The sequence below is a fragment of the Ranitomeya imitator genome, chromosome 1 (assembly GCF_032444005.1).
Source record: "Ranitomeya imitator isolate aRanImi1 chromosome 1, aRanImi1.pri, whole genome shotgun sequence".
In the NCBI taxonomy this organism is placed as follows: Eukaryota; Metazoa; Chordata; class Amphibia; order Anura; family Dendrobatidae; genus Ranitomeya; species Ranitomeya imitator.
In genome coordinates, this window is record NC_091282.1 from 803,659,751 (window position 1) to 803,781,646 (window position 121,896).

Below are 121,896 nucleotides of genomic sequence, written 5' to 3' on the forward strand. Positions count from 1 at the left end.
ACTGTGTTATTTATCATGTGGAGACTGACCGCCTCTGCAAGATAAATAGACATGCTGCAGTCTAGAAAGACGTGCCACATGTCCGTATACGCAGGGCCGCCGGATGCGGTCCTGCACGCATAGTGGAGATGGGATTTCATAAAATCCCCTCCACTATGCTGTAACATCTGGACGCTGCAGATTGGACGCTGCGGCTGTACGCTGCGTCCAATCTACAGCAAATTCTGAATGTTTCCTGACCATGGAAACATAGCCTAAGGGCTCATGATGTCCATGTATCTCAGTCTGAGCACAGACCACAATGCATGGTCTGTCCACTGTTCTGACTCAAACTCAACCTACCTCATAGGCATTGATGATGCTGTCGAGTTCCGCTCAGTAACCCATAGACAGACCGTGCATTGGGGTCCATACTCGGATCAAGATCCACCATAGTCTGCATGATCTCAAAGGGTACGTGCCCACGATCAGGAGGTGCTGCGGGTTCGACGCTGCTATTTATGCAGCGCCAAACCAGCAGCGGCCAGCTGTTACAGCATAGTGGATGGGATAGAAATCCCATGTCCAATATGCATGCATAGTCTCCCTGTGAATCACCCGCGGACACTGACATGTGCTGCGTCATTCAAGACCACAGCATGTCAGTCTCTCTTGTGGAAACGCTAATCTCTGCAACAGGAATTTCGCCAATAGAATGTTTTAGACGCGGTGAATCCGCACGTTTCAGTGAACATAGAGGATTTACCTTCGTTCAATAGACGGCAGCGCATTGGACACGGCGAACATACGGTGCGTCCAAAGCGCTGCAAGGTCCAGAGTGTGGGAACGTACCCTGAGGGTATGTGCACACGTTGTGGATTTTGCTGCGGATCCGCAGCGTTTCCGCAGCTGCGGATCCGCAGCAGTTTCCCATGAGTTTACAGTACAATATAAACCTATGGGAAACGAAATCCGCAGTGCACATGCTGCAGAAAAAACGCGCGGAAACGCAGCGTTTTATTTTCCGCAGCATGTCAATTCTTTGTGCGGAATCCGCAGCGTTTTTTACACCTGCTCCAATAGAAAACTGCAGATGTGAAACTGCAGCGGAATCCGCAATAGAAACCGCGATAAATCCGCAGGAAAAACCGCAGTTTTGCCCTGCGGATTTATTAAATCCGCTGCGGAAAAATCCGCCAAGGATCTTTCTACGTGTGCACATACCCTAACTGTTCATGCAGGGTATTGTGGCCATGTTGCACCTTGTCCCGAAATTATTGTGAAACTGCAGTAGTTTTGGTAAAAAAAATTAAATAAAATTAAGCTTTTTCAGCGATATGTCTAAAATAGTTTTTTTTTTTTTTTTTAAATGTCTGTTACGAGGTATCTGGTCACTAAAGAGTTAAACGGCCGACACTGACTAGCAAAAGTAACCTTAGGCCTCATTCAAACGTCAGTGACTATTGTCATGCACAAAGAATGGAGCCGTTTTATTCATTATTTGCCATGTGTCTTTTATTAGCGTTTTTTCATATGCTAAAAAAAAGTAATAATTGCAAAACTTCCCCTACACATTACGATGTTAAAAATCCCATAACCTTAATTGGTTGATTTTCATATCTGACTCGAAGCAAAAACAGAATTTTTGCAAAAACATGATCCCCAAAAAACCCCAAGAGCCCCATAGACTATAATGGGTATGTGTTCTATCCACACAAAAAAAGAAAAGAACAAACATGTGGTTGTCTGCTTGTGGCATTAGGCTGCCGTCACACTAGCAGTATTTGGTCAGTATTTTACCTCAGTATTTGTAGCCAAAACCAGGAGTGGAACAATTAGAGTGAAAGTATAATAGAAACATATGCACCACTTCTGGATTTATCACCCACTCCTGGTTTTGGCTGAGAAATACTGAGGTAAAATACTGACCAAATACTGCTAGTGTGAGGGCAGCCTTAGTCAAAGTTGTTTGTTGTGTTTTTTTTTTTAACTTTGGAGCATAAATGTAGCAAACAGTTCAGTGTTGTGACGATGAGCCCGAGCCTTTCCCCTCCTCCCACTACATAGAAATCCAGCAGAGGGTGTGGGCTGTGACTCAGATTTTCAGCCTTTGAACCTGGGCTGGGTGATGAGAGCAGCTTCCTCTTCCTGGGAGGATCTAGTGAAGTTTCTCTGCTGCCTCAGACTCTGCTGCGGACCCCAGGAGACCCTGCTTGTCCTAGAGGTATTCTGTCTGCTGGGAGTGGGATACAAGGTATGCAGGCTATCCCTGTGGATACATGATATTGGTGTATCTCCATGCCTTGGATAGCTACCCCAGGCTTGGGCGGTGGTCACATTTTGGGGTTCTCCCATCTAGTTGCCTAAGTATATGGAAATCGGACAGCGATGACGGTATACGTAAAGCGGTTGCCAATAAGCGAGCTGTCTGGTATCTTTTATACTGCAGATAATGTTAATAATCCTACAATATCTCTTGTTCTCTGATATCTGCCACAGTCTGACATTTGCTTAAAGCCAAGTGTACAGTTTCCCTTATAATTTTTACATTTCCAAGGGCTTTAGGACCCCCGAATGGGTTGTTGCACTCTGCAGCTGTTGCTCAACTACAACTCCCACTATTGACTGCTGCAAGCGTCCATGTTGCGGTCTTGTTGCTGGGCTCCTCCTGCCAACAAAACAGCTGGTAGGTCTAAGACAGTCTGTGATAAGAATAGGCCTCCTGCTTCTTAATAGTTGCTGGGAGTTGTAGTTTTGTAATAAAAGGAGTGCCAAGGGTTGGAAACCCACTGGGTGTGACATCGCACTACCATCTGCGATAACATTACATCCATTTAATGGATCTTTCGATTGCTCCGCTTGTTGTGTGGTGCTGGGGTTGGAAGGGTTAAGCAGCGCGGTGGCTGGTACGGAGCAGGCAGGTCTGGTAGAACCTGTCATGCTGTGTTTCTAGTCAGAATTCAGAGTTTTCCTCCAACAATACTAGACTTCTCTCTAGAGATAACGCAGCGGTCCCCTCCCTGGCATCTCTAGGTCAAAGACTGGAAAAGCCTTAGAAATGTCAACTTCCACTGGACTTTGTCCGGCCTTATACAGCGCTGGATCTATAAGATAAAGGGCGCAATTCATAGGTTTACTCCAGTTTTCTGGATTTAAAAAGCGTTTTGGCCTTTTCCAATAGGTCGTACTAAAATAAATATAATGTGGACTGCGCTTATCTACAAATGTAATCTAATTTATACAGTAACGTGGTGGAAAATATAGGTGAAATCTGCTCAGGCCCCTATAACACCACAATTCATGATGCACAGATACGACGAGAAATTATAGATATTATTAAATATAAGATTTCACTTACTACTTACATTACATGAGTGATATCTACTGTAAATTCTTCAGGAGTTCAGAAACCAGCGAATGATCGCAGCACATAGTGTGCGTCCTGGGGGGTTCAAAAGCCTTAGTGACACCGTGACACACAGAATGACTGCAGACTTCTCGTTTTAGACAGGACAGTATAGTCCTCCATGCAGTATTGCGGGCACCACCTCGTCCTCCATGCAGTATTGCGGGCACCACCTCGTCCTCCATGCAGTATTGCGGGCACCACCTCGTCCTCCATGCAGTATTGCGGGCACCACCTCGTCCTCCATGCAGTATTGCGGGCACCACCTCGTCCTCCATGCAGTATTGCGGGCACCACCTCGTCCTCCATGCAGTATTGCGGGCACCGCATAAAAGTCCATTCGTTTATAAAAATAAATAAAAATAATAATCAAATTCTTGCCTATCCTCCTCTAAGCTGATCCGGTCTTGCCACACTGTAGTGACGTCATCACTCCCCCTGCGCTGAGACATTAGAGAGAATCAGAAGATGCAGCGGGGAAACAGTTTGCGGGGCCCGGTCCCTGCACTGGCACTGAGCCCCATAGCGAGCGTGCTGTTGTCCCTGACGACGAGTGGGTGATGCCGACCCTGAGCACAATGTATAAGATTTCTAGAATCTCATGCACACACTGATTATTTCTTTCCTTGCAGATTTGAACTTTTTAAAGTTTTTTTTTTTTTTTTTTTTTTTTTTTTTTAAAATAAAGGAACCTGTGACCCCCAAAATCGATGGTGAGCTAAGCCCACCAGCATTAGGGGCTTATCTAAAGAATTCTGTAATGCTGTAGATAAGCCCACGATGTATCCTAAAAGATGAGAAAAAAAGGTTAGATTATACTCACCCAGGGGCGGTCCTGGTATGATGGGCGTCGCGGTCCGGTCCAGGGCCTCCTATCTTCTTACGATGACGTCTTCTGGTCTTCACGCTACAGCTCCGGCGCAGGCGTACTTTGTCTGCCCTGTTGAGGGCAGAGCAAAGTACTGCAGTGCGCAGGTGCTGGGAAAGGTCAGAGAAGCCCGGCGCCTGCACACTGCAGTACTGTGCTCAGCTCTCAACAGGTCAGACAAAGTACGCCTGCGCCGGAGCCTGAAGACAAAAAGAGGACGTCATCGTAAGAAGGTGGGAGGCCCCGGACCGTAACGCCCACCGCAGCGGTACCACCCCTGGGTGAGTATAACCTCTTTTTCTCATCTTTTAGGATACATCGGGGGCTTATTTACAGAATAAGCCCCTGATGCTGGTGGGCTAACATCACTCTCGATTTTGGGGGTGGCAGGTTCCCTTTAAATCCGCAGAATGTGAATTCTAGCAGCTCTTTTCACTCATTAAAATTAATAGGATTTTACGCAGCGGTTTTTCCTGCCAACACTCTGCAAAAAAAATCTGCTGCAAATACTAAACGAGTGCACATATCATGGCAAAAATGTCAGATTGTGGTGGCCAGCCTGATGTGTAAGGCCTCTTTCACACTTCCGTCTTTGGCAAACTGTCGCAATCTGTTGTTTTGGGAAAAAAACGGATCCTGCAAATGTGCTCGCAGGATGCGTTTTTTTCCATAGACTTTGTATTACCGACAGATCGCGACGGATTGCCACACGTCGCATCTGTCGTGCGATGGATCCATCGTGTTTTGGCAGACCATCGTCACAAAAAAAGTTCAATGTAACTTTTTTGTGCGTCGCGTCCGCCATTTTCGAACGCGCATGCGCGGCCGAAACTCTGCCCCCTCCTCCCTGGACTGCAGAATGGGCAGCAGATGCGTTGAAAAACTGCACACAACCATTTTGATCTCATTTGAGGATCAGTTCGATTTTTTTTTTTTTTTTTTTTTGTAACCTGGTGTCGGATCCCCATCTTCTCCTTCTGTCAGACTCAGACTGTGAAAATCAAACTGCACTTGGATGTCATAAGGCCATGTTCACACAGTGCGTTTTTTACCGCGGAACCGCGGCGGTTTTGCCGCTGCGGTTCCGCAGCTGTTTTCCATGCAGGGTACAGTACACTGTACCCTATAGAAAACAGGACACACTGTGCACATGGTCCGGAAATTGTAAAAAAAAAAGACGCGCTGAATAGCTCCCGGAAAAAAGAAGGAGCATGTCAATTCTTTTTCCGGAGCCGCAGCGGTTCTGCACCCATAGACCTCCATTGTGAGGTCCAAACCGCAGTAAAACCCGCAGATCAAAAATATATCTGCGGGTTTTACTGCGGTTTGATGTGCAGAACCGCTGCAGCAGGAAGTGCGGGGAGCGGGCGGAAGTGCGTGGGCGGAGTGTGGCTGGCCCCCCCGTGCTCCGATGCCCCCCCCCAGTGCTCCGATGCCCCCCCCCCAGTGCTCTGATGCCCCCCCCGTGCCCTAATCTCCCCCCCTTATACTCACCCGGCGTCCCGGTGTCCGTCCGGCCGTCTTCTCCCTGGGCGCCGCCATCTTGCAAAATGGCGGGCGCATGCGCAGTGCGCCCGCCGAATCTGCCGGCCGGCAGATTCGTTCCAAAGTGCATTTTGATCACTGAGATATAACCTATCTCAGTGATCAAAATAAAAAAATAGTAAATGACACCCCCCCCCGCTTTGTCACCCCCATAGGTAGGGACAATAAAAAAAATAAAGAATTTTTTTTTTTTTTTTCACTAAGGTTAGAATAGGGGTAGGGGTAGGGTTAGGGGTAGGGTTAGGGGTAGGGTTAGGGTTAGGGGTAGGGTTAGGGTTAGGGTTAGGGTTAGGGGTAGGGTTAGGGGTAGGGTTAGGGGTAGGGTTAGGGGTAGGGGTAGGGGTAGGGTTAGGGTATTTTCAGCCATTTTAACCCTAAAAAAATTACTAGAAAACACACAGACTCTGGCTAGAAAACTGCATCAAAAAAACGCATCAAAAAACGCATCAAAAACGGACCAAAAAAGGACCAAAAAAAGGACCTGCGTTTTCTGCCAAGAGCTGCAGTTTTTTAAAAAACAGTCAGGAAAAAAAAAGGATGGAAATCCTGAACGTGTGAACATACCCTAAGAGTGCAGTCTAATTTCTTCCATGGACCCATAGATCTGAATGACCGAGTGCTGTCCGATAATTGGATTCAATTCAATGCTGTCTTTTTTTTTTTTTTTTGGGGGGGGGGGGGTTTGAGGAACAACTCAGACAAATCAGAGAATAACATGTACGAGTACTATCTTGCAAAATGGCAGATAGTACCAAGTTTTAGTGTCATCTGTACAAGCTCTTAAAACGATCCACTTAGCAATGGCAGCAAACAGGCTGGAAGGAGCCATGATGTCGTGTCTATTTTAACCGTGATAACAGATGCCCCTTCTTTCTTTGTGCAGTACTGAGCCCCCATTTTCGGCTCGGGCACTGTGTGGCCAGGCTGTCTGAGGTGCATCCGCATATAATAGATTGCTAGCCTCATTTTTCCAAATCTCTTCTAGTTCATGGTTTTGCTTTTTGGCAGCCACTTTTGAATCCCCTTCTGATCCCCTATCTATGGACTGAAGCTAAAATGTGGCACCCACAGAAACCATGCATGGCGCTGCTTAATGAAATCAGTTCTCTATTAAAGGCTGGAAAAAACAAGACTGATATCTTCCAAAAACAGCACCACCCCTGTCCATGGGTTGGGTGTGGAACTGCAGTTCAGCTGCATTGGAATGAATGAGACCAGCAATAAAACACACAACCTAGACGTGGGTGGCTCTGTACTGGGAAGAAAGCAGCCATGTTTTTCACATTTTGGACCGCTTTTACATCTGAACATCTGAACCTTCTCTTTAAATGCAGTCTTGTCTTGGTGGTGGTTTCCTTTTTATTCTAGCCACATAATGCCTCCTAATCATGTCATTGGATGCAGGAAGATTACTAGTTTAAACACTACCATGTCAATTCATCCTCTGTAGAAACGCCAACCATGGCCCTGCAGGTTTTGCTCCTACCAGTGCTGAAAAGACCGCAGTGCCCCCTGTTGTTGGGTCATCCTAAAATCTTATCTATGGTGTGTTTAACCAGCCAGCAGATATTGTTGTATAGGGTGTCCATAGGGGAACCTAAAGCTAAGGAAGCAGTGACATCTTGAAACTTAGCATTCTAGCAGTCATTTTTGTTTTTCTTGGTGACGTAATCAAGTTTCTTCCAGTGTCTTCTGTTACTGACGTCACTGCATTTATGATTAGATTGTTCGTACAGACCTGAATATTTGACATTTGTACAGAACTACACCCAAACTTGTCAACAATTACTCAAACGTTTGCAAACCACTGGTGAAAGAAGGAAATTCTAGGGTTAGAAGCTAATACAGATGATGGAGATATATATATATATATATATATATATATATATATATATATATATATATATATATATATATATATATATATATATATATATATATATATATATAATATGTGTATATGTAACCCCTGTTACAGGTAGGGGGCGTGCATGGTCTCTTCAGAATACGCATAGCGGTGTATTGCTGCCATAGGATGCATAGCAATCGCAGGCTTAGCTGTGGTGATGAGTCAAAGTCCGGTATTATTATGAATGGCCGGTATGTGTGTCACTGAGGAAGACACTCTGCACTTGCCAGCCTGAAGTAAGGTTGTTCTGGGACCTATAGTCCCACAAGTAATTATGTTGTTTTAGAGGGAGGCTGGCAGGGCTAATTCTAAGGGCTGGGTGGGTTGAACTAGCCACACACACCTCCCACATGTGGGGGTGGTTACAGCTTCATAATGTGACCAGGGTGTGGGTCACATGGTTGAGTGTTTGGACCTGAATGGTCTGTGTTGGAAGCTCCTGTGAGTTGAGGCTTCCTGGAAGCACCTGGAGAGACTGTGGACCTGGACGGTCTGTGTTGGAAGCTCCTGTGAGTGGAGACTTCCTGGAAGCACCTGGAGAGACCGTGTACCTACAGAGCCTGGGACAGCTTCTGTGTTAGCAAAGCCAGGACTGACAAGGAGTCAGCGTGAGGAGCGGAGCTCCTGGAAGGTAACCCCCCGACAAGGGGGATTGTAATATATGGCAGAGAAGTTTATCTTCTGCATGAACAGACTGGTGATCGTGATAGTCCATTATTTCATCACATATGAACATATGTGTAAGCCTGTGATGTGCTTACGATACGGTTTATGCTGTATAAAATAAACCGTATGGACTGATTTATGTGTGAAAAACCGTGCCTTACTACATTAATACCGTGCCAAACGAGTGTCCTCCAACACAAACAGTAGGCGCAACGCCAAAAAAAAAAAAATCATTTACTGTTCAAAAGTTTAGGGTCACCAGACAATTTTGTGTTTTCCATGAAAGCTCATACTTTATTTATCAAACTAGTTGCCAAATGAATTGAAAATCTAGTCCAGACAATGACAAGGTTTGAAAAGAAGGGGGGAAGAGAAAAAAAAAAAAAAAAAAAAAATATATATATATAATTTTTAAATAATTTTCTCCTTCAAGCTTTTCTCTTGTGATAGAATGCTCCCTTTGCAGCAATTACAGCATTGCGGACCTTCGGCATTCTAGCAGTTAATTTGCTGAGGTAGTCTGGAGAAATTTCACCCCATGCTTCCAGAAGCCCCTCCCACAAGTTGGTTTGGCTTGATGGACCCTTTTTGCGTACCATATGGTTAAGCTGCTCCCACAACAGCTCAATGGGGTTGAGATCTGGTGACTGCGCTGGCCACTCTGTTACAGATAGAATACAAACTGCCTGCTTCTTCCCTAAATAGTTCTTGCATAATTTGGAGGTGTGCTTTGGGTCATTGTCCTGTTGTAGGGTGAAATTGGCTCCAATCAAGCGCTGTCCACAGGGTATGGCATGGCGTTGCAAAATGGAGTGGTAGCCTTCCTTATTCATTATCCCTTTTACCTTGTACAAATCTCCCACTTTACCAGCACCAAGCAACCCCAGACCATCACATTACCTCCACCATGCTTGACAGATGGCGTCAGACCCTCTTCCACCATCTTTTCAGTTGTTCTGCAGCTCACAAATGTTCTTCTGTGATCCAAACACCTCAAACTTGGATTCGTCTGTCCATATCACTTTTTTCCTCAATGTTCTTTTGCCCATATTAATCTTTTCCTTTTATTAGGCAGTCTCCGATATGGCTTTTTCTTTGCCACCCCGCCCTGAAGGCCAGCATCCCAGAGTCGTCTCTTCACTGTACACGTTGACACTGGCGTTTTGCGTGTACTATTTAATGAAGCTGCCAGTTGAGGACCTGTGAGGCGTCGATTTCTCAAACTACAGACTACACAACTGAGCGCTTGTCTCGTTGCTCAGTTGTGCAGCGGGGCCTCCCACTTCTTTCTACTTTGGTTAGAGCCTGTTTGTGCTCTCCCCTGTAGGGAGTAGTACACACCATTGTAGTAAATCTTCAGTTTCTTGGCAATTTCTTGCATGGAATAGCCTTAATTTCTAAGAACAAGAATAGACTGAGTTTCACATGAAAGCTCTTTTTTTCTGGCCATTTTGAGAGTTTAATGGAACCAACAAATGTAATGCTCCAGATTCTCAATAAGCTCAAAAGGTCAGATTTATAGGTTCTCTAATCAGCCAAACTGTTCTCAGCTGTGCTACCATACTTGCACAAGGGTTTTCAAGGGTATTCTAACCATCCATTAGCCTTCTTACACAGTTGGCAAACACAAAGTACCATAAGAACACTGGAGTGATGGTTGTTGGAAATGGGCCTCTATACACCTATGAAGATATTGCATTACCAACCAGACGTTTGCACCTAGAATAATCATTTGCCACATTAACAATGTATAGAGTGTATTTCTGAATCATTTAATGTTAGCTTCATTGGAAAAAAACTGTGCTTTCCTTTCAACAATAAGGACATTTCTAAGTGACCCTAAACTTTTGAACGATAGTGTTATTAATTATACAAAGTAAAATGTCACAGTAAAACTTGTCAATGATATTTTGTCTCTTTTCCTTGTGTCTTTCAGCACAATGTCTGGAACAGATGACTTTTCGGTAAGTGAAATAGCAGATACAAAATTGTCTTTAACCTTAGTAAAGAAGCTGCCATCTTTCTTGACTTTTTTGTCATTTTATAGACTTTGACCCAATATTCCAAAATAAATGCGTATTTTATTTCAAATACAGCTCCTTTAACATTAGTTACTGGTCTGGGAGTCAGGAATGCCCTGAAGAAATGGCGGGCTGGTGTTGGGTACTTGGCCTTAAAAAAAACAAAAACAAACAAACATTGAGAAGCACAGAAGTGATTGATTGTCAGTGATATTGTACTTGGTGTTCGCTTTATGTAACTCTTATGTCTTATTTCTCTGTATAGTTGTCAGATGCTTTATCGGATAATGCTGCAAAATCTCAGAAAATAAGCAACCCAAAGAATAGTCACCAACCTGGTGGCTGGTCTGGATCAAACCCTTGGGGTGCAAATCCAAGTGCTCCTTCTGCCCCTGGTTTCACACCTTATGGACAAGGTCAAGGGGGTGGACCATATTCTAGTGGTGGATCTCAGCCATCTGCACCAACGCACCCATACCCATCTGGTCCACAGCCTGGAGCACCTTCACAACCTTATCCATCTGGACCTCAGCCAGGAGCCCCAACGCACCCATATCCATCTGGTCCACAGCCTGGAGCACCCTCACAACCATATCAATCTGGACCTCAGCCAGGAGCCCCAACGCATCCATATCAATCTGGTCCACAGCCAGGAGCACCTTCGCAACCATATCCATCTGGACCTCAGCCAGGAGCACCATCACAACCATATCCAGCTGGAGCACCATCGCAGCCATACCCATCTGGACCTCAGCCAGGAGCACCAAGTGCACCTTCAGGCCCTGCTGGGCCTTACTCAGGTGTTGCACCTGGACAACAGCCTTCTGCACCAAATGCCCCATATTCTTCAGGACCTACTGGGCCATATCCAGGAGCTCCTGCTGGACAGCAACCAACTGCACCAAATGCACCATTCTCTTCACAACCTACTGGCCCTTATGCAGGAGTGCCCACTGGGCCACAACCAGGGGCTCCCTCTGGGCAATATCCTAATGCACCTGGGCAATACCCCGCAGCTCAGTATCCTTCAGGGCCTGCTGGACCCTATTCCAATCCATCTGGAGCACCAAGTCAGCCTTATCCAAGTGCTCCAGGACAAGGTCCCTCCGCAGGAGGGCCTTATTCGTCTCCCTATGGTCAGTCAGGTCCTGGTCAGGGTGGGTCTTGGGGTTCTAATCAATGGGGATCACAGGGTGGTCAATATCCAACAAACCAAAATTTGCCATACCCAGCCTCCGTCCAATTTCCTACTCCTGGTGCTGCATCATCTGTACCATGGGGTACTGTGCCTCCTGGTCAGTGGGGGCCATCTGCTCCATTTTCTGGAGCCCCTGGATCATACCCTAATCCAGGCTCATATCAATGAAGCTGTCTGTCCCAGTGGCTGCCTCCAGACCCAGAAATCCATCTAGTGAGTATGTCGTCCTTAGGACCTTGTGCTTTGTTCTGCAGGAATAAGTGTAGATCGAAATGTACATGTTGAGGCTTGTAAGAATTGTAAGTCGCCAAAATGTTTATCCATGGGAAATGCAAATATCTCCTAAAATTGACTTGAAGAGCTGACACCTCCTCTATATACTGCACCACACAGGACACCTCCTCAAGTTTACATACCCCCGCAGAATGTTTGCTTTCTTGGCCTTTTTTCAGAGAATATGATTAACACCAAAACATTTTCTCCACTCATGGTTAGGTGAAGCCATTTATTGTGAAACTACTATATTTTCTCTTTTTAAATCATAGTGACAGCCCATACATCCATATGACCCTGATCAAAAGTTCACATACCCCATTTCTTAATACTGTGTATTGCCCCCTCTAATATCAATGACAGCTTGAAGTCTTTTGTGGTAGTTGTGGATGAGGTTCTTTATTTTCTCAGCTGATAAAGCTGCCCACTCTTCTTGGCAAAAAGCCTCCAGTTCCTGTAAATTCCTGGGCTGTCTAGCACTAACTGTGCGCTTGAGATCACCCCAGAGTGGCTCAATGATATTGAGGTCAGGAGACTGAGATGGCCACTCCAGAACCTTCACTTTGTTCTGCTGTAGCCAATGACAGGTCGACTTGGCCTTGTACTTTGGATTGTTGTCAGTTGGAACGTCCAAGTACGTCCCATGCGCAGCTTCCGGGCTGACGATTGCAAATCTACCCCCAGTATTTGTTGATAACGTGCTGCATTCATCTTTCCTTCAACTTTGACCAAGTTTCCTGTGCCTTTGTAGCTCACACGTCCCCCAAAACATCAACGATCCAGCTCCATGCTTTACAGTAGGAATGGTGTTCCTTTCATCATAGGCCTTGATGACCTCTTACGGTTGTGGCTAAAAAGTTCAATTTTGGTCTCGTCCCTCCAAATTGCCTTGTTCCAGAAGTTTTGAGATTTGTCTCAGCGCTGTTTTGCATATTGTAGGTGAGATACTTTGTGGCATTGCTCAGTAATGGCTTTCTTCTGATGACTTGACCATGCTGCCCAGTTTTCTTCAAGTGCCTCCTTATTGTGAATCTTGAAACGGCCACACTGCTAGTTTTCAGAGAGTCCAGTATTTCAGCTGATGTTTGTGGGTTTTTCTTTGCATCCAGAACAATTTTTCTGGCAGTTGTGGACAACATTTATGTTGGTCTACCTGACCGTGGTTTTGATTTTACAGAGCCCCTGATTTTCCACTTGTTAATCAGTTTGAACGTTGCTGACTGGCATTATCAATTCCTTTGATATCTTTTTTTGTATCCCTTGTTTTATACAGTTCAACTACCTTTTCCCGTAGATCCATTGACAATTATTTTGCTTTCCCCATGACTGACAATTCAGAAAGATTCATAAGTCTGTCTGGATCCCAGAAACTCACTCAGCTTTTATGCACACACTCTGATTACAAGCAAACAGGCCACATGTGAGGATGTTACTTCCTTTAGAAGCCATTCAAACCCATTTGTGTCAACTTCTGTGCATGTTATCAGGCCAAAATCACCAGGGGTATGTGAACTTTTGATCAGGGCCATTTGGATGTTTTGGGTTTTCATTATGATTGAAAAAGAAAACACAGTAGATTGACAATAAATGGCTTCACCCAACCACTAACCATGAGTGGAGAAAGTTTGGGTGTTACCATTCATATGCTCTGAAAAAAGGCCAAGAAAGCAAAAATTCTGCAGGGGTATGTAAACTTTTGATCACAATTGTATTTACTACACCGCATGGGACACCTCCTCTATATACTACACCACACAGGAGAGCTGACCGATCCTGTATGATTTATGACCACATCAAAGCTGTACATTTATCTGGTCATGAATCGGCTTGGAAAATGGTCTACAAGAAGAATGCTAAGGGCTAAAGTGGTTATCTGACCTTAGGCTACAAGTCTGTAGTTATTGTATGGGACTGCAGACTTGGGACTCCTCGTACCGTTTGCACTGCATTATATGAGGTCTCTTTGGCGGCAGGCACATGACATCAAGTATGTGATTTGCACCACGTGCTGACAAGATAGATGCAGCCTCACTCAGTGCAAGTGAATTAAGTGAGGCCGGATTAAGTCTGAATGTTGCTGGAAGTATGTAAATCGCATACTTGCGGCCACATACTTGCGACTGCCGGAGAATCCTCACAGCATGCAAGGCCAGACAACCCCTTTAAGGTCTATCAGGCATGCTCACTGGTATTTTATTTTGCATGCTATGTTCCATGATACTTGAATGATGAAGACACCGGCCAACATTTTTAATGAAACACCCTTACAAAGATGCTTTATTTAAATCCAAGATACGGTACATGCTTTTAGGTGAAAAGTTAAAATGTCCCTGAGTCCATGTCCCTTAACACTTTTTTTTTTTTTTTTTTTTTCTTTATCTTTCTTAGATTTCCCTGTATTGAAGAAAACCTCTCACCCATAAATCCTAAATCAATGAAGGCTATGAATCAGACTGCATCAGATCCGCGTTACCGTTCTCCTGTGTGCCAAAATTTGGAGGCTATGGACGCTCCTCTGTATTCGTACTGTATACCATTTTCCCCGATTCATCAAGTCTGGCCTTTAGCACGCCGACCTGGATAAAGTGTGCTATAGTAAGATGCGCCAAATTCGTTCCTAGGTTTCTACCTCTATTTGCTGCATTTTTGCTCCGCCGTGCGTCCTCCCTGACTATACATCTGCTGTAATTCATGCCACTTTTGTGGAGTAAATTATTGGACATTTGTTGCACCTCCCTCATAAGCTCTTTCCGCTTTCTTAAAAAGTTGTCGGAGCTGACCAGGATTGTCGTAAAACTTCCAAAAGTGTCCAAAGATTTCCGACATTTCACACAGTTTTATTTGATGAGTCGGAGCGATGGCTTTTCCTTTTCTACAGATACAAGGAATATATATTTTGAATCCAAAGATTCTTCTGAAGCTACTTTTTTTTGTGTGATATTTTTTGTATACTTTTTCAGGGTGACCTTTTTTATATTAACAGTGAATATTCTGATTGCTTAAAGGAGAATTCCCCCAAATTTTTAGTTGTTTAGTATTGGTGGGGGTCCATAAACTATTAAAAAAAATAAAATAAAAAATCTTTAATTTAGATATTTCACCAAAATTTAGGCATTCTCCTTTCATTTCGGTCAAATGTATCACTGCTGCTTATCAACTTTAAACCCTGAAAACAAATCACAATCTTCAGTACGGTATATCCACTTTCACTTTAAATTTGTATTATTTGAAAAACGATGCTATCAAATTTTCTCTCTACAGGAAAACTTTGATTTAGACGATTCCTTTTTTGTTTGAGGGGGTCTTTTCAGACAGATCAGATTGTCCTGTTGCTGGGACCGCCAGGCATCTAGTACAAAACCCAGACGCAAGTGTAGAGTATCTCTACAGCGCCACCCGAGGGGAGATAAAGCAATACATTGTTCCTATTAACACTATTGGGCTGTCCCTGTAATGTTTTCTACTTGGCGATGGATCCTGGGCCCTCCTTGTATTTTATTACGACATTTGACAATCCTTATAACGATCCCTTTATAGATTCCATTCTCATGATTATTTAATAACGGATGGAAGGCAATTAAAGGGATTTCTGTACTGCTGTAAAAAAAAAAAATATATATGCTGGAACCTAATTGGGTCTGATCTAGTTTAATTAGTACTCGCTGCAAAATTGGATCTGCAATAGCCATCGTTGCTCCTTCATAAACGGACACCATGAAACTGGTTTTAAAACATCCTTAAAGGAACTGGGATAAGAAAGTAAATCCTCTGTTTTCAAGAATGTAGCCTCAGAGATTGTCCAGTTGGGAGCGGCGGCGCACAGTGTCTGCTGGTGTGAACTGTCAGTCAAGCATTAGCACACGCCTCCCCTGAAAGCGGGAAGAGAAGAGATTCCCCCCCTTTGGGACATGTGCACACACAGTCTATTTGCAAATTTTTTTGGAAACAGAAACATGAGTCGAAACGCCCACGTTTTTTAGTAGTTTTAAACTTGTTTTTAGGAGAACTCCTCTAGTTTCCTCACATACCCCTAATGGGTGAGAGCTAGTGATGAGCGCGCGTGCTCCGATAAGGTGTTGTCATGCTCAGGTGCTAATGGAGCATCTCGGCGTTCTCGAATAATATACGTGAGTCCCGCAGCTGTGCGACAGAGACAACACATGCAGGGGCTGCCTAACAAACAGGGAGTCCTTGCATTTGTTATGGCTGTCGAACAGCCCAGCCACTCGAGCACAGTATTCAAGCACGCCGAGCTGCTCCATTAGCACCAGAGCATAACAACACCTTATCCCAGCACACTCGCTCATCACTAGTGACAAAGGTTATTTTTTTTGCTCTTTGGCAACTTTTTTAAAACCCCAGATAACTCCTTTAACATACAGCTATTAAGGTCAGACATCTAGGACAACATTCAATTTCTAGCTAGGACAGTAGTGCAGTTACACAACCTATTGGAAAGACTACAGGTCTTCTTTGACTTCAATGGAAAAGTCCGTTTTTCACCCTTTTGCTTTTGGGGTGGTTATATGGCTGCAGAGAGATTAGTGTCTGATTTTAGTGTAACCCAAGTGCTGTGGAAAGAGGCATGGGTCACTAAATCCTAAAAGTGGGTTTGCTTGGACCGATAAGGAAGTGGTGATGGAGGTCTCGTCATCTTGTCACAAGTCTGTGACAGCTACCCCTGTCAACATAGGATTTTTTTTTTCTAAGTTTAGTAAAGTGGTTTGATGCATAGTTTGGATTGTAAGGTTATGGTTTGTTTTGCATCATCTACATTATATGGCTGCAATACCATGCACAGCCACATGGACAAGAGTGGCACTATTTCTTTCTTCTTTTTTTATGTATAAATCTATTTTGGTTTAGTTGCAATGCATGGTATTAGTCCTTCTCCATAATTTTATAGAAATATATTCAGTTCTCCATAGATCTACTGTGGTTCACTGGCAGGTTCACATTTATCATCTATTTATTGAGTGGTGTTGGAGGTTCACACATTTTAATATTGCTGTGTATTACTAACCGCGGGTGATTTATGGCTTGATAATATATATTTCTGAATATATTATTTTCTTTTATAACTGTTTTGGGATAGTTGTAGATTTGAGCAATTCTGCCGTATGCACTGTGTCTTATAATAACTCAGTAAAGACAATGCGCTGATGACTATAGATATATAAATAAAGGAATGAGAATTCACCATGAAATTACATCATGTCGTCATTTACAGGGATGAGAGTGGAATTAAAAGGTACTTAACCCTTAGGCCGGCCTCACACTAGCGAGTTTTACGGACGTATGAGAGGGGCAGAAAATACGGATTGCACACGGTGCAATGATTCTCTATGGCCCAGCTCCTATCTGCCGTATTTTAAGTATCCGTATTATACGGTCTTGTACGGCCGTAGAAAATTGCAGCATGCTGCATTTGTCAGCGTATTGCGCAAAAAATCCGCCAATGAAAGTCAATGGGGGCGAGAAAAATACGGATTACACATGGACCAGCAGTGTGACTTGCGGGAAATACGCAGCGGTGTACTATAGAAAAGCCGGTAATTCAGCGCGGTGTACAGTAAAATCACACTGACAGTTTAGAATACACTGTGTTCTAAATTATTATGCAAATTGAATTTAAGTGTCAAAGATTTAATTGTTTTGTTTTTCAAATAAACTCCTGGATGGTATTGAGTCTCAGGGCTCAATGGATCATTGAAATCAATCTTAAACACATAGAATCGCCTGGAAAACGAATCATAATTAAAGGAAAACTACTTAAAAATGATATTCCACATTATTAAGCAGGCCACAGTTTTCAAGCAATATGGGAAATAAAAAGGATCTCTCTGCTGCTGAAAAGCATTAAATTGTGCAATGCCTTGGTCAAGGGATGAAAACATTAGATATTCCATGAAAACTTAAAAGTGATCATCATACTGTAAAGAGATTTGTGACTGAAGCAGAGCACAGACAGTTAATGCAGATAAAGTCATAATGAGGAAGGTTTCTGCCAGACATATTCATTGGATTAAGAAAGCAGCTGCCAAAATACCATTACAAAGCAGCAAACAATTATAGGAAGCTGCTGGTGCCTCTGGAGTCCCTCCAACCTCAAGGTGTAGGATCATTCAAAGGCTTGCTGTGCTGCATAAACCTACTATTCGGCCACCCCTAAACAGTGTTCATAAGCAGAAACAGTTGCAGTGGGCCCAAACATATATGAAGACTAATTTTTAAACAGTCTTGTTTACTGATGAGTCTCCCATAGGGGTGGAGCCGCATATTCATTACTGTTATCGGCAGTCCCACATGACCGCATACAGGAGAAGATGCGGCCAGAACAGGATCTGCAGGGAAGATATGAATCGCGGCTTCAGCACCAGATACTGGTACGTGTGGTACCCAGCACTGTGCATGTGGTACCCAGTGGGCACACCGGCGGCACACGTGTGCCACACTGATGTGCCACAGAAACGTAGGGGCACACGGACACGGATAATTCCAGTACCGATTTGTTTTTGTTTTTTTTTCTTCCCCTCTTCCCTCCGATACTGGAATTATCTGGACGTGTGAAACCGGCCTAAGGTTATGGCAGCAGGGGGCGCAGCACCGCAAGTCTAGGTAGGTACATTCCCCTGCTTTCCATTCAGTCCCCAGATTTTACAGGCATGGGCGGCTGCTTTTAATTGGATTAATAATGGATAGGTGTCTTATTGACGCCTCTCCGTTATTAACCTGGCTTAATGTCATCTTACAATAGCAAGGTGACATTAACCCTTTATTACCCCATATCCCACCACTACAGGGGAGTGGGAAGAGAGGCTAAGTGCCAGAATAGGCGCATCTTACAGATGTGCCTTTTCTGGGTGGCAGGGGGGCAGATGTTTTTAGCCAGGGGGGGCAATAACCATGGTCCCTCTTTAGGCTATTAATATCTGCCCTCAGTCACTGGCTTTCCCACTCTGGCTGAGAAAATTGCGCGGGAGCCCATGGCAGTTTTTTTTTCGTGAATTAACCCTTTATTTTACACAGACACTTGGAACATTATTAGTGAGGAATATGTACAAAAATAAGGGATATGAAATGGTTCACTGTATGTAAACCAGGTCTCAAATTCTGTCAGGTTTGGGAAGGAGATGGCAAAAGCCGGCAATTGAATTACCGGCTTTTAAGCTATCTAGCGAGATTATATATATATATATATATATATATATATATATATATATATATATATATATACACACACACACACACACACACACACACACACACACACACACACACACACACACACACACACACACACACACACACACACACACACACACACACACACACACATATATATATATATATACATACACACACACATATATATATATATATATATATATATATATATACTCAATGATACTATATATTATAATTTCATGAATATTTGAGCCCATGGATCCATTGTATGTCCGTTTTGCAAGCCGGTGGGAGAATCTTGCTGTACGGATGCCATAAGGATTACATGCGGAGGTTTACATGCGCAAAATACGCTGACACACCCTGCCTACGGATGACATGCGGATCACTATTTTGGGATTATTTCTGCATATAACGCATGTAAAATACGGACTGTATTTCCCTATGCTGAGTGTGACGCAGGTCTAAAAGGGGTTGTCCCAGGATACTTTTTTTTTTTTTTTTTCTCGATCTGGCCTAAAAACTTAACAGGCAGGTAGTTGCTAATAGAGGCAACTACCTACATGTTCGACCAGATGCTGGCTCAGTGGTCACAGACCGCTACTGCCGGCGATTCAGCTACTTGATATCAACAGAGTTGCTCTTCTTTTGGGCTGTTCTGACAAAGGGGCGCAACTGCCATAGTCAAGCTGATTGTGAGCTTGCTCCCTACAGTCAGGCAGCGGGGCACCGGATATCAATCAGCTTGACGTCAGCAGTCATGCCCTGTAAACAGAGCAGAAGAGAAGCCGCTGCTCAGTCGACATGTGAGTGGAAGCCACGGAAATACGGGCAGGAGTACTCTGTGACCGGAGGTCCTGCTGCTCCTTTCCCATTTACGGGAGTCCAGTACATTTTTCATATGTGCCTGCCAACATTTCATCACCTGTCAAGTCCAAAGTTCTGTGTAGGTGCCCACCACCCATTCATATGGGATAAAGACCAACTGCTTCCACTAGAGGGCGCTTATGCATGTAATGAGGTATGTGCACCATTGGTGAAAACACAATGGGAGCTAAAGATCTCCTAAGATGGACATTGCAAAAAATCTGTTGGCCCCATTTTGGTCTAGTACTGTGGATGAATTACTCTGTATTAACATCTGCTATTGTATTGGTTACAGCTTACAGATCCTGGGTACAGAAGTCTGCAGTTTTAATTTGCTGTTAAAGGGACAGAACGCCTTGTTACTATGTCCCCAGGACAGCAGATAGGACAACCTAGACGTACCAGTTGTGGTGACTGCTCTGTAAAAGCTACGTGTCTGTTATTGGTGACACAGGGAGTGCCACTTTCCTCCTAGGCATGGTAATAATTGATGTTTCTGACAATGGCTGGATTTACCTCCTTGCACAGATGTATGATCCAGTTACACACTTCACTTTCAGGACCGGCTGTTCCATCCTGTAAAGAGGCATCAATGACTGGCTGCAACAAATCCAGCGTGTTGAATCTGTTTTCTGGCCACTTACGTGCTGCCCTTCAGGCTGGGGAATGGTCACCTGTGTCAAAATGTCTAAATTCTCATTTACCCAATGAGATGTCGTGTTTTTTTTTTTTTAAATATATGATCTGTATTTGCTATACAGACGCACAGCATTAATTGTTCCCTGTTGTCAGCCATTCTGATCTTCATAGGGATTGCTGACTGTCTCCATGGAGACATTCCCCAAGCATCGCCGTATGCTGATCTCAAATCATTGCATTGTACGGTAAATGAGATCGTAGTCGCCCTGACAGTAACTGCCGAAAATACCAGAACTGTAGAGAGACGTGGACCGCACATCCCAAATGCAACATCGATCTATTGCAGTTAATCCAAACTTAACAAAACTGAACATGAGGTTCTTAGTTTAACATTCTGATTAGTTTGCATGAAGCCCATAGTCCCGTCACTGTGAACTTGGTGCTCCCTGACCTTATCCCTTTTACCGCCTTAAGACGTATAGGTACGTCCAAGGTCGCCTCCCCTTGTTTGCTGAGGGCTTCGGCGATGAGCCCGTAACTTCTCCGGAACATGCCACCTGATTTCATCAGCTGACCTGTGCCCCTAACAGCCGCAGATGGAATTGCGATCCACCCGTGGCTGTTAACAAGTGAAATGTTGCTGTCAATCTCTAACAGCGGCATTTCATATGATACAGCCAGAAGCGTCTCCCTAACACCCATCAGTGCCCATGTCACATGACACCAAAATAGTATCCATAAAAACAGCAGCTCGGCGTGCAAAAAAATAAGCCCTCTACCCAACCCAGATCACAAAAGCTGGAAACATTATGGGTATCAGAAAATGGTGACCTTTTTTTTTTTTTTCTTTTTACAAACTGTGGAATTTTTTATTTTCACCACTTAAACGAAAAAAGAACCTAGACATGTTTTTGTATCTATGAACTCCTAATGACCTGGAGAATCATAATGGAGGTCAGTTTTAGCATTTAGTGAACATGGTAACCCCTCCCTACAAACAAAATATATATTATGGAATTGCACTTGGTTTTACAATTTCAACGCACTTTGATTTCTTTTTTTTTTTTTTTCTCCCATTTCCAGTACATGATATAGTAAAACCAATTGTGTCGTTCAAAAGTACAACTCGTCCCGCAAAAAACAAGTCATCGCATAGCCATATTGATGGAAAAATAAAAAAAGTTATGGCTCAGGGAAGAAGGGGAGCAAAATACGAAAACTCAAAAATGTAAAAACCCAGGGTGGTGAAGGGGATACAGGTGCGGTGTCCAGCACTGAAGTGAAAGGCTATGTGCACACGCTGCGGATTACTCTGCGGGTTTTTTTCCGCACTGTTTTTGCAAAATCCGCAGGTAAACCGCACTGCGGATTACCCATGGATTTACCGCAGTTTTTACCTGCGATTTTATACCTGCGGATTCCTATTGAGGAGCAGGTTTAAACCGCTGCGGAATCCGCACAAAGAATTGACATGCTGCAGAAAAAACACCGCTGCATTTCCGCACTTTTTTTCCGCAGCATGTGCACTACGAATTTTGTTTTCCATACGTTTACATGGTACTGTACAATGCATGGAAAACAGCTGCAGATCCGCAGCGTCAAATCCGCTGCGGATGCGCAGCAAAATCCGCAACGTGTGCACATAGCCAAACTGGATTAGCAGAAGTGACCCAAACGCCCCACAGCACCCATGCTGCAAGGTAAAGCCCCTGAAGTTCCAGGTCATACCCAAAGTACATCAACAATGGCCTCCACACGGCATCAACACCAAGTGAAAGGACCTAAAATTTGTTTAGCTTAGCTGCCATATATCAATGTATGAGATTTAGATGTGCAGTCATGTCTTTCTATAGTTATGGCAATTGTCCAAGGTGGTTTTAATTTAACAAGACTGTGAGGGGTACTGCCTATTTTCCTCTCTGCTTTCAGTCTTGAGACCAGGTGGAAGGTGAGGTGTTTTTTTTTTTTTTCCTACAGCTTTTTTTCCCCCGCTGGTGGTGTGACCTGGAGCAGTGGGAGCTTTTACTTGTAACATGGTTGCCCCTGCTGTTGTGGTATCACTTAGGTGCTTCTCTTTAAAGAGACACTGTCACCTGAATTTGGAGGGAACAATCTTCAGCCATGGAGGCGGGGGTTTTGGGTGTTTGATTAACCCTTTCCTTACCTGCTGGCTGCATGCTGGCTGCAATATTGGACTCTGTCCTCCATAGTACACGCCTGTGCAAGGCAAGATTGCACCTTGTGCAGGCATGTTCTACAGAGGACAGAGAATGAACTTCAATCCAATATTGCAGCCAGCGGGTAAGGAAAGGGTGAATCAAACACCCAAAAACCCCGCCTCCATGGCTGAAGATTGTTCCCTCCAAATCCAGGTGACAGTGTCCCTTTAAGGGTTCGCTCACACTGGCCTATAACACAGCCAAGTACTCTCCAATGTTTTATCACATGGCACTCGGCCCAATGTTATACTATGGGGCAGTGCAGAGCTGTGATTATTTTCTCATGACGATTCGGCAGCTACGAGTGGCTCCGCTGTTTGGATCATGCACACCTGTACAAGTCTGTGGGTGCATGTAAAGCATCGGACTGCACTGCATGTCATCCGAGTGCATGCCAATGTACGCCCTCAGAGACCCTGAAGAATATGGAGAAATTAAGTTCTCCATCTTCTCCCCACCTGTGCTGCGACTCTCTCCAGAGATCAGATCACACTCGGATAGCAGAGTTTGAGGCGAGTGTCATTCGCATACTAAGCCCAGTGTGAGCAGACCCATAAGGTCAGAGACCCACTAAGATGTTGGCTGTGGGCTTCATACACTCTGATCACAATGTTAAAGAAGAACCTTGTGTTCCATTTTGTAAAATGTTGTTGAGCCGCAATTTTATTTATTTATTTACATAGCACCATTAATGCCATGGTGCTGTACATGAGAAAGAACCCCCGTCAGGGACCCACTACCTGAGCTAAGCTCAGATAGCAGCTCACTGGGTGAAGCCCAGCCAGCTTCTGACTAACTTCCTATCCAGACCACCAGTTTTACCTAATTGTGAAGCGTGCCCTACTAAATAGGAGCATAGCTCCCCCTGGTGGGCTGGAGTGTGAAGTGTGTTGAATGGTTTGTGATACCTGGTAAAGTGATCTCCTTTATTGCCTTCAGACGTAACATCACTCCCCCTGGTGAAAAAATGACATTACTGCAACGACCAGGACCCTGGGGCACTGCAATAGCAAGTTGCAAAAAAATCCGTGACTTTTTATGACTTGCTTGTCGCTGCCGTGGGATTGTGTTGGTTGCAAAGCAACTCCATTCACTTGTCCAATGTAGCAGCGGCAGATGGCGATCATTCACCACACGACAGCAGTAGTTACTGTTTGGCCCCAGCCGAGGTAAGAGACATCCTTGTTCTGCATCTAGTGTCAGGCGTATATGAGGTATATGGCGGAGGGCGATCATTCACTGCGTGACAGCAGTAGTTACTGTGTGGCCCCAGCTGAGGTAAGAAATCCTTGTTCTGCATTTATTGTCGGGCGTATATGAGGTATATGGCAGAAAACCACAGTCCTGAGAGATGTCATCCCATTTGTCCAACATTGGCCCCAATTAAAAAAAGACCTGTGCGGTAAACGTTCACCATGCAGATGCATTGTGGCTAGACAGAGGTTATAAGGACGCACGTTTGGCCTCCGTCCAGTAAATGGGAATGTGTAAAAATGTTGGTTTATACCCAGGAGCTATTGCTTGTTTTTTCATCATCTTGGTGCCCACAGAGGCCAGAGAAATTGGGTGGTCCCCACCTGGGACTTGTCTTTATTACTCAAAGCCGAAAGCTACTGCAAAGAGCCAAATTTTAGTCCATGTTCCCATGTGCAGAAACTCTGCTTTTTCCCCACTGCAGTATTTTTTTGCACCAAATCACACAATAGTAATCTGCTGATTATTGCAATTTTTTATCTGGTTTTAAACATGAGGACATTTTTGCATGTGTTTTTTTTTTAAGGATCCTATAGAAGCCTATCTGGGGAAAAAAGCACAGTTAACAGCGTCTTTAAAGTTTTCACAAAGTTACATCTACTTTTCTTGAACTAACACTGTGGATTTTCTGCACACAAAAAATGCAGCATTTGTTATGTGGGAACATGGCTTTAGCCATTTCCTTGGGTATGTGTGCACCAAGATTTTTCCTAGGCGAAACATATTCAGGATAAAGCCAGTGGTCTTTTTTTTTTCTGTAGCTGCTTTGCTGCCAGTGTTGCTGTAGTTTTTTTTGCAGCAGCTTTGTCTTTTTCCCTATACTTTAAAAAAAAAAAAAAGAGCAGAAGAAGAATTAACATTATACTTCTTTTAGCTGCTTCTCTGTTTCTGAACCCTCAAGTGGTTATAAGAAGTATCAAAAGTCTGACGTGCACAGCGATGTTGCTTTTATAGTGCTCTGCGTTATGTTCATTTTTTTCAGGTGTAACCTGCCTAAAAAAGACGGTGTTGAAAAACCCTTTGGGTATGTACACACGTTGCAGATCTGCAGATTTTTTTTTTCCGCCGCAGAAATGCTGCAGATCCGCAAGTGATTTACAGTACAATGTAAATCAATAGCAAAAAATAAAATAAAATGCTGAGCTAATGGTTGTGGAAAAATCCACACGGAAAATGCAGCTGATTCAAAAAAGGACTGTGTCAATTCTTTTGCAGATCTGCTGCGTTTCTGCACCCATTCCATAATAGAAATCCACAGGGGTAAAAAAAAGGAAGCAGTCTGCACAAAAATCTGCAATGTGTACACCTACCAAAAAAGCGCAGATTCTGACCTGTTTTCTGCCAAGAAATGCAGAATCTGCACAGAAAATTCCACAGTTTTTACACCTGCAGATTCCTATAAAAGAATATGTGTAAAACACTGCGGATTCCGCACAAAGAATTGACATGCTGCGGAAAATAAACCACTGTGTTTCTGGGCAGAATTTTCCGCAGTGTGTGCACTGCGGATTTGGTTTTCCATAGGTTTACATGGTACTGTACACTGGATGGAAAACTGCTGCAGATCCGCATGGCCAAATCCACAACATGAGCACATACCCTAATAGTGGCATGCAAATGCAGCACTGAACATTTTCCCCATAACCTTTCCAGAATGGCTGTTTTGTGTGAGGCTTTTGTGGTGCCCGAGAGTTTTACCACCCCTTTCCAGGGTCAGGGTCGTCTCTCCTTTTCCCAGGAGCCTCAAAGACATTCCCAGAGAGTTGTTAAGTATGTTCCAACCTTAAGGTACCGTCACACTAAGCGACGCTGCAGCGATACCGACAACGATCCGGATCGCTGCAGCGTCGCTGTTTGGTCGCTGGAGAGCTGTCACACAGACAGCTCTCCAGCGACCAACGATCCCGAGGTCCCCGGTAACCAGGGTAAACATCGGGTAACTAAGCGCAGGGCCGCGCTTAGTAACCCGATGTTTACCCTGGTTACCATCGTTAAAGTAAAAAAAACAACCACTACCGCTGTCTGTCCTCGGCGCTCTGCTTCTCTGGTCTGGCTGTGAGCGCCGGGCAGCCGGAAAGCAGAGCGGTGACGTCACCGCTCTGCTTTCCGGCCGCTGTGCTCACAGCCAGACCAGAGAAGCACAGCGCCGGGGACAGACAGCGGTAGGTAAGTATGTAGTGGTTGTTTTTTTTACTTCAACGATGGTAACCAGGGTAAACATCGGGTTACTAAGCGCGGCCCTGCGCTTAGTAACCCGATGTTTACCCTGGTTACCAGCGAAGACATCGCTGAATCGGTGTCACACACGCCGATTAAGCGATGTCTGCGGGGAGTCCAGCGACGAAACAAAGTTCTGGACTTTCTTCCCCGACCAGCGACAGCACAGCAGGGGCCTGATCGCTGCTGCCTGTCACACTGGACGATATCGCTAGCGAGGACGCTGCAACGTCACGGATCGCTAGCGATATCGTCTAGTGTGACGGTACCTTTAGTGACAACTCCAGAGACCTACTGGCTGACCTTCTGATGTGGTTTATCTGGTTACAAAGGGCCAGTCCAACACCCAAAACAAGTGGAAAACGTTTTGGAAAGCATGGGCCTGTCAGGGACGTCATGCTCACTCTCCCTGCAGCACTCTGCTCATTGCAAAGTGCCTGTAAATAATTGATAGTGAGTCAACTGTATCCCCCTCTTCTCCTTTTACTTCCACTGTATCCCTGGGCAATGTTCACATGATCAACCACAAGTGTAGAATGAGCGTCATTTATAATGACTTGTCCTGTATATTGTGCACTGAGGTGTGCTGCCTAATGACCTGTGCGTCCATCATCTGAAGGGACTGTAGGGTTCACAATGGGAACATTTGTTTAGTCCTAAATGAGCCATTGTGTTGAAACTGATCATAAGCGATACCGCCTATTGAGCTAGTGTATCTAAACTGATTGTGAATGATACTGGTCTAAAGGTACCGTTACACTAAACGATTTACCAACTATCACGACCAGCGATACGACCTGGCCGTGATCGTTGGTAAGTCGTTGTGTGGTCGTTGGAGAGCTGTCACACAGACAGCTCTCCAGCGACCAACGAAGCCGAAGTCCCCGGGTAACCAGGGTAAACATCGGGTTACTAAGCGTAGGGCCACGCTTAGTAACCCGATGTTTACCCTGGTTACCATTGTAAATGTAAAAAAAAAAAAAAACTACATATTCACATTCCGGTGTCTGTCACGTCCCTCGCCGTCAGCTTCCCGCACTGACTGTGAGCGCCGGCCGTAAAGTAGAGCACAGCGGTGACATCACCGCTGTGCTTTACGGCCGGCGCTTACAGCCAGTGCGGGAAGCTGACGGCGAGGGACGTGACAGACACTGGAATGTGAGTATGTAGTGTTTTTTTTTTTTTTACACATTTACAATGGTAACCAGGGTAAATATCGGGTTACGAAGCGCGGACCTGCGCTTAGTAACCCGATGTTTACCCTGGATACAAGTGAACACATCGCTGGATCGGCGTCACACACGCCGATTCAGCGATGTCAGCGGGTGATCCAGCGACGAAATAAAGTTCTGGCCTTTCAGCTCCGACCAGCGATGTCACAGCAGGATCCTGATCGCTGCTGCGTGTCAAACACAACGATATCGCTATCCAGGCTGCTGCAACGTCACGGATCGCTATCGTTATCGTTCAAAAGTTGCTCAGTGTGAAGGTACCTTAAGGAGCCATTGTATCTAAACTAATCGTGAATGATACTGGTCTAAAGAGCCATTGTATCTAGGACAAGTTGCAAAAATTCCAGTTGGGTTAGACTTTTTTAAACATGTTTCTCGCAGTGCGACCGTCTTTACGCCATGTGCACATGTTGCAGATTTGACTGTGGAATTTTCTGTGCAGATTCTGCATTTCTTGGCAGAAAACGCAGGTCAGAATCTGCGCCTTTTTTTGGTATGTGCATACGTTGCAGATTTTCATTCGGATTTCTTCCTTTTTTTACCCCTGCAAATTTCTATTATGGAATAGGTGCAGAAACGCAGCAGATCTGCAAAAAGAAGTGACATGGTCCTTTTTTTAATCTGCTGCGTTTTCCATGCAGATTTTTCTGCACCATTAGCACAGCATTTTTTTCTGCCATTGATTTACATTGTACTGTAAATCACTTGCGGATCTGCAGCGTTTCTGCCTGGAAAAAAAAGCTGCGGATCCGCAGAGAATCCGCAACTTGTGCACATACCCTTAAAGGGACTCTGTCACCTGAATTTGGAGGGAACAATTTTCAGCCATAGGGGCGGGGTTTTCGGGTGTTTGATTCACCCTTTCCTTACCCGCTGGCTGCAATATTGGATTGAAGTTCATTCTCTGTCCTCCATAGTACACGCCTGCGCAAGGCAAGATTGCACCTTGTGCAGCCATGTACTACGGAGGACAGAGAATGAACTTCAATCCAATATTGCAGCCAGCGGGTAAGGAAAGGGTGAATCAAACACCCGAAAACCCCGCCCCTATGGCTGAAAATTGTTCCCTCCAAATTCAGGTGACAGAGTCCCTTTAAGACCTCTGTAACAGTTGCATTTGCACACTTTTTGGCGGTACTACTGTAACCATACTTTAAGACAGCTCCCGGTGAGTTGGCCATAGACTGGACTGATAATGAGGCCGATAACCTTTTGTTTGCATCTGCCTGTATACGGGAATCCTGCACGTATGCAAAACCCATGAGTCAGCTACATGCAACATCAGGAAACACTCAGATGATTCATCTTCAACACTTTGCACGTTTCCTGTGTAACTGCTACTGAAAAGTATTCATACAATCACATAGGGACGGTGGGACCCTGTTTCTCAGTGCTACAACAGCATGACCGTGGATTTTATTTCCAGAAATTAACAGCCTCATCTATGCAGTTGAGCCTGTTAGTTTGTGTCATGAAATCCATGGTCTGGTAGGGAATTGGGGCCACAACTATAGTATGAAAAAAACCCATCAAAATAAAAATAAATAAATGTGACTTTTTTTTTTTTTTTTTTTACAAAATTAGGTCATCCTCATCCTCTTCCTTCATCAGTCTGGTTAAGTGGTGAAACATTTATGGCCCCACTTTACCAATTCTCCAGTCTGGGATGAGACTGGGAGGAAGGGAGACGTTCCTGCAGAGTCTGGGTCCAGTATTTACAAAAGGGTCTGATTTGGAGTCGTATATATTAGGATTTCTGGATTCTTTTTATTTAGGGGGTCTTGTTTGGGGGAGTTTATATTAAGCCGGGGTCACATTTGCGAGTGCAATGCGAGAAACTTGCGCATTAACACCCGACACAGCCGCCGGCACTCTGGACCAGAGCGTTCAGCTGCATAGAAACACACGCATAGACAACACCTTCAGGGGGGACAAAAAACTTCCCAAAAACCTCAAATTAGTTGCAGACACCATGAAAGGTGGCATCAAATGACCCACAGTAGACATTTTATAATGGCACAGCAGTCTGCCATAAGCCATGCATAGTATCAGGGTCTGGTCCAGCATTTACAGCTTGGAATTAAAGTTTCAATGAGGACTTGGTGGTTAAGGGAGTGGTGTAACGCTTCTTAGCTGGGAGACCTCGCACCTCATGCAACAACTTTATTTTTTATTTTTTACCAGCCACACTCATGTGCTACAAACATCAGTTTCATAGAGTACTATTGGTAGAAAAATGTAAGAATAGTAACGCATGTAGCTGACTGAAAGTGAATGCAAGCCTGCTGGTCTGGGAGCCCTACTTACACAGGCAACCTACCAGATGGAGACCCAACCTGGAGTCTCCATATTCCAAAAATTGTTTGTAACATTGGCAGCAGTAGCAACAGAAGAAGCCACAAAGATGGCACAGACTGCAATAACGCAAGATCAATGCATGACACTATAGCCTAGTCTGTGACTAGGGTTCAAAAGTCCTTGAAAATCCATAATTTGTTCACTTTGATGAAAGTTAGGCGGTCTACACTTTCAGGGGACAGCCGGATGTGCTTATCCGTCAGGACACCACCAGCAGCGCTGAAGATATGTTCTGAGAGAACACTGGCTGCTGGGCATGATAAAACCTCCAAGATGTGTGAGGCGAGCTCAGGCCACTCATCCATTTTTGAAAACCAAAATGTAAAAAAGTTCAACCCCCATAATACTCTTGCACTATCCTCTCCAGTCGTTCACAACATATCAGACTTGTACTCTGTTCTGCTGGTGCACGGGTTGGTCTATAAAATGTGTTAACTCCTTAGCGACCGCCGATACGCCTTTTAACGGCGGCCGCTAAGGGTACTTAAACCACAGCGCCGTTAATTAACGGCGCTGTGGAAAAAGTCAATAGCGCCCCCCAGAGTCGGATTTTCTCTGGGGTCTCGGCTGCCGGGGGTAGCCGAGACCCCAGAGAACATGATTCGGGGTTTTTTTTACCGACCCCGCTTTTGCGATCGCCGGTAATTAACCGTTTACCGGCGATCGCAAAAAAAAAAACCAAAAAAAAAACGCGATTTCTTTTTAATTTCTCTGTCCTCCGATGTGATCGCACATCAGAGGACAGAGAAAAGGGGTCCCAGGTAGCCCCCGATACTCACCTGTCTCCCCCGGTGCTCCTCGTGGCTCCCGATGGGCGCCGCAATCTTCAAAATGGCGGGCGCATGCGCAGTGCGCCCGCCGGCCGGCCCCGGGAGAATCTTTGGGGTCTCGGCTACCGGGGGTAGCCGATACCCCAAAGAACATGATCGGGGTCGGTTTTACCGACCCCTGTTTTGCGATCGCCGGTAATTAACTGTTTACCGGCGACCGCAAAAAAAAAAAAAAGTGTAATTCTCTGTCCTCTGATGTGATCGCACATCAGAGGACAGAGAAATAGGGGGACTCGGGGACCCTATTATACTTACCGGTGTCCCTGGGTCCTCCTGCTGCTCCTCCTGGCCGCCGGCATCTTCTGGGGAAAAGAAAATGGCGGGCGCATGCGCAGTGCGCCCGCCATCTGTCTCCATCTGCCGGCCGGCAGGAGAAGAGCAGTTGGGGCTAAAATTAGGGCTAGGGTTAGGGCTAGGGCTAAATTTAGGGTTAGGGTTGGGGCTAAATTTAGGGTTAGGGTTGGGGCTAAATTTAGGGTTAGGCTTCTTTCACACTTACGTCGGTACGGGGCCGTCGCAATGCGTCGGCCCGACATACCGACGCACGTTGTGAAAATTGTGCACAACGTGGGCAGCGGATGTAGTTTTTCAGCGCATCCGCTGCCCAATCTATGTCCTGGGGAGGAGGGGGCGGAGTTACGGCAACGCATGCGCGGTCAGAAATGGCGGATGCGACGTACAAAAAAACGTTACATTGAACTTTTTTTGGGCTGACGGTCCACCAAAACACTGATCCAGTGCACGACGGACGCGACGTGTGGCCATCCGTCACGATCCGTCGGCAATACAAGTCTATGGGTAAAAAACGCATCCTGCGGGCACATTTGCAGGATCCGTTTCTTGTCCAAAACGACGGATTGCGACGGATGCCAAACGACGCAAGTGTGAAAGTAGCCTTAGGGCTAGGGTTAGGGTTGGGGTTAAAGTTAGGGCTAGGGTTGGGGCTAAAGTTAGGGTTAGAGTTGGGATTAGGGTTAGGGTTTGGATTAGGGTTGATATTAGGGTTAGGGTTGGCATTAGGGTTACGCTTGGGATTAGGGTTAAGGTTAGGGTTGTGATTGGGGGTGTATTGGGATTAGGGTTAGGTTTGAGGTTAGGGTTGAGATTACGATTAGGGGTGTGTTGGATTTAGGGTTTTGATTAGGGTTATGGTTAGGGTTGACATTAGGGTTGTTTTGGGGTAAGGGTTGTGATTATGGTTAGGGTTAGTGATTAGGATTATGGATCAGGTTGGGATTAGGGTTAGGGGTGTGTTGGGGTTAGGGTTGGAGCTAGAATTGGGGGGTTTCCACTGTTTAGGTACATCAGGGGGTCTCCAAACACGATAGCCAATTTTGCGCTCAAAAAGTCAAATGGTGCTCCCTCCCTTCTGAGCTCTGCCGTGCGCCCAAACAGTGGGTTACCCCCACATATGGGGCATCAGCGTGCTCGGGATAAATTGGACAACATCTTCTGGTGTCCAATTTCTCCTGTTACCCTTGTGAAAATAAAAACTTGGGGGCTACAAAATCTTTTTTTGTGGGAAAAAAATATTTGTTATTTTTATGACTCTGAATGCCCAAGTGCTTCACAGAAGTTTATAATGCAAAGTTCTCACCACACATCTATATAAGTTCCTTGGGGGGTCTATTTTCCAAAACAGGGTCACTTGTGGGGGGTTACTACTGTTTAGGTACATCAGGGGCTCTGCAAACGCAACATAACGCCCACAGGCCATTCTATCTAAGTCTGCATTCCAAAACGGCGCTCCTTCCATTCCAAGCTCTGCCGTGCGCCCAAACAGTGGTTTACCCCCACATATGGGGTACCAGCATACTCAGGACAAATTGGACAACAACTTTTGGGGTCCAATTTCTCTTGTTACCCTTGTGAAAATAAAAACGTGGGGGCTAAAAAATCTTTTTTGTGGAAAAAATTTTTTTTTATTTTCACGACTCTGCATTCTAAACTTCTGTGAAGCACTTGGGCATTCAAAGTTCTCACCACACATCTAGATAAGTTCCATGGGGGGGTCTTATTTCCGAAATGGGGTCACTTGTGGGGGATTTCTACTGTTTAGGCACATCAGGGGCTCTCCAAACGCGACATGGCGTCCGATCTCAATTCCAGACAATTTTACATTGAAAAAGTAAAACGGCACTCCTTCTCTTCCAAGCTTTGCGGTGCGCCCAAACAGTGGATTACCCCCACATATTGGGTATCGACGTACTCGGGAGAAATTGCACTACAACTTTTGTGGTCTAATTTCTCCTGTTACCCTTGTGAAAATAAGAATTTGTGGGCGAAAAGATCATTTTTGTGTAAACAAAAGCGATTTTTTTATTTTCACGGCTCTACGTTCTAAACTTCCGTGAAGCACTTGGGGGTTCAAAGTGCTCACCACACATCTAGATAAGTTCCTTAAGGGGTCTAGTTTCCAAAATGGTGTCACTTGTGGGGAGTTTCCACTGTTTAGGCATATCAGGGGCTCTCTAAACGTGGCATGGCGTCCGATCTCAATTCCAGCCAATTCTGCATTGAAAAAGTCAAAAGGCGCTCCTTCACTTCCAAGTTCTGCGGTGCGCCCAAAAAGTGGTTTACCCCCACATATGGGGTATTGGCGTATTCAGGAGAAATTGCATAACAAAATTTATGGTTACATTTCTGTTTTTACACATGTGAAAATAAAAAAAAGGTTCTGAATTAAGATGTTTGCAAAAAAAAGTTAAATGTTCGTTTTTTCCTTCCACATTGTTTCAGTTCCTGTGATGCACATAAAGGGTTAATAAACTTCTTGAATGTGGTTTTGAGAATCTTGAGGGGTGTAGTTTTTAGAATGGTGTCACACTTCGTTATTTTCTATCATATAGACCCCTCAAAATGACTTCAAATGTGATGTGGTCCCTAAAAAAATGGTGTTGTAAAAATGAGAAATTGCTGGTTAACTTTTAACCCTTAACTCTGTAACAAAAAAAAATTTTGTTTCCAAAATTGTGCTGATGTAAAGTAGACATGTGGGAAATGTTATTTATTAAGTATTTTTCGTGACATATCTCTCTGATTTAAGGGCATAAAAATACAAAGTTTGAAAATTGCAAAATTTTAAAAATTTTCGGCATATTTCCGTTTTTTTTCATAAATAATCGCAAGTAATATCGAAGAAATGTTACCACTAACATGAAGTACAATATGTCACGAAAAAACAATCTCAGAATCAGCGGGATCCGTTGAAGCGTTCCAGAGTTATAACCTCATAAAGTGACAGTGGTCAGAATTGTAAAAATTGGCTCGGTCATTAACCCCTTCATGACCGGGGGATTTTTCGTTTTTCCGTGTTCGTTTTTCGCTCCCCTCCTTCCCAGAGCCATAACTTTTTTATTTTTCCGTCAATTTGGCCATGTGAGGGCTTATTTTTTGCGGGACGAGTTGTACTTTTGAACGACATCATTGGTTTTAGCATGTCGTGTACTAGAAAACAGGAAAAAAAATCCAAGTGCGGTGAAATTGCAAAAAAAGTGCAATCCCACATTGGTTTTTTGTTTGGCTTTTTTGCTAGGTTCACTAAATGCTAAAAATGACCTGCCATTATGATTCTCCAGGTCATTACGAGTTCATAGACACCTAACATGACTAGGTTATTTTTTATCTAAGTGGTGGAAAAAAAATTCCAAACTTTGCTAAAAAAAAAAAAAAAAAAAAAATTGCGCCATTTTCCGATACTCGTAGCGTCTCCATTTTTCATGATCTGGGGTCGGTTGACGGCTTATTTTTTGCGTGCCGAGATGACGTTTTTAATGATAGCATTTTGGTGCAGATACGTTCTTTTGATCGCCCGTTATTGCATTTTAATGCAATGTCGCGGCGACCAAAAAAACGTAATTCTGGCGTTTTGAATTTTTTTTCCCGCTACGCTGTTTAGCGATCAGGTTAATACTTTTTTTTAATTGATAGATCGGGCGATTCTGAGCGCGGCGATACCAAATATGCGTAGATTTGATATTTTTTTTATTGATTTATTTTGATTGGGGCGAAAGGGGGGTGATTTAAACTTTTGTTTTTTATTTTTTTTTCACATTTTTTTTAAACTTTTTTTCTTAACTTTTGCCATGCTTCAATAGCCTCCATGGGAGGCTAGAAGCTGGCACAGCACGATCGGCTCTGCTACATAGCAGCGATCTGCTGATCGCTGCTATGTAGCAGAAATGGAGGTGTGCTGTGAGCGCCGACCACAGGGTGGCGCTCACAGCCACCGCTCATCAGTAACCATAGAGGTCTCTGGGACCTCTATGGCTACAATATACAAGCATCGCCGACCCCCGATCATGTGACGGGGGTCGGAGATGACGTCATTTCCTGCCGCCCGGCCGGAAGCGGTAGTTAAATGCCGCTGTCTGCGTTTGACAGCGGCATTTAACTAGTTAATAGGTGCGGGCAGATCGCGATTCTGCCCGCACCTATTGCGGGCACATGTCAGCTGTTCAAAACAGCTGACATGTCCCGGTGTAACAGGCCAAAGTAACCCCGTCCCAGATTAACCCCGGGTATAATTTGGCCTAGGCCAGAGTATACCCCGGGGTATAAACTGGCCTAGGCCAAACTATACCCGGGCATAAAATGGCCTAGGCCAAACTATACCCCGGGGTGTAAAATAGCCTAGGCCAAAGTATACCCCTCCAGGCCAGATTATACCCCCCAGGGTAAGCTGAGGGAAAGCTGCTCATTCTTCTAGGTCACAGCTCCCCCTCCCATCGGGCACTGCTCCTTTTCAAGCTCCTCCACCTCTGGTGACGCCAGGGATCTCCCTTTCTAAGCCCCACCCCCTCCCTATAGTCACATGTGACATGAAATCTTCAGCCCTGCTCGGGCCAGCTCGTTGTCTTGGCGCCTTGGATATGCTTGGAAAAGGGCTTTGTATACCTAGGGGGCACTGACGAGCACTGAGGGGTGGGTGGGGAACCCCTTTACTGGTTGCTATGGGATATAGCATGATCACTCTATCCTAGCAACACCTTGGATACGCTTGGAAAAGGGGTTTATCTATCTTGGGGGCCCCATTGCAGCACTGCGGGTGGGTGGGGAAACCTTTTACTGGTTGCTATGGGATTTTACATGACCAATTTATCCTAGCAACGCCTTGTATACGCTTGGAAAAGGGGTTAATCTACCTTGGGGGCACTCTCGCAGCACTTAAGGATAGGTGGTTAACCCCTTAGGTGGTTGCTATGGGATTTTACATGACCACTTTATCCTAGCAACGGCTTGTATACGCTTGGAAAAGGGGTTTATCTACCTTGGGGGCACCCTTGCAGCACTGCGGGTGGGTGGGGAAACCTTTTACTGGTTGCTATGGGATTTTACATGATCACTCTATCCTAGCAACGCCTTGAATACGCTTGAAAAAGGGGTTAATCTACCTTGGGGGCACTCTCGCAGCACTTAAGGATAGGTGGTTAACCCCTTAGGTGGTTGCTATGGGATTTTACATGACCACTTTATCCTAGCAACGGCTTGTATACGCTTGGAAAAGGGGTTTATCTACCTTGGGGGCACCCTTGCAGCACTGCGGGTGGGTGGGGAAACCTTTTACTGGTTGCTATGGGATTTTACATGATCACTCTATCCTAGCAACGCCTTGAATACGCTTGAAAAAGGGGTTTATCTACCTTGGGGGCACTCTCGCAGCACTTAAGGATAGGTGGTTAACCCCTTAGGTGGTTGCTATGGGATTTTACATGACCACTTTATCCTAGCAACGGCTTGTATACGCTTGGAAAAGGGGTTTATCTACCTTGGGGGCACCCTTGCAGCACTGTGGGGAAGCCGGGGAACCCTTTTACTGGTTGCTATGGGATTTTACATGACCAATTTATCCTAGCAACGCCTTGTATACGCTTGGAAAAAAAACTATACCCCTCCAGGCCAGATTATGTAACTAATCTGGGGTTAAAGTTGCCTAGCCCAATTTATACCTCTCAGCTCATATTATACCCCAATGAAATCATTTGCATTGAGTGATATACACAAGAATTACTTAATGCTTCAACATTTTATTGAGAAACCAAACTGACAATTCTTAAAGAGTACCTCCCACTATACAAAACTTTTGGGAGGGGGGGCAATAATTTCTCATTAGCTATAAGTCACTTATCATGCAATGCAATTATCTGGGGCAACAAATCGCCCAACAGTCATTCTGTGTATTATGACATTTAGTCTAGCATGTCCTTGCTACCAAATTAATGTTTAAAGCTAAACACTGATAACAACATTGAAATGATCGTGCTTATTTTCAAGATACAGTGCATGTTCAGTTGTTGACTGCAGATTGAAGCTTGCAGGATATGTCAACCAATCCATGGAGTCACCGACGTTTGTGTAGATTATTATGTCGCAACTCAACAGATTCGCCGTGGTCATGATCTCTGCATCAGTTGCCCAGACTCCATCACGAGAGATTCCAGAGATGTTCACATATTCATTCACATTTTGGTTCAAGTAGTCCTGTAGTTTTTTTGTCAAGTCAGTTTTCATATGGTGGATGACTTTATCTCTGAGAAGGGAATGGTTGTCCTCTGTTCCTGTCAAGATGTAGCTGATGGCCCGGAAGAAGCAGTTTCCATCACCTTTGGTTTTATATGTACGCCGTGGTTGTTCAAGGTCTCGTCTGCATCCACAGTATACAACCTTACTAAACGTAAGGCCAAGAGTGGTGCTAAGATACTTCCTTCTTGAACTTGGTAGTAGGTTGAAAGCCTTAGTTTGCTTATTTTTCTGTGTGGCAGAGTCACTGGAATAATCATCATCGGATGGTGGAGAAGCCTCTTTATCCTGGTAAATCTTTAGGTTGCTGGTGTGGTATGTGTTGCTTAATATCTTGCCAGTTTTGTTGTTCTTAAGTTTTACTCGTCCCTTGGTCAAGGATTCCACAACTAAATAAGGTCCAATCCAGCGTGGTTCCATCTTTGAACCTATGCGTTGAATACGGCGCTGATTCTTGATATAAACTATGGTACCAGCAGTGATTTCTTTGTTACTTTTGTGTCGGCGATCAAAGGCACACTTCTGGTGTTCTTGAGCAGAGTGGATGTTGGTACTGACGTCTGAGTGCAGCTTTTTAAGAATGCTTGACAGTGTATTTAGCACATCAGGGGTGGCATGATCTGAAATGGGCATGGGATCCACCGTATCATCTTTTGAGGGATTAAGGTCCATGGGAAGCTTGGCCTTCCGTCCATACATGACCTCAAATGGAGTAACCTTGGTTGAAGCATGCACAGATGTGTGATAGGCAAACAGAACACCAGGGATGAATTGATCCCAGTTGTTTCCTTGGTCATTGACAAGCTTACTAAGAGCTTCTTTAAGTGTCCGATTATCACGTTCCCGCTGGCCATTTGTTTGTGGGTGGTATGCAGATGAAATACGGTGATCTGTTTGAAAATGTTCCATCAGGTTGTCAATGATCGAGTTTACAAACTCTCGTCCCTGGTCGCTAATCAGAGTCTCCATACAGCCAAGGCGACAGATAACGGAGTACAAAAAATTTGCCACTGACTTGGCACTCTTATCTGGGACAGCTGTTGCTTCAGTCCATTTGGAGAAATGATCAGTGGCAGCAACTATATATTTGTTGCCATTTGATGTTTCCTGAAGAGGGCCAATCATATCAATCCCAACTAAGCTCCATACTTTTCCAGGCACTGATATACTGTTGAGTGGTGGAGCTTCCTTTGTGATTTTGGGATTTATAACAAAACATTTTTGACAGGCTTTCACATACTGGTGAACGTCATTTTTCATTCCCTTCCAGTAAAACCGGTCAGAGATTTTGGCTAAAGTTTTATCTCTGCCAAAATGGCCCCCAGATATTGGGTTGTCATGACAGGCCTTCAGGATATTTGGCAGTCGACTTTTAGTAAGAACCTCCTTTTCCCTATGATAAACAATTCCTCCTTGGGTTCGATATGGCTTTGCTGTTTGTCTAAACTGGGACTTGGCATTTGCACGTTTCTCAGGAGGTAGATCGTAGGTATACTGAGGGTACCTTTGTTCTGTTGCAGTGTAGAATCTCAAAAGCTGGTCATACAATTGATCTTCCATGGTTGTCAAAATTGGAAAAGATTTGGTGTCATAGAGAGCAGAGAGGTGTCATAGAGAACATACAAAACAAGTTATCATTAACTATGCACTGACAGGACAGCGCCATCTACTGTCAGTTCAGATCTGCACACTTTTCAACAAATAAGCAATAGGGTGAGAAAAACAGTGAAGTGATAACATTATGGCCTAGAGAAATACTATAAAAACTATTTTATACCCCCTGGTATAAAGTTTATCCCCCGGGGGTATACTATGGCCTAAGTCAGCTTTTGAATTTTTGTGCTGTTTCCTTCCTCAGTAAAAGGGTTCCCCGGCTTCCCCACAGTGCTGCAAGGGTGCCCCCAAGGTAGATAAACCCCTTTTCCAAGCGTATACAAGCCGTTGCTAGGATAAAGTGGTCATGTAAAATCCCATAGCAACCACCTAAGGGGTTAACCACCTATCCTTAAGTGCTGCGAGAGTGCCCCCAAGGTAGATAAACCCCTTTTTCAAGCGTATTCAAGGCGTTGCTAGGATAGAGTGATCATGTAAAATCCCATAGCAACCAGTAAAAGGTTTCCCCACCCACCCGCAGTGCTGCAAGGGTGCCCCCAAGGTAGATAAACCCCTTTTCCAAGCGTATACAAGCCGTTGCTAGGATAAAGTGGTCATGTAAAATCCCATAGCAACCACCTAAGGGGTTAACCACCTATCCTTAAGTGCTGCGAGAGTGCCCCCAAGGTAGATAAACCCCTTTTTCAAGCGTATTCAAGGCGTTGCTAGGATAGAGTGATCATGTAAAATCCCATAGCAACCAGTAAAAGGTTTCCCCACCCACCCGCAGTGCTGCAAGGGTGCCCCCAAGGTAGATAAACCCCTTTTCCAAGCGTATACAAGCCGTTGCTAGGATAAAGTGGTCATGTAAAATCCCATAGCAACCACCTAAGGGGTTAACCACCTATCCTTAAGTGCTGCGAGAGTGCCCCCAAGGTAGATTAACCCCTTTTTCAAGCGTATTCAAGGCGTTGCTAGGATAGAGTGATCATGTAAAATCCCATAGCAACCAGTAAAAGGTTTCCCCACCCACCCGCAGTGCTGCAAGGGTGCCCCCAAGGTAGATAAACCCCTTTTCCAAGCGTATACAAGCCGTTGCTAGGATAAAGTGGTCATGTAAAATCCCATAGCAACCACCTAAGGGGTTAACCACCTATCCTTAAGTGCTGCGAGAGTGCCCCCAAGGTAGATTAACCCCTTTTCCAAGCGTATACAAGGCGTTGCTAGGATAAATTGGTCATGTAAAATCCCATAGCAACCAGTAAAAGGTTTCCCCACCCACCCGCAGTGCTGCAATGGTGCCCCCAAGATAGATAAACCCCTTTTCCAAGCGTATCCAAGGTGTTGCTAGGATAGAGTGATCATGCTATATCCCATAGCAACCAGTAAAGGGGTTCCCCACCCACCCCTCAGTGCTCGTCAGTGCCCCCTAGGTATACAAAGCCCTTTTCCAAGCATATCCAAGGCGCCAAGACAACGAGCTGGCCCGAGCAGGGCTGAAGATTTCATGTCACATGTGACTATAGGGAGGGGGTGGGGCTTAGAAAGGGAGATCCCTGGCGTCACCAGAGGTGGAGGAGCTTGAAAAGGAGCAGTGCCCGATGGGAGGGGGAGCTGTTACCTAGAATAATGAGCAGCTTTCCCTCAGCTTACCCTGGGGGGTATAATCTGGCCTGGAGGGGTATACTTTGGCCTAGGCTATTTTATACCCCGGGGTATAGTTTGGCCTAGGCCAAAGTATACCCGGGGTATAATCTAGCCTAGGCCACTTTAACCCCGGGTATAGTCTGGCCTGGGGGTATAATCTGGCCTGTTACACCGGCTTTGATGCGGGCTCACCGCGGAGCCCTGCATCAAAGCAGGGGAGCCGGCATCGGACGGTATAGTACGTCCGATGCCGGTAAGGGGTTAAGTACCAAATTGGCTCTGTCACTAAGGGGTTAAACGACTTGCATAAATTGCTTATGCCACTTACACTGTTGCTGCTAATGTTTTGGTGATGACATCTTGATGTTCCCGGGGTTGGATGTCTAGAACTGGGATGCACACTGTGTGCCTCACTGCTGTCTTGGGGAAAATAACTCTTAAGATAGTCTACAAGTGTATTTCAATACTCCAGCATGCGCACATCCCTTTTCAGGTGGGGAAGCATCTGGCTAAATTTACTTTTTTTATGGTGGATGTAACAGAGTGGCAACCTAGCAGTCAGCATTATTTTTAACCCTAAGGCTATGTGCCCACGTTGCAGAAATGCTGCGGAAATGTACGCAGCATTTCAGCAACTCCCTGTTGTGGGTGGAATGCATGCAGAATTCGCATGCATTTTCCCGCAAAACACAAGTGTTTTTAGCTTGCAGAATGCTTGCGCTTTTACAAGCGATTTGAAGCATCACTTGGAAAAGTGATCGACAGGTTGGTCACACTTGTCAAGCATAGTGCTTGACAAGTGCAACTAACTTTTTACTATTGATGCTGCCTATGCAGCATCAATAGTAAAAGATAGAATGTTTAAAAATAACAAAAAATTAAAAATATGGTTATTGTCACCTTTCGACGGCCCCCGATCTCCTCAGTGGTGCTCCCGGTACATTCCGTTCCCAGGGATGCTTTGCGTGAAGGACCTTTGTGACGTCACAGTCGTGTTACTGCGACATCATCTCAGGTGATTCGCGCAATGCATCCCTGGGAACGGAAGCCGCCACGTGCACCGCTGAGAGGCGGGAGGACTCCGGGGCCATCAGAAGGTAAGTATATCACTATTTTTTTTATGTTAATTCTTTTCTTTTTTTTATTTACAGGAATATTGTACCCAGGGCCTGGAGGAGAGTCCTCTCCTCCAAACCCAGGGTACCATCCGCGCATGAAGAACCCACTTTACGCATGGTGGGTATAGCCACATGTGTAAAGTGAGCGTTTCAATGCAATCCTATGGCGGCGGCGGAATTGCTATGATTCAGCAGAAATAATTAACATGCTGCAGATTTTACCGCTATGCGATTCCGCAGCTGGAAAATCCGCAGCATGGGCACAGCAACTGCGCAATCCCATAGGATTGCATGGGAATGTGTTTTTAAGCGTTTCCACTGCGGCAAAAAAAGCGGCGGAAACGCATAAAAGCAACGTGGGCACACAGCCTAAGGCCTCTTTCACACTTCCGTCGGGAGTGTCACGTCCTAATGCGTCGGCGAGACGTACCGACGGATGTTAGAAAATATTGCTAAAACGTATGTAACGTTTCCAGTATTTCGACGGAAGCGTCTCCAGAATTTGCATAGTGGAGGAGCAGGATTCTGTATGAGAGAGACACTTTTCCACGGGTTGGAATATGCTTCCAGGCATGCTCAGATATAAAAACTGCATCCGTCACTGGATTCCTGCGCTTCACAGTGTGCGGAGGATCCAGTATCCATAGGCTCCCATTCTGTGGAACGACGTATGCTGCAGGAGGCGTCGGGGAACGTTTTTCCACTGCAGAGAAAAAACGTTTCATGGAACGTTTTTTTGGAAAAGACGGGCCTTCATATTCCGCAGGATCCAGTGCACGACGGACGAAACGTGTGGTCATCCGTCGAGATACGTCGCTAAGGCCTCTTTCACAATTCCGTTTTTTACAATCCGTCGTTTTGGGCAAAAAACGGATCCTGCAAATGTGCTCACAGGATGCGTTTTTGCCCATAGACTTATATTAGCGACGGATCACGACATGTCGCGTCCGTCGGATCTGTTGTGCTTTGGCGGACCGTTGTCACAAAGTGCAATGTGACGTTTTTTGTACGTCGCGTCCGCCATTTTCGACCGCGCATGCGTGCCCAAAACCCCGCCCCCTCTTCCCCAGACTGCAGAACAGGCAGCAGATGCGTCGAAAAACTGCATCGACTGCCCACGTCATGCAGTAAATTCAAAACGTACGTCGGCCGGACGCATAGCGACGGACCAGTACCGACGGAAGTGTGAAAGAGGCCTAATACAAGTCTATGAGAAAATGCAGGATCCTGTTTTGTCAAAAAACGACGTATCTCGATGGGACTACGTCTTTCGCACCCCTCTGTCGGTATGCGGCCGTCGCTAAGTGTCGGCGCGATGTCCCGACGGACGTTGGCGATATTTTGCACAACGTGGGCAGCGGACGTAGTGTTTCAACGCGTCCGCTGCCCATAGTAAACTCCCAGGGAGGAGGGGGTGGAGTTACGGCTGGGCATGCGCAGTTTAAAATGCAGGACACGACGTACGAAAAAACCTTCCCTTGAACGTTTTTTCACTACGACGGTCCGCCAAATACCGACGCATCCAGTGCACGACATATGGAATGTGTGTCCATACGACGCAAAGCGTCTGTAATACAAGTCTATGTGAAAAAAACGTATCCTGCAGGCAACTTTGCAGGATGCGTTTTTTTTTGTAACAACGACGCATTGCAACAGATTTCAAAAGACGTAAATGTGAAAGTAGCCAAAGACGGAAGTGTGAAAGAGGCCTTAGAATACGGGCATCATGTTGAAGATGGCGCAGAAAGAAGGTGCTTATGTGTCGGGCGCTTCCATGAGGTCCAAGTCCATGTTGCGTTGGTGGCAAGGTAACCAAGCTTGCTTCCTCCGTCACCTCCCACCAACCACAGATAACAGAGAGGGGATCATTATCCACTTCATCTCCTGACTGTTGTGAGTCCAGCACCTTTTCCTCCTCCATTTGTTACTAGGCTCCTGCACCTTCACTAACAGTTTGTCTGTTATCACCAGCCCCTTTGATCACTGTAAGGGTACTGTCACACAGTGGCATTTTGATCGCTACGACGGCACGATTCGTGACGTTCCAGCGATATAGTTACGATCTCGCAGTGTCTGACACGCTCCTGCGATCAGGGACCCCGCTGAGAATCGTACGTCGTAGCAGATCGTTTGAAACTTTCTTTCGTCGTCTAGTGTCCCGCTGTGGCGGCATGATTGCATGGTGTAACAAAGGTGTGCACGATATTGTATACGATGTGCGCATAGTAACAAACGGCTTCTACATCGCACATACGTCATGAAATTATCGCTCCAGCGTCGTACATTGCAAAGTGTGACAGCAGTCTACGACGCTGGAGCGATATTGTTACGATGCTGGAGTGTCACGGATCGTGCCGTCGTAGCGATCAAAATGCCACTGTGTGACGGTACCCTAAGCCATCCCCCCATGGCACCCGCCTGTGCGAAGACAGTCCGGAAATTTGAGATATTGTTATCCCTTCCGAAACCTCCTCCGCTTCCAACTCTTCCTCCCTTCAGCTTTTTCAGGGATGCCCACTATGCATATATTATTTCTTCTGGACCTATTCTCAAGATCCTCATTTTTTGCCGCCAATTCAGCTATTGCTTGAGTGAACTTCTTCTCAGCTTTTTGCAGCTGAACTATATGATCTTCTGCAGTGCTCACTCTCTCCTCTACCTCCCCCACACGTTTGTCAATCTTCTGCATGGCTGCGTTTATCTGGGCTGTGTCCCCCTTAACCTCCTGTATCTGTAGGGTCAGAGACTGCTTACATGAAGAAACCAGCGCAAAAACGTCTCTTAGGGTAGGCTCAGCTTCTGGCGCCATATCCTCAGGTCCCCCTACTGCCACCGCCATATTGCTCTCCTTTCTCCCCTGCGGTACCTCATGCTCTCCTGCTGGGTTCTCTTCCTCCTCCTCTGTATCAGCTCCGGTTTCCTCCTCTGCAGCCTCCACTCTTACAAACTGCTGGAGCTTTGCCGCCACCTCCATGCGTTTCTTACATGCGGCGTTCTCTTTATCCGCCTTCTCCCTTGCATCGGCGCCATCTTGGCTTGCTCCTGCATCCCCGGCTCCCGCGTCCTTCTGCCTTCTCCTGGTCATGCTCTCCGTTCACGGAGCTGCCGCTCAGCACCGCCGAGCTCTCTGGGTCACCCCGCAGCCGGTAAGCCTCCCCTGGAGCCGATCAGCGGCGGCAATACAGGATTTTATTATGTACAGCAGCGGGAGCTCTCTGCCGCACGTCCGCTCACATGGACACTCAGGCCACGCCCTCCGCTTTCAACTCTTCCACTGGGACCATCACCTCCTCACGCAGACTATTCAGCGAGTGCTCCAGCATGTAGATAACCGGAATAGTGATGCTGATGACAGCATTGTCAGCTCTAACAATCGTATAAGCCATTTCAAAACTGTACAGAAGGGAGCAGAGGACCTTCACATGTGCTCACTCTGCAACCGTGATTTGCACCATGTCTGAACTGAGTTGGCCCAGGTTGTGCAAAAGAACTGCACCACGGCTCGTCATGCTGCCACAGCCGCTGCAACATGTGCAGAGTGGAATTCCACCATGTTGGAACATTGCTAATCAAACTGATAACCAGTAGGCCGAAAGATCTCTGTAGCGATGCAAGTCAATGACCAGTGGGGTGCGATCGTCGGAAGTGAGCACAGCAACCATGCTTTCAGCAGCAGCACACGCAGGCCAGGATAGTGTCGGAGAAATTGCTGTACCATCAGGTTGAGGATGTGAGCCATGCAAGGGACGTGTGTAAGTTTGCCACTGCGAAGGGCCGCCACCATGTTTGCACCATTATCACACACAGCCTTCCCTGGCTCCAGGTTTAGTGGAGACAGCCATTTAGCTAACTAGGCCTGGATAGTTGTCCACAACTCAAGTTGAACTGTGTGACTGTGATCTCCAGGGCATATTAATTTTAACACTGCCTGATTGTGGTGAGTCTTGGCTGTGCAGTATGGCAGTAAGGCCGGGATCACACATACGTGTGATACGGCCGAGTCTCGCAGGTGAAATCCCTCCTCTGGCGCCGGCACTTGGGAGCGGAGCGTGCAGCTCCATGTGTTGCTGTGCGGTTGCATGCTCCGCTCCGGAGTGCCGGCGCCAGAGGAGGGATTTCACCTGCGAGACTCGGCCGTATCTCGCGTATGTGTGATCCCGGCCTAAAGGGGATTCTTGCTGCACTGTTGGAATGTATGTCTGATTAAGGGAGAGGTTGAGGGCACATCTGGAAGCCCTAGAAGAGGTTGAGGAGGTAGAAGCAGTGGAGGAACTGTTGAAGGTTTGACCCACAATCCTTGGGGATTCCAAGACTTGTGGAGCAGCACCTGCCCCCAGAGCTACCGGAGTCACCCAGTGCCCAGTAAGCGAGATGTAACACCCTTGCCCATGTTTGCTCGTCCAGGTGTCAGTGGTGAAATGCACGCTGGCAGACATAGATTTTTTTTCAGGGAGTGGGTGATGTCTGCGACATGCTGGTGTAGCACAGACACAGCTTTACAGAAGTAATGGCAACTAAGCAATTGGTACTGGGGAACTACCACTGCCATCAACTTTCGGAAACGGAAACCATCTGTATCCACCAGGCAGAAAGGCAGCATTTCCGTGGCCAACAGATTGGAGATGGTGTAGTTCAAGCGAGGGCGGAGTACGGTGAAAAGGACAAACTGCTGGACTGTGAGTGAGGTGCAAGCTGAGATGTTATAGTGGATTGAGAAAGATGTGTTGTGCTAGTTTACACAAATGACACTGCCCCCTGAGGAAGCAGCGAAACGCGCGTTGGGGTATCAGAGCAGTGCCTTATTACTATCCTAATGGGTGAGACTTTACTTTCTCCAGTATCTCCTCTCCAGTGATTACATGTGCATATTCTATTTTGATCTGTATTATGGGTCTTGGACACACTTCAAATATGGAGTAAAAGGAGTCTGGTGTTACTTACCTGCAGCTCACCCATATATTTATATGGTTCTCATTAGGTTACTTATATCCATGCCACCTTGTGTTAGGTATATGTATAATTGTGGTTATTTATTGAGAACCCTTGAAATGGTGGATAGTTTGTCACTGCCTGTATGCATTGTCATATTACTTACCTGTCCTAAACTTATTATCTTTTGATATGTATTTTTTGTATATGTCTATGTATTATTGATCCAATAAAATTTTGTAATTTTTTATGAAGGTTTCTCATAGTATATGTTGTGTATATTATATAGGTAATTATACTTGGGAATTTCTTTGGCTCCTTTTTTTTCTTTATGACTACTATATTGCTCTATCAGGAGTATTCCCCATTAATATGGTCAAGTTATGGTATCGGTTCTGGCATGTATTTTTACACAAAAACAGCAGACACGTCCACTTCCGTAACAGATGACGGGCTCTTGCTCACTCCAACTGTAGGGGATAAACAAGTGGAGTTTCTGAGGCTGGAGACCTGTGTGAGAAGACTTGGAATAGTGACAGAGGAGGTAGAAGCAGCAGATGGGGTTGATGGAACAGCCGGTGGTTGGCGAGGCCCACTAATCCGCATTTTAGCGCAGTGAGATTCCCACACTAAGGCATGTTGATAGCGCAGGTGCTGGTTCATGTTTGTAGTTGTCAAATTATTGCAATTTTTGCCTCTACTAGGTTTTTTTTTGCGCATTTGTCAGATATCATGTGTTGGGTCATCCTTTGTGGTCTCAAAAACACCCAGGCTAGGCAACTCTTGCTGCCCCTGTGAACTGCACAATCATGAATGGTGCTGACCACAGCTAGAGTTGGGGCTGAGGATGTAATGCTTGTCGTGGTTGCATCACTTTGTGTCTGTGTGGGAAGTTGCAACGTAACCACCTCATCTTCTTTCTTCTCCTCCGCTGAGCTACTCAGCTACGTAGCTCTGGGTTGATACCAAGTGGGATCTACAACCGCAATGTCATCATCTCTGTTCTCACACTCCTCACCATGAGAGTCGCCCTCCTCTTCCTGCCCTGACAACACAGTAGTCTTTGTGCGCCTCTGGTACCCGAGTCTCATCAGGATCACCTCCACCCCCAGTTGTAAATGTCTGGTGATAAGGGTCTGGATTCTGCTTTGACCCTACTTCGTCTGGCCCCGCATCCAACATGAAAACATTTTGGGCATCGGTGCAGATGCTCTCCTCTTCTAGATTCTGTGATTCATCTGGGAAAACCTCTGATGCCCATGGAATGCGTGTGAACAGCTATTCAGAATGGCCCATCTGAGGTTCCACACAGTCAGTTGGGTGTTTGGAAACTTTTGACACAGGAGGAAACCAGGGTGATTGGGGTGCCACCTATGAGAACTGTACTGTGTGTAATGTTAAAGGGAAGGTGCCATCAAAGAAATTTTTTTTTCAGAAATTGTAAAAATGTAAAGAATTAATGATTACATTTTCTTAAAAAATATTATCATTTGTTTATAATTTAGTAAAATATGAAAAATAATTTGAAAAGTTTTGGAATTTCCACTTTTCAACACTAGGGGGAGCAGCTGCTGAAATTTCAGAAAAACCTAGTGTACAACTAGCTCACATTACTGCACTGCAGTAATTATGGGCGGAGTCTGCTGACGTGTGTGATGTCTCCTCTCCTCCCCTTCTGAGTGTTTGCTAAGGGATTAGAGAGGATGATATTCAGGAACCCAGTGAGCAGCCATTTTGTTGGTGACTGCAGAGTATGGCTGCCGTCACGCTATCAGTATTTGGTCAGTATTTTACCTCAGTATTTGTAAGCCAAAACCAGGAGTGGAACAATTAGAGGAAAAGTATAATAGAAACACTTCATCACTTCTGCATTTATCACCCACTCCTGGTTTTGGCTTACAAATACTGAGGTAAAATACTGACCAAATACTGATAGTGGACGGCAGCCTTAGGCTACTTTCACACTAGCGTTGTTGGCTGTACGTTGCAATGCGTCATTCAGGAGAAAAAACGCATCCTGCAAAGTTGTCTGCAGGATGCGTTTTTTCCCCATAGACTAACATTACCGACGCATTGCCACACGTCGTAACTGTCGTGCGACGGTTGCGTCATGTTTTGGTGGACCGCCGCCACAAAAAAAGTTACATGTAACGTTTGTGCATCGAGTCCACCATTTTCGACAGCACATGCACGGCCGAAACTCCGCCCCCTCATGCCCAAACCTTACAATGGGGCAGCGAAAGCATCGTAAGAGTGCTTCCGCTGCCCACGTCGGGCATTTCTTTCACAGCATGCGTCGGTACATCGGCCCGACACACTGCGACGGGCCCGTACCGATGCTAGTGTGAAGGCAGCCTTATACTGACAAGTCTACGGTCACCGAGGATGGCAGGCAGCAAGGATTCTGGGAGATATGTGGTGGAGGGAGCAGGGTGACAACAGCACAGAGTATTTCAGGAGAGCAGTGTGCTGGTCTATAGGGGCCCCCTGTTCGGTGTGCGGAGCAGCCAGGGATTGTACATAGAGCGCTGTCTTTTATACACATGGATGGACCGTCTGCTTGTTTGCTCCACAGAAATCCAGGAAACATTTCTGCGGATTGATGGCCTGTTCTGATCCAGACTTTGCATACAGACCCCATTCCCCTCCTCAGATCCTGTCTTCCCCATCCTGTCCTGGCAATGTGTGAAAGCGAGGCGACAGGCGCAGTCCGGGATGATGCTGGGAAGGAAATGTAGCCATATAGTAACAATAAAAATGAGACCCCTCTCTTCAGCTACCTCACCAGCCTTCCCCTGACTACACCTAACTGGAGGTCATGCTGCCCCCTCTATTACCCCAGACCTGCGTGCAGGTGCTCAGCCAGAACCACCATAGAATGGGTCCGCTTTCTGAAGATAATACTGCCATAGTGTTCTCACATAATACCGCCATATAGATCACACACAATACTATCAAATAGATCACACAATACTGTCATACAGTTCTCACATAATACCACCATATAGATCACACATACCGCCAGTGTTCTCACATACCGCCATATAGATCACACATAATACCGCCAGTGTTCTCACATACCGCCATATAGATCACACATAATACTGCCATAGTGTTCTCACATAATACCGCCATATAGATCACACATAATACCGCCAGTGTTCTCACATACCACCATATAGATCACACATAATACTGCCAGTGTTCTCACATACCATCATATAGATCACACATAATACTGCCAGTGTTCTCACATACCACCATATAGATCACACATAATACCGCCAGTGTTCTCACATACCACCATATAGATCACACATAATACTGCCAGTGTTCTCACATACCATCATATAGATCACACATAATACTGCCAGTGTTCTCACATACCACCATATAGATCACACATAATACTGCCATATAGATCACACATAATGCTGCCAGTGTTCTCACATAATACCGCCATATAGATCCCACACAATACCACCATATAATTCTCACAATACTGATCAAGCATAATACCACCATACAGATCACATAATACCGTCATATAGATCTCACATAATGCCATAATACAGCATGACGCCCGCAGCTCCTGTTATCGCACGCATTGAGTTGTGTGTGCAATGGGGAAAGATATGCAGGGGGGAGAGGAGTGCATAGAAGTGGATTAGATACACAGCTCAGCAGACAATATCACACAGGAGAGGATTAGATACACGGCTCAGCAGTCAGTATTTCACAGGATTAGGCTATGTGCACACGTCAGGATTTTTTCCTGACATAATCCTGAGAATTCTGCCAGAAATCCGCGTGCTTTTTTCGCGCGGATTTCTCGCGGAATTTGCGCGTTTTTTGCGTGGATTTTTTGCGTTTTTTTTTTATTTTCCGGAATGTCCTTTTTGATAGGAAATCCGCAAAAACCCGCAAAAAGATAGAGCATGTCCGGATTTTTTGCGGTATGCGTTTTTTTTGCGGAAAAAAACGTTAACATCTGCACAAAAAATGTGGAATGCATTCTAAATGATAGGATGCATAATGTTAGCGTTTTTTTAGCGGATTTATAGCGTTTTTATGGCGAAATTCCAAAAAAAAAAAACGCTTAAAATCCGGACGTGTGCACATAGCCTTAGATACACAGGTCAGCACAGGATAGGATTAGATACACGGTTCACCAGACAGTATCACACAGGAGAGGATTAGATACACGGCTCACCAGACAGTATCACACAGGAGAGGATTAGATACACGGCTCAGCAGTCAGTATTCCACAGGATTAGATACACAGGTCAGCACAGGATAGGATTAGATGCACGGCTCAGCAGACACTATCACACAGGAGAGGATTAGATACATGGCTCAGCACAGTATAGTGATAGATGCAGGGTCTGATGTCCTGTGAGGAGCTGCAGTGAGAGGTTGAGCAGCACAGAGCCTCCCCCATCCCTCTCTGCAGCTCCTGATAAGAGAACATCAGACGGCAGCACTTCACCCTCTCTAGCGATTCTAGATTCAGCCACACACCAGGCAGCAGAGGACAGGGAACGGCCGCTGACAGTGTGAGGGGAGACAGATCTAGCTGCTCCTCCAACAGTGCAGCTCTCAGTCACAGTGGAGCTCACAAGTCCACTCCACTGTAGGCTGAAGCAAGATGGCGCCGATCTCCTGCCTCTGCTGTGATGTGGAGACAGCCCAGGGGGCGTGGCCACATCAGAGCAGAGAGCAGCTGAGCTTATAATGGTAGTAGCTATGGGGTCGCCTTCCGACTACAGATGTCTATGTCCAGGGCAGCCGTATGTGCAGACTGTAAGTGTCGTGCAGCTACACTTACAGTCCTGCAAATGAAAATGGCGGCGCCCAGTGGCAGAAAAAAAAATGAATAAAAAAAAAACAATAAATACTATGCACTTGAAAATAACTTATAAAAATAAGGAATTAAAGAGGATTTTTTTTTTTTTTTACAATATTAAAACGCGGCACCTTCCCTTTAAGGAGGAGGAAGAGGAGAGGCCACTTGATGCAGCGCTTGCCATCCACTCAACCACCTGCTCTTTCTGGCCCTCATCTACAAGGCGTACCGCTGTGTGGCTGCCATAGAAAGCAAGTGGAGTAGCCCGTCCAGTAACAGATGTTGTCTTTGGATTGGAGACAGTGTTTGTTCAGTTGGGCTTTCATTAAAACTAATATGTAACACAATGGGCGTGCGCTAGCGATGTGCCGTCATTGAATGCTGGACCCGTGACGTGGGCTGCAGCGTTTCCGGGTCCGTCACTACTAGCACACTGCTAGCGCAGATGGAGCTAGCAGATGCTCCATCTGCGCTAGTGCAGTGCCAAAGTTGGCACTTGCGTTAGTGCAGTCCGTTTAACGGATTTGTTGAACAGACTGCACAACGCAAGTGTGAACCTAGCCTAACGATTTTTATGTGGAAATCTTGCCTTCTGATTTGCACAGTTTAAGCACATACTATTTGGAGCAGCTAATGTGGCTGCCGGAGACGGCCACACAGTTTTTGCACAAGCTACTTTGATGCTGGAAGATCGATTTCAAACAGGACAGGATCCTATCTATTTCACTGACAAGTTCACTTTCAGCACCAGCACTAGCGGAGAATGTAAGCCCCATAGAATGTAAGTCTGCAAGGACAGGGTCCTCTTCCCTCTGTACCAGTCTGTCATTGTAAATTTGTTTACTGTAAATAATATCTATAAACCTGTATGTAACCCCTTTCTCATGTACAGCACCATGGAATTAATGGTGCTATATAAAAATAATAATAGTGGAGGAGCGACCTCTCTGCACTGTGACACTGAGCAAATGGCACCAGGAAAACAAGTTGTGCGCTTTCTACATGGCTAGGGACATGTGACTTCGGCAGCCAATCACAGAAGACCTCGTGTTATGGCGTGGATGTTTTTTGCGCCATGATTGGCTGCTGGAATCAACAAATAAAGTGGAAAAAAAAAGCGTGCGCCGCTCCTGTAATCTTCTCTGACGTTCCTCTAACCCCTCCACACCCCCTCCCTTCATCAAACACATCCCCCTGTCCCCCCTGCTCGTCACACAGCACCACTATTCTAGCCTTCTAGCCAAAATAATAATAAAGCATTAGTGGAAATGCGATCATTTACCGAACTGTGACTGAGTTTTGCCGACTTTGAGTAAAAATGCTTGTGAAAGCGAACACGAATCTGAATGTGCTACGTTCCTGCCGAATTTGAGATTGGCGAATGTCTTCCGAACAAGTTTGATCATCTCTAGAGACAAGTCTGGTGACCATGCAGACCATGAGAGAGCGTTTAGGCCACACAGCCTGCTCACAGTAGTACGCGCAACATGAGGCCTGGGGTTGTCGTGTTGTAAAGCAGCTTCTGGGACACTGGAGAAATGGACGAACAGCAGGGTCCATGATTGATCCGTTCTGTTCTGAAAGTGAAATTAGACATCACATACCGAGCCTAAGGTGTCATACAAAATCTACACAAAAGAAGGCATTTTAGTGTATTTTTGGGGTCTGGTTTGGGGTTCGTATTACTTTTGGGGGTCTGTATTACTTTCAGGGGTCTGGTATAAGTTCTGTATTGCTTTTAAGGGTCTGAAATCTGTATTACAGTTGGTGGTTTGCTGTCCATATAACTTTCAGGGCTCCGGTCTGGGATTCTTACCACTTTCGGTGATCTTGGGTTTGTTATTTTCAGGAGTCTAGTCAGGGGTCCGTATTACTTTTGGGGGTCTGGTTTCCTTATTACTTTTGGTGGTCTTGGGTCCATTACTTTCAGCAGTCTACTCTGGGGTCTGTAATACTTTTGGTGGTCTTGGGTCCATTACTTTCAGCAGTCTACTCTGGGGTCTGGGGTCCATTACTTGAAGGAGTCTACTCTGGGGTCTGTATTACTTATTGTGGTCTTGGGTCCATTACTTTCAGCAGTCTACTCTGAGGTCTGTAATACTTTTGGTGGTCTTGGGTCCATTAATTTCAGCAGTCTACTCTGGGATCTTTATTACTTTTGGTGGTCTTGGGTCCAGTACTTGAAGGAGTCTACTCTGGGGTCTGTATTACTTTTGGTGGTCTTGGGTCCATTACTTTCAGCAGTCTACTCTGGGGTCTGTATTACTTTTGGTGGTCTTGGGTCCATTACTTTCATCAGTCTACTCTGAGGTCTTAATTACTTTTGGTGGTCTTGGGTCCATATTACTTTCAGGAGTCTACTCTGGGGTCTGTATTACCTTTTGGTGGTCTTGGGTCCATTACTTTCAGCAGTCTACTCTGGGGTCTGTATTACTTTTGGTGGTCTTGGGTCCATATTACTTTCAGAAGTCTACTTTGGGATCTGTATTACTTTTGGTGGTCTTGGGTCCATTACTTTCAGCAGTCTACTCTGAGGTCTTAATTACTTTTGGTGGTCTTGGGTCCATATTACTTTCAGGAGTCTACTCTGGGGTCTGTATTACCTTTTGGTGGTCTTGGGTCCATTACTTTCAGGAATCTACTCTGGGGTCTGTATTACCTTTTGGTGGTCTTGGGTCCATATTACTTTCAGGAGCAGGGCCGTATTTAGAGTTTCTGCTGCCCCAGGCACTTTTAGTGCTGCCTCTCCCTTTGGTAAGTATGACACTATCGGCAGTGACTTTGGCAACAATCGCTGTTGTGAAAGTCGCCTTTTGCAGCAGATCCGGCAGTTTTTCTGCATCTGCCGCGTAACGGATCACTTACGGCAACACTGCGTTTGGTTTCATTCATTCCCTATGGGATTTGCGGTACTTGCTGTGATCTGGGAAATGCGGTGCCATACCTCCCAACTTTTGAAGAAGGGAAAAAGGTATAAAGGTTGAGGTGCACGTCTCTGACCACACCCATTTCACAACTAGTCACACCCATATCCAAGTCCCAACCACACCCATTTAGCACTGCTGATCACAGTTTCATATACAATAATTAAAACCCCAAAAAATATGGCCACACAGTGCTCCATACTGTATAATGGCCACACATGATGCTCAATACTGTATAATGGCCACACATGATGCTCCATACTGTATAATGGCTACGCAGTGCTCCACATACTGTATAATTGCCCTGCATGATGTTCCATACTGTATAATGGCCACACAGTGCTCCATACTGTATAATCGCTCTGCATGATGTTCCATACTGTATAATGGCCACACAGTGCTCCATACTGTATAATTGCATAGCTCATCTCCCTCCCATCCCATATGCATGGCTCATATCCCCCCTCCTCCTGTATGCATGGCTCATAATTCCCCCCTTTATGCATGGCTCATATTCCCCCGTATGCATGGCTCATAATCCCCCCCCCCCCCCCCCTGTATGCATGGCTGATGGCTCATATTCCCCCGTATGCATGGCTCATAATTCCCCCCCCTGTATGCATGGCTGATGGCTCATATTCCCCCGTATGCATGGCTCATAATTCCCCCCCTGTATGCATGGCTGATGGCTCATATTCCCTCGTATGCATGGCTCATAATTCCCCCCCCCTGTATGCATGGCTGATGGCTCATATTCCCCCGTATGCATTGCTCATAATTCCCCCCCCTATGCATGGCTGATGGCTCATATTCCCTCGTATGCATGGATCATAATTCCCGGCCCCCCCCCCCTATGCATGGCTCATCTCTCCACCCCCTCCCCCGCTCCTTCTCCCATCTTGCATGGCGCGGGCGGCTTACCTTCCGGGTTTGTGACCCGGGACTAAAAAAAAACAAAAACCCTTGCTCAGGTGCCACCCCCCGCAATGTCGCCGCCCTAGGCACGTGCCCTCGAGTGCCTAGTGGCAAATACAGCCCTGTTCAGGAGTCTACAATGGGTTTGTACTAATTTCGGAGTAGTTGGAGAGTCTGTATTCCTTCAGGGCGTTATATTAATTTTGAGGGTCCGGTCTAGGTGGTTATTTCGGGCATCTACAAAAAGTTTGGGTGGTTTGTATATATAGTTATGGGCCTAGTCTGGCTTTTGCATTCAGGGTCATTGCAGTGGCAGCCTGTGGGGCGTCCTACATGAATAAGTGGCCCATAGTTCAGTAATTTTGCAGCACAAAACACCTCAGAAGCTCGCTGGTTGCTATGGGTGACGAGGCACTCTGACCGTTATGTACCCTGTATCAGTGGAGACCCCTTTTTTAGTGAATGTTTATTTCTTGCTGCACATGATGCGCAGTCTCCTGTCAGCAGCAGAGGCCCCTCCTCCCCCCTCCCCAGCAGTGGGCGGGGCGTCTATGTGTTTACAGACACGTACTGCACTCTGCACGCACTCACGTCACACGTGACGTCACGGGGAGCCCGCCCCCTGCCCTGGGCCTCTTCCGGGTGCAGCTGGAGACTGGTGAGAGCCGCTGCTGCAGGGACGCGGGCTGGTCATGAAGGCTGCCGTCCTCCTCACCGTCCTGTGCTGCTGCCTGCCGCCATGGCAGGCCCAGCCACACACGCCGGGCTCTGCGGTGCACAGCTGCTTCTGCCAGGTGAGCGGTGCTGACCGGGCAATGTCTCCTGCTGCTGTGAGTACACAGACTTATCAGGTGCAGTGGAAAGGTAAAGCATGGTGGATAACAAGTCATGGAAGCCATACAGCCTGGTCTAGATACGTCTAGGTGTTGTCCCGCGCGGTCCAATGACCCAAAAATGTCCCACACGACTCAGAATTTTGCCCGAAACAGAAAAAAAATGCTTTTTTGTGTCTTCAACTTTCCCCCACGACTTTTTAGGAAAAAAATTCGCATCTGAAATGTGCTGTTTGTAACCATGACATTACTGTGGTGCTGGAGGACCCGGAGCAGAAATTGTGAGGTTTCACAAGGTCACAATCAGCTGAAAACGTCCCGAAACAACGGACATAAAGAATAATAATCCAGGCGATTGCATAAAATGCTTAAAAAGACGCAAGGGCAAAAATAAAGACCCCAAAAAACGAGACGAGAGGCGCAAATGCAGCAATGAGTCGCGGCCTTACTGTCACACTTTCCACCAATCTGTCTTCTGTCCTCTCTGCCTCTTACTGATACGTTGTTGCGTTGTGGGGTGGATCTGCTATTGTGTCCGATATGTGACTATACCGCATCATTTATGGCATCTCCATAGGATACAGAGCTGGGTGATGAGAGGGGTTAATTGGTCATCTGCCCCCTGTCATCTTCTGCCCCCACAGCTGGGCACAGTACGGCGGTATTATTTATGTCTGAATGATGTGGGAAGCTACCAACATCCTGACAGTCCATGTCCAGGGCAGGGTGCAAATGTTTGATTAGTGGGACCCAGCAGTTGGTAATTTCCCAGTATCCAGAATGGGGGTCTGATGTACCCCCTTCCTTGTATGGGATGCAGACATGCTTATTGGTCGCCATTCCCCCTTTCTGGTTCTTGTGGAGCAATCGGACAGTTTGGTGGATTGTACCTACAGTGAAGAGGAGTGACTTTGAGATTTGCACTATTTCAACAAAATGCTATTTAACTTTTTACAACTTCTTAAAAAAAAAAAAGTTAACCTCTCCTAATTCTTCTTCTCGTTCTCTAGGTTGCCGGATACCTTGACGATTGCACGTGTGATGTGGAGACCATAGACCAATTTAATAGCAAGAAACTATTTCCTAAACTGCAAAAACTTTTGGAAACAGACTATTTCAGATACTACAAGGTAATTCCTATGTGACGCCCATTGTTGGCTGCAGTGCTAGTTAGACTTGGGTTATTTTGGGACGTGGCACTGCCTGGCATGGGGCACCATATTATACATCTATGAATCTCCTGCATAGAAGACTGCAGTCCGTAGAGGATAAATTGCATTGTTGCACCCTATTATGTTTGTGTTTCATTGTAACTTGGTGTTGCCTAGTGAGGCTGGTATACTAACTTTGAAAATCTGTATCAGATTGGCTGTATACAACTTTGTGAAACGTGACCTGCTTAATTGTAAATTAAGAGACTCACAAAATGCTTTTTTTATATAGTTGTAAGATTTTGCAGCCATTCTGAGATGGATTTTCACAATAAACACATCAGCATCAACAGGTCTAAGATCTATTTAGCAATATATGTAACTTGTGCTGTGAAATTGATGAATGGTCCACCCTCTAAACACTTGGCTAGTGTTTTTTTTTTTTCCTTTGTTTCAAGAGCCACAATCTGTATCTTTTTTTTTTTTTTTACCTTTTCATGGTTAAAAAAAAAAAAAAAATTCTGAACTTTTTATGAAAGAGACAAATTAGTTTGTCAACTTTTGACACTTGTATTGCGGTAAATGTTAGTACCAAGATGGCAGCTATAGTGGGTCTTTCACTGGCTCCCTATCGTTTAATGATTATTCTTCTATTGTCCTGTTCTTGTACGATGGAAATGTTATATTTGGGGTCTTAATGCAATATTTATATTTTTAGGCAAATCTGAAGAAGCCGTGTCCATTCTGGAAAGATAACAGCCACTGTGGAATCCGAGACTGTGCCGTGCAGCCTTGTCCCACGGTGAGTACCACCGCCGTCTGATTGTGGGTGATCTAGTGATATCGTATGACCGCATTTGTTTAGAGGTTTGGATTTATAAGTCTGCAGCAGCTGGGAAGACGCAGGTATCAGGGACTTGCCTGATTCACTCCTGGGCTGGAAACCTTTCACTTACCAGCTGCTACCGAGCTAAAGTCTCCCACGGGGAACTGTAGTTTAGCAACAGCTGCAGAGATGTGGCCAACCAGCAGGTGATCATGTTTGAAGGTGTGTAAAACATTTCTGTAGAAATGGAAAAGGGCGCCATGTTGTGATGTCATCGCATCTTCTACGTTCTCCGACCCACATGCTCAGGGACGGATACAGGAGCTTTTCTGTATATCGCCCCCATTTCCAATCGCAGCCTGTTGGGATGGGGCGCTCATTTTCTGGAGGGGCCCCATGACACTAATCCTGTTCTCCTGCTCCGGTCTGCGCTGTGTACTGAAGCACAGCTGCCGCCATGTAGTGACATTACTGCATCTGCTGTGCTCTCAGACCCACATGCTCAGGGATGGAAGCAGGAGATGACTGCTCACCATTCCATCATTGTGTTTATCAGTATCTGATCCTGAGGAAGCAGATACCGATGAACGTGAGATGCTGGGCAGGGGGCGGCCGCCATGGTACGGGACACCACTGTATTCAGCCCTTTGGCTATCACGAGCTGCACTTTGTCCAGGTCTGTGTTAGTGTTTTTCACCCTGCACCGGTACCAGTGACCCCCCCCAAATGGTGGGATAAAGAATTTTCCCTCTATCACCTTCTCCCTAACCAGTCACCGCTTATTCATGTCATCATTCCTGATTTACAGCGTGTGTACATAGCCCAACAAGAACTGCAATGTGGAGATGGTAATTCTTATTTGTATGTTGTTAATGTGATTATTGCTCATTTACTATGCGCTAATCTATTGTTTTGTTCTTAGGATGCAGTTCCACCTGGTATAAAGTCTCCAGGATTTAAGGTTAGATTTAAGTGTTTTTTTTTTGTTTGTTTTTTTTCACCCAGTACAGTCATTTAAGTGGCTATGTTGTAATCTTAAAAATCCCATAGCCTTCAGGTCTTTATATTCTAGAATTGCAGTAAAATGTGGAATATAAGATGTATAGCAAGACAGGGTTCCTCACATTCACTAGTTGTGGACAGGTCGGGATGTTACTGCGGTGATTGTGCCGAGTCAGGAGCTGCTGTAAGAGAAGAGCGGACTTCTCTCTACACGAGAAACACATGGTGTATCACTGTATACAGCGCAGAAAGCAACTTTTCCCCCTGTAGATCCAGGTCCTTCGATGTCCGGATGTCCACAGGGAACAGAAGCTGCTGGGTGTTAAAGGACGGAAATCAGCTCAGCCCTTCCAGCCCGAGTCTGGCATATTGGCTCCACTTACTGAGCAAATTTAGATACAAGGAAATCTGCAACAACAAAAAATAGATTAATGTCTCGCAGAAGAAATACAGTGGGCACAACATGTTAAAATAAATAAAGCCATTGCCATTCTGGAGCGCCGATTCTAGCCCAGCAGCCACCGACTAAAATAATTGTTACCAGTGTGGAATGCAATTTTAAAGTGCATAAAAAAAACTTAAAATGCAAATGAATAAACCTCCTACGTATTTTCTTTACGTCCCGCACCATCACCACCACTGATATCTATAAAAACAAAAAACGTCCCTTTTTGTAGTTTTTTTTTTTTTTTTTTTTTTTTACCCTGGAAGGATCCTCATCTTGAGGTGTCTTTATAATAAACGGCCCGAATGTACAATATTCTATTGAGTGACATTTTCCCTTCATTGCTTTACATTGGTATTGAGGAGAAATGATTCATTTTAAAGATCTAATCATCATCGTTTTATTCTGTTAACGATTTCTCTATGAAGTTTGTGATCACCTAGAAGATTTCGTAATTGGCACTTGGTCCTCTTGTGTAACATAGTAACATATTTAGTAAGGTCGAAAAAAGACATTTGTCCATCCAGTTCAGCCTATATTCCATCATAATAAATCCCCAGATCTACGTCCTTCTACGGAACCTAATAATTGTGTGATACAATATTGTTCTGCTCCAGGAAGACATCCAGGCCTCTCTTGAACCCCTCGACTGAGTTCACCATCACCACCTCCTCAGGCAAGCAATTCCAGATTCTCACTGCCCTAACAGTAAAGAATCCTCTTCTATGTTGGTGGAAAAACCTTCTCTCCTCCAGACGCAAAGAATGCCCCCTTGTGCCCGTCACCTTCCTTGGTATAAACAGATCCTCAGCGAGCGAGATATTTGTATTGTCCCCTTATATACTTATACATGGTTATTATATCGCCCCTCAGTCGTCTTTTTTCTAGACTAAATAATCCTAATTTCCCTAATCTATCTGGGTATTGTAGTTCTCCCATCCCCTTTATTAATTTTGTTGCCCTCCTTTGTACTCTCTCTAGTTCCATTATATCCTTCCTGAGCACCGGTGCCCAAAACTGGACACAGTACTCCATGTGCGGTCTAACTAGGGATTTGTACAGAGGCAGTATAATGCTCTCATCATGTGTATCCAGACCTCTTTTAATGCACCCCATGATCCTGTTTGCCTTGGCAGCTGCTGCCCGGCCCTGGCAGCAGCTTAGGTTTTGTGGAGAGTAAGAGCAGTGGTCGGTTAAGTTTTCGATAAAGAAACTGTTTTTTCCCGATATGGGTGGAGCGCGGTAATTTGCTTTTTTGCACTGCATGCTGTGGCGGCACTGTCGGTCGAAGAGAGGGGAGAGTGGGTGTGGCTTACAGTGGCTGATGGGAGATTTGTATTCCTCTGCCTTTCAGTTGCCATCATGCAGTGGACACGTGAGGAGAGGTCATTTTGTGTTGAAGCGTATTTTTCAAATGCCCACTCGATCATTGCAGTGCAGCGTGCTTTTCGTTTACAATTCGCTGTTCCTCCACGCGGACGTGTTCCTGGACGGCAATCAATTGTAAATTGGGTGAATTTTCACATTTTCACCTCAGTGGGTGTGTAAACAAACAAAATATGCGTTACTGGAGTGAAACAAACCCCAGAGAAGTTCACGAGAGACCTCTGCATTCAGACCGCGTCACTGTGTGGTGCGCCATATCACGAGTAGGCATCATTGGTCCTTACTTTTTTCAGGATAATGGTCGTGCCATAACTGTGAACTCCGAACGGTACTTGTCTGATACAGGATTATTTTCAGCCGGCTCTTGAGGCAATGGAACTAGAGGATACATGGTTCCAACAGGATGGTGCCACTGCACACACAGCGAGGGTTACCATGAATTGTTTGAGGCAAATGTTTCCTGGACGGCTTATCTCTTTGAGGGGAGATGTGAACTGGCCAGCACGCTCACCAGATTTAGCCCCATGCGATTTTTTTCCTTTGGGGTTACCTGAAGTCTAAGGTGTATATCAACCGTCCCAACACCTTGGAAGACCTAAGGAACAATATTGAAGCTGAAATTGGCAGAATACCAGTGGACATGCTTGTTAGAGTTCATGAAAACTTCAGAAAACGTATGCAGCAGTGTGTGGATAGCGAAGGTCGACATTTGCCAGATACACTATTTAAAACCATGTAATTTAAAAATTCCATTACCTTTCAGTATAATTAAAATATAAAATAAATTTTTCTAATGATCATAATTTTATTTAATTCCCAAATCAGCAAATTACCGCGCTCCACCCTTAGGCTGCCGCTGTGTCGGCCATGTTTCCTTCCTATGCAGTGATAATGATGGTGTCAGCAGCGCTTGGAGTACCCACATGTAGAATGTAGAAGCTGCTGACAGCGCACCTGTGAGGATGATAAATGCAGAGCGTTTTGGAGACTGAAATATTATTCATGATTAGAGAATGATTGTGTGTAGATGTCTGAAAACTAAAGCAAATGCGTCAGGAAAAGGCAGAAAAACCTGCGAAAGTGGCATAGTTAAGTGTAATATTTTCCTATGTTAGAACTGGCATGATGGGAGTTGTAGTTGCACCAGTTTGAGACCTCCAGCCTGGCATGATGGGAGTTGTCGTGGTTGTGCCGGTTTGTTTTCAGGGGACATGACCCCCAGCTTGTGTATTTTCTGTCATTGTGACATCTGTGTGTATTTGTCGTCTTGTCGCTTGGCTTGTGCAGATCAGAGGGCCATCAATGACGCAACAGATCGATATCCTGCAGTAATGGTGTCTTTCATGGCCACAATGGGATTTTTTTTTGTGTTTTGCAAGAGGAACGGTTATCTCATAGCAAAACTTCCTTCCTCCTGATTATCTGCAGAGACATGTTCTGTTCTTGTGAGCTGACATTTTCAAAAGGCCTTTTTTTCCATCTATATAAAATCCCCTTGTTCTAGTATGAAAAGCCTGAAACTGTGAACAATGTGTACGTATTCTCGTCTTTAGGAGCAGTAACGGCAGTCCTATGAGTTGTGCCCATGCTTTCCCCAAAACTGTGTATTTTGCATTATTCGTTGGCGGCCCATGAAGTGAACGTGGGGTATGTGAATCAGTTTCTGGGTTTTTTCCAAGTTCATGTGAAAAACGCAATGTGAAACCACCCTATAAGATGGGTGAAAATTTGATGGGTGACTGACAGACTTATACCTTGGGCCCCCCAATCATCCTGATAAGGAGTGCGGTCTCAGTGGCGTATTCTCTGCATTCTTCTACTCCCACTGCACTGGGATTTGCAGTATGGAGGAACATGATGCCAGGTCACTGGGGAAGCTCTCAGTAACTTGATATACGGTAATTGAGCTGGTGAATTGTGAATGATGCTTTGTGTGGTTGATGTCAGCTGGCAGCACATGACCCGCTCCGGCCTGGCACATGGTAGAATATTATACCCAGACACGCACGTCATTACTGTTTGGTATTGCATTCCCACTCCTCTTAAAAATGGAGTCTTGAGTGACATCTTGAGTCACAAGTTGAGCATATGTATGGTAGGATGCTCTACTCAAATTCATGGATGAACTCAGATGAGCACCGCGCTGAGCTTCCTTGGTAAGTGTTGAAACTTGAATGAAGTGTTAAAGTGCCCCTGTCAGCAGGAATTTGCTCAATGACTACAGACAGTGTCAGGTCGGCACCGTTATACTGATACCTGGTGATGAAATCCATCTTGTGGTTGTTGTGGAATCAGTTTTGAATTGATATGCTCGTGGGCGGGGCGTCATTTGGTGCTCTGATTAGATATTCACCAGTGTGGCTTCTGACAGGTCACTGATCCCTCTGACCCGCCCCCTATTTCTCTAGTCACCTTCCACGACTGCATATGGAGGTTGTCTCTTTGCCCTAATGGGGAACAGGAAACACAGAGAGGTTAAAAGGACCTCCCACTTGCCAGTGTCTTTCCTGTTTCCCATGGGACAGGGAGAGGTGTTCCATGTGCTGTAGTAGCCGGCGACTGCAGTACCTTGTACAGGCTTTGCCTGTTAAAGCCGGGCAGCTGGCGGTTGTTTTGTGCCTCCTCCAGTGCTGCTCCCGTCGTCCTGCGTGCAGGTACCTCGGGACCCCCTCACGGCCTTCCCGTGCCCCCACGAGGGCAAAGCAGGCCTGGGATCCCCGGCCGGATTCCTCCCTGAGCTTTCCGGCGTTCTCCCCCCTCCATTCTGTCGGCTCAGCGTTCCGGAAGTGACGTCAGCGGTCGCACGCGCGTCACTTCCGGTTTTTCGGATTCCCTGAAGCCGGTACTTCCGGGTTCGCCAGCCGGCGTGTCGGGCCTGATGGCGTCCCTCACATGGATCCTGGAGGGGGAGGGGGAACGTTTGATTGCTGGAGGCAGGTGCTGGGACGGCGTCCAAAAAAACCTGCTGAATCACCACTGAGGTAAGGCTATTTCCCCAGTATGGATGGTTCCTTGTGCCCTGCGTCTGCGGAGCCCAGCGCTACCCCTGCTACAGTGAGTGTTTGCAGGGATGGGATCCGGGAGGTAGTACCCTTAGGGGGTTAGTTGTCCTCACCCCTCTCACTCTTTCTCTTTCAGGGAGAAAAGTCTTCCCCTAAAGCCGCCTATAAAAAGAAGTGCCCAGTCTGTACTGTTAACCCCTTTACCCCCAAGGGTGGTTTGCACGTTAATGACCGGGCCAATTTTTACAATTCTAACCACTGTCCCTTTATGAGGTTATAACTCTGGAACGCTTCAACGGATCCCAGTGAATCTGACATTGTTTTCTCGTGACATATTGTACTTCATGACAATGGTAAAAATTCTTTGATAGTACCTGCGTTTATTTGTGAAAAAAAACGGAAATTTGGCGAAAATTATGAAAATTTCGCAATTTTCCAACTTTGAATTTTTATGCAATTAAATCACAGAGATATGTCACACAAAATACTTAATAAGTAGCATTTCCCACATGTCTACTTTACATCAGCACAATTTTGGAACCAACATTTTTTTTTTGTTAGGGAGTTATAAGGGTGAAAAGTTGACCAGCAATTTCTCATTTCTACGACACCATTTTTTTTTTTAGGGACCACATCTCATTTGAAGTCATTTTGAGGGGTCTATATGATGGAAAATACCCAAGTGTGACACCATTCTAAAAACTACACCCCTCAAGGTGCTCAAAACCACATTCAAGAAGTTTATTAACCCTTCCGGTGCTTCACAGGAATTTTTTGAATGTTTAAATAAAAATGAACATTTAATTTTTTTTCACAAAAAATTTAATTCAGCTCCAATTTGTTTTATTTTACCAAGGGTAAGAGAAGAATTTGGACCCCAAAAGTTGTTGTACAATTTGTCCTGAGTACGCTGATACCCCATATGTGGGGGTAAACCACTGTTTGGGCGGATGGGAGAGCTCGGAAAGGAAGGAGCGCCGTTTGACTTTTCAATGCAAAATTGACAGGAATTGAGATGAGACGCCATGTTGCGTTTGCAGAGCCCCTAATGTACCTAAATAGTAGAAACCCCTCACAAGTGACACCATTTTGGAAAGTAGACCCCCCTAAGGAACTTATCTGGATGTGTGGTGAGCGCTTTGACCCACCAAGGGCTTCACAGAAGTTTATAATGGAGAGCCGTAAAAATAAAACAAACATTTTGTTCCCACAAAAATTATTTTTTAGCCCCCAGTTTTGTATTTTCCCGAGGGCAACAGGAGAAATTGGACCCCAAAATTTGTTGTCCAATTTGTCCTGAGTGTGCTGATACCCCATATGTGGGGGGAAACCACTGTTTGGGCGCATGGGAGGGCTCGGAAGGGAAGGAGTGCCATTTGAATGCAGACTTAGATGGAATGGTCTGCAGGTGTCACATTGCGTTTGCAGAGCCCCTAATGTACCTAAACAGTAGAAACCTCCCACAAGTGACACCATTTTGGAAACTAGACCCCCTAAGGAACTCATCTAGATGTGTTGTGAGAGCTTTGAACCCCCAAGTGTTTCACTACAGTTTATAACGCAGAGCCGTAAAAATAAAAAATCTTTTTTTCCAGGACGTCCTCCTGACAGCACCCTGGAGGACGTCCTCCTCCCCTTGCTGGGACAGGAAACACACGAGTTTAAAAGGTCAAGTCCCACCCACAGACCTCAGTGTTTTTCCTGTCCCTCCAAGGAAGGGACGCACGAGTGAGAAGCAGCGCAGGACTTACCGGAGCTCAGGGGGATCGTGCGGCTTGCCAATACCCTTCCCCCGGTCAAGAGGCTCAGGGCAGAAACCCTCCGGTGGGGGGTCCCTCTGCTCCAAAGACCAGGAGTGGGACGAGGCTCCTGGTGGCAGCCGCTCCTCCCGGTGGGAGGCTCTCGGCTGCGGACGCTATCCACGCGGTGTGCGGCCATCCTGGGCAGCGTGGTATCCAGAACTGCGTCTCCAGGCAGGAAGTCGTCAGAACGCGTCACTTCCGGTCCGTCGGCATTTCGTTACCGCTACTTCCGGTAACGCTGTATGTGCGGGGAAAGCGTGCAGTGAATTGCACAGCGGCAGAAGCGCTCCTGATCTGGCGCTGAGAGCTGCGGGGACCTGCTACCCTCATCATGGAAGCAAGCACTCCAACCGAGGAGGGGGTAAGTGCGCATGGCGCAAGTTCCCCTATCTATATGCAGAAGCAGGCTCACCCCACTGCTTATCCCTTATGTCATTTAACGATAAGGGAAACCCCGCGGGTCCTCCTGTTCAGATTAAGAAATCCGGCAAGGCATCTGGGAAATCCTTTAGATGTCCCCTTTGTAATATGAAGCTCCCGGACTCCCATGGGAAATCCTTATGCGGGGGACTGCACAGCTAAGGTCGTAAGGGACGAGCAACCCACACTGCTGGCTGAAATGAGATCCCTTATACGTGAAGAAGTACAAGCTTCTTTGTCCACCATGGTGCAGAAATCCAGTCCTATCCCCAGCCGTAAGCGGGCCAAACGGGAGCAGGATTTAAGAGAACAGGAGGTTACTTCTGAGGACAAGTCTAACTCAGAGGACTTTGAAGAGGGAGAGCTTCCGTCAGGAAGCCAAGATTATCAAAGAAAATACCTCTTCCAGGCAGAAGACACAAATGATCTGGTGCAGGCGGTGCGATGCACCATGCAAATAGAGGAGACATCTAAACCACAGTCCAGGCAGGACTTGTTGTTTGGGGGACTTATGTCACGTCAGCAGACAGTATTTCCGGTTAGCGAGCACATTAAGGCCATGATTCTGGAAGAATGGAAAGAGGCAGAACGCCGGCTGGTGTTATCCAAGGACTTTAAAGCTCGTCTACCTTATGAGCCTGAAGACATAAAATTATGGGACGAAGTTCCTAGAATAGACGTTCCTGTGGCAAAGGTGGCTAAGAAAACGGCCATACCTTTTGAGGACTCATCAAACCTGCGCGATCCTATGGATAGGAAGGCTGACATATTGTTAAAAAGAGCCTGGGAATCTTCTGCGGCTCTAATAAAAACTAATATAGCTGCTACTTCGGTAGCTCGGTCTATGTACCTATGGATGGGTCAATTGGAGGAGCACCTATCCAATAAGACCCCGAGATCCGAAATCATAAATTCTCTTCCTATAATAAAATCTGCCACGGCTTATCTGTCTGATATGACTGCTGAGTCAGTCAGATTTTCGACCAGATGCAGTTCCTTATCTAACGCGGCTAGGAGGGCGGTCTGGCTAAGGTCCTGGTCAGGGGATAATGCCTCTAAATCAAAATTATGTTCAATTCCCTTCTCAGGTGAAAGGGTTTTTGGACCCTCTCTGGATACTATTCTGGAGTCAGCCTCCGACAAAAAGAAGGGGTTTCCAGAGGAGAAATCTAAGAAGCCCCAGTCCTTTCGGAGAGGATTCCCCTTCAGAAGGCAGTCTGAGTTTAGAGGAGGCAGATCCAATAGAGGATCTTATTGGGGCTCCCGTAGCCAGGGCTATAGAAACAGAGGTTTCTTCTTCAGCCCTTCCTCAAAATCTAAATCGCAATGACTCCAGTCTTATGGGGGGTCGGCTCCGCCAATTTTCGCACAATTGGGCCCGGATCACCCAAAATGAGTGGGTCCTTCGGACCATCTCAGAAGGCTACAATATCGAGCTCTACTCCCCCCCCCCCCCCACCAGACAGTCATCAGTCCTACGGTAGTACCGCGAGACTCTCCCATGTTGATAGACCTAATGGAGATGCTCTCCTCAGAGGTCATAATTCCAGTACCATCCCTGGAAATAGGCCTGGGGCATTACTCCTCCCTTTTTTCCATAATGAAACCGTCCGGAGAATCTCGCACTATAATAAATCTGAAACCTCTGAATGCCTGGGTCAGGTACAAGAGGTTTCGTATGGAATCCATCCGTTCGGCAATACTCCTAATAGATCAGAACGCTGTGATGTGCACTCTAGATCTAAAGAGTGCCTATTATCAGGTTCCCGTCCACCCTTCTTCTCAGAGGCTTCTGAGGTTTGCGGTAGTTCTGCCGTCCGGGACCTGTCACTTCCAGTTTCAGTGCCTTCCATTTGGTCTTGCCTCAGCACCTCGTATCTTCACAAAGCTGGTGTCGGAGATTGTCGCTTTCCTAAGAAATCAGGGGATCAGAATAATCCCTTATCTAGACGACTTTCTTCTGGTGGCAAGAACGCCAGAAATTCTATCAGACCACAGGAACCGAACTATTTCGGTGATGGAAGAACTTGGTTGGGTCATAAATTGGCGAAAATCCAATTTAACTCCAGAGTGCAGGAAGACTTTTCTGGGAGTATGTCTGGATTCAATGAACAGAATATCCCTCTTACCCGAGTGCAAGCTGATTGCAATACAGTCTCAGATTCGGCTCCTGTTGGAGCACAGGGTGACAACAAGGACGGCCATGCGAGTCCTCGGCCTAATGACGGCCTGTATTCCGTGGGTAAGATGGGCTCAGTTCCATTCAAGACCACTGCAGAAATGGATTCTTTCCAGATGGGACAGGAGTCTGTCTTCTCTGGACAGTACTTTAGATCTATCACATCGTGTAAGAAGGTCTCTCCTCTGGTGGACAGAGCCAGAGAAGTTAAGAAAAGGAGTGTTATGGTCCGCAGATCCCTACGTAGTAGTTACTACAGACGCCAGCGCTTGGGGCTGGGGAGCTCACCTAGAAGACAGGATCCTTCAGGGGAGATGGCCGGAAGACGTCATCCACAGCTCCTCCAACTTCAAGGAACTATACGCTGTCTGGGAAGCCTTGAGAAGGAACCGACACATCCTGGAGAATCGTCATGTCAGGATAATGTCCGACAATGTGACGACAGTCTCTTTCCTGAAACATCAAGGAGGTGCGAAACACCATGCACTTCAGGAACTGACAGAGAAGATATTTCGTTGGGCAGAAAGATCGGTTCTTTCTATCTCAGCAGTCCACCTGGAGGGCTCCCAGAATGTTATAGCGGACTATCTCAGCAGAAGAAAGCTGTCTGCAACAGAGTGGGAACTCAACCAGGACGTCTTCCAGGACTTATGTCTTCGCTGGGGAACCCCCTGTATAGACCTATTTGCAAGCAGGAGAAATTCAAAGGTCTCAAAATTCTTCTCTCTGAACCCGCGGGATCTTCCGGAAGGGATAGACGCTCTGAGCCAGGACTGGATGGAACCTCTCTCGTATGCATTTCGCCCTCTGGCGTTAGTTCCGGCGGTTCTCAGAAAGATCAAGGAGGATCGAGCTCTCGTCATATTGATCGTTCCATACTGGCCAAGAAGGAGTTGGTTTTCCCTTCTACTAGAGCTAGCAATCGAGAATCCAGTAGAGCTCCCTCTCAGAGCGGACGTAATCCACCAGGGTCCGGTATTCCACCCAAACCCAGAGAAGCTTCATCTCTCGGCATGGATCCTAAAGGGTCTATCGAGCCAAGTAATATCTACTATGAAGTCTAGTAGGAAGCCTGTTACGTCAGCAATTTACTTGAAAATTTGGAGACGGTTCTGTCTGGAGGGTGGCAGGTCTGAGGTTACGGCAGGCACTCCCGACTTACCCAGAATTTTAGATTTCTTGCAGGCTGGGTTTGACAAAGGTCTTAAACCAAGCACATTAAAGGTGCAGATCTCGGCACTTAGTTCTTTCCTTGACTATCCCCTAGCGTCACACCCGTGGATAGTTAGATTCACCAGAGCCACCCAGAGGTTGCGCCCCACTATCAGACAGATGTCACCTTCTTGGGACCTTAATCTGGTCCTCAGATTTCTCTGCAAAGACCTCTATGCGTCAGTGGATAATATGCCCATTTCCATTCTTACACGTAGAACGGCATTTCTTGTGGCAGTGACTACGGCTAAAAGAGTGGGGGAAATTCAGGCCCTGTGTACTAGGGACCCATACCTACAAATTAGAGAGGATTGTATAATTCTTAAACTCGACCCCTCTTTTATTCCAAAAGTAGGAACAACTAAAAATAGAAATCAAGAGATCGTGTTACCATCTTTCTGCAATAACCCTGCTAATGCTAAAGAAAGGGCCCTTCATTCGCTGGATGTCAGGCAGGCAGTTCTAGACTACCTGGCAGCCACCAACGCTTGGCGCATTGACCCAAACCTATTCATTTTATATGGGGGCAAGAATAGGGGTAAAAAAGCCTCTAAGGCCTCTATTGCACGGTGGATCACGTCGGTAATCTCTGAGGCCTATCAATCTGAAGGGCTCTCTCCTCCGGAGGGTCTCCATGTACATTCGACTAGAGGGATAGCTACTTCCTGGGCTGAAAGGGCAGGCGCCTCTCTAGAACAGATTTGTAAGGCCGCGACATGGGCTAGTGCCAATACCTTTTGCAAACACTATAAACTTGATGTTTTGTCTGGTCAGCATACTGCATTTGGGAGAAAGGTTCTCCAAGCGGTAATCCCACCCTGAGGAGGTGCTTTGGTACTCTCCAGGGTGCTGTCAGGAGGACGTCCTGGAAAATAGGTATTAAGCTTACCGTTAATGATGTTTCCAGGAGTCCATCCTGACAGCACGGGTAGTTCCCTCCCTGTATTATATTATGTATGGTATTCTAGCATGATTGTAACCTATTCCTTACATATGATGTAATATGTTCCTGGTTATAATGTAATATGTTTGTTACCATTAAACAAATTTTTTTTCTGCATTTCCTTGAGGCGGTCCTTGTTACAACACTGAGGTCTGTGGGTGGGACTTGACCTTTTAAACTCGTGTTTCCTGTCCCAGCAAGGGGAGGAGGACGTCCTCCAGGGTGCTGTCAGGATGGACTCCTGGAAACATCATTAACGGTAAGCTTAATACCTATTTTTTTCCCACAAAAATTATTTTTTAGCCCCCAGTTTTGTATTTTCCCAAGGGTAACAGGAGAAATTGGACCCCAACAGTTGTTGTCCAATTTGTCCTGAGTACGCTGATACCCCATATGTTGGGGTAAACCCCTGTTTGGGCACACGGGAGAGCTTGGAAGGGAAGAAGCACTGTTTTACTTTTTCAACGCAGAATTGGCTGGAATTGAGATCGGACGCCATGTCGCGTTTGGAGAGCCCCTGATGTGCCTAAACAGTGGAAACCCCCCAATTATAACTGAAACCCTAATCCAAACACACCCCTAACCCTAATTCCAACGGTAACCCTAACCACACCTCTAACCCTGACACACCCCTAACCCTAATCCCAACCCTATTCCCAACTGTAAATGTAATCTAAACCCTAACTGTAACTTTAGCCCCAACCCAAACTGTAGCTGTAGCCCTAACCCTAACTCTAGCCCTAGCTCTAGCCCTAGCTCTAGCCCTAGCTCTAGCCCTAGCTCTAGCCCTAGCTCTAGCCCTAGCTCTAGCCCTAGCTCTAGCCCTAGCTCTAGCCCTAGCTCTAGCCCTAGCTCTAGCCCTAGCTCTAGCCCTAGCTCTAGCCCTAGCTCTAGCCCTAGCTCTAGCCCTAGCTCTAGCCCTAGCCCTAGCTCTAGCCCTAGCTCTAGCTCTAGCCCTAGCTCTAGCCCTAGCTCTAGCTCTAGCCCTAGCTCTAGCCCTAGCTCTAGCCCTAGCTCTAGCCGGAAAACGTTATCTCCCCAGTTCCACAATCGGAATGGGGAAAAGGACATTATTCCCGACTATTCCTGGTACCCTAACCTTCAGGGGACGTCCGTATTATTATAAACGTGGAGGGTCTAAATCAACATGTGAAATATCGCAGGTTCAAGATGGAGTCTGTAAAATCTGCAATTCCTCTGATAGGACATCACTCCTTTATGGCAACCATCGACCTAAAGGATGCATATTTTCACATTCCTATTCACCCGAGACACAGAAAATATCTCAGGTTTGCGATACAGGGGAGTCATCAAGTGGAGCACTATCAGTTTGGAGTCCTTCCCTTCGGCATTTCTTCAGCACCGAGAGTGTTCTCCAAGATAATGGCAGAGGTGGTGTCATTTATCCGGAAACAAGGTGTCTGTATAGTGCCCTATCTGGACGATCTCTTGATAGTAGCTCCCACCGAGATAACCCTGATATCCCATTTATCAACCACCCTAGAGATGTTGAGGTCTCTGGGTTGGATTCCAACAATAAAAAAAAATCCCAGCTTCAACCCTCAAAAACCAGGAGATTTCTGGGAGTGATTCTAGACTCTGCAAAACAGATGTCCTTTCTTCCAGACGATAACAGACTACCATTAGTAGCAAAATCAGGAAATTCAAAGAGATGAGATCTCCTACTCTTCGAGAAGGAATGTCACTCTTAGTTCGGTTTCACACATCAGTGGCTCCGGTACGTGAGGTGACAGTTTCCTCACGTACCGGAGACACTGACTCACGTAGACACATTGAAAGCAATGTGTCACTACACATGTCAGCGTGTTTTCACGGACCGTGTGTCCGTGTGCAAAACACGGAGACATGTCAGTGTTCGTGGGAGCGCACGGATTACACGGACCCATTAAAGTCAATGGGTCTGTGTAAAACAGATACCGCACACGGACGTTGTCCGTGTGCAGTCCGTGTGCCGTGCAGGAGACAGCGCTAGAGATGAGCGCTGTCCCCTGCATCTGGTGCTGAAGCCGCGATTCATATCTTCTCTGCAGCAGCGTTTGCTGTAGAGAAGATATGAAAAATCCTTCTTTTTTTTTTGTTTTTGTTTCTCATGTTTAAAATAAAGATCCCTGTCCCCACCCCCCTCCCAGCCCCTGTGCGCCCGCCCGCTGTTATTAAAATACTCACCCGGCTCCCTTGCAGTGTCCTGTCCTGGCTGCAGCTTCTCCTGTATGCGGTCACGTGGGGCCGTTCATTACAGTCATGAATATGCGGCTCCACCTCCCATAGGGGTGAAGCCGCATATTCATTTCTGTAATGGGCGGCTCCACGTGACAGCATACAGGAGAAGTTGCGGCCAGGACCGGACACTGCGAGGGAGCCGGGTGAGTATTTTAATAGCGGGCGGGCGCACAGGGGGTGGGAGGGGGTTGGGGACAGGGATCTTTTATTTTAAACACGAGAAACAAAAAAAAAAAAAGGATTTTTCATATCTTCTCTACAGCAAACGCTGCTGCAGAGAAGATATGAATCGCGGCTTCAGCACCAGATGCAGGGGACAGCGCTTATCTCTAGCGCTGTCTCCTGCACGGTGCGTGTGGTACCCAGTCGGCACACGGGCGGCACCCGTGTGCCACTGATGTGCCACAGAAACGCACGGGCACACGGACACGGATAATTCCGGTACCGATTTTTCCGGTACCGGAATTATCTGGACGTGTGGGACTGCCCTTAGGCTCCATGACAGCCTGCATACAGTCGGTGGCTTGGGCTCAAGCCCACATTCTCGACAATTGGGATGGTCGACCTGGCACTCTAACCAAAAGGATCCATACACCGGGGCGAGTGAAAGCATTCTTAACATGGTGGATGAATTCCAGAAACCTCCTGAAGGGTGTTAGTTGGATTCAGTTTCCACTAACCACGATCTAGTCGGATGCCAGCAAGAGGGGCTGGGGAGCCATAATAAACGATGTTCCTTACCAAGGTCTTTGGAACCAGTCGATCAGCGAGAAATCGTCAAATTTCAGAGAGCTCAAAGCTGTGGAAGAGGCCCTGTTAGCAGCAAGTCGTCAGATTTCTGGACAACATGTTGAGATATATTCAGACAACATGACCACGGTGGCTCACATCAAGCACCAGGGCAGTACAAAATTCCTCAGCTTAAAGAAGATCTCCGCTCAAATTTTTTGTTGGGCCGAAAAACACTTACTGTCCCTTACGGCAATTCACCTGAAAGGTGCTGCAAATATTCAGGCAGATTACCTGAGTCGCCAGGACATTCATCCTGGCGAATGGAGCCTGGATCTTCAAACTTCAACATGCTAGTACACAAGTGGGGTCTTCCAGATGTCGCCTCTTTGCCTCTCACCAGGACGCAAAAGTCGAAACCTTTTTTTCCTTGAACCCAAGAGGCAATCCCCGAGGAGTAGATGCCTTAGTCCAAGATTAGCATTTTCATCTAGCCTACGCATTTCCACCAATCCCAATTCTTGCAAAGGTTCTACGGAAGATACGGATAGAAAGGACTTCGACTATTTTGATAGCTCCATTATGGCCCAAAAGAAGTTGATTTAACTTGATCATCCAACTACAAGTGGACGGGCCGGTAACATTTCCAGTAAAGGACAATCTCCTCTCTCCGGGTCCCATTCTCCAATCAGACCCTCAGAGATGGAACTTAGCGGCGTGGTTACTGAAGCCCAGGTATTGAAAGCGAAAAGGTTATCGGACCCTGTCATAGCTACTCTCCAAAAATCGAGAAAGCCAGTAACCAATGCCATCTACAATAAAATCTGGAAAAAGTTTTCATCGTTTTGTCTGCCTAACCTTCCAGACCCTCTCAAGCCAAATATACCTAACATATTAGATTTTTTGCAAAAAGGCTTAGAGATAGGTCTTAGACCCAGTACTCTCAAAGTCCAGGTCTCTGCACTTAGCTCTGTTTTTGATCAAGATCTAGCAGGTCATCGCTGGATCAAAAGGTTTATGACATCAGCAACTAGAATGAATCCTAGAAAACAGATCATAGTTCCCCCATAGGATCTCAATGTGGTGCTCCAAGGTCTTACAGGTCCACCTTTTGAACCTTTGTCTTTCTGTTCTCCACAAAATCTTGCCTATAAAACTGTGTTTTTGGTAGTCATAACTTCGGCTAGAAGAGTGGGTGAATTACAGGCCTTATCTATAAGAGAGCCTTATCTTCTAGTGAGAGATGATTCAATAGTGCTTCGGCTGGATCCTTTTCTTCCAAAAGTTGTCTCTGAATTTCATGGGTCCCAAGAGATCGTTCTACCGACTTTTTGCCATAAACCTGCATACTTGGAAGAAAGAAAATTCAGCACTCTAGATGTCCGGCGTATTCTGTTACAATACCTAAGGTACCGTCACATTAACGACGCTGCAGCGATATAGACAACGATGCCGATCGCTGCAGCGTCGCTGTTTCGTCGTTGTGTGGTCGCTGGAGAGCTGTCACACAGACAGCTCTCCAGCGACCAACGATGCCGAAGTCCCCGGGTAACCAGGGTAAACATCGGGTTACTAAGCGCAGGGCCGTGCTTAGTAACCCAATGTTTACCCTGGTTACCATTGTAAAAGTTAAACACTACATACTTACATTCCGGTGTCTGTCCCCCAGCGTCAGCTTCCCTGCACTGTCAGCGCCGGCCGGCCGTAAAGCAGAGCGGTGACGTCACCGCTCTGCTTTACAGCCGGCGCTGATACAGGATGCAGGAGGAGTGCAGGGAAGCGGACGTCGGGAGACAGACACCGGAATGTGAGTATGTACTGTTTTTTTTTTTTTTTTTTTTTTTTTTACTTTTACAATGGTAACCAGGGTAAACATCAGGTTACTAAGCGCGGCCCTGCGCTTAGTAACCCGATGTTTACCCTGGTTACAAGTGAAGACATTGCTGAATCGGCGTCACACACGCCGATTCAGCGATGTCAGCGGGTGATCCAGCGATGAAATAAAGTTCTGGCCTTCTAGCTCCGACCAGCGATCTCACAGCAGAATCCTGATCGCTGCTGCGTGTCAAACACGATATCGCTATCCAGGACGCTGCATCGCTATCGTTATCATTCTATAGTCGCTCAGTGTGAAGGTACCTTTAGATCAGACCCGTGCTCTCAGAATCGGTCATAGCCTCTTTGTCCATCTCTCAGGACAAAATAAGGGGAAAAAAGTAGCTAAAAGTACCATTGCTACACGGCAGAACATCCTGCGTCTTATATTGGTAAACCTCACACCAAGGAGTCTGGTTGAACCAGTGAACGCTCTGTTGTCAGCCTTGATGGTGGACAGATTGGTTGCCAGATAACAAATTGGCCACCATGTGCAGAGAACATCCTAATTACGTAGAAAAGGACTAAATGTGATGGGATTACTGAAGTGAGATGCTCTGCAATCCATCCTGGGGGAGAGGTGCCTCCATAAACAGAAAGCCATTGCCCCGGGCTACTTGTCTTGTGGTTATTTGCTCACGTGTTTTATTTGCAGATTACATTGTTAATAATTACCGCTATGAGGTGCACAGGGAAAATATGGTAATTATTGTTTTTGGCTGGCTCGTTTCCTCCTTTAATATTTACACTGATTAGTTACCATGGTGATAATACTAAATCTGTTACATGTCACCGAACATTAGTGTTAGGATTGTGTATTTCCTGTACATGAGAGAACTACAGATACATTACTGCCATTCTACTGATACTGGATCATAAAACACATCTGCTGATACATAAATGACAATCTGACGTAGGGAAACAATAAATATTCTCCTGACTCCACCAGCAGAATAGTGAGTGCAGCGCTGGAGTATAATACCTGGATGTAACTGAGGATCAGCAATGTAATGTATGTACACAGTGACTGCACCAGCAGAATAGTGAGTGCAGCTCTGGAGTATAATACAGGATGTAACTCAGGATCAGTAATGTAATGTATGTACACAGTGACTGCACCAGCAGAATAGTGAGTGCAGCTCTGGGGTATAATACAGGATGTAACTCAGGATGAGTAATGTAATGTGTGTACACAGTGACTGCACCAGCAGAATAGTGAGTGCATCTCTGGAGTATAATACAGGATGTAACTCAGGATCAGTAATGTAATGTATGTACACAGTGACTGCACCAGCAGAATAGTGAGTGCAGCTCTGGAGTATAATACAGGATGTAACTCAGGATCAGTAATGTAATGTATGTACACAGTGACTGCACCAGCAGAATAGTGAGTGCAGTTCTGGGGTATAATACAGGATGTAACTCAGGATCAGTAATGTAATGTGTGTTCACAGTGACTGCACCAGCAAAATAGTGAGTGCAGCTCTGGAGTATAGTAGGATAATTAATGTAGCAGTATGGCTATTGTGAAGTGATTCTACAAAAACACTGGAATTCTAGTTAAAAATGCTGAAAACCACTAGTTAAATGTGTGGTGGTCTTTCTGTGGGCGACTGCTCTTCAGACATATCTGATCCGTTATCTCTGTCCTCTGTATGTGATGCAGATTGGCACCAGGCAGCGGTTAGTCGGGCATTTCTCCGTACTTTCAGAATGACTTGTATTCAGTTACCGTACTTATTACCGGCTCAGTTATATTAGTTGCATTTGTTTCACCTACAAAAAATTCAGACAAACTGACAAAAATAATAATCCTCTTCAATGTAAAGAGAATGGTTGTTTATCTGAAAATTGCCAAACTTTTTCTAAACCCAGAGACCTTGTGCAGCTCCATTAGGGTGTATTAAGTAATCACCTTTTTTTTGTGCTTGTGACCTGGTTCCCAACCTCCATGCAGGGATGTCTTGATAAATCATTAACATAACATATATTTGTGGAAGGTTTATCCCCTTTGTGAAGGTCGTGGAACGTGTGGCTTGGCTCCTTATTTCCAGCTGTTCTGGAAAGATAATGAAGCCGGCAGGGCGGCTGCTAGGAAGGTATTGGTATTTTGAAAAATCTAAAGGGTATGTGCACACGTTGTGGATTTCCTGCGGATCTGCGTTTTTTTCCGCGCAGAAACGCTGCAGATCCGCAAGTGATTTACAGTACAATGTAAATCAATGGAAGAAAAAAATGCTGTGCTAATGGTGCAGGAAAATCCGCATGGAAAACGCAGCCGATTAAAAGGAGCATGTCACTTCTTTGTGCGGATCTGCAGCGTTTCTGCACCCATTCCATAATTGAAATCCGCCGGGGTAAAAACACATGAAATCTGCAATAAAAACGCACAAAATCCGCATAAAAGCGCAGATTTTGACCTGAGTTTTCTGCCAAGAGATGCAGAGTCCGCACAGAAAATTCCAGTCAAATCTGCAACGTGTGCACATACCCTGCGCTTTATCTGCAGATTTTGTGCGGATTTCGCCTGTGTTTTCACACCTGCGGATTCCGATTAGGTGAATAGGTGTAAAACGCTGCGGAATTCGCACAAAGAATTGAGATGCTGTGGAAAATAAACCGCAGCGTTTCCGCGTGGAATTTTCCCCAGCATGTGCACTGCGGGTTTTGGTTTTCCATAGGTTTACTTGGTACTGTACACCGCATGGAAATCTGCTGCTGATCTGCAGGGCCAAATTCCCTGCGGATCTGCGGCCAAATCCGCAACGTGTGTACATAGCCTTAAGGAGAGTATAAGCAGTGTCTGCAGACTGTGATCCATTGCATCCAGCCCGGTCACCAAACTCTATGGCAGGGAATCTATTTTATTTTCTCTGTCAAGGACCATATAGATATTTATACTGTCCTTCAGGGGCCGTACAAATTGTGTACTAACTTTGCCCACAAGGTACGTCCTGCCGTTGGCACTGGTGTCGGGGTGTAATCTTTCACTACACACGCCTCAGTATTCAGTAGTAAGCACTGTGTGTCTGTGCCACAGAGCTAGAAGACATTTATGGGCCAGTGGCTGCCGGCCCAAGCACTGCGTCTCCACCCCCCACACACTCATACATTGGACAAACCAGGAGAGGGGATTGTGTTGGGATGTCGTGCTCATATGTGGTTGTCTAGATGGGGACTGCGGTACTGTAGCTCTGCTCCATTCACTTCAATAGAGCGGGGTTGCGGTGCCAGGCACATCCCGTGGGTGGGTGTGATACTGTTTTGGAAGAAAGCAGCAGTGTGTGTGGGTTTATTTGTTTTTGTTTTTTTTTAAATTTCATTACTTTATTTATTTTTTTGCTATGTCATTTACAGTACACAGAAGCAGCAAACGTGGCCAATGGAGAATTGGAGTGTGAGAAGGAGAAGAGGCTGGGGGCAGTGGATGAATCTTTGAGGTGAGGGTGACTCTTGTAAAGACCCATTTCTTTCTCGCTTCATTGGGGGACACAGGTAACCATGGGTGTATGCTGCTGTCGCTAGAAGGCTGACATTATGCAAATAAAGAAAAATAACTCCTACCCGGCAGTATACACCCTCCGACAGGCACCAGGCAACTCAGGTTTTTGCTTAGTGTCTGTAGGAGGCGGACCTGGATCTAACACCAGATCCGCATTTCTTTTTCTTTCAGGGATTGTGTGTGTTTATTAATCTTTTTCCCTTTCGTTTCAGATCCACTTCTGGGGGTTACAGGGTGCAGTTCTTCTCACCCTGATTCCCCGCATTAAGCGATCGAGAAAGCAGTGTGGTATCACCCACATCGCACCCTCTCGGATCCGCTGGGCAGGACTTTGTTTGATGTCATCCTGGGGTGTTCATGTTTACTTTTGGTGGCCAGTCCTTGCCTCCCCCCCATCCCTCTCCTCGGAGTGGGCTGAGAGGAAGACTGTGGTCACCTGCGCTGCGGTAAGGGGTTGACGCCGGTTGATATAGCACGGGAAGGAGGACCACATCTCCCAGGACCCTTTCTGCCATCAAGGGATCCTGATGCGTTCCTCATCTTCAGGTAGCAACAGCAGACCCCCCTCCTCCCAGTCCCTGCATCGTCGCAATCTCCATGCAGGGGCACTTAACTTTATTATCCAATAGCACTCGCCGCTGCACGGGCGCTCCGTTACCGGGCGAAGGGATTCGGGGGCCATCGGGCACTCTTTTATTTAAATCCCGCACATCTTTCCTCGCAGCGTGCTTTTTCCACCATATTCCTTTCCGGCAAGTCTCTGCCCCGGGAGGCCGCGCCCCTTCTTCCTCGTTCCCAGCGCTGGATCACCTCGCTTGCAGCCCAGCGCTGGTATTGGCTACGATCTGGCGGGCCACACTCCCTTTTTCCTGCCGGCCTATCATGTGCTTGGTTTCTCTTCAGCCGGCCACGCCCCATTGTTTGGCGCGTTCTCTGCACGAGCTGACGCTTGCAGCCTGCGTTTCCCTGCCAGCTGCCTCCTGTGCATGGCGTACTCTGGAATATTAGTGCACTCCCCGGAGTGGGCTGTTGCAATGTCTCAGTCAGTCTCCGACCTGACTAAAGTGTCTCAGTCCCTGGTTCAGGTACTAGAACGTATTCCACTGCTGACTACGGCCACCAGTGCCACGAACGCTTCTCACAGCGATTCACTCGTACCTGTACAAGACCCTCATAGAGGCAGACTTGAGAAAAGACACAAATCATAAATAAACAGGAACTAGTTATTCTCAGTGCGTACATGTAATCCCTTAAAACTTCACTTTTAATAATCTATATATATAAAACCCTGACCCAATGTAAAACTTGGTTAAATACCAATATCATAGATGCAAAATATATATACCACCAAAAAGATAACCTGTTAAGGTCCTACACACAACCTACTGCTCAAACCTGCCTAACTGTGGAGGTTGGCACCCTAAGAAACGATTTATTGGCGCCCCCACTCAACGCTGGCTGTCCCTTACTTCCCTACAATATCCCTCTCGATACAGGTGGGAAAACAATATAGTGAAGAGCAGTGGTGAGGAAAGAACACAAAATGCCCACAGATACAAAAAGTACCTAAAGGTCTTAACAGGCACCCCCAAATATTATAATGATCCAACACACCACATAGATAGCTTATATCATAAACCACTGTACAGTCCACAAGTGACTATGCTCGTCCCCTGTCCATCATGGACAAATAATTCATGTCATCGCAAGCCATAGCCCATTCAGGACAAAACTGAAATGATATTGAGAAAGATGATGAAGATGACTTGGCGTGTGCTGGTATCGCCCAGACGCGTTTCCCCGTTAGCACGGTTCATCAGGAGGAAATAGTGTGGTCATTGATAATGCCGGATGCCATATAGATGAGTAGCATACACTGGTGGTCCAAATGTGCGGACTTAAATAACTCACATTGAATCTGCGCGCCTGAATAGGCCCCATGATCTCGTGGGCCCAGTTTCAGATGCCTTACCTGTTTCCGCCTCTTCCCTTGCTTCCAAGGGTCGTAAAGAAGATAGTCAAAGGGGGTTCCCGTTCTTAGTAGCTCCAGATTGGCCCCGCAGGGCCTGGTATACTTCGCTAGTGAACATGTTATCGGGCGTACCTTGGAGGCTCCCAAACTGTCCGGATCTTCTATCACAGGGTCCCCTCTTCCACCCAAGTTCTCGATGTCTGAATTTAATGGTATGGCTGAGGCTGCGATCCTGAAGGATGCAGGTTTTTCTCAACGTGTGATACAAACCATAAGAGCTAGGAAACTGGCATCTTCCCGTATCTACCATAGATGTTGGAAGGCCTTTTTCCGATGGTGTGACGTCAACGGTCTACCCCTTTGGTTTTTTTCCCTCCCTTCATTTCTCAGATTTCTTTAGTCGGGTCTAGATTCGAACCTCTCCCTGAGCACGTTAAAGGGTCAGGTTTCTGCCTTGTCAGTTCTCTTTCAAAGAGACCTTGCTTCTCTCCCCCAGGTGAGAACCTTCTTTCAGGGGGTTGCACCTCCTTACCATCCTCCGGTCGCTCCTTGGGACCTCAGCTTTGTGCTCGGCGCCCTCCAGTGTATGCCTTTTAACCGATTCGGGACATCTCCTTTTCACTTCTTTCATGGAAAGTCGCTTTTTTGGTCGACATCACCTCGATCAGCAGAGTTTCCGAGTTGGTGGCGCTGTCCAGTCATTCTCCCTTTCTGGTCCTTCATCAGGACAAGTTGTCCTTTGGTCTGTCCCTTCTTTTCTGCCAAAGGTGGTTTTGGCTTTTCACATCAATGAAGACATCGTCCTTCCTTCTTTGTGCCCTTCTCCAGTTCATCCTTTGGAGAAAACTCTCCACAATTTGGATGTGGTCAGGGCTATCTGAGTCTACCTTGCCAGAACTTCTCCTTTTCGTCAGTCCGACCCTCTGTTTGTCGTCTCGGAAGGTCGTCAAAAGGGGCTCCCCGCTTCTAAGTCCACAATTGCTCGGTGGATCCTTTCGGCGGTCCTGGAGGCATACCGTGTTCAAGACAAACAGCCTTCCCTGGGGGTGAGGGCTCACTTTGCCCGGGCTGTGGGAGCTTCTTGGGCAGTTCGTCACCAAGCTACGGCCTCACAGGTTTGCATGGCCACAACTTGGTCGTCCATCCACACCTTTGTGAAATTCATTGGGGGACATAGCACCCTCCCTTTATGTTGTACCGTATTGGCCAACGTGCCGTTGTTGTGGGTTGGTACATAGGTTGAGTTGTTTATACTTGTTCCTACTATTGCTTTTGCACCAACTGAGTTGCCTGGTGCCTGTCGGAGGGTGTATACTACCGGGGAGGAGTTTTTTTTTCTTTATTTGCATAGTGTCAACCTCCTAGCGACAGCAGCATACACCCATGGTTACCTGTGTCCCCCAATGAGGCTCTAAGAAAGATTTTACGGTAAGAACCAAAAATCCCTATTTTCAATAATTGAGGATAATGCACTAGGACCCGATCTAAGAATTTCTGCTATCTGGGGTTTTGCTGCAGCAGGAATTTTGGGTAATTTGTACATTTCCCCCACTTTGTGTTTTACCCTCTAAGAGCTGAAATAATCACGAACTATGCAACAAATATTATCGGTCTTACTGTGAGCAGCATCGGGAGCGAGTGGTGTAAATGCAATTTGTAAATCTTTATATGCAGCGATCTACTACTTGCGAAATATAATATTTTTGCTATTTTTTTTTCTCATCGGACATATGTTTAATATTTTTAATGGTCGATTATTTGTATGCCTTTTTTTTTTTTTTTTTATGCATACATTTTTCAGTAACGAATGTAATGTTTGGAGAGTTAAAGGGATTTTTTTTTTTTTTATAAAGTAAAATTTATACTAATTGATCTCTTGTGCTTGTTAGTTTTGGACTTTGTTCATTTCTTTTTTTCTCCCATATTGTAGATGTCATCCGTATGTCGGTAGCGTGACACTTTTTTTTTTTTTTTTTTTTTTTTTCTTTCTTGCAGTGAAGCGGCCCAGGAAGCGTTCTTTCAGTGGAATCAACATGACGACTCTACAGATGATAACTTCTGTGAGCACGATGGTATGTGGCTGAGGTTTTTTTTTTTTTTTTTTTTTTCTAATCTAATATAGCCAAGCATTGGTAAGAAGAGCAGGTCTTATGACATCGATGTTCTGTGTGAAATAATAAAAAATAGAAATTGCAGACTTTTTTTTTATCTGGTAAATGCTTGTTAAAGTGACCCTGTCAGGATTGTGCACAGTAACCTACAAACAGTGTCAGGTCTGTGCCATTATACTGATTACACTGATACCTGCTGATGAGTTTTGCAAAGATACCAGTTCCATATTACTAGTGTATCCATGTGATTTGATCCGTAGGTGAAAAAAGAGGCCTGAGAATAGATCAGGACATGGTGGCAAATGTGAACAAGAAAGTTTTGTCCAGTGTTGGAAAATCGTAAGAGACATCTGTCAACTGGTACCCCTAAATTAGGTTATTACTCTGTGTGATAGTAACAGGAAAAGAGTCACAAAGTATCAGCGGATCTATGTTGAATGATATACATATTACGAGTACAATCAATGAGAAGAGTAATTAACAAAGAAATAGAGTAATCACTGTGCTAGTAAAAGGGGTCAAAGAACAACATCAAAGTTGTCGCCTAATATGCAACCATCTTGCAGTATGAGAAGCAAGTGGCAAAAATACTCAGGTTTATAAAAACACTTACTTAGGCCGTTTTGTAATTGGGTAAGGTCCCACTTTTGCCACTTGCTTCTCATACTGTAGTGGATGGTTGCATATTTGGTGACAACTTTGATGTTACCTTTGACCCCTTTTTCTCTTTCCACCATGACGGCACCACGGAGAGAGAGGGATCCGCCCTCAGGGACAGGAAACCTACAGGTGGAAAAGGCGGTACCTCTCTCCCACATCAGTTGATTTCCTGTCCCTGATGGGGAACCTACAGCACATACCTTAAGGAATCTTTGTGGGATGCCGGGGGGCCGATCAAGTACGGTTTCAGGCAGTGGGGCTCCCTGCCTCAGCTGAGTCGGTAGCATTTTCCCTGAAGCACCACCACCGGGGTCGGCGGACCTTGACGGTGAGTTGGGAGAGGCGGTGAAGGAGGAACAAGTCTGCCTCTAACGGAAAGAGGAAGGGAAAAAAAAAGAGGAATATCTTCCCCATAGTGGCGGCGGTCACTTGGAAGGGGTCCCCCATAGCAGCATGCGGCGCAGCATGAGGGTGTCGGGGGCCACCGCATTCATGCAGCACAGCTCCTCAGCCATACCGCACAGCGTGGGATGGCAGCGGCCTCGGTATGCACGAGCCGCGGGGGCCTCTGTACAAACCCGCAGATATGCGGGGCAGCGAGGGACACCGACATTCGCACACGCATTCCCCTAAAGAAACGAGCGGCGCAGGGCACTGCTGGGATCATAGTGCACAATGCGTGAAAACGTCATTTCCGCCAGCGGCACGGTGCATCACGGGAGTGATTGTGCTGTGCTTCCTGGTGGGAAAAAGGAAAAGTTATTTAACTCCCTGAAGGGGAATAGGAATGTCTGCAGTCACGATAAGTGACCATGAAACGCAAATCGTGCAGTAGGCAATGCAGCAGTCCCCTGAACAAATACAGATGCAGTGGCAGCAGCGCCAGCGTAAAGGGGATACCTCTTCCCAGCAGCAGTGGTTGCTCAGGGTCGCAGCGCAGCCGAAGCTCCACTAAAGTGGCACGGCCAGAAGTGGATCCAGTTGTGTAAATAACCCTTAGGCCTGAGACGGGGAAGAAATGCGTAGCCAAATCCAAGCACAGGGTACGTGCTATATGCACTGAGAGCTACCCTCTACATGGGAGGAAAAGCTCTGCGGCGCATGCATAGAGAAGACGATCCAGGAGGAATCCCCGACATATGCTTTAGACCTTAAAACTCTGATAAGAAGCCAGGTCGAAGATGCCCTTAAAGGGGTTAAGACCTTAAAGAAAAAAACGTAGGTCTATGCATAGATCCCCAGAATCTAGTACGAGTGAGTCAGAAAGTGAATTATCTGACTCTAGTAGATCGTCATCCTCCCAGTCTTCTTCATCATCCTCAGAAGGGGGGCGCAGCTGCTTCCCTATTGAAGAGACAGACGCCCTTGTGAAAGCTGTAAGGACAACTATGGGGCTAGTGGACGAACGTCCTAAAAAAACGGCTGAGGATATAATGTTCAGTGTCTAGAGCAAAAAAACGGAGAGCGTTCCTGATAAATAAGAAAATCCACTCACTAATGAAAAAAGCCAGATAAGAAGGTTCTCCTAACGCCTAAAAGAAAATATCCGTTTGACGATCCGGCCTGCTCCCTACGGAGTAAGGTGCCAAAGTTGGACGTGGTTATAGCAAAGGCCTCTAAAAAATTTGCACAAAACCTATACAGAAAAGAAATACCACCGTTATAAGGATATGAAATACTATGAATACTGAAAACAATAATATATACCCAAAAAAAGTATTCAAAAGAATAAAAATCTATTTTGATACATTGTCAATAAAATAAAATCGAATCATGATTCTACACAAAAACATGAAAAATGCTTATAAATAAATTATAAAAACCGCACAATGAACAATAATTTTATTAGAAATAAATTAAAAACAATTAATGTCCAATGAACCAATGTAGAAGGTCTACAATTAAAATTCAGTACCTTTCTAAACAATTCTTTCATGATAACGCCCCAAAAACCATCACACGCAATTTGGCACTTCAAGAAGAAATCTTGAATCTGATCGAGAAAGGGGTATTACAAGAAGTCCCCTACCAGGAGAGAGGTGAAGGCTTCTACTCCCCCTTCTTTCTTCGCAGAAAGATGGAACGTACAGGGCGATCATAAACCTAAAAAGACTAAACAAGTTCCTGGAGTTCCAACATTTCAAAATGGAAACAATGGGGCGTGGCTATGTAAGCCAAGAGAGAAGACGCACCTTTTGGAGGCTCCCATTATCCTGACCTGAATCCGGCCACTAATTCCCCTGAACTGCAGCCTGCACCGGCTGAGACGGTGCTTTGAGAGCTCGGGAGACCGGCGACTCCTCGGGCGGCGGCGGTGGAACGCTGGAGAGCCGGTATTTGTGGCGGCCTGGAAGAGCGGCAGAGTCCCTGAGCTGCGGCGGCCATCTTTGAGCGCGGCTCCGACGGGCGGGACGCAGTGCCGGCGGCGGCTGAAGCCGGGTGGATCCCCCGGGGAGCACGGCAGGCACTTACATACAGCGGGGACGCTGTGGAACATCGAGGAGCAGGAGACAGGTGCCGGGTCTGGAGCGGCGGGCGGGCCCTGGGAGACGGCGGCCATTACCATAGCGCACTCTCCAGCAGCAAGGAGAGAGGCGCTATATAGCAAGACTGCGGTGCATTCAGGAGGTGAGCTACCGGCCTGAAACACTAAAAGGGGCAGAGCGGTGTGCGCCCTGGAAAATTGGGCCCTGCACTCCCCTTATCAAAACCCCTGCTTGCACCATTACTTTGGAGGGATCGTTCCCCCTCCCTGCTGTTCTTCCTGGGGAACTGTGGCTGCTCTGGGACACGGTGCCTGGGCAAACCCCTAAGTTGATACATTTGCAGATATCTGAGACTTTTTGCTTGGTTTGCTGCCTCTCGGGGGTGCATCCCGGTGTTTGGCCCTGTCCGGTCTGCTAGTGGAGAATAGACTGCCATAATAATAACTCTGGTCCTTTGGTGGGGATCTTCTGCCAATCACTATGCATCATCCTAAAGGAGCGGGGGCTGCTGACAAGTTGAGGAAATATGCCAGAGAAGATGCCCCAGATAATACACGCTCTCTCAGAAATAATCCCACGCAGAGTCAACGCAAAAATCGTCTTTCTGACAGCAATGAGGAGGGAGAACAAAACGAACTGACTCTTAAACAAGCATCTGAGCAGTTGATGCAGGCTATATCTCTCACCAGGTCCTCTCTCACTGAGAAAATAGAAGACGTGCATACTGAAGTGGGCCGTCTGCGACAAGATATACAAACTATGAGAGGGCGTATTTCAGAGGTTGAAACAAGGGTGTCTCAGATAGAGGACACCATTGCCCCAATGGAGGCTAAGTTATCAAAGGCCACTGGCTCTGTGAATGCCTGGAAGCAAAAGGCAGATGACCTGGAAAACAGGCTGCGCCGTAATAATATCCGAATTATTGGCCTACCAGAACGCTCGGAGGGTCAGCAACCTGAACAATTTCTAGAGGACTGGCTTAAAACCTCCCTGGGAGACGGATTCTCCTCAACATTTTCTGTGGAAAGGGCCCATAGGGTCCCAACGAGACCTCTTCCTCCTGGAACTCCGCCCCGACCCTTTCTGGCACGTCTCCTTAACTGCAGAGACAGGGATGCAATTCTTCGCTTGGCAAGGCAGAAGGCCCCTATTAAATTCAATAATGCCACTATATCAATCTTCCCGGACTTCTCTATGGAACTTCAAAAGCAGCGAGTTCGATTTATGGAAGTCAAAAAGCAGCTCAGGGATAAAAACATCATTTACTCCATGCTTTATCCAGCTCGACTCCGTATTGTTCATGAAGGCTCCTCCCTGTTCTTCACTGACCCGGCGGAGGCGGTCGAATGGTTACGGTCATACAAGGGGCCTAGTACCCCGGACTCTTGAGTAGCTCTTTCTATCTGATGGCAACACAATCTAGAGCTCTCTATGTGGGTGCTGAGTTTGTCAACTATACCGGACGCTGATTCTAGTGAGGGTATCCCCTATTCTACTCAACTATAGGAGTGTAGGATTACACTCCTCCACTGTTCAAATGTTGTTTGGTTTGGTATTTTACACCAGTTTCAATTGTTTGTTATGTTTATTAGTCGCCAGTGATAACCTTATGCTCTGTATGATGTTCCTGATTCCCGCCCAGGCTGTGGTGTATATTATGCCTTTTCCCGAACGTAGATATGGGATCTGAGATTGTATGTATGACGTGGAACATACGGGGTATTAAGACTCCTCGAAAGAAAATTAAGGTATTTTCACAAATTAAAAGGTATCATCCACATATTGTAGCACTTGTGGAGACGCATTTGACCAGAGACACAGCTAAGTGTACTCAAAAGCCGTGGGTGCAATGGTCCCTTCACGCATTTCACACCAGTTACTCCAGAGGGGTCTCCCTGTTGGTACATAGGAATGTCAGGTGGGAGGCTAGAGAGTCACGACGCGATCCCGAAGGTCGCTTTGTTTTTGTTCATGCCTTTATTAATATGAAGGAATATGTGATATTATGTGTTTATAACCCACCCCCGGCCGGCATATCGGTTCTTCGCATGGCACTGGGTTTCTCCCTAAATTATCCTAATGCTAGTGTTATCTGTATGGGAGACTTTAATTTAGTCATGGATAATCTTAAAGACAGACTGAGACTAGACGGCGAGATGTCAAGGGGGCCCCTTTCTCAATCTCACTCTCAATTGGCATCATTTATGAACGGTAGCGGATGGTTAGACCTATGGAGAACACGTCACCCTGAGATAAAGGAATATACTTGTCACTCTTCAACTAGACAGTCTCTATCCCGTATAGATTACATATTTGGATCTAGCGACCTAGCGCTGTGGGTGAATAGTGTCGAACATGGTAACAGGGGGATATCAGATCACAGCCCAATTGTTCTCAAACTTAAATACGGTCAGTCAAATAATAATATACCTTGGAAATTGAATCCCTTCTGGCTGAAACTAATAGATGCTAGTGATAGAACGGTTGATCAGTTAAACTGCTTTGTCTCTACTCACCCAGACCCCTCGAATCTCAATCTGTTCTGGGACACTCTAAAGGCATACTTGAGGGGATGTCTGTCCTCTACAATCTCCTATATAAAGAGGGTGACGGCGGGGGAAGATGACGAGATTGAGCGACGGCTGAAGGACTCGGAAGCCGCCTATGTGGCCAATCAAACTAACGGCAACAGGGTGGAGTGGCTCACTTCCCAAAGATTATACACCCAAAATATAGACACTAAATCAAAACGTAAATTATTTTTTACCCGTCAGTCTTATTTTGAAATGGGGAATCAGGCCAGTAAACTCCTAGCTTTTTTGGTACGTCAGCATAACACCTCCAACACGGTACTACAGATTCGGACACTCGATGGTTCGTTGGTATCCTCCACCGAGGAAATTCTTCAAAGTTTTTGCAATTACTATAAGTCACTGTACAAATCGGGTAGCGGTCTTGGGGTCCCTGAATGTATAGACTATCTATCAGACATGACATTCCCCTTACTGAGCCCAACCCAGCAAGCTTTTATGGAAGCCGAGTTTACTCTGGAGGAGGTGGAACAGGCTATAATGGATATGGCCACCGGGAAGGCCCCTGGACCTGACGGGTTTCCCGTTGAGTTCTATAAAAAATATCGGGACCACCTGGCACCACTCTTATTGAAGGTGCTTCAGAATATATGGGAGGGAGAAATTATGCCTGAAACATTTTATGATGCAAATATCATTGTACTTAAGAAGGAGGGAAAGGACCCCTTGGAATGTGGATCATATCGCCCCATATCATTGGTGAACGTAGATTATAAAATCTTCACTAAAATATTGGCCACTAGACTAAATACAATCATATTAGATCTTATACACCCAGATCAAACAGGCTTTATGCCTGGGAAAAGTACCTCTATTAATATTCGGCGGGTCCAATCAGTGATTCAATATAGCTCCCTAGAATTGGATAATAACTGGGCTCTGGCATCCCTAGACACAGCTAAAGCGTTTGACTCCCTTGAATGGCCTTTTCTTTCTGCATGTCTGCAGAAATACGGTTTTGGAGATAAATTCATTAGAGGGATAGATACACTATATAGGAATCCTAGGGCACGGGTAATTGTGAATAATTCTATCTCTGATTCCTTTACTTTACATAGGGGAACCCGTCGGGGATGTCCTCTGTCCCCGGCCCTCTTTGCCCTCGCGATAGAAGCATTGGCAATACGCATAAGGTCTTCCACAGATATCAAGGGAATAAGTATTGCGGATCGTGTAGATACCATCGGTCTATATGCTGATGATATGATCATATTTATGGATAAAACAGAAGAAACACTACCGCGAGTAATAACGACTATAGATAATTTTAGCAAATTCTCTGGTCTCTATATCAATTGGGATAAGTCTGCTCTGATGCCTCTGTCTCATGCGCCGATGCCCCGTCTCGAAAATCTCTCGTCACTACCTGTAGTCTCCAATTTCAAATATCTAGGAATACATATGTCTCAATATAGTCAGCTGGACCTACGACTTAATATTTATCCACTATTGGACCTGGCCAAATCTAAATTCATAGCTTGGAGCAAACTCCCTCTCTCCGTTGCAGGTCGCATTAATTTAGTTAAGATGATATTGCTCCCCAAATTTAATTATTGTCTACAACATAGTGCTGTGCCAATACCCAAATCTTTCTTTGCAAACTTAAACTCCCTGACCACGTCCTTTATATGGGGGAAGACTAGACCCAAACTCAAGCTATCTACTCTACAGAGACCGGCAAGGGGGGGAGGGGCAGCCTTACCAGACTTTTATCTATATTATCTTGCTGGGCAGGCTAGGGCGATAAGCAAATGGATGCCTAGCAACTCCCTACCTAATTCAGAAAGCCATATAATCCATTCTGCCCGTATTGACTGTCCACTGGGTTTTTTGGAAATGGAGAAAGTCAGTGCTCCCCGTTTGCTGCCATTGCTTCGACAAGCGAGATTAATATGGAGACAAATTAAAAAAGTTATTAAATATACAGATATAATAGCCGAAATGCCACTGTGGTATAATAGTTATTTTCCAGAATTACTAAATCACCCATCTACTGAGTTCTGGATCTCATGTGGTGTTCTCTCGGTAGGTAATTTGTATAACCAGGATGTTTTTGTGTCCTTTGAGCAATTGCGGGATACCTGCAATATCCCAAGATCTCAATTCTTCCGTTATTTACAGCTGAGGTCAGCTTTCCAGTCACATATGCGAAATGCAGGTGCAAGTCGAGCAATTTCATCTTTACCCCTTATAGGCATTCTCAAATCACAGGGTCCTCAGGGGCTCATTTCCTCTTTATACACATACCTATTATCCGTGGGAGATGGGCTCACTATTAACACCTTAAAAAAGAAATGGGAGGGACTCCTTCCCGATACACTGGGAGAGGAGTGGGAAGATATTTTGGAATCTCCAACTAAAGTTTCTCCCTCAGTTAACAATAGGATGACCCAGCTATATATTACATATCAGACTTATCTGACTCCGACACGACTTTTTAAAATGGGCCGCCTTCAGACGTCAGACTGCTTACGGTGTCACGCACATGATGCGGATTTTACCCACATGATATGGCGGTGCCCGGTAATCCTTCATTATTGGAAAGAAGTCACGACATTGTTAACGTCTTTATTGTTAATCCCTGTCCCACTTGAACCATTGACTTGCCTATTTGGGGTGTGGGATACAGAGACCTGGGATCACCATACTGGGATTTTCCTTCGAGAAACGCTCTTCTTAGCACGAAAGGTACTGGCATTAAGGTGGATGGGTGGCTCCTCCCCGTCTCTCAGAGCTTGGATTGACCTGGTGAACTCGGTTATCCCATATGAAAGAACACTGTACCATAATAGAGGATGTCCAGGTAAATTCGAAAAAATTTGGGGTAGATGGAACTCATCTCATCATACTCTGTAGTCTGCGTGGATTAGATATATGCACGGGGAGGAGGGCATGGGGTTTGGGGACATCGTTGCAGAGCAAACTTGAATCTGTTTTCTTTTGGCGACTTATTACTAAAGGTTAAAGTTGTTTAAGTTGTATAGTAGGTATTTTGTAGGTATTAGTGATTCAACATGCACAGTCTATTGCCTCTGAACTTTGGATGCGATGATGTTTGTAATCATTTGTATCTGATGGTATGTTTAATAATGATAAATGTAATATGTGCAATGTTTGTCTATTCTGAAATTAATAAACGAATTTAAAAAAAAAAATGGAAACAATAAAATCTTGTGTAAAGATGCTTTTTCCATCGTGTTTCATGACTGTATTAGACTTAACAGACACATACTACCATGTGCCCATTCACAGAGACCACCGGAAATACCTCAGAATAGTGGTGGCAATCCAGGGGGAGGTAAAACATTACCAGTTCAGAGCACTCCCCTTCAGGTTAGCCATTGCACTAAGAGTATTTACAAAGATAATGTCAGAAGTAATGGTCCACATAAGGGAACAAAACCTAATAGTCCCTTATCTGGACGATCTCTTGGTAATAGGTGTCTCCTCCCACCACTGCAAACAGTTGGATACGGTCATGAGAGCTCTAACGAGTATAGGATGGATGCTGAATATACCCAAATCCAGAGTTGTTCCAAGTCAGGTACAGGAGTACTTTGGGATAATCCTAGACTTGATCAAACAGAAATGCTACCTTCCACAGGGGAAGATCCAAAAAATGACAAATGGTGTTACAAATGACAGATTCCCCGGTAACTACTCTGAGAAAGGCACTGTCCCTGCTGGGATCTATGACAGCCTGCATCCTGGCAGTGCAGTGGGCACAATGCTATACCCGGGACCTGCAGTGGGAAATACTAGACGCAGGTGTTTCTCTACACGGGAATTTAGACTGGCAATTAAACATCTCGTCAACGACTGTACACTCCCTAGCATGGTGGGCGGACCCAATCAATTTAACCAAGGGAGTTCCTTGGGTATTACCGGCAGCAAAAACCTTAACCACGGACGCAAGTCCTTGGGGGTGGGGGGCACATCTAGGCAATCAGCCCAAGTGCCCTGGACTTAAAAGCAAAAATTAACCTCCTCGAACATGAAGGAGTTACTGGCAGTAAAACTAGCTCTCGTTCACTTTCTAGATTTTCTTCGCTCCCAACATGTAAGGGTCTTCTCAGACAACCAGGTAGTGGTAGCATATCTAAGCTGTATCTGGGATGTGCAATAAAGACAATTAACTTCACCTTGCAACCAATTTGAGTGCCAAGTTTATTGTATACATTAAACAACCAGGGGGGCACCAGGTCTCGAGCATTGATGGAGGTAACCCAGTCCATCTTTCGTCTAGCAGAGCACAATCTAGGGTCTCTGACAGCCCTCCACATAAAAGGCTCAGAGAACCGAACTGCGGATTTTCAACGTCAAACACGTCTAAAACAAGGGGAGTGGGAATTAAACCAGTCAGTATTCTACCAGATTGTAAAACTCTGGGTTCGACCCGAAATAGACTTATTTGCGAACAGTCGGAATAGGAAAATAGAAACCTTCTGCTCAATCGATCCCTGGGGAGGCCCAGTAGCTCTAGATGCTTTCACGATACCCTGGAATTATCATCTCGCTTATGCTTTCCCACCAATAACCCTCAACCCCTTTAGTATTGAAGAAAATACGGGAGGACAAAGCAATGGTAATACGTAATGGCTCCTTTCTGGCCTCTGAGAATATGGTTCTCTTGGCTGAGAAGGATGTCTGTTTCAGACCCCTGGGTTCTATCGGACACTCCAGATCTTTTATCCCAGGGACCAGTGTATCACCCACACACAAAAAATTTACACATGACCGCTTGGCTTTTGAGAGGGAACTCCTAAGCAGTAGGGGTTTCTCATCAAACTTGGTATCCACTCTACTACAGAGTAGAAAATTGGTAACCACTAAAGCATACGGGAAGGTATGAATAAAATTAATTTGTCCGATTCTGACCCAACTGGAGAAATCCCAATAGACAAAATCCTTGAGTTTCTACAGAAAGGGTTAGAAAAGGGATTAGCCACCAGCACCTTGAAAGTACAGGTAGTGGCCTTGGGAGCATTGTACAACCATGATTTAAGGTACCTTCACACATAACGATATTGTTAACGATATCGTTGCATTTTGTGACGTAGCAACGATATCGTTAATGAAATCGTTGTGTGACAGCGACCAACGATCAGGCCCCTGCTGTGCTGTCGTTGGTCGCTGAAGAAAGTCCAGAACTTTATTTCGTCGCTGGATCTCCCGCGGACATCGCTGGATCGGCGTGTGTGACACCGATCCAGCGATGTCTTCACTGGTAACCAGGGTAAACATCGGGTAACTAAGCGCAGGGCCGCGCTTAGTAACCCGATGTTTACCCTGGTTACCATCCTAAAAGTAAAAAAACAAACAGTACATACTTACCTACCGCTGTCTGTCCCCGGCGCTGTGCTCTGCACTCCTCCTGTACTGGCTGTGAGCGTCGGTCAGCCGGAAAGCAGAGCGGTGACGTCACCGCTCTGCTTTCCGGCCGCTGTGCTCACACGGACAGTACAGGAGGAGTGCAGAGAAGCAGAGCGCCGGGGACAGACAGCGGTAGGTAAGTATGTACTGTTTGTTTTTTTTACTTTTACGATGGTAACCAGGGTAAACATCGGGTTACTAAGCGCGGCCCTGCGCTTAGTTACCCGATGTTTACCCTGGTTACCGGCATCGTTGGTCGCTGGAGAGCGGTCTGTGTGACAGCTCTCCAGCGACCAAACAGCGACGCTGCAGCGATCCGGATCGTTGTCGGTATCGCTGCAGCGTCGCTTAATGTGAAGGGGCCTTTAGTCAAAAATCGCTGGATTATGAGATTCATTAGAGCCTCAAGTAAATCCAAACCTATCCCTCTCCATACTTACTCCTCCCTGGGACCTAAGTCTTGTACTAAATGCGCTAACTAAAACCCCCTTTGAACCCCTGTCTGGGGTTCCTTTAAAAATCTTATCCCTGAAGACCTCCCTTCTTGTAGCCTTAACATCTGCCCGCTGTGTTAGTGATACATAAGCTTTATCGGCGTACCCACCCTTCACTCAAATACTTGAAGATAGAGTAATTCTTAGCACGGACCCAGCTTACCTCCCCAAAGTCTCGTCAGTTTTATAGGACTCAGGAGATCTCCTTGCCCTCCTTCTGTCCCAGTCCCAAGAATAAAAGGGAAGAAGTACTGCATACTTTAGATGTAAAAAGATGCCTGGTCCCATATCTGACAGCCACAAGAGTGTAGGAAGGATAGGGCTCTGTTTGTCTGCTTCCAGGGTCCACGAAAGGGACAAAAAGCATCGAAGGCCACACTGGCGAGATGGATAAGAGAAGCCATCACCCAATCCTACTCCTCTTGTGGGGCGGCCATCCCGGAGGACATAAGAGCCCATTCAACCAGAGCAGTGGCATCATCCTGGTTGGAGAGAGCCAGCGTTTCAATACACCAGATATGTAGAGCTGCCACCTGGTCTTCTCCCTCTACATTTTTCAAACATTACCGCCTAGACTTGACCTCTTCTTCAGATCTCACCTTTGGGAAAAGGGTTCTGGAGGCAGTGGTCCCCCCCTAATGTACAATCTTTGTAATTCTCTCCGTGATGCCGTCATGGGGGAAAGAGAAAATCGTAGTTACTTACCGATGACTGTATTCCTGATCCCATGACAGCACCCGTACATTCCCGCCCTTTCACACACAGGTGTGCACACTAGAGCGAGTTGGTTATTAGTATTTACTCACGTGGTGGTGATTACTCTGTTTCTTGGTTAATTTTTGTATGCTACTCAGACAGGATTAGACACAGAACCCGTCACGTCACCAGCAGCTTCATCCCCCTTTGGTTTACACCTGTGAGTGCCAGTGTGCCTTTTTCACTTCCTCGAGAAGAGTAATTGCCTATTCAGTCAGTCAGTCAGTCAGTCCTGCCTAGACTGCGGCCATACTGGTGAATACCTAATCAGGGTGCCACATGAAGATCCCCCACCCTGGGACACGAGGGTATCATTAACTCAAAATTGAAAATAAAGATTCCACAACAGCCACAAGATGGATTTCATCACCAGGTATCATTGTAATCAGTATAACGGCGCCGACCTGACACTGTCTGTAGTTACTGTGCACAATCCTGCTGAAGGGAGCACTTTAAATGCCTATTAAGTTGCAAGGCGTTGCAATCTAATATAAAGTGATTGTAGATGACTGGCTACATGTTTTTGTTTTTTTTTTCTTGTTCAGATGAGGAGTCACCGGATGCAGAGTACGTCGACTTACTAATTAACCCTGAACGTTACACGGGTTACAAGGGATCTGACGCCTGGAAGATCTGGAACAGTATCTACGAAGAAAACTGTTTCAAGTAAGTGAAAAAAAAAATCAACTGCTCCATGGTGTTTTTTTTTCCTCTCCTTCTGTTCATGCTATCACAAAGACTTTTGTGTATTCCAACACAGCCCATGCAAGTAGACCAAGATAAGGGAACTGTTTGGTGTGCTCTCCTCTTAACAAATCTCCTTGTTTGTCTATTCAGCCAAGCATAACAGTATGTGTCCTCCAGGACCATCCAAATCAAATATCACAAGTAATGAACATTCGGGACTGTCCAAATCAAATATCACAAGTAATGCAAAATTAACCCCCTGGGTTAGAAATGCTTGGCTAGAGTTGTCTGAGGTTGTCTATTCCTGTGAACTGCATACAAACACCAAAATCTGTGATTTGATTTAAGACTAGGTAGTACCAGTGACTAAAGGTACCTTCACACTGAACGATATCGCTAGCGATCCGTGACGTTGCAGCAATCCGGATCCTGCTGTGATGTCGTTGGTCGCTGCAGAAAGTCCAGAACTTTGTTTCGTCGCTGGACTCCCTGCAGACATCGCTGAATCGGCGTGTGTGACGCCGATTCAGCGATGTCTTCACTGGTAACCAGGGTAAACATCGAGTTACTAAGCGCAGGGCCGCGCTTAGTAACCCGATGTTTACCCTGGTTACCAGCGTAAAAGTTAAAAAAACAAACACTACATACTTACCTTCCGCTGTCTGTCCCTGGCGCTGTGCTTTCCTGCACTGGCTGTGAGCGCCGGCCAGCCGGAAAGCACAGCGGTGACGTCACCGCTGTGCATTCCGGCCGCTGTGCTTACACAGCGCAGAGAAGCAGAACGCCGGGGACAGACAGCGGAATGTAAGTATGTAGTGTTTGTTTTTTTTTACTTTTACGCTGGTAACCAGGGTAAACATCGGGTTACTAAGCGCGGCCCTGCGCTTAGTAACCCGATGTTTACCCTGGTTACCGGCATCGTTGCTCGCTGGAGAGCGGTCTGTGTGACAGCTCTCCAGCGACCAAACAGCGACGCTGCAGCGATCGACATCGTTGTTGGTATCGCTGCAGCGTCGCTCAGTGTGAAGGTACCTTAAAAGAAACTTTGATGTATCTTATCTGAGAAATCTACTTTTCTCCACTTATGAGTCGCTTCTCCCCCTTTTTCTACTTTATAAACTTATCACTCACTTTGAAAACCTGTTAAAATCAGCTATCCTTCTGAAAACAAGACAGTCTGCGAGCTCACTCTGAAATGGTGGTATAATATCAGATGCACGTTAATGCATCTTTTGAGTAATCGCAACCTATTGCTGGAGGCACAGCTACACTGTTCAGTACTGCATTATATCTGCCATACCGCTTCTGAACATGTGCTTCATAGCGATGGAACAGCAGCAATCTCTCGTATGTATGCACTGCATGTGGAAGATGTCAGAACAGCTAATCTCCACTCACTAGCTCAGACAAGAGAAAATTTGTGATGGAGTCTGCAGAGGGGGAAAGCTAGTGAAAAGGGTGATATAATGTCCAGAAATGTTGTCATCATGTAGAAAGCTTATTCTGAAGTCCCCCTGAAACGATAGGTACTCTTAAACATTTAACTTCCTCTGTAAAGGTTGTGAAATTCTACAGAAAAATTTGCCTAACGTCGTAGATTCTGATCTTATCTTACATTGACTATTTTTTTTTTTTCCACCATTTACACGAACACTGAAAGTCAGAATTCTTCTGCCCCCCCCCTCCCGTGTATTTGTGTGTGGCTAATCTCCGGTTTAGGAGAAAAGTCTAATATCCTTATCTGCTGATTATCTTGTATGATTAGTCAGTATAGAAGTTTGGGGATTTTGGATTTCTGTAGACCTGATACTTGGTAATTTTTTTTTTTTTTTTGGCAGTAAAATCCTGCAGTGTTGTCTGCTTTGATTTGATCAGGTCTGTTCTGACACTGAAGTGTTGAATGTCCTTTTTTTAGGGCCAGGGCCGGACTGGCAATTCTGGCAACTGCCAGAAGGGCCTGTCTGGTCGCGGGCCGCCTTGTCTGCTACGTTGTTTTAGAATTGGTGTTCTTAAGACATCCATACTGTTAAGAGTTGTGATGGAGCACACAGTGGTTGACTCCGTCACTTACCCCAGCAGGCCATAGGTATCATTAGACATATTGGTCTTGTAGTAAATCTTCCTTTCCTCCATCCAGGGTGGTATTAGTAATATATCCCATCTGGTGCTTGGGGACGGCATAGGCCTGTGTGATTTCAAGTGCCAGGGCTGAATTTCAGCCCCAGTCCGTACCTGGCTATGTCCTACCTACCAACCATGAATTTTAATTGCTGAGTGTCGGTGTCGAGTTGTCATTTATGGCCACACTAGTGTTAGTTGGCAGTGATACAACACAAGGTTCTGCATGTTTTGACTCTGGTGTTTGTTGCTATTGACTTTTCTCTAGTAACCACCACAACAGCACACCTGGAGGATGATGCCCTTTTCCTAATAGGGACAGGAAATGACAGAGGTTAAATAACCCCTCCCTCATCCTCCCCTCAGTGTTTTTTCCTGTCCCTACTAGGGATGAAGAGGTCATCCCAGGTGTACTTTGCCGTTAGCGGTCACCAGGGGGAAAAGAAATTCTAACAGGAGCAGACTTACCTCTCTTTCCCGAGCGCTGCTCCCGTCTCCTCCGGACTCGGGACTTCCGCCACCAGTCCGTACCTGCAGGGCAAGGTCTGGGGGGCATTCTTCGGCTGGAGACCTCTCGGAGCTCTCCAGTCCCTCTCCTCCTCCAGCGGTATGCGCGCGAAATGAAGACTTCCGGTCTGAAGCCGGCGGCAGGATGTGACGTCAGACGCCGGCCGGCTTCAGTGGTTAGGAAGGTCCTTTTGCGTTCCACCCTGGAACGCATGATAGAACGGCGTGGATGTGTCGGCGGCCTCCCCCCACATACATCCGGACACTGGAGGAGGAGGTCCTCTCACCAGGAGGACAGGTGCTGTGGTCCGGTCGCCTATTTAAGAGCCCCGGACAAGAAGACATTTCAGGTAGGACCACTGTGTGGTGCAAATCATGGAGATGTCCGCTGCCTCGTGCTCTGCACCTGCAGATCCCAGCACCATCCCGGCCCCAGTAAGTAGTCTGGCCCCAGTAAGTAGTCTGACCCAGGGTGTCCACTCCCTGATGCGGGTTGCAAACTTATGATTCCTTCTCCCCTGTATTTCAGGGGGACAAGGAACCCGCATCAGGAGGCAAATCCAAAGCTACGCGCAAATGCGCAGTTTGTGTTAAAAAAAAAAAAAAAAAACCTGTGCTCTTCATACAAGACATTGTGCAAAGAATGCACAGAGAAAATTATTAGGGAAGAGCAGCCAACTCTCATGGAAGAGATTAAAGGCTTAATCCAGCACAAGATCAAAAACTCTCTGGCCACCTTTTCCCAACCCACACCCTCCCCTAGTGCTCCTCAGGAGGCTAATAAAAGAAGGCTTAGGGTACCGTCACACAGTGGCATTTTGATCGCTACAACGGCACGATCCGTGACGCTCCAGCATCCTAACAATATCGCTCCAGCGTCATAGACTGCTGTCACACTTTGCAATGTACGACGCTGGAGCGATAATTTCATGACGTATGTGCGATGTAGAAGCCGTTGGTTACTATGCGCACATCGTATACAATATCGTGCACACCTTTGTTACACCATGCGATCATGCCGCCACAGCGGGACACTAGACGACTAAAGAAAGTGTCAAACGATCTGCTACGACGTACGATTCTCAGCGGGGTCCCTGATCGCAGGAGCGTGTCAGACACAGCGAGATCGCTGGAACGTCACGGATATATCGCTGGAACGTCACGAATCGTGCCATCGTAGCGATCAAAATGCCACTGTGTGACGGTACCCTTAATCCAGAGGATGAAGGACATGAGGATTCTCAGGGGGGAGATGTCGGAGGAACCTCCAGAATAGGGTGAAATATCATTAGACTCAGAGGCTTCCCAGCAGGAAAGATATTACGTCTCCTCGAGTGACATAGAAGAACTCCTCACAGCAGTGAGGAAGACTATGGAGATTGAAGAAAAAATGGCTCAGTCAGTACAGGAAGAGATGTTCGGGGGTCTCCGTTCTAAGAGAAAACAAGTATTTCCCATTCACAAAAATATCAGTGAGTTGGTCCTAGAAGAATGGGAATCCCCAGAAAAAAGGCTGACCACCCAATCAGAGATTAAGGACCGGTTTCCGGTAGATGACGACACTGCTTCATGCTGGTCGGAGATTCCAAAGGTGGACGTCCAGATTGGTAGGATAGCTAAAAAAAAACACGCTACCATTTGAGGATGCCTCCCCGTTGAAAGATCCTCCGGAACGTAAAATGGACAGGGCTACTAAGGAAATCATGGGAAACGTCAGCGTCCTTACTGAACATCAATTCTGTATCTACCTGTGTGGCTAGGACAATGCACCGCTGGCTGGGACAACTAGAAGAGCACCTGTCCTCAGGCACTCTCAGAGAGGATATTCTAGCCTCCCTACCTATCTTCCAGAAAGCGACAGGCTTTCTAGCAGATGCCTCGGCAGAATCAGTGAGGGTGGCAGCAAGATCATCAGGGCTGTCAAATTCAGTAAGACGAGCACTCTAAGATCTTGGTCTGGGGATATGACTTCAAAGATGAGGCTGTGTTCTATTCCCTTTAAAGGAAAATATATGTTTGGACCGGCCCTGGATGATCTACTGGAGAAAGCCTCAGACAAAAAGAAGACATTGCCAGTGCCTAGAAACCCTAGAAAGAGACCCTTTCGCTCTCAGCAAGAGCATACTCATCAATACAGAGGCAAGGGTAAGTCGGGGCGTTGGAGTTATCCAAAAGGGGGAAAAGACAGGAATCTTTTTCTTTCCCAACCCCAATATCAAAGAAAACAATGACGCCACCACGGTGGGGGGTCATATTTCAAACTTCCTCCCATACTGGCAAACGATCTGCTCAGATCAGTGGACCTTAAGATCAGAGAGAGAGGGGATAAAGATATAAAGATAGAGTTTGTATCATATCCTCAAAAGATGTTAAAGACAACATCTTTATCCACACCAAAGCTACAATCCACATTGATAGCGGGAGTACAAGATCTCCGAGTCAACAATGTGATCTCCACAGTCCTGTAGAACGAGAGGAACAGAGGACGTTATTCTAACTTATTCCTAATAAAGAAACCGAATGGGTCCCATCGAGTAATAATCAACCTAAAACCTCTAAATCGATATGTCGCCTACAGAAGGTTCAAGATGGAATCAGTAAGATCTACAGTACCCCTCATAGGACAAGATTTCGTTATGGCAACTATAGATTTACAGGATGCATACTACCACATTCCAATCCATCCAACTTATCAAAGATTCCTAAGATTTGCAGTCGCCAGGGGAGAAAACGTAGACCATTTTCAGTTCAATGTCCTCCCATTTGGGCTATCCTCAGCCCCAAGAATCTTCGCGAATATCATGTACGAAGTAATGGCCTACATCAGAGGTCAACAAATATGCATAATTCCATACCTCAACGACCTTTTGATAGTGGGTCCCACAGTTCCCATTCTACAAGAGCATCTTCAAAGCACAGTCGAGATCTTGTCGTCCCTAGGCTGGATGGTAAACCACAAGAAATCGGATATGGTTCCGTCTACACCAAAATCTTTTTAGGAGTTCTACTAGACTCTCACTGCCAAACATCTTTCTTACCAGAACAAAAACTGATGTTACTTACAGCAAAAATAAGAATGTTGTGAGACAAGAAGATAGTATCTTCAAGATGGGCCATGTCGGTTCTCGGGACCATGACATTATGTATCCAGATGGTGGCATGGGCACAAGCCCACACTAGAATACTTCAGACTCATATCCTGACAAACTGGGAATGATCCCCAGATTCTCTAGACAAAAAATCCACATACCACCACATGTAAAATCCTCATTGACATGGTGGCTACAAAAGGAGAACTTAATCAGAGGAGTTCCCTGGTCGCAGGATCCAGCGATCACTATAATAGTAGATGCCAGCGAAAGAGGTTGGGGAGCTACGGTGGCCCAACATATATTTCAAGGAGACTGGCCAAACGAGATAAGCCAACGATCCTCGAACTTCAGCGAACTGAAAGCGGTAGAGGAACTTCTCAAAGCAGCAGTAACTCTTGTTCAAAATTCCCATATCAAGATATATTCGGACAACATGACAACAGTTGCCCACCTTCGCCATCAGGGAAGTACAAGACGCGAGGATCTAAAAACAATATCGGCCAGAATATTTTCCTGGGCCGAAGAACACGATCTCTCACTTTCTGCCCTATACATAAAAAGGGAAATAAATATACAGGCCAACTTCCTGAGCAGTAAAATGATCCATCCAGGAGAATGGAGTCTAGACCCGGAAGTATTTCAAATACTGGCCAGATGGTGGGGACAGCCAGAAGTGGACCTGTTCGCAAACGGTCAGAACACAAAGGTGGACCAATTTTTCTCGCTAGATCCAACCAATCCGGGGTAGGTGTGGACGCTTTGGCCCAACCATGGACACTCTCATTGGCTTATGCTTTTCCTCCGTTACCAATTCTACCAAAAGTCCTACAAAAGATAAGGACCGAAAGGGTCAGGGTAATCCTAGTGGCTCCATTTTGGCCCAAAAGAAGCTGGTTTGGGACCCTCATCAGCCTAAAAGTAGATGGACCGATGGCACTACCTCCGGTCAAGAACCTTCTCTTTATTCGGTCGTCCATGACAGCACTACGGAGAGAGGGGATCCGCCCTTCAGGAACAGGAAACCTACAGATATATAAGGGCGGCACCTCTCCCACGCATCAGTTGGTTTCCTGTTCCTGGAGGACAGGATGCCCTACAGATTTATCTTCAGTCGCCTATCAAGCACCCAGGCCGGCTGTCCGACCCAGGTAGCGAGGGGGTCTCCTACCTCGGGCAGTGCGGGTCCCTGGAAGCGCCACGGTGGGCCCGGGTAGGGCTCCACGTCAGTGAGCGGTGCAGAGGAGAGCAGCGTCCGGAGGAGGTCTGTCTCTGGGGTCAGCGAGGTGAGTATGTGTCCCCCCCCTCCCCCCCCCCCCAGGGTCCATTCGCTCTCCCGTGCCTTCTGTCCTCCCTACCTCGGGTCCCATCCGGGCGGCACAGGCTTCCTGGAGCGCCCCTCCGCACTCCTTTGGGATCGGGGCGGATCCGGGTGTCGGGTGCCGGCTTCCGCCGCGATCGCTGCTGTGCTGGGGCCACGTGCGGCGTTAGTATGGCGGCGTGCGGCTGGAGGATCCGGCGTTGCCGTCCCCGGCTTCCGGGAGCGTCGCTGACCGCTCCAGCCGTTTCCGGAAGTGATGCGGCGGGGGGGCGGAGCCAGGACCGGAAGTCGGACGCCGGCTTAGCGGATAATGCCGCGTCCTGCTTGTGATGGGAGCGGCGGGGGGGGAGCGATCAGCGGCGGGGGAGGATGGAGCAGGGTCCGGTGCAGGGGGAGGCTAATTACTGACCATACACACCTGCACATGTTCCGGCGGGGGAAGGCTATATATAGCTGATTAGATTGCTGCAGAGCTGCTGATGGCATCTGCAGCTATGGATGTGCCAGAAGCTGCTGGTGATCTGCTGGAGCAGGAGCAGGCGGAGACCCTTGCAAACCCCCAGCAGAAGACCCGCGGACGCAGTAATCAGGCCAGTCGCAGATCAAGGCAGAAGGATCTGGACCGACCCCCCCCCCCCAGTGATCCGGTACCTACCGCTACTGCCTGGGTAAGAGATCTTCGTGAATGTACCCTGATGCAGTCTTTTCCTATGTTTATTTCCGTAGGGGAAAAAAAGCGCTGGTAAATCAAAAAACAAGGAGTGCGCGCTATGCGCTTGCCCTTTGCCAGACGCCTACCCTAAAAGACTTTGTCAGTCGTGTGTGCGGCAGACGGTAGGAAATAGTGGAATAGGATACTGTCTAGCGGTAGCACCGGATAAGTGACATAGCCTTTTCTCCGCTCCCATAGGTGGCGGAGTAGTCTCCCGATTTCACTTCGAATCTTAGGGAGATTATCAGGAAGGAGGTGAAGGATTCCCTGAAATCCCTATCCCGGGCAGAGCCTTCCAAGAGAAGAAGGGAGCCTAGCGCCTCAAATTCAGATTCGTCCTCTGGCCCAAGTAGGGAGATTGATTCAGACGCCTCTGTCTCCTCAGCGTCCTCTTCAGAAGAAGAGTCTAACCGTTTCTGTTTCCCGTTGGACCAAATGGACAAACTAATTAAATCAGTTAGATCCACCATGGGGGTGGCGAACGAAAGGCCAGAACGCTCAACGCAGGACCTAATGTTTGGCGGTCTAGACCCTAAAAAACGTAGGTCTTTTCCGCTCAATGACAAGGTGCAGAGCCTCATCAAAAGAGAATGGAAGAAGCCAGAGAAAAAAGGCTCTTTTCCACCGGCCTTTAAACGAAGATACCCCTTTGAGGACCCCATGGTGAACACCTGGGATAAGGCGCCAAAATTAGACGCTGCGGTGTCTAAGGCATCTAAGAAATCATCTATCCCCTTTGATGACATGGCTTCCCTAAAGGATTTTCTAGATAAAAAGGCTGACTCGTTCCTGAAAGGGACATGGGAGATGTCAGCTGGTGCTTTGAGACCTGCTGTGGCTGCGACATGCGCAGCTAGATCGATGATGGTCTGGCTGGATCAGCTAGGATCTAAATTGGAAGAAGGTGTTTCCAGAGATTCCATGTTGAAATTCCTGCCAACAATTCAAAATGCTGCTGCCTTTCTCGCAGACGCTTCTGCGGATTCAGCAAGAATGGCGGCTAGAGCGGCAGGATTATCGAACGCAGCACTCAGGGCCCTATGGCTGAAATGTTGGCCGGGTGACCTTCAATCCAGATCTCGTCTCTGCTCTATCCCATGCGAAGGGGAATACCTGTTTGGGCCAGTCCTAGATGAGCTGCTAGAGAAAGCCGGAGATGAGAAGAAGTTTCCGAATCTACCAACTACTTCTTACAGGCGCCCCTTCGCAGGGAAAAGGTTCTTTCGGAAGAGACCAGCCAGAGACCAGAGCAGATGGGACGATAAAAAGAAGAGAGGTACTGGGTTCATGTTTGGTGGAGGACGTCAGGAGCCACCCCGTGAAATCAAAAAACCTCCCTAATGACTAGTCGCCCTGGTGGGAGGTAGACTATCTGCCTTCTACCCGGCCTGGTCCAAGATCTCCAGTAGTGATTGGATTTTGGGGTTGATGGCTACGGGTCTGTGGCTAGAATTCTCCTCTATCCCTCAGAACTTCTTCCGAATCACCCCTCTCAGATCCTCTCCAGCGGAACAGGCGGCCCTGGAAGCGGAAGTTCACGATCTGCTCAATAAAAAGGTCCTATCTGAGGTTCCGGAAGGAGAACAGGGTAGTGGTTTCTACTCTCCTCTATTCCTAATAAGTAAACCAGACGGCTCCTTCAGAACAATCATTAACCTTAGAGCGCTGAATAATTTTCTGACCGTTCAACCATTTAAAATGGAAACTATTAACACCGCAATAAAGCTGCTGTTTAAAAACTGCTTTATGGTAGTATTGGATTTGAAGGACGCCTATTACCATATCCCTATTTATGCAGGTCACCAACGATACCTAAGGGTGGCGGTACGGTTGGATGGGGTAATAAAACACTTCCAGTATAGGGCCCTTCCCTTTGGGATTTCGGTCGCCCCTCGGGTATTTACCAAAGTAATGGCGGAAGTTATGGCACACCTGCATGAGTCCAACATTCTAATAATCCCCTACCTGGACGATCTCCTTATCGTAGGTAAAACGGCGGATCACTGTCTAGAACAGTTACACAAAGTGATGTCGGCTCTAGAGCGTCTGGGGTGGATGCTAAACATTAAAAAATCACGGTTACAGCCCATGACGGTGCAGCGATTTTTGGGCCTGACCCTGGATTCCCAGGTTCAGGAATGCCGTTTGCCTCAAGAAAAAGTTGATCGCCTGCACCTTCAAGTGCTGAATGCCTCTAAAAACCCCACCATGTCCCTACGAAAAGCCATGTCTCTGCTAGGCTCTCTCTCGTCCTGTATTCCAGCGGTCCGATGGGCTCAGTATCATACGAGGATACTTCAGGGCGAGGTGCTGTTACATCAAAAAAGGTTGGGGGGATGTCTGGAGAGCCTGCTGACCCTATCCCAAGACGCTATTGTATCCCTCGGGTGCTGGTTAGATCAAGAGAATCTGTCCACAGGGGTCCCCTGGGAATATAATATAACTCATATTGTCACCTCGGACGCTAGCCCTTCTGGGTGGGGGGCTCACATGGGGGATACATTGGTCCAAGGGCTTTGGGATCATGATCAGATGGAAATGTCTTCCAATCTAAAGGAGTTAACGGCTGTGGAGCAGGCGGTTAAAACACTCCTTGTCTGTCTACAGGGCCACCACGTGCGGGTATTCTCGGACAATCGAGTCACCGTGGCATACATAAATCACCAAGGCGGGACTCGTTCCAGATCCCTGATGTGTGTAGCAGATCGTCTGTTTCATCTAGCAGAGCAACATCTTCTCTCGTTGACGGCTCTACACATAAAAGGGGCAGAAAACACTACAGCGGATTTCTTAAGTCACAACACATTAAGGCAGGGAGAGTGGTCCCTGAACGGCACCATCTTCAACCTTATCGTGGAAAGGTGGGGACAACCAGAGGTAGACCTGTTTGCCACAAAAGAAAACCGGAAAGTGGCACAATTCTGCTCTCTGAACCCCAGAGAAAATCCCCTGGCAGTAGACGCCCTCCTCATAGACTGGAACTTCAGGCTAGCCTACGCCTTTCCTCCCCTGTCTCTACTTCCTCTGGTGGTGAGGAAAATCAGGAAGGACAAAGCCACAGTAATATTAATTGCCCCCTTCTGGCCCAGAAGGACGTGGTTTCCATGCCTGAGGGCTATGTCGATGTCCGATCCATGGGTCTTGCCAGACATTCCGGATCTCCTATCCCAGGGCCCAGTCTACCATCCTCGAGCGGTTGGCCTTCATCTGACGGCGTGGATTTTGAGCGGGCGCTGCTAAAAGATAGGGGGTTCTCGCCGGCCCTCATTAACACGCTGCTGAAAAGCAGGAAAATGATAACCACAAAAATCTATGTCAGAATCTGGAAGAGATTTCTTCAGAACTCGGGGGCAACAGCTGGACAGTCAATACCGATTGTCCAGATCTTGGAATTCTTACAAAGGGGGTTAGATATGGGGTTATCCCCAAATACTCTTAAAGTGCAGGTATCAGCCTTAGGGGCCCTCTTTGGCTGCAACATTGCTGAGAATCACTGGGTCAGCAGATTCATCAGGGCAACAAAACGGTCTAGGCCAATTGTGAAGAATAGAGTCATGCCTTGGGACCTGAACCTAGTCCTCTCAGCCATGACAGAGGCCCCATTTGAGCCAATTACTTCAGCCTCTATTAAAAATCTATCCCTTAAAGTAGCCTTCCTGGTGGCCATAACATCGGCGCGTAGGATAGGCGACATCCAAGCATTATCCAGGGTTCCCCCTTACATGCAGCTTAGGGATGATAGAGTGATACTATCCCCTGATCCAGCATATCTCCCTAAGGTAGTGTCCAGTTTCCACAGAACACAGGAAATAGTCCTTCCATCTTTCCTCCCCAATCCTACCAACAATAAGGAAAGGAAGTTACACACTTTAGATGTAAGAAGATGTATCCTGCAGTATCTAGCGGTAACTGATCCCTGGAAGTTAGATAATGCCCTATTCGTATCCTGTCAGGGTAGTAGGAAAGGGCATAGAGCATCGAAGTCTACTCTAGCTGGATGGATCAGGGAGGCTATCTCGCTGGCTTATATCTCAAAGGGCAAGCCGGCGCCTGAAGGTCTTAAAGCGCATTCCACTAGAGCTATGGCGGCTTCGTGGGCGGAAAGATTGGAGGTGTCGATCGACCAGATTTGTAAGGCTGCTACTTGGTCTTCTCCAAACACTTTCTATAACCATTATAGATTGAACCTGGGTGCCTCCTCTGACCTCTCTTTTGGTGTAAGGGTGCTGCAAGCTGTAGTCCCTCCCTAGTTAGTTACTCTCTGTAATTCTCTCCGTAGTGCTGTCATGGACGACCGAATAAAGTCTTAGTTACTCACCGGTTAACGGTGTTTTTCGGAGTCTCACGGGTAGTGAATAGTTAGTTATTGTATTATTGTTTATTATGTATGCTATTAACCTTGGTGGTCCTCTTGTGCGCTGTAAACCAACTGATGCGTGGGAGAGGTGCCGCCCTTATATATCTGTAGGTTTCCTGTTCCTGGAGGGCGGATCCCCTCTCTCCGTAGTGCTGTCATGGACTCCGAAAAACACCGTTAACCGGTGAGTAACTAAAGGTACCTTCACACATAACGATATTGTTAACGATATCGTTGCTATTTGTGACGTAGCAACGATATCGTTAATGAAATCGTTCTGTGTGACAGCGACCAACGATCAGGCCCCTGCTGGGAGATCGTTGGTCGCTGAATAAAGTCCAGAACTTTATTTCGTCGCTGGACTCCCTGGAGACATCGCTGGATCGGCGTGTGTGACACCGATCCAGCGATGTCTTCACTGGTAACCAGGGTAAACATCGGGTAACTAAGCGCAGGGCCGCGCTTAGTAACCCGATGTTTACCCTGGTTACCATGCTAAAAGTAAAAAAAAACAAACACTAGATACTTACCTAACGCTGTCTGTCCTCCAGCGCTGTGCTCTGCACTCCTCCTGTACTGTCTGTGAGCCGGAAAGCAGAGCGGTGACGTCACCGCTCTGCTTTCCGGCTCACAGACAGTACAGGAGGAGAGCAGAGAAGCAGAGCGCAGCGCTGGAGGACAGACAGCGGTAGGTAAGTATCTAGTGTTTGTTTTTTTTAACTTTTAGCATGGTATCCAGGGTAAACATCGGGTTACTAAGCGCGGCCCTGCGCTTAGTTACCCGATGTTTACCCTGGTTACCGGCATCGTTGGTCGCTGGAGAGCTGTCTGTGTGACAGCTCTCCAGCGACCAAACAGCGACGCTGCAGCGATCCGGATCGTTGTCGGTATCGCTGCAGCGTCGCTTAATGTGAAGGGGCCTTTAGACTATCAAGGGCCAATACTTCATCCAGATCCCGAGAGATTACACCTGAATGCCTGGCTTCTGAATTCTCAATTCTGAGGACCAGAGGGCTATCAAAGAATGTCATTAGAATGCTATTAGAAAAGCCGAAACAGTAACCAATTCCATCTATCAAAAAATATGGAAGACCTTTATCACATGGAGTGCTCCTGAACGGCCTAACCCAGACCGGCCGAATCTAGCCAGAATTTTGGATTTTTTACAGGATGGGCTAGAAGTGTCTGACCCGGCACCCTCAAGGTACAGGTGGCGGCCCTGAGCTCGTATTTTCACCAGCCTTTAGCCGACCACAGATGGATAAGAAGATTTATGACGGCAGCATCCGCATATCTCCAAGATCCATTAATATAGTTCCATCCTGGGACCTCAATATAGTCCTGAAGGGACTTACACTTCCACCTTTTGAGCCCTTGTCATCAATAAAAGTGGATAGACTCGCCTTAAAAACCACCTTCCTGGTAGCAATAACTACAGCCAGGAGAGTAGGTGAACTACAGGCCCTGTCAATCAATGAGCCCTACACGAGGATTCTACAAGACAGATTTATCCTGCGATTGAATCCATCCTTTCTCCCAAAAGTCGTCTGACTTCCACAAGTCGCAGGAGATAATTCTCTCCTCCATTTTATCAGGAGCCAAAAAATGAGAAAGAACAACAATTCCATACTTTGGATGTTCGGAGAATGGTACTTTATTAGCTTCAAGTTTTTAGACAAAATTAGAAAGGATCAGAATTTGTTTATCCATCTTCACGGCCAGAATAAAGGGAAGAAGACTTCCAAATCTACAGTTGCCAACTGGATCAAGAGAGTAATCTTGGAGGCTTATTAGATCCAAGGCCTTCCACCGCCAGAGAAATTCACAGCTCATTCTACCAGAGCAACAGCTGTCTCCTGGGCCGAGAAAGCCAGTGCTTCCATCGAGCAAATATGCAGAGCTGCTACATGGTCCTCGGTCCATACATTTTCCAAACATTACAGGCTAGACCTGATGTCAAAGGAAGACTTAGCCTTCGGAGAAAAAATCCTTAGAGCTATAGTCCCTCTCTAAATATTACTCTTGGGTACTGCTCCAGGTGTGCTGTCGTGGTGGTTACTAGAGAAAATAGAATTAGTCTTACCGTTAATTCGGTTTCTAGTAACCCACCACGACAGCAGGAGTAATCCCTCCTTTTGCTTAATATACGTTCTGAAAAGAATAAATATAATTTGAAGCATTCATTCTCCTGTGGTCCTTTATAATAACACTGAGGGGAAGATGAGGGAGGGGTTATTTAACCTCTGTCATTTCCTGTCCCTATTAGGAAAGGGGTAACAGCCTCCAGGTGTGCTGTCGTGGTAGGTTACTAGAAACCGAATTACTGGTAACACTAATTCTATTTTTTCTATAGGAGAAGAAAAATTCTTAAAGCGAAAAAACCCATAACCATGAAATGCCTCCCTTGTATGCAGTGGACCCGAATCTTAGTTTCCAGTTAAGCTCCTGGAAAATGTGTATGTGGATAAGATAATAATGTCCTAGTAAAACGAACACTACAGACTTCTTCGTCCTATTGTCTTCCAGCAGCTTCCTGGGTAGTCGGGGCTCCGTCATGTCAGCTGGCTGCTTGTTGCCCACGGATTGGCTTGGGTGGGATTACAGCAGCCAGTAGCACTCAGCCGTTTGGCAGCTTTTCTGTAGACAGTCATGGGATGGACGTCTATACCAAGGTCAAACTCTTCGGCATCTGGAGAACAGCACAAAGCTCCACCAGCTTTATATAGCTGCTAATGGGAGAAGGCAAAATGGCATCAGAATGACAAAGTTCAAAAAAGCCTCTCTGAACGGCACTGTGGGTGACCAAGGGGGTGCACTAAATGAAGTGGTTTCACTATTAGTTAATATATCCCTTCATTTTCATTTATGTTCCCTTATTGTAGTCTACAAGCTGAAATACACTTGTCTATAAACCAGACCTAGACTTTGCTGGGTGATGGGAGAAAAGGTCATTCCACGGCAAAATTGCAGAATTGGCGCAATTGTGTTCCTTTATAGGGGTAAAGAGATACAAGTTACCAGTTTAGCATCTGACGTCTCAGCCCAGGTCTAAAAAAATCATGAGATCTCCAATGATCAAGTCTAGTGGTGACCGTACTAGGGTAACAATGCAATCTCCTCTTCTGTTGAACTGCAGTAATCCTGTGGCTTCTAATTTACACCGTAATGGTAATTTTGTAGATAAAACCCCCATCATCGTTTTGAGGTGAATTTCTCAATGGTTAGATTGTATTTTTTTTTTTAATTATATGTATTGCAGTACTTTCAGCACATTACATAAGTTCTGCCATCTGTTAGATTGTGGAAGGATGTGGTCATTACAACAGTCAACAGACACTCCGCCAGCCATGGCCCTGTATCAATGCAGAATAGATGCTTACCTTATGACGGTTTACCCCCCCATCTTACAAAGTGTGACTATTGCGGTGTCGTCACAGTGTGAACCATCTTATGAGCTGCTGCCATGTTGACACGCACTCCCATTAGGGTGGTGTTGTAGTTGCACTTGGCAGATTAGGCTGCATCCCTTAACGACCAGGCCAATTTTTACAATTCTGACCACTATCACTTTGAGGTTATAGCTCTGGAACGCTTCAACGTAGCCCACTGAGACTGTTTTGTCATGACATATTGTACTTCATGGTAGTGGTAAAATTTCTTTGATATGACTTACGTTTATGAAAATAAACTGAAAATTGCAAAATTTTGGCCAAATTTTAAACTTTTAATTTTTGTACCCTTAAATCAGAGTCGTATCGCACAAAATCTTAATATATACTTACCATGTAATGTCTTCACATCCTGTTCCGTCCAGATGTGTCCGGATCCCAGAATTCCAAGCGGCGGAAGTTCACCGACCTGCATATTGGGACACCCAAGTGTCTCAATATGGAAACTGCTGGTGGTGCCAGCCTCTTGCGCGGTACCAACATCGTACACACACACACACACACACACACACACACACACACACACACACACACACACACACACACACACACACACACACACACACACACTGCATGCCCCAGTTTTTTTAGTTTTTAAATTTCCACAAAAATTTAAAATAACCAATAAATTTTGTTTAACTTCACAATTGTGTTCCACTTGTTGATTCTTCACTAAAATGTACATTTGGTATCTTTGTTTTGAAGCATGATATGTGGGAAAAGGGTGAAAAGTTTCAGGGGGCCGAATACTTTCGCAAGGCACTGTAGGTGAATTAGCCCCAGGAGGGCACTTCAGAGGAGATTAGAGAGGTAGTTCTTTAATGTTGGGAGGTATGATGTTTATTGCAACCAGATGTGGGATTATTGACCATGTATGTTTTCTTTATAGGCCAAAAGCAGTAAAGAGGCCATTGAATCCTCTGGCATCTGGACGAGGTAAATCTGGGATCTGTCTTGCTAAGCCTCAGGACTAAACATTGCGCTAAGAAACCATGATAGTGCTGCCCTTGGCAACCAATCAGATTCAAGCTTTAATTTTTCCAGGGAAGGTTCGAAAATGTAAGCTGGCATGATTCTATGATTTGATTGGTTGCTGTGGACAACACAGACCTTATTTCTGAGGCCTAATGTGATTTCTGGCATTGGCAGAGATAATGGCCGCTGGTGTCACGAGATGTGATCTTATGTGTTCAGTCACTTATCATTCCTATAAAGATGTACAGACCCACTGTAAATATATTTCTAAAGGATGAGTGTCCGCCTAAGGGTTCACACTTCCCCTACGTACTCTAGTACATGCGGCTGTCCACCAAAAAATAAAAATGGATTGATCAGACAGCTTTTTATTTTCATCCCTGTCACGGATCAACATCGCCCTTGCAAGTCTATGGGTCGTTTAAAAACTTGGGGAAAGATGAGTAGCAATCAATACGACTGCGAGTACTGCCTTTCCTGGGATAATCACCCATAGTCTCACATGGCAGTGTGCCGTTGAAAAGCCGTGGGCAAGACAGCTGCTGTCTACAGTGGCAGTGCGGGATGCACCTACCGCTATTGTCCTAGCCCAGATTGCCGCCCGAGGCGAGGTTCATCTATTAGCCATTGTTTTTATGGGATGTTTGCTACAAAGTAAATTGACGACTATGCTGTGTCATATAACCGCTATTATATCGCTGCAGTTTGATATACTTTTCTTTCTTCTTGCTTTCAGGTGAAAACGACGGTAAGGGGAATCTAATCTAACATTCATCATATTGAGTCTTTACTATGAGCTGGTATCTGGTGAAAAGCTCAGGTTTTCTTGAATTTGCCTCCAGTTACTCAGAACCCGTTCACAGGTTCTGGATTTGACAATTATTTTAATGCGGAGCGCACTCTGAAAATTCATATTAAACATGCAATTAAAGGGATTTTATGGTTTTGGATATCCCGTCCTCCAGCGGCATTTTTTATTTTTTTTTATTTTTTGAATACTGTCCTTTTACTCCTCATCCTCCCCGATTCCAATTCTGAGCCTTCACTGCTGTCCCCATTATCTGTTTTGTGCGTGGACGTAGCATCTGTAGCCAATCGCTGAATTTAGCGGCACAAGACACTGAGCTCACTGATTGGCTGCAGTGCAGATAAGAGCCTACATCTGGAGCAGTGCCAGAGACTTGATGCTGGACCAGGGGAGGGGGAGCAAAGTGCTTATAATCTGCATCTGATGCATGTGAATAGGATTTTTGTAACCTTTTTCACTTGCACTAGAAGCAGATCTAATGTTTTTGAAATAGACCAAAATTTGTGTAAAGTAGAAGCTAGTTTCACAGATTCTGCATGCAAGACGTGGCAGATTAGCGGCAATAGATTGTACCTTTGTGCAGAAATGTTAGTGTCTGCCACAGATCCTCTAGTAAATAGCTTCTGGATTTCCTGACTTTTTTCCTCTGACAATACCTTTTAAGTGACCTAGCAGGGTTCTGCGAAGTATTTAAGGTTGTTGGGAGAGGAGGCACCTCTGCTCCATTCATCCTCTTAAGGGCTTGATCTCACATTACACTTTTGCAGTATTTTTTCAACAGCATGGCCATCAGAACAGTCCAATTGAAAAACAATGGGCCGAGTGCTGTCCATGTGAAGTCATATTTATTTTACATTTTTTGTGCGAACGCTTGGGCTGAAAATACGGTCGTGTGAACTTGGCCTTATATAGAGTAATCCTAGTTTAATTTGTATCGCCATCTGCTGGCCGACTGTTGTATTGCACATTTTAAAAGTGCTTGTTTCTGATTTCTCATCACGTAGGTCATTTCACCCTGAGTGTTTTTCTGAAATCTTTTTAATGTCCATGTGACCTGCAAGCTCCAGATTGAGTAATATAAATTGTATTTGGACTAGATGATAAAGATTTCATCCCAGTGCTCATTATGTTCATCTAACCATTTTTACTGATCTTTTGCAGAGGTCATGTTTTACAGCTGGTTGGAAGGTACGTCTGCTAGAATTGTAAATGTAAAATATATATATTTATATTTTATCATCCTACTCTATTGATGAAGCCCAACTTTCGATTATTGTATGATATAGATTTGGTGCATTCCACATGGAAAGTTTTTATGTATTTTATTTAGTTTTTTTTGCATATGTAAATTTTCTTGTGTCCATTCAGGTCTGTGTGTTGAGAAGAGGGCGTTCTACCGACTCATTTCAGGACTACATGCCAGCATCAATATTCATCTCAGTGCAAGATATCTGCTGCAAGGTAAAAGCCTCTGCACCAGCCGAAGGCGTCAAACATGAGTTTTATATAGTCTTATTGGGGATGACGATGGCTTTACTGCCGTAGTGGCATAAAACACGGCCGATAATTGCCCTTCGTTTTATGTCCTTGTTCAGACACGTGGATGAATAAAATCTGGGGCCACAATATCACAGAATTTCAGATCCGCTTTGATGCTGCACAGACTCAGAATGAAGGTCCGAGAAGACTGAAAAACTTGTATTTTATCTATTTAATTGAGCTTCGAGCAATTTCCAAGGTGCTGCCCTTCTTCGAGCGTCAGTCTTATTTGCTGTATACAGGAAACAAAACCCAAGACCTGAAAACTAAGAACCTTCTGCTTGATATTCTCCGGGATGCCAAGTAAGTCCTGCTGCGCGTGTGGGGGCTTTTACTCTTGCGGGGTCTTTTGGCTTCTGCCTCAGAATTCTGTAGGCCCTGTGGGGTGTATATATACTCCATCGCTCCGGGTAGTTGTATACGTATTATGTCCAGTGAGTACCATCAGTGTGGTGGACTGTAGCCTGTGTGCAGGATATGCTTACATACATACATACATACATACATACATACATACATACATACATACATACATACACCAACCTATTCTGTAGCAAAATATTCTCTTCTGAAATCACTGACTTTTTTCCGCATTTATTGTAGAGATTTTCCTCTGCACTTTGATGAAAACTCCCTTTTTGCTGGGGATAAGAAGCAAGCTGACAGATTAAAGGTAAATGTTGAGCTGCACAAATGACAAGGCTGATGCAGTTTTGTGTTTTGCTCACATAAATGCTGGTGGCCCTGCGATCATTTGTATAAAGTGCCCCTGCAGGACCGCTCATCTCATCTGTTTCCCAATCACCAGGCAGCATTAATCGGCTCCTGTCTGCATTATTGCACCCAGGGGAGTTTTTGCTCTGACACCCTTTGGTGTTTCAGAGAAAACAGTTTGAAAAGCCAATCTGGGACCGTAAGGAGAGATGAGAGGAGTCTGATGTGGTTTCTGGCCGGATTCTCTCTGCTGCATCCAAGTGATTGACAGGTCTGTATGTGCACACTTAGAAGAGACCTGCTGGTAACCTAGAGAGGTGTAGAAAGAAACCATTGGGGACATTATCAAACTAGTTGCGTCACATCATATGGTTCCTCAGTCACTTTGAACGTTTTTCTCTAAAATGTCAAAATATTTGCGTTGAATGTTTCTGGCAGCAGTTGTGCCTGTGGGTTGACCGGCGTGAATTAAATGATGGGTTTCTTATAAGGCCACATTTTTGCACGGTGTGTGCTACAGCAACACTTCCCTGCGGAGGCAAATAAGCACATAGGTTTGCAACTCCGTCATGCCACAAGTCCATGCACTCATTAGTGGCTAGTGGTCGCATGCAGCAGTTGCGTCATGTGATGTTGGCACAAGGCCTCAGACGTTAAAAACACGGGCCATCATTAACCCATTACTTGCCAAATTAGCAATTTTCATTTTTTTTTTTCACAGATTTTTAATGATTTGGGTCCTAATGAATCAGAAACATAATTTGCTACATTTATTCAATATGGATTTTTCAGAAAAGGGCGTCCCAATATTCAATTAAAAATGACAATGACATGATTTCCTATTTTGAAAACCTTCATTTTACAAACCCAACCAAAAAATTGGACCTACTTATAAAATCTTAGTTGCTAGAAGCTAAAGATTAGGCGTCCCAAAAAAGACATTGGTAGATAATGGGTTAATCAGCCTCAGGCTGCATTCACGAACGGAGACCATGCATGTGCTGTCTGATATTTCACGGACCCATAAACTTGTTAATATTGCTTCATGGCATGGATCAAAAACACATGCCTGTCTCCATGATTTTTATTTTTGGACACGTTAACTACTGCATAAAATGATAATGGGTAGGTATTCTGTCCATAAATGCAGATAAAGCGCGTGTGTGAAACATGGACGTATGAATGCGCACTAAAGGAGTTGTCTGGCTAAATTGGATCCAAGTCTGGTCGTACTTTAAAATTAGTGGCTGATCATTACCTGCCTAAGTAGAGGAGCATTACCTGCCTGTGGAAACCCCTTCTGCTCCTGTGCCGCCTCCCCGATACTCACCTGTGTTTTTTCCTGTCTGTATGATGACTCCGTTTTGTCTCCTACAGGAGGACTTCCGACAGCACTTCCGGAACATCTCTAGGATAATGGACTGTGTCGGCTGCATTAAATGTCGGCTTTGGGGGAAGCTGCAGGTGGGTGGTTGGACATAACATGCTACATTTTGGTTGGGGCCTTAGTTGTATGGTGTAGTGTTTTTTGTTTTTTCACCCCCCCTCCCTTCTGGTTTTGGGATTTTATTGCATCGGTGGGATGTTGCTCTGCTTCACTGCATCTGGTGACTGCTGCAGTCCTCCATCTTTGTTGCTGGGCTGCTCCAGGCTGCTTTCTGTTCCGTGTAGATCACATTACCCTATAGCCATACACCATCCTTCTTCCAGCAGTTGAGCAGCAGCGTGGCAGTGAGGTCTTTGGTCACTAATTTCCATTCTCCTTCCTGCAGACTCAGGGGTTGGGTACAGCACTGAAAATCCTTTTCTCAGAAAAACAACTTCAGCGCATGCCTGAGACCGGACCTTCATATGGATTCCACCTCAAGCGTCAAGAAATCGTGGCTCTTCTCAATGCTTTCGGCAGGTTGGTGTGCTGCCTTGTCCAAGGGGCAAAGTTGCTTAACTGTTAGAGCCCTGCATCTGTGGGGGAATGTAAGCAGAGGTCCTAGAATAAGGGGAACTTGAGGCATGAAGCATATTGGAGAGTTCCAAAGCCCTTAATTTCCTATAAATCAGTTTTATAGATTCCGGAGGCTTGGACCTGTATTAGGAAACCACACCTTTATCGATCCTGTAAGGTGGAAGTAAAAAATACCATGATTTCTTTTTTTTTTTTTTGCTAATCAGCCTCACAAGTAGATAATCTATTGGAAACAAAATAAAGATTTTTTTTTTTTTTTTTTGTTCTCCTGATAATGTTCATAAACACACTTAGAATATAAATTTAATGTACATTTATCTTTTTTTTCTTTTCCTGCAGGATTTCTACAAGCATAAAGGAATTAGAAAACTTTAAAAGACTTCTACAAGACGTGTGACCAGAAAGGGAGGAGGATCTGGGAGGACAGGACTTTTTTGCACTATCAAGGCCCCCTACAAGTTTGACAATATCTCTTGGTCAAAGTCTGAGAATTTTGTATATTCTCGATGTGAAAACTGGTCCTTGAAGGACCGGCCTGTGTATATTGTAAAATAAATGCTTCAGATTTTCTATTCAGCGTGACTTTTAACTGCACTCCTACCCCATTTCCCATGGAGAGCGAATCAATGCTTTTTTTAAAGATAGGATAGGTTTTGCTATCCTAAGACATTGCCCCTTGTAACGTTGCCCATTTTTGTCCATTATCTGACCCTTTAATTTTAACTATTGTTTTCCCATCAAGTATTTTATATATTGGTTCTAAATTCCGTTGCTTTGTTATAAATTGGAGGGCAGAACCCCCCCAAATAAACTACCCTTGCTTTTTGATGGCAGTAGCATTAGCCTTCTCTATTGCTAAGGACTATCTGATGAAAGCAAGTGGTAAAATGCAGAGCATCCCTATTGATTGCAATTGTAGATGTCTGTTTTTTTTTTTTTTTTTGTGAATCTGTTCTCCCAGTGGAGGTTTAGGGAGAGATGGAAGGAGCTCTACATACTACTGGTACTCAGGGACCACTAACAGTTCAGATTCTTATTGTTATCCAGTTTCTGTGCAGTCTGAAGAAAAAAAAAAATTGAAAATATATATCTGCATGATTTCACAATGTCTTGCTTCCCAGACATATGATTGTGCTTTGCCTGTCCTCTAGTGGTACATGTCTGGAACTGTATTCCTGATGTGCTCCCATTCATATGCAGTTTCATAACCTACCACTAGATGGCAGGAGAACTTGAAATCAAACTTTACAAGAGTTACCTATTAATGTCTGCATGTAACTTCTTCTTTTCCTCTTGTTTTTATCGGTGGTCTTCTTTTTTTTTTTCTTTATCCATTCCATTGTTAGTTTGTTTTTTTTTTTTTGCCAGGCCTTGTATTAGGATTTCTGAACACATTATCTGTATTTATTACGGTTTGACTTTTAATTAAGACTTGAATTTCTTGCAGCTAATACTTTAACACCTCATCTGAAGAACAAGAAATGAGAAACAGGGTAAAGATAGTGTAAATCCTCACCGGGACTAAGCTGCTGTGTATTACTAAACCAGTACTGTTTATATATAACATGAAGTGCTGCAAAATATGTTGGCGGTGTAGAAATAAAAATTACACATCGCCGTAAAAAAAAAAAAAAAATTGGTCTGCAAGTAAGGGCTTGTTCAGATGAATGTATCAAACATCGGTATACAAAACTCTGGGAGCAATGCAAGTCAATGTGGTAGTTCAAATGATGGTCTGCATGGAAAGAATTGCAGCTGATTGGACTCGTCCAATGGTGGCGTAAATAACTGATCATATATCTGTAAACCATGCTTTCCTCATGGATCCATTACTGCTGTTAAAATGGGAAACGTTTTGACCTTTTATTAAATTATCCAAATAGAAACTGATCTTAAATGCATTTACTAAACGGATGATGACTGGATGCTTCTGTATGTGCTGGGCCTTGGCCGCAGCGGTTTGTAAACTCATGCTGGCCAAGGAGTTAAGCGTTTCCGCAGCTGTGGGTGCACAGCAATTTCCCATGAGTTTACATTACCATGTAAACCTATGGGAAACAGAAAATGCTCTGGAAAAAAAGTGCGGAAACGCAGCGGTTTTAGGCTATATTCACACTTTGCGGATTTTGCTGCGGATCCGCAGCGGATTTGACCGCTGCGGATCCGCAGCAGTTTCCCATGAGTTTACATTTCAATGTAAACCTATGGGAAACAAAAAACGCTGTGCACATGCTGCAGAAAAATCCGCGCGGAAACGCTGCGGATTACATTCCGCAGCATGTCACTTCTTTTCTGCGGATTTTCAGCTGCTCCAATAGAAAACTGCAGTTGAAAATCCGCAGAAGAAAACGCAGTAAAAACCGCGATAAATCCGCAGTAAAAACCGCGATGGGTTTTCACTGCGGATTTTGCAATTCCGCTGCGGAAAAATCCGCAGTGGAATCTGCAAAGTGTGCACATAGCCTAACATTCCGCAGCATGTCACTACTTTCTGCGGATTCCACAGCGGTTTTACAGCTGCCCCTATGGAAAACCGCAGGTGTAAAACCGCAGTGAAATCTGGAGAAAAATCGTGGTAATTCCGCTGCAAAAACGCAGTCTTTTTGCCCTGCAGATTTATCAAATCCGTTGTGGAAAAATGCGCAGTCTACAATTCAACCAGTGCACATACCCTTACAATGCAACCCCAAATATATATTCTGCTCTCCTACGTCTGTAGGCAAGAGGTGGGGGCAGAGAAGTTTTAGGAGAGTACATTTTTTTCATTAAATATTTTCATCCGTTTTATCGTTCGCATGTCTGGCTTTTAGATTAACATATAAAACAATTATTGTTCAAATACAGTTTCCAATATTTATTGCAATGGATTGGTAGAATGTGGATGCAATACAGATGGTATTTTCTTTCCACGTGGACCATTATTCTGTGTCAAATCTGTTTTAATAGCTCTATCCAATTTTAACATGGCCAGCGCAGGTATGCAGCATATGTTTATCTGAACCAGGCCTTAGATGCACAACCATGCTTGACCCAATGAGCGATTACCATGTATCCTCTATGCAGGGGCAAAGCTATTGTCAATCCCCCTACAGGCTTTCATCAGGAATCCCACAGAAAGTTTGACCCCTTCTCCCATTTGCAGCCAGTTGTCAATCCCTTGTATGTTCTTTTAGCTAATTTGGCCCCCATGCTTTATACTGCAGCACTATGCATCAGATGCCTTGATTGCACCAGAATAATCCTTATATAAGGTAAGGATTGTTCTGACTTAGTCCATAGTCTGCACCCAGCATGCTTCATACACATCTGAGTGACATGAAAAAGTTGAGAAATTGACCAAACAAATTCCATGCCTGATTTCACTGACTAAATGCTTGCAGGCTTTGAGGAATGAAAGGCTGGCAGATATCAGGGTGTGTAGTAGGTCCAGGACCTTGGGGTGGGTGTGGGGTCTTCTAATGACACAGCCATATATTGCTGCGGCATGGAGCAGCTGCAATACCAGGTGACACAATCATGTTCTGCATACAAGAGCTTGCAATCTACGGCCACAACAGTTGGCACCATTTTGTACCTGTATGTGATGTTTGTGTATTTATTAACCCCTTCCCCTCCCAACTGTACAGAACTGTTACAACTTTAGCACATTTGAAATAAACTTCATGTTGATGACCATAAGCCTCATATCACATTACTTTCTTATATGGGAGAGTTTGTAGGGAGGAGGCGACAATCACAACTCCGTCAGCTTCTATTTGCCATACTGACTCGCAGGAGTAATAGAGTTTGGACATAGGCCACCCATTTATGAAAGATTCAGTGTTTGTACTTCCAGAAGTAAAAGCTATGGCCAATCACTGAAATTAGAAATGCTGGCTTCTAGAGCCTGCATGTAATATGCTGCAGTGCAAGCTGCATGATCCTATTCTGTCTACCATCACTTTTACTGAAGCTAAATTAAGCGGATACTATGAGAAAAAAAAAAATTATCGAAAGTAAGGGCTGGAATTCAATTTTGTCTGAAAAGTTAATCACAGCTGGATACATTTTGCATGAATTTCATCACAGCACTTGTTACTTGGGAGGATGGTGTCCTGGGTGCACAGACCTGGATTGGGGCATTAGTCATTGGCTGGCCAGGGTGGTGGTACTACTCTGCCTTGTGTACATGTGGTCATTGTTCCAGAAGTTTGCAGCTGGGGAAAGTGAGGGCTGGTGAAGGACATCAATTCTTTCACTCAGGATTTGCCTACATGAACTGGGCATCATACTGTAACAGTAAGGCCATGTGCACACGTTCAGTATTTTTCGCTATAAAAATGTGAAAAAAACGCTTACATATGCCTCCTATTTACAGTGTATTCCGCATTTCTAGTGCGAAAAAAAAAACATGTTCATTAAATTTGCAGAATTGCGGGGATTCCGCACACCTAGGAGTGCATTGATCTGCTTACTTTCCGCATGGGGCTGTGCACACCATGCGGGAGGTAAGCAGATTATGTGCGG

At 45.8% G+C, this 121,896-nt stretch overlaps 2 protein-coding genes across 3 annotated transcripts; both read left to right on the forward strand.

Moving 5' to 3' along the window:
- Nucleotides 1-2,085: 2,085 nt before the first annotated feature.
- On the forward strand, nt 2,086-17,072 carry LOC138648793 (uncharacterized). 2 transcript variants are annotated; one of them, XM_069738735.1, is made up of 4 exons: nt 2,086-2,203; nt 10,310-10,337; nt 10,660-11,805; nt 14,254-17,072. In XM_069738735.1, coding segments are annotated over exons 3-4 (1,005 nt in total). In that variant the 5' UTR covers nt 2,086-2,203; nt 10,310-10,337; nt 10,660-10,801; the 3' UTR covers nt 14,255-17,072. The 2 variants fall into 2 exon arrangements, with proteins under 2 accessions (XP_069594836.1, XP_069594827.1); XM_069738726.1 differs by having other exon boundaries at nt 2,097-2,233.
- Nucleotides 17,073-55,777: 38,705 nt separating this feature from the next.
- ERO1A (endoplasmic reticulum oxidoreductase 1 alpha) lies at nt 55,778-121,068 on the forward strand. The gene is made up of 16 exons (XM_069738747.1): nt 55,778-55,990; nt 57,004-57,123; nt 57,863-57,946; nt 58,893-58,931; nt 78,564-78,646; nt 82,676-82,752; nt 95,697-95,817; nt 112,281-112,327; nt 113,103-113,114; nt 114,336-114,362; nt 114,543-114,635; nt 114,770-115,016; nt 115,317-115,386; nt 116,805-116,891; nt 117,200-117,333; nt 117,730-121,068. The coding sequence occupies exons 1-16, from the start codon at nt 55,853-55,855 to the stop codon at nt 117,785-117,787; spliced, it is 1,437 nt and encodes a 478-aa protein (XP_069594848.1). The 5' UTR covers nt 55,778-55,852; the 3' UTR covers nt 117,788-121,068.
- The last annotated feature ends 828 nt before the right edge of the window (nt 121,069-121,896 follow it).

What these genes read in the sequence shown, in the direction of transcription:
- LOC138648793 (XM_069738735.1), top strand. Translation starts at nt 10,802, where the DNA reads ATGGACAAGGTCAAGGGGGTGGACCATATTCTAGTGGTGGATCTCAGC.
- ERO1A (XM_069738747.1), top strand. Translation starts at nt 55,853, where the DNA reads ATGAAGGCTGCCGTCCTCCTCACCGTCCTGTGCTGCTGCCTGCCGCCA. An exon ending in GCAGTGGATGAATCTTTGAG is followed by an intron (nt 78,647 to 82,675) that starts GTGAGGGTGACT and finishes TCTTTCTTGCAG; the next exon opens with TGAAGCGGCCCAGGAAGCGT. An exon ending in TAACTTCTGTGAGCACGATG is followed by an intron (nt 82,753 to 95,696) that starts GTATGTGGCTGA and finishes TTTCTTGTTCAG; the next exon opens with ATGAGGAGTCACCGGATGCA.